The sequence below is a fragment of the Carcharodon carcharias genome, chromosome 10 (assembly GCF_017639515.1).
Source record: "Carcharodon carcharias isolate sCarCar2 chromosome 10, sCarCar2.pri, whole genome shotgun sequence".
NCBI lineage: Eukaryota > Metazoa > Chordata > Chondrichthyes > Lamniformes > Lamnidae > Carcharodon > Carcharodon carcharias.
In genome coordinates this window covers 169,193,840-169,314,096 of record NC_054476.1, presented here as the reverse complement: position 1 = coordinate 169,314,096, position 120,257 = coordinate 169,193,840, and the positions used below count along the sequence as shown (strand labels likewise).

At 42.3% G+C, this 120,257-nt stretch overlaps 3 protein-coding genes across 6 annotated transcripts; 2 read left to right on the top strand and 1 right to left on the bottom strand.

The window, feature by feature from the left end:
• Positions 1-5,252: 5,252 nt before the first annotated feature.
• LOC121283216 (Rab interacting lysosomal protein) lies at positions 5,253-56,009 on the top strand. Of its 4 annotated transcripts, none has more exons than XM_041197512.1 (9): positions 5,253-5,741; positions 18,023-18,146; positions 21,318-21,439; positions 29,088-29,300; positions 31,077-31,243; positions 31,590-31,715; positions 42,153-42,242; positions 52,018-52,132; positions 54,030-56,009. In XM_041197512.1, exons 1-9 carry the CDS (start codon positions 5,508-5,510, stop codon positions 54,051-54,053), a joined length of 1,215 nt encoding a protein of 404 aa, XP_041053446.1. In that variant the 5' UTR covers positions 5,253-5,507; the 3' UTR covers positions 54,054-56,009. The 4 variants fall into 4 exon arrangements, with proteins under 4 accessions (XP_041053446.1, XP_041053442.1, XP_041053445.1 ...); XM_041197508.1 differs by having other exon boundaries at positions 5,256-5,783; XM_041197511.1 differs by having other exon boundaries at positions 5,263-5,783; positions 29,103-29,300.
• Positions 56,010-62,996, bottom strand: txndc17 (thioredoxin domain containing 17). The gene is made up of 4 exons (XM_041197513.1): positions 62,733-62,996; positions 58,278-58,359; positions 57,371-57,446; positions 56,010-56,570 (listed from the first exon to the last, which is right to left on the bottom strand). The coding sequence occupies exons 1-4, from the start codon at positions 62,866-62,868 to the stop codon at positions 56,502-56,504; spliced, it is 363 nt and encodes a 120-aa protein (XP_041053447.1). The 5' UTR covers positions 62,869-62,996; the 3' UTR covers positions 56,010-56,501.
• Positions 62,997-63,260: 264 nt separating this feature from the next.
• kiaa0753 (KIAA0753 ortholog) lies at positions 63,261-110,130 on the top strand. The gene is made up of 18 exons (XM_041198327.1): positions 63,261-63,526; positions 63,940-64,068; positions 64,761-65,358; positions 67,181-67,287; positions 69,702-69,764; positions 70,825-71,046; positions 78,271-78,481; positions 79,345-79,571; positions 81,471-81,619; positions 81,953-82,081; positions 83,788-83,877; positions 84,126-84,213; positions 86,085-86,168; positions 90,064-90,234; positions 92,870-92,951; positions 103,479-103,599; positions 105,184-105,405; positions 109,708-110,130. The coding sequence occupies exons 2-18, from the start codon at positions 63,940-63,942 to the stop codon at positions 109,823-109,825; spliced, it is 2,811 nt and encodes a 936-aa protein (XP_041054261.1). The 5' UTR covers positions 63,261-63,526; the 3' UTR covers positions 109,826-110,130.
• Positions 110,131-120,257: the final 10,127 nt, after the last annotated feature.

Here is a 120,257-nt window from a genome sequence, read left to right as displayed (position 1 = left end):
TTGTGCGAACATGTTTTGCGGACCGTGGTGCCAAAGAAGGAATACTTTCTAGGATAGTTTTATCACTATTCATACCGCACACTTTGGGAGAGAGTTCTTTGCAAGTCCTTAGTTGTGCTTTGGTACAACGTGATAAATTTTCGGCAAGTGAGGGGATGGATAAGATAACGCAGTGGAAGACCACGTGACTACCAAGAACTATGCTTTTAAGTTCCTTTCTATCAGTTTTACATTGAAGCCATGTGATCGGCAGAGCTCTTCAAATAGTGTCAAGAGTTCAATCATTTACTAGACACCCATTTCTGAAGAAGAATCATACGGACTCGAAACGTTAAGTCTGCCTTTCCACAGATGCTGTCAGACCTGCTGAGGTTTTTTTTCCCAGCACTTTTGATTTTTGTTTAAGAAACCCATTTAATTGTTACTGTGAGTGTTGCGAACCCGAGCAGACTGGTGCTGTTGTGAAGTAAATCGTTTTCATAATAAAGAGAAAAGAAGCCTTGGATTTTAAAAAGATCCTTTCCAGACCTCAGGTTCCACAGCGCTTTCCAGTCGAGGAGGTACTTCACTGTTGTAATGTGGGAGATGTAAGGACAATATTATTACACCTTTTATATATATATATATATATATAGATAGATAGATTTCCTGCAGGTGAATCAGCAGAAACCTGGATCTCCATCGACCTCTATTGTTGAACTAGTCTATAATTTGCTAAAAATCATTTGCTTAAAAAAACTCCTTTTTCTTCTTTATCTGCTTTATTGACAAGGAAAAACAATTATAATCACTTAGCTGTTTTCCTGCTGTTTTCTGTTTTCATTTAACAACAATGTTAATATTATCAAGGAACTGTTTGTGGCAATTACTAAGCTCAGTGATATGAGGGAACTGAATCAGCACACACATCTGTTAGTTGTGATACCAGTTTAAATTAATTCGGCTTTCCCAACAGTCTGAATCAATAAATACCCAAGTTAATATTCCAATGTCAAATTACAAATAGAATCGGGACATTAAGTAAGCAAAATTAGGAATACCACATCAAAAGCAAGCAAGCGTTACAGTTACAAAATTGTGATAATGCATGAGGTATTCTCCTGGATATTCTCCTGTTATTGCCTTCTTCTGCAAGGTGTTCTTGCCACTGTTATCAAGCGACACTTACACATCAATAGCCAAATGCTCATTTTGGGTTCTGCCAGGGTCACTCTGCTCCTGACCTCATAGCCTTGATCCAAATGTGGATGAAAGAGCTGAACCCAAGAGATGGGGTGAGAGTGACAGTGTTTGACCAAGTGTGACATCAAGGAGCCCTAGCAAAACAGAATTCAGTGGGAATCAGGGAAAACTCTCCATTGGTTGGAGACATACCTTGCACAAAGGAAGATAGTTGTGGTTGTTAGAGGTCAATCATCTCAGTCCCAGGACATCGCTGCAGGAATTTCTCAGGGTAGAGTCCTGGGCCCAACCATCTTCAGCTGCTTCATCAATGACCTTCCCTCCATCCTAAGGTTAGAAGTGGGGATGTTAACTGATGATTGCACAATGTTCAACACCATATACAACTCCTCAGATACTGAAGCCTGAATCCATATCCATCACCAATGATGCCCACACCTCATGAAAGAATAAGTTAAAAAAAGGCCTCCATGGTCAGAGAACACATCTGAGATTGGACTGCAAAAATGGAGGAAGGGAGCAGGGTGGGATAGGGAAATATACCAGCTTGAATTGGGGTAAAAAGAGTGCCAATGTGAAGAATAGTGTCAGTTTTAATATGGAGTGGAAAAGAAGTGACAGCTTGAACTGGCTAGGGAAGATCGCCAAGCTAAACTGAGGGGAGGGGGGATGAACAGGTGGGGGTGGGGAGGGAAACAGAAAAACAGAATCAAGTTGAATTGAGATGCAGAAAAGAGCATTAGATTGAATTAAGTGGATGGAGAAAGAAGGATGCCAGAATAAACAGAGTGTTGGAGTTGAAAAGAGTATATCAATGAAAGAGTAGGGAGTTGGATGAGATAAAGTGCTATTGTGAACTGGGGCAGGAGGCTTTTATGTGGAACATTAACTGTTGATGCAATCTTTAGTGAAGTGATGATTTGGTTAGCCTATTGAAAATTCAAATACCGCTTTGTTATCCTTTTATCGAGATTAAAAATCTATTAACAGTGAAATATGAAAGTGCCTTTAAAATTAAAGCAGAATGCCTCACTTTAAATATAAAAATGCAAATTTTATGGAGCACACAATCTCAGGTCTTTCTTAAATATTCTGTGTCTTCAACATATGTTTGTCTTCTTTCAGATTTGAATCTGTTTCTTTTTTTTTCCCCTCGAACTCGAAGGAATGAATTTTGGGCAGCCCACATTACAAAACTCATGCAAATTCTTGTTTTCACTTGTATTTAGGGTCATTCTTCAGGTGATAGCTTTTCTGGAGCTTTGTCAGTGTTTCTGAGTTTTTCTTATTTGCTACAGCTGAACCTTATAATTTCTTCTCCAGTTAATTGTTGTTGCCAATGTTGAAGCTTCCCAGGGGCTTCCTACAAGGCAAACATCACTCTGCAGTTACCTTTTGCAGGGGCAACAACAACTTGCACTATATTTCATTTTTAACATAGTGAAAATGTCCCAAGATGCAAGTTTCAGACAAAATATTACACTGAGTCTTATAAAAAGTTATTAGGGCGAACTAACAAAAGCTTGATCAAAAAGGTAGGTTTTAAAGAATGATTTAAGTGAGTGAGATGGAGAGGTAGAGGTGTTAAAGGGGGTAATTCCAGAGATTAGAACCTAGGCAGCTAAACATAAGGCTATTAATGGTGGAGCGATTAAAATTGGGGATGCGCAAGATGCCAGAATTGGACGAGTGCAGATGTCTCAGAGGGTTGTCGTGCTGGAGCAGGTTACAGGGATAGGGAGGGGATGAAGAGATCTGAAAACAAGGATGAGAATTTTAAAATAGAGCTGTTACTGATCCCAGAGTCAAGATATGTCACAGGGGTGATGGGTGATGGGACAGCAGAGCATTGGACAAACTCAACTTGGGTGGAAAGTGGGAGATCAGCATTCAAATAATGGACGTAATAAAGGTACGGATGTGAGTACATCAGCAGATGAGCTGAGGCCAGGCAGAGTTGGGTGATATTATGGAGGTGGAAGCAACAGGTCTTTATAATGGGAGAGGAAATCGGGTCAGAAATCTCAGTAATCAACACACCAGCTTATATCCTTCTGGCTGATTTGAAAATTGCACTCATTGCACTGAGTTAGCCTTATGCAGGGGCCAAGCACAGACGTTACTTTAATATGAGCGCAAGTGGTTTCTAACTTAATTTTGTTTGTTGGGGGTGGTGGTGTTGGGTTGTCTCGAATTTCATCCCAAAGACTTGAGCCAGGAGCCTCCTCCCACTTTTATTTTGTTCTAGTCATGGGGGTGGTCCACACTATGGGGTTGCCAACTCTGGCTGGATGTGTCCCTGGAGATGTCAATGTATGACCTCCTCTCTCCACCAGCCCCACCCCTGCACTCTCCCTTTGGTCATCCAACATGTCCATTATCATGGAGTTCCACCCTCCCACAACAAATTGGAAAGCAAATGGAATGTTGACATTTATTGCAAGGAGAATGGAATATAAAAGTAGGGAAGTTTTCCTGCAGCTGTACAGGGCCTTGGTGAGACCACATCTGGAATGCTGTTGAAGATGCAGAAAAGTTGGATTTATTTTAAGGTGCTTGCCAGGACCAGTAGCTAAGGCACCAAATCATACACAGACAATCACAGCTGTACATGCAAGCTAAAAACATGTGCAAAGGGCTCAGCTGTAAATTTGCAATTAGGAAATGGGAGACACACACGGGGATGACTCAATTAAGAAATGGGGATGGCCATTTCACACCATCTGATAGCCTTGAACCACATCCAGTCAGCCCCAGTAATTCTTTTTTATGGAACAATTTTACATTCTTTGCTTTCTTCAAAAAGACAATGCCCAGTCTCTGCACTGCAATTACTGTACAAGAACACAATTATCAGCCCACTGGGGGGTCTTTGTGCTGTGGCCTTTGTCTAACTAATAGTAAAAGATATATAAACTCTGCTCATTTTAACCTCAGTGGAGATGCGCCTGGACTGCCCTGTGTTTGCTCCCCGCATGTGTAATAAAGGAACCACTTGAATATTGCATCTGAACTCTGAGTGTTGAAATTTTGTACCAGAGTGTTCCTCGGACCTTTCACCGTGCATAGTTTTGGTTTCCTTATTTGCAAAAAGGTATAATTGCTTTAGAAGCAGTTCAGAGAATGTTCACTCGACTCATTCCTGGGATGAGGGGCTTATCTTATGAAGTAAGGTTGAAAAAGTTGGGCCTGTACCCATTGGAACTTAGAGGAATGAGAGGTGAACTTATTTGAAACATATAAGATCTGTAGGGATAAAAACAAAAAAACTGTGGATGCTGGAAATCCTGTTCTGTGGAAGGGTCATGAGGACTCGAAACGTCAACTCTTTTCTTCTCCGCCGATGCTGCCAGACCTGCTGAGTTTTTCCAGGTAACTCTGTTTTTGTTTAAGATCTGAAGGGGCTTGATTGGGTAGATACCACAATGATGTTTCCACTTGTGGGAGAGACTAGAACTGGGGGGACGCAGTTTAAGAATGAGGTCTACCGTTTAAGATGGAGATGAGGAGAATTCTTTTTTCAAAGGCTCATTATTCCCTTTCCCAGAAAGCAGTGAATTTATTCAAGGTAGAGTTAGATAGATTTTTGATAGACAAGGAAGTCACTTGTTACGGGTGGGGAGGGGGGAGGGGGGTGCAGATGGTAAAGTACAGTTGAGACCACAACCAGATCAGCCATGATCCCAATGAACCATGGAGCAGGTCTGAAGTTCCCAATTGGCCCATTCCTGCTTCTGAGCTGGATGTTCCCCAGTGAACTCTGCATTCAGTTAAACTGTCCTGCCAATCAAACAGCCTCTTCTTTCCGATCACCCACATTTTTATAACTAATAAACGAAAATGTCGAAAGAAGATGATTCTTTTTAGATGTCCCTGCGATGTTTTACTCCCGGGATTGCTCCAATTCCTGGGGACTCCCGGCCAACCCTGGAGAAGTTGGCAACCGGCCCTGACGCTGCCGGACCAGTTCCCCCCCCACCAGGCACTGTCACTGGCTGCTGATTGGACCAGGTGACACACCGACCGACACGTGATTGATTTTTGAGGCTCACGTGACAATCAACACCAAAAGAAAGGGAAACAGCCGGCGCGGGTATCAAAGCCCAAAGGGGCTGAGTGACCACTCACAGCGGGAAAGCCCCCCACCCACCCCTCTACTACCACCAGCACCTCCCTCCGGCCACCTCCCTCCCTCCCTCCCTCCCTGACCAATGGGGTCTGGCCGTGCAGATTGATCCATCCAATCAAAAGAGCAGCCAGCCCGTCTCCCCCCCCCGACATTCCATCCCCGGACCAAGGACCAAGGGTCAAGGGCCGGACCTGCCATGGACACTGAGAGCTGTCTGGCCTCTTGCCTGGACAAACCCGTCCCCGACCTCGAGGTGAACGACGTGTACGAGATGGCCAAGCTGATCGGCACCGAGCTGGAGAAGCTGATCGACAGCCACGGGAAGAAGGTGGTGGAAGGGCTGATCCCCAAAATTGTCCGCGTCCTGGAAATGCTGGAAAGTTTCGTCACCAGGAGCGGGAACACCGAGCAGGAGTTGATCCGAGCCTTGGTGAGGTTACAGGACGGGGAGAAAAGCACGGGTCACTACAAGGTTTGTGTCCCGTCCCCCACCCCTCGCCCCGCTCAAAGTGACTGCGCTGGTTTGTGATGATTTTGGGGTTTTATGTTTGACACTAGTAAACAATACAACAAACACAGATATTCCGAGACATCCCCGCTGTATAATCATGGGAGCAAAGTTGTTTTGGATCCATCGCAATGTAAATGTGACAGTATAACTGAGAAGAGAGCGCTGATCACATTTATAAGCACTTTTATGCTTCTCGTACTGTTTCGTTTGGGTTGTGGGAGACTGATACCGGTATACTGTTCCTCTGTCACACAGCGGAACTGATTGTCTTAGACGAGCATTGGAGGCACAAGTTACAACACAGAAAAGGGTCATTGGGCCCAGTTGGTCTCTGCCAGTTTCAGTGCTCCACATAAGCTTGCTCCGATCCATCTTTATCTAAGCATTTCAACATACGCTTCTGTTCCTTTCTCTTCATGTGCTTATGTAGCTCACTCTTAAATGCAACTATGCAATCTAGTGTACTTTTGAACACCAGCTATTTGTTTGTACTGTGCAATTGAAATAGGAAGACTAACTCCAACCCTAATCGCAGCCTTCTGTCACCGAGCCACTAATCTAGAATGTTTTAAGGAGGAACACAAAGCGGATGGTCAGAGATCGTTGGAACACATTTGGAAATGAATCATCTGATAAAACCAACCCTGGTCAGCCTTTAGACCTGTACGATTTTATTTTGGTGCAGCAATTACTTTGTTCAGTTGATGCTGGGTGCAAACTAAAATCATGTAAAGATGCAGCAATAGAATTTCTCATTTGTCTAATAAGTATTCTACATCCCTTGTGGGACACATCATACTTACCAGGGAACTTGGGTGCAGGTTGGCAAGAGCGAAGATGTACCAGAACCCAAATGTGTGCAATATTGCTGCTGGAATCTAAGTAACCGGAGCTGCTTGTCCAGCTACGGCCATACTATCCATTACAGCATTGGTTTGTGTGGGAGAGCAGGGTTATCAAAAGTGTAGTGGGATGCAATGACAGGTCAGTCACTAATTGGATGTACTGTGAGAGTGGTTAATGCAGCTTCTGGTTTCTCCACTCATGACAACCAGTTCCCTATACTAAGCTTCCTCTTGTGAGTTCAGTACAATGTAGCGATGGAGATTTATCTGTTCGAATTCCAGGCATCTGTTTTTATGTGGCTGCAAGATGGCTCTCCCTGATTTCCAGCAACTTCCTTCTTTTGAGATAAACCTACTTGGAGATTTTGTACTGATTTTTTTTTTGTTTGGTCTCTTGGAATGAAGGGATATGGGGAGCGGGTGGGAAAGTGGATTGAAGTAGAAGATCAGCCATGATCGTACTGAATGGCACACTACGTTTGATGGTCTATATGGTCTACTCCTGCACCTGTTTCTTATGTTCTTAAAGGTCACATCTTTTGACAGTCACTCAACCCAACTCCTGCCTCACAGGTTTATAGTTGTAGGAGATAGCACAGCACATAATCAATAGCTCTTAGTAGTAATCTAAGCCCTCTTTCTTCAGATGCTCATACCATTCAATCATTGCTTCAGTTCCCACCATGAGCTGGCCCCACTGAGCCTCTGCCAAGAGCATTGCCTGTTCCCCTTTTTTCACCACTGCTACACCCAACTTTCACTTTCCAGTATAATTTGGTGGCAGCTAGAAACTTGCTAGTCTGCCCTCAATCAGCCCCATTGAGTGCCCCTAAACCATCATTTCCACTATCTCTCATTTATTCGTTATTGCCACTTTGTCATGAACTTTTGGAATTTAGTCATTTGGTTGTTCAGAACTTGAGTATTGCTGAAAAAACAGATTTTTTGTCTTGCATTCATCAGGATAATTCACACGAATATCAAATGTAAAGGGAACAGCAATCGATACTGTGTGAGAAGGGTGTGCTAAATCCACATGCCAACCAATCAGCACTCTTTCACATACAGTACAAATTGTTTTTCCCTTTACATTTGGTTTTCCTATGAATTATCCTGACAAGTGCAAAAGCTTTGACAAAAAATGTCTTCTTGTTTCAGCAATACTTTTGGAGTTTCTTGAACATACAGTGCAGTCATATTTTACCAACGTTGAACTCTTCTATAGTGGAGTTCAGAAGTAACTTTAGTCTTGCCTTTGAACTATACAGGATAATATTCATCGAAGGCATGTGCCACTTCTGTGGATAGCTGTAAACCTGTTAGTCATTGTCCACTTCTGACAGGGTCAATTATGAGCACACAAAACAAGCCCCAAGCTCACAAATCACGAGACCTGATTGATTTCTTCAGTAGGCCACTTTCTACACACTTGACTTTGTTTCCTTTCCTCCACACAATGATGATCTGCTGAAGGGGAAACATCACAAGCTCCTTATCCTTTCTCCAGCAGTCTGGTTCCTTCATCTCATCTTTCTGAAAGCACAAGGAATGGCTCTTTGATTTGAATCCAGTTACCAACTTTACAGAAATGCTGTAAAAACTAGTTTATGACAAAAGATAAACAACTGGAAATGCCAAAACATAGGTTCTAGCTGCAGATCTTTCCATAAATTTGACCCTGAGAAGCACTTGAATAGCTTTACTTTAATACAATGTAATATTTACAGTATAGTCATTAATCTGCTTACTCCTGGAAGTCTCCTATGAACAATTTTTTTGTAGGGAAAAGGCAGATTATTTTACACGTGGGACAGATTAGTGGTTTAAAAATGCAAACAGAGCTGAAATACTTCTCTACAGTGCTTCTCTAGATTTCCAGCATCCGCAGTATTTTGCTTTTATTTTGCTTCTCTATAGTGCCTGTTAAATGTAAGGGCTGCTACAGCAACAACATGTATCCTCTATTCGAAGGCACACAGCTTAATGTGCCTCATCAGTGTGCTGAAGAAGAGACTCTGTTTATATCTTTTCAGAAAGTATTAGTTTTTCCTGGACGGTTTGTGATCTTCCAGTAGACTCACTCTACTTACACCCCCCTCCAAATCCCCACGGCCTCCCCTCCTTTTATAGATTTTGGCATTACAGGCTGGTGTCCTTTTGTCAGCACAATCCTTGCTTCTCCCGCCAAAAAAACCGTTGCTGACAAGGGGCCAGCAGCCTGGTAACCCCACCAGAACATAAGAAACAGGAGTAGGAGTAGATGATGGGACTCCTCAAGCCTGCTTCGCCATTCAGTATGATCATGGCTGATCTGGCTCAACCCCACTTTCCCACCTGCTTCCCAGAGAAACCAAAAATCTGTCTATCTCGGCCTTAAAATACATTCAACGCTGGAGCATCCACAACCGTCTGGGGTTGAGCATTTCAAAGACTCATAACGCTTTGAGTGATGAAATTTCTCTTCATCTCAGTCCCAAATGATCATCTCCTTATCTTAAGACTGCCTCCATGTCCTACATTCCCCAACTCCCAGTGTCTGCCCTGTCAAGCTCCTTCAGAATTTTGTGAATTCAGTGTGATTGCCTCTCCTTCTTCTAAACACCATAGAATACAGATCTAATTTACTCAGCCTCTCGTAGGATAACCTTTTCATCCCAAGAACCAATCTAGTGAATCTTTGCTGTACTGCCTCCAAGGCAAGTATATCCTTCCTTGAATATGGAGATGAAAACTGCACACAGTAATCCAGGAGTGGTCTCACCCTGTGCAATTGTAGCAAGACTTCCTTATTCTCGTACTCACCCCTGTGAACTTGACATTCTCCCAGCATGTTCTTGTTCTTTTTAATGTGCCACATAATCATCTGCATTCACATTAAACAGTGAGAGCAGCTCTTATGGGAGCAGGCAAAGAGAATGTCTTTGGAGCATTGCTGAGACAGCGTTCAGTCTGGGGACTATAGTATGTTCTGAGTATACAACAGTAAGAAGATTCTGACTTTTTTTGTAGGACATGAGGAAGGGGCTAGCCCTGAAGTTAGCATTTTAATGAATGTAACGATAGAATAGTACAATGTAAATGGAATAAGTAGGATGATTTGACCATGAAAAAAATGTGTTCACCCTGGGCTGTGTCCATTCAGGGTAGTGAATGCAATGAGTTCTAAAGCATTAAGAAGTGTAACTCAGAACTTCCTCTAAATCTGCTGCTGAATATAATTTTGACCTTCCTGAACACTTGAAAAAAGTCTGTTTACCAAACTGTTTACAAAGGGCCTTTGGGACCAGTCACTGTCCTGTTACTGATGCTTGTTTAAAGCCCATGGCCCCAGCAAGCCAGTGTTTATTTTCACTTTCTTTTTGCATGTTTTCCATCTCCATAGGGTGGATGTTTCCACTTGTGGTTTGAATGTTCTCCTTGCCAAGTCACTGTTTCCTTTGTCACACCCTGCAAACCTCCTTTTTGATGTTCTGTTACAAGTCTTTTTCATTGCTAACCATGACTGCAGGCGATTTTACTGGCACAGTGCTGGTAAGAAAGCTATTAGTTGCAGCACCAATTTTTCTTTTTGAAAAATATACTTTATTCATAAAATATCTGGAAGAACAGTACAAAACATTTCTAAATGGCCATCACAAAAAGTGCAATCAGATTCATCTTTTACACATGGATCACAAGGTGCTTCAATACAATCAAGGAATATTACAATCATTCATTTCAATATGGTCATTACAGACAGTCAGACAACTCCAATACCATTGCGCTATCAACGTACGTCATGAGGTGTACTCTGAGGTGCTTCAATACGATTATAATACAATTATTATTCAATGCAGACATTCATTGTGAGCCGTACAGCCCGAGGGGTCTATACCTTTCCCAGCCCCTCGGTGCACTATGGCAGAAAGGTCTTAGACAGCGACCTTTCCCCATTGTGCCTTTGTGGTAGCTGCCCCAAGCTTTAGTGCGTCCCTCAACATGAAGTCCTGGACCTTGGAATGCGCCAGTCTGCAACACTCGGTTGGGGACAACTCTTTGCGCTAGAAGACCAACAAGCTTTGGGCAGACCAAAGAACGTCTTTCACCGAGTTGATGACCCTCCAGCTGCAGTTGATGTTTGCCTCGGTGTGTGTCACCAATTGTACTTAGTCCAACAATTGGTTCAGTATTCCGATTCCACAAATCCAACTGAGGTGTGCCATGACTGCTGGCTCAGGTCAACATTATTGTGTAGGTATATCAGATGTCCAAGTTTCTGAATGTGCAACAGACTTGGCAGTAATATTGGCGGTTGCATCTTGTGCTGTATGCTGTGCCACAGAGATTGTTTGTACTAATTAAAGCAGAGTTAAGTGTACATGCACAAATTTCACATGGAGAATTTTGGTTCTAAGGCCTCCGATAGGGGTAACGGAGATTGTATATTCATGCTTTGCTGCTCTATGTCCGTTAGGCACAGCATGTGCTGCTCGGGTAAGGTCTTCTCAAAACTGGAAGTTATCTTTTAAGATGTTCAGGCAGTTTAGGTTTGCAAATTATTGTATTTATAGAATGCCTTTCATGATGTCCCAAAGTGCTTTGCAGAAAATGATTCTTTTTTAAGTTAGTCAGTGTTGTAACATAGTAAAGTAACCCAGCATTTGATTTCTCTCTTGTTCTGGAGGCAATTCAGTTGTAGGGAGTTTGGCAAAAGTGGATCATTTACTGATTGAGTGCTTCTATATGTTTTAAAGTTCCACAGTTTGGTGCCTGGTTCCACAATTTAATGTCGGGAGCTAAGCCTTGTTTTAGAATTGTACACAGCATTGGTGAAACAGTTTAAATACTCTTACTTGAATACATCCTACAACCTGATGAACTAAATCTAGCTGTCAGTTTATAGTCTTTCTGAGCTTTGTTTGCTTCTGGTAATTTATTTTAAAGTTTGAGCTGCATGTTTGTTTGTTCCACTTTACATGTTGCCAATTATTACAAATTGGGCTTTCTTCCCAATACTCTTTATTTGCGATTCCACAAAGCCTAAGGCAAGCTATGAGCCAGAAGTTTGCCTTGGCACATGGGTCTTTCTAGGATGTCAGACTGCAGGGTGAACAATGAACCCTTTACTACTGGGATATAGACTGGAAATAGCTTGGCCTACCCAGTAAGTTCTGGTAAAAGACCAGATGGGTAGGTGTTGGTGTAATGGTACTGCCACAGGAGCAGTAATCCAAGGTAATTCTCTGGGGACCTGGGTTCGAACCCTACCATGGGTAGATGATGAAATCTGAATTCAATAAAAAAAAAATTTGGAATTAAAAGTCTAATGATGACCTTTTGACAAGGTCCCACATGGGGGAATGGTCAAGGTAAAAGCCCATGGGATCCAGGGCAATTTAGCAAATTGGATCCAAAATTGGCTTAGTGGCAGGAGGCAGAGGGTGATGGTCAAAGGTTGTTTTTGCGATTGGAAGCCTGTTAACGAGTGGTGAACCATAGGGATTGGTGCTGGGATCTTTGCTGTTTTTTCTGTACATTAATGATTTAGACGTGAATATAGGAGGTATGATCGGTAAGTTCGCAGATGACACGAAAATTGGTGGTGTCATAAATAGCGAGGAGGAAAGCCTTAGATTACAGGACGATATAGATGGGCTGGTAAGATGGGCAAAGCAGTGGCAAATAGAATTTAAGCCTGAGAAGTGTGAGGTGATACATTTTGAGAGAACTAACAAGGCAAGGGAATACACAATGAATGGTAGGACCCTAGGACGTACAGAGGATCAGAGGGACCTTAGTGCACATGTCCATAGATCCCTGAAGGCAGCAGCACAGGTAGATAAGATGGTTAAGAAGGCACATGGGATACTTGCCTTTATTAGCTGAGGCATAGAATATAAGAGCAGAGAGGTTATGTTGGAGCTGTATAAGATGCTAGTTAGGCCACAGCTGGAGGGTCCTGTGTGCAGTCCTGGTCACCACACTATGGGAGGGATGTGGTTGCACTGGAGAGGGTGCAGAGGAGATTCACTAGGGTGTTGCCTGGGCTGCAGTTTTTCAGCCATGAAGAGAGACTGGATAGGCTGGGGCTGTTTTCCTTAGAGCAGAGAAGGCTGAGGGGGAGCCTGGCAGAGGTATCCAAAATTATGAGGGGCATAGATAGGGTAGATAAGAAGAAACTTCTCCCCTTAGCGGAGGTATCAATAACCAGGAGGTAAAGATTTAAGGTAGGGGGCAGAAGGTTTAGAGGGGATTTGAGGAAAAAAGTTTTTTACCCAGAGGGTGGTTGGAATCTGGAACACACTGCCTGAGGGGGTGGTGGAGGCAGGAACCCTCACAACATTTAAGAAGCATTTAGATGAGCACTTGAAGTGCCATAGCATACAGGGCTACGGGCCAAGTGCTGGAAAATGGGATTAGAATAAATAGGGGCTTGATGGCTGGCATGGACACGATGGGCTGAAGGGCCTGTTTCTGTGCTGTATAACCCTGACTCTGTGACTCTAAAATGCCAAGCTGATTGAATACACAGCTCAAGTTTAAAAAAACCCTTCAGATTTATTGTTTAAAAAGTAAAATCATACAGAAGCAAAATTTGAACCAACAGATCCACTTAATAAATACAGAATCTCATCCTTTCCAAAACAGATTGAAGTATAAGCTAATAAGTTCTCCCCTAAAGCCACAATTAAAAAAGGCAATATGTCAAATAAACCCCCTGAAATTCTTTAAGTCACCACCATGTATCATAGGACGGCTAAAATGAAAACTGTAAATAAAATACACCAGACCAGAATGATGACATAGCTCTTCTTTGATATAAAGGAAGATCTTTTAAAAATATTCTTTCAATCTTCAGGAAATGATTCCGACAGGGAGGTAGAACTTCAAATATGATCAACTTCAAACAGCACTGAGCTTTGTCACTTGTGCAGTGTTACTTTTAAATGTAAATGGGCCAATTGGGCAGGAGGTGAGCTTGGTGCCCAATCAGAGGCACCAAGCTGCTCTAGAAGGTGAGAGCCACCTGTCTGGTGCTACCAGCAAAGGCAGGCAGCAGCCATTTTAGAAGCTGCTGCCTTGCCAAGGATCAGGAGGATAAAGATAGCATAAAGTGGCCATGGACACCAAGTTGAGTCACAGCACTTGACCCTGCTTTAGTCAACTCCTCACATTTAACTAAAAGACATGGATGGAAGTGAACTTCCTTTTGTCCCACGATGACCCCAACAGTTGTGCACTAACCCACGCCAACTATTTGGCTTTGTCTGGGAAAAACATTCTGTTCTGGCCAGGCTCCTTAATAAGCCCTTTAGGGGGCCATTAATTGGCAGTGAGAACGTTTCCCGTTCCCTCCCCCTGCTGGCCCTCTGAAAGTTGCTGACTATCCCAGAGGAAGTGGGAAGCAGGTGCTGCCCTCTGGGAATGTAATTTTCAAACTGCGCCCATATTCATTGCCACTCCCGCCCGCAATTGAAATCCAACTCAAATGTTTCCTTAGTTAGATTCAGTTCTAGGCAATTTGCATACTTCCTCATGACTCTGAAATCTCCATTTTTTTAAAAGAAAAGGTGGGTGGGAGCATTTTAAATTATTTATCAATTCAAAATTGTTCCCAGACAGAAGTGGAGAATGCTTTTCCAGCAGCTCTTAGGTTGAAACCAAATAGCTCTTAGTGATCCCGATCTCTGTGCTGTAACTTTTCTATGGTTCTATCTGGCTTTTCATTCAGTATTCAGTGCTTAGGCCAAACCACAGAGTGATATGTTGCATTTCTTAGGAATTGAAAAATGACGGGTCCCAAGATCTATCACACCAACCACATAAGGGACAATCACCTGTAACATTCTCAGTCCTTCTACTCTGCTATTAGTGGGACAATGTTTATCTTTGCTGTTTTTAAATGATTTTTTTCTAGTTATCCTGGTTAAGCACATTCAGTGGGTTTAGCAGACTACCCTTTTAGCCCTGGGGGACTGGATTTAAATTCAGTCTAACAGAAAAGCTTCACTCCCCAGGAAGGTGTTTCTCTTTAATATCTTTTTCAGCCCTTAATCAGTTAGATAATGTGTTCCTTTTATTGACATGCTCTCTCTGCTTTAAGCCCTGTTTCTGGCCTTTAGCTTTTCTTCCTCAACTTTTGTTTTAGTGTGTTTTTCTTATTGAAATCACAATTTGCCTTCATAGTCGGTGCTATGTTTAAACAACTACTCCACTTGCAGGAATAAAGTACATTGATCTATAATTGTATTGCATTGCTCCTGTTATCGCTAGGGAAATATACAATAACTGGTGTCTGGGTGTACCTTCTATAGATAAAACATGTTTTCCACCCTCTCCCTCGTCAATTTGGATATCCTACAGCAATCCATGTATTATCCAGGTACTTTCCAAGAGGCATTACCTTTACTCAAAACTCTCTTCCTAAATTAATGGAATATAAAGTTTACGTAAATTCTGTATTGTATTAATATATAGCATGCATGTATAATATATACATATATTTCTACAGAAGACATTTATCTTTTGAGTCAAGAATCAAACCAACTCAATGGTTCAATACAGCTGTTGCTTCAGTTATCAGAGTCCATAACCAGGAAACTCGTGCATCAAACACGAGAGCAGTTTGTGGAATGCTGCCAATCCCAGTTGTGAAGTCAGTACTTCAGCAGTGAAAGTGTGCCCTGTGGAGCTTTTGTGTTGGAAACTCCCTGGGTTATTCCCAGGCACTTCCCAGCAGCCAGTTCCGCAGTGCCTTTAGCAGACGTGTGGAAATCCATGTTTCTTTTAACAGATGGCAAGGCAAAACCATTCCCTTTCGCTTTCCCTCTCTCGCTTTCTCTGTTCACTGGATTTATGGTGGGGAGCAGATATAGTTGCAAAAGAAAACCTAACCCATTTATCTCCAGGTTTTATTTTGAAGCACACACAGTCTGACTCCTGTTTGGTGATCAGCCTTGCCTGGGAACTAGTTGAATTTCTTCAATACAATATTTTTATTGTAGGATTTCGAGTTATGTACTGCAATTTTTTTTGTCTGGTGCTGTGATGGTCATCACTTTGAGGTTGAAAATATCACTACTAATGGTAAATGTAGCATTTGACAGCTGCTGTGCTAGTTTCAGTCAGGTTAACTACCTCATTTAAGGGTTCAGCAATAGATTCTAACTATGTCTGACATTGTTTCCTCTGTTCTTGGTAACACATTAATAGACCACTGTCTTACCATAACTCCCAGAAAGCCAGTTTCCACCCCCACCCTCCCACTTACCCCTTTTCATTGGTCTTTTAAAGTGGAACTTATTTTAGATCTCTGAAGGAAATTAACTGAATTAAAGGTTCCTTGAAAATTTTCTAATTTTATCCTGTTTTTCAAGGGATGTGGCACAGAAAATGCACAATTTTTAACTTGGCACCAGACAGCTTTCCACTTTTGTTTCCGACTCTTTGCATTCCTGGAGACTTTGGGAGTCCATGTGCACGGGTCCTTGAGGGTGGCAGGACAGATTGAGAGAGTGGTTAACAAAGCAAATGGGATCTTGGGCTTCAAAAAGCAGGGAGGTTGTGCTGAATCTTCTAAAAAATCCTGGTTAAGTCAGCAGTTCTGCTCACCGCACTTTAGGAAGGATGTGAGGTTCTTGTGAGAAGGTGTGGAGGAGATTTACCAGGATGGGTTATTTTAAGCACAAAGTTAGATTGGAGAAGCTCCTTGGAGCAGAGGAAGTTGAGGGGAGATCTGATAGAGGGGTACAATATTATGACAACTTTAGATCAGGTAGACCAAAAAAAGTTGCCCCCATTAGCTGGTAGTACAAGGAGTAGGGGATACAGATTTGAGATTTTGGGCAAGAGGTGCAGGGGGATGTGAGGAAGAATTTTTTACTCAGCAAGTGGTAATGATCTGGAACTTGCTGCCTATGAGGGTGGTAGCAGCAGAGGCAATTAATGATTTCAAAAGGAAATTAGATAGGCACTCGAGGGAAATGTACTTGCAGGTCTGCAGGTTTGGGAAATGGGGCTGACTGGATTGCTGCACAGAGAGCTGGCATGGGCTCAGTGGCTGACTGGCTCCCTTTTGTGTCATCAGGATTCTCTGACAAAAGTCCAGAGAGTAGTGTGTTATATTCCAGAGAATCAGGTGGTTAAGGATAGAGCTGGAGCTAATCTTTACATTTTTATAACCTTTATTTACAGTGATAGACATTAAAACAAAACACACACCTCCTAACCCAACAACCACACTTTTCTAATTATAGACACGGAAGTGACTCTCCAGTTAATACCCAGCACCCGAATGCAATTAAATACAATTAATATACAATTAACATGAAGGATTTATAGGCTAATTAACAGTCCGATGGACCACATTGTGAATGCTCTGTCCATTGTCATAATCATCATTACATACCAACCAAGAGGGTGGTTGGTCCTATATATAGCAGGAGGGTTTCATTACACAGAATCAGACTATTTGGCCCTACCAGTCCATGCCATTGTTTATGCTCCTCATGAGTATCCTCCTACCCTGCTTCATCTAACTCTATGCTTCTATTCTTTTCTCCCTTGTGTGCTTATCTAACTTCACCTTTAAATACATTTTTTATTCACCTCTTATAGACCCACACCCACACTCTCCGGATATGAGAATCACAGCAAATGTCAATAATTTGCCAATAATCGTAGAATTTGGAGTTGGAGTTCCATTGTCTACTCGCTGCTTGGAGTGGGGTTTGAACCCTGCTCCATCAGACTTCAGGTTGGGAATGCTACTAGTAGGCCAAAGACTCGTGCACAATAATATGCCAGTGGCAAACTCAGCACTGCATTTATCACACCAATATGAACATGTTTTCCATTTCCTGTACAAATCATTATGGCCTCTGACTGACTGACTGAGATTGTCCACAAGTTAGGTAGACTGGCAGATGTGCTTCAGTCTTATGCCCAGTAGAAATTGGGTTGTGATTTATTTGTTATTGATCTTATATGTGAGCACTACTGGCATGTCAACATTTATTGTCTATATCTACTCTCCTTAAGTAGATGACAGTGGGTCATCTTCTTGAACTGTTGCAGTCCTTGTGGTGAAGTTGCTCTCGTAATGTTGGGTAGGGAATTCCAAGGTGTTGAGATGATAAATGAACAGTGATACATGCCTGAATCATGATGAGTGACTCGGAGAGGAACCCCAAAGCCAAGGTGTTCCCACAAGATTGCTCTCGAGAGTAAGCAGAGAAGAGGGGACTTATATCTGGGATTGGCTTTCATTGCAAGCCCCAGGATTGAAAGTTAGAATTCTAATCTACTGTTACACATCTCCAACATGAGATTATTATAGTGCAGTATGTATACTTCATTTCCTGTTGTGTATTTCAGGATCTGGAACTTAAAACAAACACATGGCACAAGCCGATCCAGGAACTACAGAAGCAGATTTCCCAGCTGACAGATGAAAACCAGCATCTCGTTAATCAGTTGGTTGAGATTCAGTCCCAAGAAGGTAAATTTGACCTCTGCTTACACAAACTCCTTTATCTGTACTTTCTGCTGCTTCCTATCCTGTTTAGCAGTAATGGACATGCTATAGCATCCTGTGTTTGTAAGGGATTTTCTAGAACATAAAAGCCTAAATTTAAGATGAGTAAAGGCTATTCGATCATTAAAGGGCATTTGGAAAACTCCTAAGCAGCAAAATTCAGCTCCAGAATGTGGCTGATCTGACTGTGGCCTTAACTCCACTTTCTTGCCTGTCCCACATAAGCTTTGATCCCCATTTCAATCAAAAATCTGTCTAACTCTACCTTGAATATATGTAATGACGCAGCTTCCACTGCTCTCTGTGGAAAAGAATTCCAAAGACTAATGACCCTCTAAGATAAGAGGGTGCAACCATTGCTGCCAACTGTATAGACCCCACCTCAGGAGGAGGAGGCAGGGAGGAGCCATCTAGAGTCCCTTCACTTGGGACATGCCATCCGTGAGCACCCACTGAGACTTCGGCTCCTTTAAATTGTCATCCCTTCACCACTGTTGTTCTGCAACTCCCTCCCTATCCGCCTGCAAGGTCCAATCATGGCATCCTCTTGGCCAAAATGCTGCATTAGAAACCATTAACAAAAACTTTTCCATAACAACTTTATCCAGTGTCCAAAAATACATACAAAATTGAACCATTCACCCTTGTGTATTATCTTACTGCCTGTCCTGTGACTGCCTTTGCCTGACTTAGTGCAGTGCTTCCTCAGCAACAGCAGCAGGGCTGATGGATGGCTGCTGACTTTCACAGGGGGAGACTTTAGATGACTCTGCAGGATGCTCTTGAGCAACTCTAGGCCAGCTGGCTGACTGGCAAAAGCAAAGGTACTGGCAGAGTGACACTCAGAGTGACAGTGGTGGGAGCACAATTGCTGCCATCCTTCGAGGACAGCAGGTTCATGCTCCACAGAGCCGCTGCCACTTCCCCAGGGTGGCGCATCAGCAGGTCCTGCTTGCCCTGGTTTCCCCTGTTTTGTCTACAGCCCATTTATGTTCTGTGATTCACCATGTGCAGATACTGGCTCTATACTAGTCTGTAAGGAAGCCATTGTACCAGTATCTGAGCTGGTGACTGGTATTGTCAGTGCAGGTGACAGCACCTCTTCCTGAGGGGGCTATAGCAGCTCTCACCCTACCTCATGAGGCTGCAGTTGGCCAGGCTGTAGTTCTTGGGTATCAGAAATGGGGGGTTTGGGGTGAGGAAAGTGGGGGGGGTGCGGAAAACAGAGGTCCATGGTCACATGATTTGCAGCTCTCACTTGCTACTATCGGCAAGATGAGGATGTGGTGGGACTTGAGGCCATAGGACAGAAACGTACTGTCATCCTGAATGGTCTCTGTGACTTTGGCTGTAACAGCCTCTGTGGAAGCCTGCCCTACAATGCTGAGCACTGTCTCTTCCAATGGGCTTGGGTGAGGCAGACATGGCTGTCCCCCTCTGATTCTGTTCTGCTCCCTCCTGTTGTGGGCCACCTTGTTCTGCAAAAGAGAGAAGAATGTTAGTGATTCTTAGCATTCTGGTGATGTACCTGCCACAACTGACTAGGTGGAGGTATGTGGAGACTGCAAGAATTGGGTCTGAAGCTGGTATCATTGAAGATGAGGTACAACACCTAACATTAGACTTGAGTCCTGATAGCGAGGGCCTGCTGGTTGATGAGTGAGGGGGTTCTATTGCATTGTGCAGCATGAGAGGTTGGTTATTTGGTGGATAGGAGACACCACATGAAGATGCATTTGTTGAATTTATCACCTGTGTGAGCTCCCAGATTGGTCCCAATGTTTATCATCCTTTCAGGAAAACCTTTTTGCTAATGTTATTTTACACATTAAATTTTATTTTCTCCAGCCTGCCTGACATGTCTTGAAGTTGTTTAAAACTTTGCATTACTTGATGAGGTTCCTGCATGAACCACCTTGGCTTTAGACTGTAGAGTTTTAACCCTGCCTAATCACATTTACACCTGCAATAATTCTCTTCTCTGTACCCACTCATAATACATGTTGGCCTCTTTGGAATCTGATGACTTCAATAGCTCTGAACAGTGCTTTATAAAAACTCTAGATATGTACTGCTGTTTTCAGGTTATGTATTCCATATTTTTTTAAAGATAGGTTCTCCACTTTTTTTTGTTCAGTTAAATGTTGATTGTAAGGCCATGTAGGCAAGCTACCCCCAGACCACTGACCACAAAGCTTGACCTGTGTGTGAGAATGATTCAGGGTTGACTTTCTTTTGGTGAATTGCTTTTTCGCTCTTTTTGAAGCAAGGCTGAGCTCAGGGACCCTGCGTTTGCCAAATCTGAGTACATTTTGAGTATCAGTCTGTTGTTCCATTGCCCAAGTATACGTGACCCATCATTTAGGGAATTCATCAAGTCCTAACACAACTTAGGCATGAAAATTCAGTTTTATCCATCCCCAAGATAGAAATTTCCTCTTACCAACAGCCTAAAAGATAGGGTGGATACTATCAGTAGAGGCACTGTCAGTACTGTTTTTGTTTTGTATGTCAGGAAGTGTCCTTGAGTTGTGAAAGAAGTCTTGCCTCCTCCCCATCCCGTTGCCTCGATAATGTTGTCTGCCAATTGCCAGAAATTGGCCAGAAGAGTCTGATTGTGGATGACAATAGAGGCTGGAATTCAAACTCTGATCTCTTGGGTTTGAGTTGAAATCTATAACATTGTGGCCACTATGTCCCTGATAACACATTCCTGATGCAGTTTTATTGTGTCAAATGTTGTTACACAGTAAAGGGTAGATAGGCGAAAGCTGGACTGTTGAATTCGAGCTTGTGACTATGGCAGAATACTTTGCTGTGGTGTTATAATCTAGAGTTGAATTTAATAGTGCTTGAAGAAAGGAATTTGTTCACAGCATGGCTTGCCTTCACAGGGTGGGAGCCGAGGAGGCAAATTCAAATCTTGCAAATTGTGAGTAACATTGTCATTATGGTTGCTCCTATTGTATCAATCTATCCTGCCAGGGCTTGACTGGGATTGGATCTGACTCATGCTTTGTAAGATTTGAATTACGTTTTTACAAACCCTGCAGGATCTTATTTAGCGTAAATTCACGAGAGCTACATAATGTTTTGACCAAAGGATAGATATGCTGACGTCCTTTCTTTTATTAGACAGCCTATCCAAGAAGGAACGGGAAGTAATGCTCAAGTTGAAAGAAGTGGTTGACCAACAACGAGATGAGATCCGAGCCAAAGGTCATGAGATCTATTGTAAGAACGAAGATGTTGACGCAGTAAGTGACAGACCTTACAGCTTTGGGACCCTTTGGAGTTTTGTTAGTTTCTATCTCAGTTCCTCTAGAATGAAGAATTGTAAAGTAGAGTTAAAGACCATAAGAGAATGTTTTGCACAAAATATAAAGTTCATTCGGGTACACTGAGCTCCTGATGGAGCATTTATTTTATCTTGTTCTCGTTTAATAACAAGATTTTCATTTCATTTTTGAATCACTTATCACATTTGAAAAGGGCACTTCACTTTTATTCAGCAACAACAGAAACAACTGGCATTTATATAGCAGCTTTTTCTATGTAGTAAAACAACTGACAGTAGTGTAAGGAAAAATAGACCCTGAGCCAAATAACAAAAGATTAGGAAGGACGACCAAAAGCTTGGTTGGAGCTGGGTTTTAGGGAGGGTTTTGACAGCGGGCAGAGAAGTGAAGAAGCACAGGAGTTCAGGAAGACCATTTCAGAATGTGGAACCAAGGCAGCTGAAAGCATAACTGCTAATGGTTTATTGCCCTACATTTAATGTCCTTTTCTACTGATGTTTGCATTCTTTTTCCCTCCTTATTCAATCTGTGAAAGATTTGCAAACTGAGGATGTGGGGATCTGTGTAGAGGTCTATTTGCCTCTTGCGTAGTGCAAGGAGCTGTGCGAGTATCCTGGGATGCATTTTTAACTACCCATTCTTGAGGAAAGATTGTTGTCTCAAGTATCACTTTGAGGGCTCATACGATGTGAAAGTTATGAAACGTGACTGGGATTTTGTGCTGCACTGTGTTAATGTGTCACTGAACTGTCCTTTTTTGTTGTTTAAGTGAAATGTTTTGGGTTACCTGAATTAATGGTCAAACAGGCCTTAAGCTTCTGAAGTCTAGAACTATTTGCACCCAACCTCCATTGAAAAAATTCAACTTGCAGATAATTTAGCTTTAATTCTGAACCAGTTAGTCCAGTTTAGATGTAAATAGATGAAGTCAGATGATCAATTTATGGCACTTGAGCCAATGATCCTTTCTAAAGTAATTGTTGCATCATGCCTAAAATGTAACTAAAAATTGCACAACTTTTACTTCAGATAAAACATCAGACAGGGACTCTGATTTAAAATGGTACGTTCATGATTGCTAATGCCAGATATTTAGTGTGTAGCTAGTTAGTCCCTCCTTGCATCTGTTTATGAACATTTCCACACAGCTCCTTTGTCACTGCTCCTCAGATTCCTTGCCTTATAGTACTCATTTCACTTTTTTATGACAAATAGAGCTTCACCGGACTTTAGCATTACCCCTCCCTCAGTCCCAAATACTTGGGCTAGTGACTCACTAGGTTAGTGACTCACACGCAGTAATTGAGATTTTGGGGACACTGTGTCGCCAACGAGTGAGCACACTATAATTTTGATTTACCATATGGCCAGAAATAGTAAGCTTACGAAGACCACAGATATACTATACCACTGGGAAGTGTTAGTATACAGATATTTGGTTGTATGAGGCCTTTGAGAATCACATTGACAGTGCATGTCCCCATTATTATAGAACATTATTAAGGCATTTTATATTAAGATTACTGCATCATGCCCCACACTCTATTATAGTGTATAATGTGGGTTTGCTGCTCAAAGGACCACCTATGATTTGGAAGCAGCCATGAGGTAGTGATTGAAAAGCTTGGTCTATTTCCACATTATAGTGATTGAAAGCTCTGTGGGTTTGTCCTTGGTGCAGGGTGCATTGTCTTCTCATTATTGTTACCTTGGTTCACACAGTAAAAAGTAACTTAACTAATACAGCCAACTGCTGAGAGATTAAGAGTACTTCGAAAAAAATCATATGCCAAAATGCAGATTAAATGAAGGAGTGAAAGGGAGTATAAAAATCAAGGTGCCTGTGAAGTGAGCAAGACATTTTTTGAAATTTATTCATGGGATATGGGCTTCGATGGCTGGGCCAGCATTTATTGCCTATCCCAGTTGCCCTTGAGAAGGTGAGCTGCCTTCTTGAACCGCTGCAGCCCATGTGGTGTAGGTACACCCACGGTGCTGTTAGAAAGGGGGTTCCAGGATTTTAACCCAGCGGCAATGAAGGAACGGCAATGTATTTCCAAGTCAGGATGGTGAGTGACTTGGAGGGGAATTTCTGGGTGGTGGCATTCCCATCTATCTGCTGCCCTTGTCCTTCTAGATGGTAGTGGTTGTGGGTTTGGAAGGTGCTGTTGAAGGAGCCTTGGTGAATTCCTGCAGTGCATCTTGTAGATGATACACACTGCTGCTACTGTGTGTCGGTGGTGGAGGGAGTGAATGTTTGTGGATGTGGTGCCAATCAAGCGGGCTGCTTTGTCCTGGACAGTGTCAAGCTTCTTGAGCATTGTGGGTCCAGGCAAGTAGGGAGTATTCCATCACATTTCTGACTTGTGCAGTGTAGATGGTGGACAGGCTTTGGGGAGTCAGGAGGCGAGTTACTCATCGCAGGATTCCTAGCCTCTGACCTGCTCTTGTAGCCACAGTATTTATATGGCCAGTCCAGTTCAGTTTCTGGTCAATGGTAACTCCCACGATGTTGATAGGGGGGATTCAGTGATGGTAACATCAAGGGGTGATGATTGGATTCTCTCTTGTTGGAGGTGGTCATTGCCTGGCACTTGTGTGGCATGAATGTTACTTGCCACTTGTCAGCCCAAGCCTGTATATTGTCCAGGTCTTGCTGCATTTGGACATGGACTGCTTCAGTATTTGAGGAGTTGCAAATGGTGCTGAACATTGTGTAATCATCAGCGAACATCCCCACTTCTGACCTTATGATGTAGGGGAGGTTATTGATGAAGCAGCTGAAGATGGTTGGGCCAAGGACACTACCCTGAGGAACTCCTGCAGTGAGGTCCTGGAGCTGAGATGACTGACCTCGAACAACCACAGTCATCTTCCTTCCTGCTAGATATGACTCCAACCAGTGGAGAGTTTTCCCCCTGGTTCCCATTGACTCCAGTTTTGCTGGGGTTCCTTGATGCCACACTCAGTCAAATGTAGCCTTGATGTCAAGGGCAGTCACTCTCACCTCACCTCGGGAGTTCAGCTCTGCTGTCCATGTTTAAACCAAGGCTGTAACGAGGTTAGGAGCTGAGTGGCCCTGGCAGAACCCAAACTGGGAGTCAGTGAGGAGGTTATTGCTAAGCAAGTGTCACTTGATAGCACTGTTGATGACCCCTTCCATCACTTTACTGACGATGTAGAATAGACTGATGGGGCTGGTAACTGGCTGGGTTGGATTTGTCCTGCTTTTTGTGCACAGCACATACCTGGGCAATTTTCCACATAGCCAGGTAGATGTCAGTGTTGTAGCTGGACTGGAACAGCTTGGCTAGGGACACGGCAATTTCTGGAGCACAAATCTTTAGCATTATTGCCGGAATACTGTCAGGGCCCATAGCCTTTGCAGTATCCAGTGCCTTCAGCCGTTTCTTGATATCATGTGGAGTGAATCAAATTGGCTGAAGATCTGTGATGCTGGGAACCTGTGGAAGAAGGCGAGATGGATCATCCACTTGGCACTTCTGGTTGAAGATTGTTGCAAATGCTTCAGCCTTACCTTTTGCACTGATGTGCTGGGCTCCTCCATCATTGAGGATGGGGATATTTGTGGAGCTCCTCCTCCAGTGAGTTGTTTAATTGTCCACCGCCATTCATGACTGGTTGTGGGAGGACTGCAGAGCTTAGATCTGATCTGTTGGTTGTGGGATCACTTAGCTCTGTCTATTAATTGCTGCTTATGTTGTTTGGCATGCAAGTAGTTCTGTGTTATAGCTTCACCAGGTTGACACCTCATTTTTAGGTATGCCTGGTGCTGCTCCTGGCATGTTCTCCTGCACTCTTCATTGAACCAGGGTTGATCCCCTGGTTTGATGGTAATGGTAGAGTGGGGGATATGCCAGGCCATGAGGTTACAGATTGTGTTTGAGTACAATTCTGCTGCTGCTGATGGCCCACAGCACCTCATGGATGCCCAGTCTTGAGTTGCTAGATCTGTTTAAAATCTATCCCATTTAGCACGGTAAACATACAATGTTTTGGCCTCAACTACTTTCTGTGGTAGTGAATTCCACAGGCTCACCACTCTCTGGGTGAAGAAATTTCTCCTCATCTCAGCCCTAAATGGTCTACCCCATATCCTCAGACTATGACCCCTGGTTCTGGACTCCCCCACCATCGGGAACTTCCTTCCTGCATCTACCCGCTCTAGTCCTGTTAGAATTTTATAGGTTTCTATGAGATCCCCCCTCATTCTTCTGAACTCCAGTGAATATAATCCTAATGGACTCAATCTCTCCTCATAAGTCAGTCCCGCCATCCCAGGAATCAGTCTGGTAAACATTCGCTGCACTCCCTCTATAGCCAGAACATCCTTCCTCAGATAAGGAGGCCAAAACTACACACAATATTCCAGGTGTGGTCTCACCAAGACCCTGTACAATTGCAGCAAGACATCCCTGTTCCTGTACTCGAATCCTCTGGCTATGAAGGCCAACATACCATTTGCCTTCTTTACCGCCTGCTGCACCTGCATGCTTACCTTCAGCGACTGGTGTACGAGAACACCCAGGTCTCGTTGCACATTCCGCTCTCTCAATTTATAGCCATTCTGTTTTTGCTACCAAAGTGGATAACCTCACATTTATCCACATTATACTGCATCTGCCATGCATTTGCCCACTCACTCAGCTTGTCCAAATCACACTGAAGCATCTCTGCATCCTCCTCACAGCTCACCCTCCCACCCAGCTTTGTGTCATATTTGTGCCACACAACACGATGAAGGTATCCTCGATGTGAAGACGGGACTTTGTCTTCACAATGACTGTGCGATGGTCATTCCTATCAATCCTATCTTGGACAGATGCATCTGCAGCAGGCTGGTTGGTGAGGATGAGGTCAAGTATGTTTTTCCCTCTTGTTGGTTCCCTCACCACCTGCCGCAGACTCAGTCTAGCAGTTATGTCCTTTAGGACTCGGCCAGCTGGGTCAGTAGTGGTGCTACCGAGCCACTCTTGGTGATGGACATTGAAGTCCCCCACCCAGATTACATTCGGTGCCCTTGCTACCCTCAGTGCTTTCTCCAAATGGTGTTCAATATGGGGGAGCACTGATTCATCAGCTGAGGGAGGGTGGTACGTGGTAATCAGCAGGAGGTTTCCTTGCCCATGTTTGACCTGATGCCATGAGACTTCATGGGGTCCGGAGTCAATGTTTAGGGCTCCCAGTACAACTCCCTCCCGACTGTATATCACTGTGTCACCACCTCTGTTGGATCTGTTCTGCCGGTGGGACAGAACATATCCAGGGATGGTGATGGTGGTTCCTGGGACATTATCTGTAAAATATGATTCTGTGATGATGACTATGTCAGGCTGTTGCTTGACTAGTCTGTGAGACAGCTCTCCCAATTTTGGCACAAACCCCCAGATTTAGTAAGGAGGACTTTGCAGGGTCACACCATGTGTGTTCCACACCATTTCATTCCTGATACTACTGATTTCTATTGCATTGTTTCTGTCAAACATTGCATTCTTGTGTACCTTTGTGCACTGTTAATGTGTGACTGGAAAAACAATTATTGGTCAACCATCCCCTGTAAAGTATAAGTCCCTCATTTCAAGACCTTATGTGACATTATGTGAATTTTGGGACTCTGCAATGATTTAGATGAAGGTAGACATGGCTTATTGTGTAGAAATCCCTTGAGAGAACCTGTTCCCTATACTCTTCTAACCAAACAAAATTCCAGTTTTTCTCACTAAATTTTTGCACTGCGTGATGTCTCTCTACGGAAGGAGTAAATTAAATTTATTGCAGTGTCTGACCACACAATTCCATCACAAAGAAAGTCTTGCATTTATATAGTGCCTTTTGCAATGTCAGGACATCTCAAAGTGCTTTACAGCCAGTGAAGTGCTTTTTTGAAGCATAATCACTGTTGCATGTAGAGAAATGAAGCAGCCAATTTTCTCATAGCAAGGCCCCACCAACAGTGGTGTTCTTCCAATCAGATAACCTGATATTAGGAGTGTTGGCTGAGGGATACATATTGGCCAGGACACTGGGGAGAACTTTCCTGCTCTTGACAATAGTTACCGTGGTTCGTAATACATCAAACTAAGTGGGCTGACCGGGTCTCCATTTAATGTCTCCTCTGGAAGGATGAGATTATGGATAGTACCATTGGATCAACAATTAAAATCCAGGGTCTGAAAAGAAGGTTGTTTTTGAACTCTAGGTTCAGTCAGATAGACCAAAATGATCTTTACATTTCCTATATTATGAGACTAAATATTGTTGGGGCCTTAATCATGTTTCTAGGTTCGCTGCTTTGGTTTTTATAATTTAATCTGATTTTTGGAAGGCAACCAAGGATCTCTCTACTTATCAGCAGGTTGGGAAAAAGTAGGTGCATTCTGCCGTAACTGATTACAGGGCAAAGGATAATCCAGAAGTTGTCAGAAGATTGAAATTCTGAACCGTCCCATAGTCGCATTTTTGATTGAGCTGTTTATTTGAGGACCAGTGCTTGTGTTTCTTGCAAAGTACTGTAACCCCTGCTGCAGGTTCCAATTCTACAAGCAAACTTGCATTTAAGCCTGTTTTATTATTACAAAATTACCTGCCGAACGCTTGAAATGTGCCTGTGAATTCAACTTTTGAGCTTCGTGGTGGCTCTGGTGGTGAATGTTCAGCTTTGAACTGAACCAGAGTGGCCGATGATTGCGGTTTGATCCCAATACTGTGTTAGCTGCATTCAGGAGCGTGACCTTCGGGACCCAACAATTCTGCTTTAGGTCCCAATGTTAAGTGGTGTGTGGGGGGGGGGGGGGGTGGCGGCGGGGTGTGTGTGTGTGTGTGTGTGTGTGTGTGTGTGTGGTTGGGGGTGGGGTTTGGGGGGGGTGGGGTGTGGGAAAAATCAGATCATCGCCTTTAATGGGGAAGTGTGCATATATGTGGATGTCAGATGCTGACCAGAATCTGGCTCAGTTTTGTGTGGTTGGGGGCAAACGATTTGGTTCAATGATGAGTTGCAGCAAATCTGGGAAACATGTGTACTTGTTATCTGCCCGATTACTGTGTGTTTGCATTTAATAATTCTGGGAGAGAGTGCGAATGCTAATTTCTCAGCAGGACTGATCAATGATTGATCATTTGTCCCATTGATGAGAAAACACCCCAGTGAAACTGCCTTTAGCTCAAAGATAAAAGAATGGCTACTTCAGTGAGTTGATGGGCTCTGATGGAAATGTAGCAGATTAAGTTGCCAATCACCACGTTCCCCTTCACCCCCAGGTCATCCCTGACTCTTCAGGAATTCTTAACACATCTGTGAATGACCCAGGAGAAAAATCATAGGGGCACTAAAAAAAAATGATTTTCCTTCATTTTCTTTGAGCCCTTTAGTTGTGTTCAGGTTGGGAAGGCAGGTTTCCACAAATACATCAGGATGCTGCAACCATATTAGCAGAGTCAGTCCCTATTTTTAGGAGCAGAGAGGGAGAAAGGGGCAGGATGGAGGATGTTAATAAACTGCCTGATGATGTCATTATTTTTAACACTGCAAGTCTCTGAAAATGCATGAACAAAAACGAAAGTGAACTTGTTGATCTGACTGTTACAGATTGTTTTGTTCCAGCTTCAGCAGCAGTTGGATCGACTTCTGAAGGTTAACAACGATTTGCGGCACAAAATAAACGTGGTTCAAACCCAGCTGAGAAGTGTGCTGGAGAAGAAGGCAGAACTGGAGGTCACAGTGCAGCAAAAGGACAAAGAAATAGACAGGCTCCAATCCAACCTGGCTGAGATCCGCACTGAAAAAGGCACCGACCAAAAGGTATTTTAATCTCAGGCGATAGCACTCTTGCCTCCTAAATCAGAATGTTTGGGTTCAAGTCCCTATTTCAAAGATTTGTGTAGAATATCTCCTTAAATGTGTCAAATAATTATTGTTACAATTTCTGTACTAATTTTCTTCTATAATATCTTTTTGCCTAGTCATGGATAATTTACCCCCTCAAATGCTACAGGAGCTACTAGGCCTAACAGGGTATATTTAAAAAAAAAGAAAAGTGGAGCTTACATTTTGGATCATCGATCATTCATGCCTAAAAAAAGGTTGAATGAGTTGATTTTGTTAGGGGACGAGGGGAGATTAAAGATGCCTGGGGAAGACACTGTAGGCTGCAAGTGTTGAATTTACTGAAGGAAATGGAATGGGCAGATCAATAGTACAGGCATGTTACTTGCACAATTGGAAAAGATGAGTATTTGACATGCCCAGTGTAAATTGGTGGCAAAGCATTCTAAAAGAAACTAGGACAGCTTGCATACTTCAGAGAGGAAAGGTGCAAGTGGTCGATCCAGATCCTAATCAATGGGGATCTGGATGGGCCAGATGCCTTTTTAAAATCCTACCCTATACATTTAGTTACAATCAAGTGAGGAGGGGGTTGAATGACTCCCTCCTTTTCCCTCTCCTTGTTTGACCACAATAGTTTTTTTTGTTGCGGAAGGATATACTTGCTAATTTAGTGAGAACTTAACTGTTTACACGCTATAACGATAAAATAACAAATTGGACAGGTTTTCTTGAGTTTAGCAAAGAAAGTTTTATCATACTTAAACCAATCGAAACAAAATACACTCTGACTTTTTTGCTCATTCTCTGTCTGTCACTCTCTCTCTGTCACAAACACAGGTCACACAGGTACATAAATAGATTAGAATGTGGAAGGACAGGTTAGTCAAATTGAGTCCATAAACATAAAAGGAATGTACAGTCTGTAATTTAGCTTCAGGCTGAATTCAGTGGCCTTGTGACTTTCCTTCAGTGGCCCCTATGCTTCCATTTAAAGATGTAGATGGCTGTTTTGGCTGTTCTCCTGGAAATGATGGTGATAGGTTGAATTCTTTTAATTCTCTGTCTGCAGCAGGGGTGTCTCTGGATAGTCATGTTCAGTAAACAGGGTTAGAAGCTTGCAAGGTGGGCTGGAGAGAGAGCGATAAGGCAGGGGCCCCACTTGGGTCTTCTCTCGTCAGTGTCTCAGATGCTTGTCCTCCCACAGAGAAAGCGGAAACTTAAACACAAATATTGGGCCTGGTTCAAACATGGTTATGACTAGTGTATTTCCCCTTGTACCTTACAGTTCATGTCTGGGAACCCCTTGTTGAATATCCCAGGTGATTTCCCCATTAGCAAGGCATCAAGGCACAGGATATGTGGCTCACTCACATTCTCCTGAGGGTGTTGTCCTTGATGGTGCTTTGCTGACACAGTGTCTTCCTCTCATTGGGTTGCAATGTGGAGAGTATAGTGATGCAAGTTGGGGTAGCCATCTTTGTTGTAGGCTCCAGTCACACTTTTAGCCTGTGTTTTAAAAAGTCTTTGTCTTTAAGAGTCCAGTTTAGTTTTCTAGCCAGTGGATTAAAACACAATATCTGGCATAAAGCATGTTTCTTGACAAACTGTTTATTTAAAAATAAGGAGGTGACTGCACATCTGAAATCAGAATTAAACCAATCGAAGATTAAGTTTGTTTAGTTCTAGGGTTGTTGTAGCTGGATAACTGTGTAGACTTTCAATGCCCTTCACCTCTTCTTCTCTTAAAAGATCAGCGACGCACCAGCTTTCAACCTGGCTGACAAAATCATCATCGATGTGACAGATCCAAACCGGCCCTACTTTACAAAGCAAGAAATGCGACAGATTCTGCATGAGCGCAACGAGCTAAAGGCTAACTTGTTCTTGGTGCAGGAGGAACTAGCTTACTATCAGAGGTGAGCAAGTATTGTGTGGTGTCCAGAAGGTTCAGGTGAGGATGTGTGTCATGGGGAAATAAATGGTGGGTTTGCAACCCTTGATGTCTATGCTCTACCCCACCCCCCCCCCACCCCCACTCCCACCCAGCTCATAACGAAAGGACGATTCTGCAATCTATCTGTGTAATGGATGGACTGCAATCTAAAATTGCCTGTCCAGCATCCTTTTACAGTTTGTAAGGGTCAATACAGTTTTGCTTTTGGTAATTACTTTCTTGAAGTGTGGAACAGTTGAAATGAAGTCTAAGGTACTGACCTTTGCCTCATGTAACAGAGACTTAGAAGATCTGTTTTGATGTTGCAGAGAGATTCTCAATGATGAGAAGTGCCCAGCAATTTTCATGGAAGCGATCAAGGCTGCGATTAAAAAGCAGAGGAGAAAGGTGAAGGCTAAAATGTTGGGAATACAAGAGAACATGTGCAGCAGCAGGTGAGCGCTTTGATTTGAAAAGACCATCAGAAGAGAGACCGATTTGAAACTCTGCCTTTATCTTTGCCTTTCGGACCTGATCTTGTGATCACGTTTTCCCTATTTCTGTCACAGCAGAGACCAGTTGCTTTCTACAGTTGTGATAGTCTTGACCTCCACATTTCTCCACCCCCTGACCAGCAATGCTGCTTTCTTCAGTAGCCGACATTGGGATGGTGTGGGCTGCAAGTTCCACTTCTCGAGAGTGGGAACCACGCACTACACCCACTCCCAAACTGACCAATCCATAACTCATTGCCAGAGGGGCCGTTGGGATTGATGTTCATGTTTATTTAAAACATGGACTTTTTAATATTTTCACTGGGAGATGGAGTTTGTACTGTGTGTGTGTGGGACCTGGTTTTTGCTCTTTTTTACCTTTTGGGCCATCTGCAGTGGCTGAGTCTCCCTGTACAGACAGCTGAAGGCTGTGCTCCCTATCTGATGACTTGTCGCTTTGTTGTGAGTGACTTGCAGCCAGTATTCCAACGAACATGCTTTGTAGATTGGCCCCTGCAAATGTTACTTGCCGCCAGGTTAGTTCTCCACCCTGCTCTTCATCTGAGCAGAATTTTGTTCTCATTTTCTTTAACAGCTCCCTCAGAAGGACAAAATGACCAGTCCTGGGAAGGTCGGGTCAGCACTCCACACACTCAGACGAACAACATCGTACTAACAAGGCCAAAAAAGTTATTAAAAATGGGGCACAGCAATTTAAAAAAAAAACCTTCCTTGAAACCTCAGTTCACGCTGGGTAAAGAAGCTGGGCGTGAATTTCTTATCAATTTTATTTGTGGCTATCTTATATTAACGGTCCCTAGGTTTGGATTTCTCACAAGGGGAGTCAATTTGGAGTTGTTGATGTAGCTGCAAACTTTTCATGTTGGTTTTTGGATCTGGCAAAAAGTGGCAACCCTGGAGCACTGGAGGGAGAACTGAAATGTGCACCAATTTTATTCTCCATTGTTAGTATGAGCTGGAGAAGTGCTCCATCTGGTGGCTTAGCTGAAAACTGGGGGAACCTACACAGCGAAGCTGTCATGCCAGTTTAATTTTTGTCCTTTCAGTTGCCTCTCCCTGGTCAGAATTTTTACCTCGACGGGCAGGCGTGGTGGGCGACCCTGGGAGCAGCCGGGAAACCTCCTGCGATCGGGCCCCAACTGGGATTTCACGCTGGCTAGCCAGTGTGAATTGCGCACTGAAACGCTCAGCGCTGCCGGGGTGAGGGTGGGAGGAGCGCGAGTGTTGAAGTCAGGGGGAGTTCTCAGTGAAAGCTCCCTGAACCACAGAGCAGCCTCAGTGAGTGAGCTGAAAAATTTTAACATGAGAAATAAAGAATTTTAAAATAAGGAAAACATGCCCCGACGCGTGACTCTGTCACATGAACAGGGACATGTTAAAAATGAGTTTTAAAAATTTTTGTACCTGTTTTAGTCAATGTTCAAAACCTCGTCCTGCCAGCGGATGAGGTTTTGTTAAAAATGCAAAGGCCGCCTTGGCCTATGTGCACGCCCGCCAACCGAGTGGTTGTGACCAAGTGAAAAATTCAGTTAAATGAAGAGCTTTAGTAGGTCTCTTAATTGTTAGTGGTTGCTCTGCTGCCTCTTGCGCACACCCACCGACTGAAAGATCGTGAGAGTGCGTAATGACATCGGGATGTTCGCCTGACGTCTGACATCATCGCACACTATCATCATCATCGCGCACTATCATCATCATCGCACACTATCATCATCATCACGCACTATCATCATCACGCGCTATCATCATCATCGCACACTATCATCGTCATCACACGCTATCATCGCGCACTATCATCGTGCACTATCATCATCATCACGCGCTATCGTCATCGTGCACTATCATCATCACGCGCTATCATCATCACGCGCTATCGTCATCGCACACTATCATCATCATCGCGCACTATCATCGTCATTGCACTATCATCATCATCACGCACTTTCATCATCATCATCACGCACACTATCATCATCATCACGCGCTATCGTCATCGCGCACTATCGTCATCTCACACCATCATCATCATCGCGCACTATCATCATCATCATCACGCACACCATCATCATCATCATTGCGCACCATCATCATCATCGCGCACTATCCTCATCATCATCATTGCGCACTATAATCATCATCGCGCACTATCATCATCATCACGCCATCATCATCATCGCACACTATCATCGTCATCACGCCATCATCATCATCATCGCGCCATCATCATCATCGCGCACCATCATCGCACACTATCATCATCATCACGCCATCATCATCGCACACCATCATCATCATCGCGCGCTATCATCATCATCGCACTATTATCATCAACGTCGCCCACGATCATCATCATCGCACTATTATCATCATCATCATCGCGCACTATCATCATCGCGCCATCATCATCATTGCGCACTATCATCATCATCGCGCCATCATCGTCATCGCGCACTATCATCATCATCGCGCCTTCATCGCACTATCATCATCATCGCGCACTATCATCATCATCATCACGCCACCATCATCATCGCACACTATCATCGTCATCACGCCATCATCATCATCATCATCGCGCCATCATCATCATCGCGCACCATCATCGCACACTATCATCATCATCGCGCCATCATCATCATTGCGCACTATCATCATCATCATCGCGCCATCATCGTCATCGCGCACTATCATCATCATCGCGCCTTCATCGCACTATCATCACCATCATCGCGCCATCATCGTCATCGTGCACTATCATCATCATTGTGCACCATCATCATCATCATCATCATCATCATCATCGCGCACTATCATCATCATGGCGCACCAACATCATCACGCCATCATCATCATCATCGCGCACTATCCTCATCATCATCGCGCACTATCATCATCATTGCGCACTATCATCATCATCACGCCATCATCATCATCATCGCGCACCATCATCATCACGCACCATCATCATCGCGCCATCATCAACGCGCGCTATCGTCATCATCGTGCTATCATCATCATCGCGCTATCATCATCGCACCATCATCATCGCACTATCATTGCTCACTATCATCATCACGCCATCATCATCATCATCTCGCACCATCATCATCATCATCGCACGCTATCATCATCATCGCGCCATCATCATCGCGCGCTATCATCATCATCGCGCGCTATCATCATCATCGCGCGCCATCATCATCATTGCGCGCCATCATCATCATTGCGCGCTATCATCATCATCATAGCGCGATGATGATGATGATAGCACTATCATCATCATCATCGCGCTATCATCATCGCGCACTATCATCATCATCGCACACCATCATCATCGCGCACCATCATCATCATTGTGCTATCATCATTATCGCAATATCGTCATCATTGAGCACCATCATCGCGCACTATCATCATTGCGCACTATCATCATCGCGCACTATTATCATCATCGCGCGCTATCATCATCGCGCCATCATCATTGCGCGCTATCATCATCATAGTGCTATTATCATCATCGCGCTATCATCATCGTGCACTATCATCATCATCATAGCACACCATCATCATCGCGCACCATCATCATCATCGTGCTATCATCATTATCGCACTATTGTCATCATTGAGCACCATCATCGCGCACTATCATCATCGCGCACTATCATCATCGCGCACTATCATCGCGCACTATCATCATCGCGCACTATTATCATCATCATCGCGCCATCATCATCATCACCACGCACCATGATCATCATCGCACTATCATCATCGCAATATCGTCATCATTGCGCCATCATCATCATCATTGCGCCATCATCGCACTATCATCATCATCATCGCACTATCATCATCATCGCGCCATCATCATCATTGCGCTATCATCATCATCATCGCACTATCATCATCATCGCACACCATCATCATGCCTTCATCGCACTATCATCATCATCACGCGCTATCGTCATCGCACACTATCATCATCATCGTGCACTATCATCATTGCGCACTATCATCGCGCACTATCATCACGCGCTATCGTCATCGCACACTATCATCATCATCGTGCACTATCATCATCGCGCACTATCATCATCATTGCACTATCATCATCATCACGCACACTATCATCATCACGCGCTATCGTCATCATCACGCACTATCATCATCGCACACCATCATCATCATCGCGCACCATCATCATCATCGCGCACTATCATCATCGCGCCATTATCATCATCATCATTGCGCACTATCCTCATCATCATCATCGCGCACTATCATCATTGCGCACTATCGTCATCATCACGCCATCATCATCATCATCGCGCACCATCATCATCTCATCATCGTGCGCTATCATCATCATCGTGCTTTCATCATCATTGCACTATTGTCATCATCATCGCCTACTATCATTATCATCGCGCACTATCATCATCATCGCACTATTATCATCAACATCATCGTCCACTATCATTATCATCGCGCACTATCATCATCATCGCACGCTATCATCATCATCATGCTATCATCATCATCGCACCATTATCATCATCATCATCGCCCACTATCATTATCATCGCACACCATCATCATTGCACACCATCATCATCATCGCGCACCATCATCATCATCGCGCACCATCATCATCGCGCACCATCATCATCGCGCACCATCATCATCGCACTATCATCATCATCGCACTATCATCATCGCGCACCATCATCATCATCGCGCACTATCATCGTGCACTATCATCATCATCGCGCACCATCATCATCGCGCACTATCATCGCGCACCATCACTATCATCGCGCACCATCATCGCGCACTATCATCATCGCGCACTATCATCATCATTGCGCACTATCATCATGCCATCATCATCATCATCGCACGCTATCATCATCATCATCACCCACTATCATTATCATCGTGCACTATCATCATCATTGCGCACTATCATCATCATGCCATCATCATCATCATTGCACGCTATCATCATCATCATCATCACCCACTATCATTATCATCGTGCACTATCATCATCATGGCGCACTATCATCATCATCGCGCACTATCATCATCGCGCACCATCATCATCATCGCGCACTATCATCGCGCGCTATCATCATCGCGCACTATAATCATCATCGTGCACCATCATTATCATCGCGCACCATCATCATCATCGCGCTCTATCATCACGCCATCATCATCATCGCGCACCATCATCATCGCACGCTATCATCATCATCGCACTATTATCATCATCATTGCCCACTATCATCATCATCATCATTGCGCCTTCATCGCACTATCATCATTGCGCACCATCATCATCATCACGTACTATCATCATCATTGCACCATCATCATCATCGCGCACCATCATCATCATCGCGCCATCATCATCATCATCGCGCACTATCCTCATCATCATCATCGCGCACTATCATCATTGCGCACTATCATCATTATCACGCCATATCATCATCATCGCACACCCTCATCATCATCATGCACTATCATCATCATCGCGCCATCATCATCGCGCGCTATCATCATCGTGCTATCATCATCATCGCACTATTATCATCATCATTGCGCACTATCCTCATCATCATCATCACCCACTATCATCACGCACCTTCATCATCATCATCGCGCACCATCATCATCATCATCGCGCGCTATCATCATCATCGCGCCATCATCATCATCGCGCGCTATCATCATCATCGCACTATTATCATCATCATCATCATCGCCCACTATTATCATCATCGCCCACTATCATCATCGCCCACTATCATCATCATCGCGCACCATCATCATTGCACTATCATCATCAGCATTGCGCTATCATCATCGCACCATCATCATCATCGCGCATCATCATCATCATCGCGCACTATTTTCATCATCATCATCATCACGCACTATCATCATCATCGAGCACTATCATCATCGCGCCATCATCATCGCGCACCATCATCATCGCGCGCTATCACCATCATCACGCGCTATCATCATCATCGCACTATTATCATCATCATCATCATCATCGCCACTATCATCGCCCACTATCATCATCATCGCGCACCATCATCATTGCGCTATCATCATCATCATCGCACTATCATCATCATCATCACGCCATCATCATCATCATCGCGCACTATCATCATCGTCGCGCCATTATCATCGTCGCGCCATCATCACCATCGCGCCATCATCACCATCGCGCCATCATCATCATCACGCCATCTTCATCATCGCGCTATCATCATCATCGCCCACTATCATCATCATCACGCAATATCTTCATCATCGCGCACCATCATCATTGCGCCATCATCATCATCATCGCACTATCATCATCATCGCGCACCATCATCATCGCGCTATCATCATCATCACCCACTATCATCATCGCGCACCATTATCATCGTGCTATCATCATCATCATCGCACTGTCATCATCGCGCACCATCTTCATCATCGCGCAGCATCATCATTGCGCTATCATCATCGCGCACCATCATCATCGCGCAACATCTTCATCGCGCACCATCATCGCACTATCATCATCATCGCACTATCATCATCATCGCACTATCATCATCATCGCACTATCATCATCATCGCGCACCATCATCATCATCGCGCACCATCATCATCATCGCGCACCATCATCATTGCGCTATCATTATCATCGCGCACTATCATTATCATCGTGCACTATCATCATCGCCCACTATCATCATCATCGCGCACCATCATCATCGCGCACTATCATCGCGCACCATCATCATTGTGCACCATCATCATCATCATGCACTATCATCATCATCATGCACCATTATCATCATCATCGTGCACTATCATCATCATCGCCCACTATCATCATCATCGCACTATTATCATCATCATCGCGCACTATCATCATCGCGCCATTATCATCATCATCATTGCGCACTATCCTCATCATCATCATCGTGCACTATCATCATTGCGCACTATCATCATCATCACGCGCTATCATCATCGTGCGCTATCATCATCGTGCTATCATCATCATCGCACTATTATCATCATCATCGCGCACTATCCTCATCATCATCATCATCACCCACTATCATCACGCACCTTCATCATCATCATCGCGCACCATCATCATCATCATCGCGCGCTATCATCATCATCGCGCCATCATCATCATCGCGCGCTATCATCATCATCGCACTATTATCATCATCATCATCATCGCCCACTATTATCATCATCGCCCACTATCATCATCATCGCGCACCATCATCATTGCACTATCATCATCAGCATTGCGCTATCATCATCGCACCATCATCATCATCGCGCATCATCATCATCATCGCGCACTATTTTCATCATCATCATCATCGAGCACTATCATCATCGCGCCATCATCATCGCGCACCATCATCATCATCATCGCGCGCTATCATCATCATCACGCGCTATCATCATCATCGCACTATTATCATCATCATCATCATCATCGCCACTATCATCGCCCACTATCATCATCATCGCGCACCATCATCATTGCGCTATCATCATCATCATCGCACTATCATCATCATCACGCCATCATCATCATCATCGCGCACTATCATCGTCGCGCCATTATCATCGTCGCGCCATCATCACCATCGCGCCATCATCACCATCGCGCCATCATCACCATCGCACCATCATCATCATCACGCCATCTTCATCATCGCGCTATCATCATCATCGCCCACTATCATCATCATCACGCAATATCTTCATCATCGCGCACCATCATCATTGCACTATCATCATCATTGCGCACCATCATCATCGCGCTATCATCATCATCACCCACTATCATCATCGCGCACCATCTTCATCATCGCGCAGCATCATTGCGCTATCATCATCATCGCGCACCATCATCATCGCGCAACATCTTCATCGCACTATCATCATCATCGCACTATCATCATCATCGCACTATCATCATCATCGCGCACCATCATCATCATCGCGCACCATCATCATTGCGCTATCATCATCATCGCGCTATCATCATCATCGCCCACTATCATCATCGCGCAACATCTTCATCATCGCGCACCATCATCATTCGCACTATCATCATCATCGCGCACCATCATCATCATCGCGCACCAACATCATCATCGCCCACCATCATCATCATTGCGCTATCATCATCATCGCGCACTATCATCATCGCGCCATCATCATCATTGCGCCATCATCATCATCGCGCGCTATCATCATCATCGCGCACCATCATCATCATCGCGCCATCATCATCGCGCGCTATCATCATCATCATCGTGCGCTATCATCATCATCATCGCGCAGTATCATCATCATCATCATCGCCCACTATCATCATCATCGCCCACTATCATCATCATTGCCCACTATCATCATCATCATTATCGCCCACTATCATTATCATCGCGCACTATCATTATCATCATCATCATCGCCCACTATCATTATCATCGCGCACTATCATCATCATCATCATCGCCCACTATCATCATCATCATTATCATCGCCCACTATCATCATCATCGCCCACTATCATTATCATCGCGCACTATCATCATCATCGCCCATTATCATCATCATCATCATCATTGCCCACTATCATCATCATTGCCCACTATCATCATCATCGCCCACTATCATTATCATCGCCCACTATCATCGCGCACCATCATCATCATCGCGCACCATCATCATCATGCACTATCATCATCATCGCGCACCATCATCATTATCATCGCACTATCATCATCATCGTGCACCATCATCATCATCGCGCACTATCCTCATCATTGTGCACTACTTCATTCCCTTTTGGGTCAGGCACACACCTGCCTGCGAGATGAAAAATTCTGCCCCATATTGCACTTGGGGGAAAATTTGCAATTTTGTGTTTTCCACATATTTTAATACGAATGAAAGAATGACAGTTGTCTATTTGTAACAGGTCACATTAATTGTCTTTTCATAGTAACTCTTTGTAACCCTTTCACATTCACGATCATCGCTCTTGTACATTCAGCGATGTTGCCATTACAGCAAATACCAAATCTTTGGGGCTCCTCCTCCTCCTTTAATGTGACTTTTGGATGTTCTAGTTTGCAGAAGACTCTATGACTATGACTCGATGACTCTAAGTACAAGTGATTTGTGGTGCTTTTGAGTCCTCAAAGCAGCAAGAAAATGCCCAGTTAGACCTGGAGCTCTTTTCACAATATGTATCTGCCAGTTTGTTGTTGTCATGAAAAGCACAATATAACAACGTGACAAAGGGCAAAACGTGGCTCCACGATGGCCAAGAGTTTTTGCTTTGGGCGCAGTTGGTGATCCGGGTATAAATCGTGCTTGGAATTGTGCTGGTCCTCGAATTTCTTTGCTGAATTTTCTGCTCAAACTAATTTGCATTTTGGAAACTTAAATTCCACCATGAACCACCGTAATGAGGCAGAAATTTAAAGCATGAGTTAGAGGATTCATTTGCATTAGAATTTTTTGAATTGGTTTATATTTGAGTGATAACCTGGTGCAGTTTGATCAGATCCGTTTTCAGCTGTATTAATGAGTCCAGTCCACCACTGGTCAGTGGCTGGATTTTTAATAATTGAAAATGTTTTTCAATTATTTACTGGTTACATTGGTGTACAGTTAAATAATTAAACAATATTTCAGTGCTTTTAAAACATGCCTATTAATATCCTTACACCAAAAAATCTTTGGTTTTTGGATTCCCTTGAATTAGCGGAAAGTTGTAATGGTGATTTAAAAAAAAACCTGTCTATTGTTTGTGGGCATGACTGACAAGGCCAGCGTTTATTGTTCATTGCTAATTGCCCTCAAGAAAGTGGTGGGGAGCTGCCTTCTTAAACTGCTGCAGGTACGCTGATAGTGCTGTTAGGAAGGGACTTCCAGGTTATTCAGGATTGTGGCTTGGCGACAATGAAGGGCTGGCAATTAAATTTCCAAGTCAGGATGGTGGGTGATTTGGAGGGAGCCTTGCAGCTGGTGGTGTTCCCGTGTGTCTGGCTGTCCTTGTGCTTGTAGGCAGTGGAGGTCACTGGTATGGAAGATGCTGTCAAAGAAGCTTTGTTAAGTTGCTGTAGTGCATTTTTCAGATGGTCCATGCTGCAGCCACAGTGCGCCAGTGTTGCTGTCAATTTCTAGGCAGGCCGAATCCATCTGTAGTTTATCAGAGATTTTTTTGAGAATCTGGGCTGTAACATCCACTTTACTGATTGCAGTTCACACATTTAATAAAAAATAATCTTTAACCACATTTCCATCTAGTGACGAAGAAGATAAAGATGCCCTTTCCCTGCCCTGCTTCTCACAAGATGAAGTGGATGCCAAGCCACCAGAGTCGAGAATCAAATCCATGTGAGTTTTCAGTTAGTTGGATGAATTCCTGTTGTCTTTGTTATTTTGGATTTCCTCATTTTCTTCATACTTTTGCTGTCTGACTCCATTTATTAGAACAGGTGGGTGTCGGAAACCATGAGGAGCATTTTTTTCTGACTACTGTTTCTTATTCATACTGAATGTACCCACACAGTCACCCAATGCATTCCAGTGAACCCTGGGTCATCCTCTGCCAACTGATATTTTGCAGACACTGTTTGTAATGTTTAGAAGAATGTGAATTCAAGAGAAATGGGAACGACGTGTGAGTGTTCCAGTTAGAACAGAGAGTTTTGCAATCTGAGCATCACTGAGAAGTATAGACTATTCTGTATTTGTCAAATCAGAGTAACATTTGGATTCACCTTGCACTTTTTCAATAGACTGCAGATTCATTGCCGATTCACTAGGATGCTGTATAGTAAGAGGAAATACATATTCAAAAGAAGCATTTGGATAAATTGGGGCTGTTTTTATTAAGCAGGGGAGGTCACATGGTGGTTTGATGGAGACATTTAAAGTTATGAAGAGAAGGAGCAAATTGGATTGAAACAGACGTTCCAGTAATTTGAAGGGTGTGGAACATGGGACCAGCAATACAAGATTGAATGTCCAAAGTTTATTGCTAAGAACAAGGGACTTCTTTTTTACATGGACCATTATGTAGACAACCAGATTCCATGATTGACATTGGGTAGATGGTTCATGGAAAGGAAGACCGAGATGTGGGAATGGAGCAGGAACATAGGGTTAGGGCAGCTGTTTGTGAGATGGTGAATGCTAGAATGGACCGGCTGGGTGAATGGCCTGTTTCTGTGTTGTGCCCCGTATGTATTTGACTGGCAGTTGCTTGGTGTTATGACCTGGAAATGCATTTGCCTAGATATTTGGGAGCCCATGAGCCTTCACACTTCATTCCCATACGATGACACGATGGGAGGTGAGTGCAGGAATTTCAGGTCGCTACTAGCGCATAGGTAAGCGATGGACCCACTGAGGTGTCGGATTGCTGGCCGGATGGGGACTGGTAGGACAGGAATCTAGGAGATAGGAGCAATGGTGATCAGAAGGGTAGGATACAGGTCAGCAACTTCCCCTTCTCCAGACGATCTGTAGGGTTGGTTTCTCCGAGAGTATCCAGTGTGTGTGGCAGTTGCCTCACGACAAACCTGTGTAGCACAGGGATCTCAAACAGTTCTTCTGGCAGATGGAATACAACGTGGGCAAGTGTGAGGTCATGCACTTTGGTAGGAAGAATAGAGGCATTGACTATTTTCTAAATGGGGAGAGAATTCAGAAATCTGGAGTGCAAAGGGACTTGGGAGTCCTAGTCCAGGATTCTCTTAAGGTTAACTTGCAGGTTGAGTCGGTAGTTAGGAAGGCAAATGCAATGTTAGCATTTATTTCGAGAGGCCTAGAATATAAAAGCAGGAATGTGCTGCTGAGGCTTTATAAGGCTCTGGTCAGACCATATTTAGAATATTGTGAGCAATTTTGGGCCCCATATCTCAGGAAGGATGTTATGGCTCTGGAGAGGGTCTAGAGGAGGTTTATGAGAATGATCCCAGGAATGAAAGGCTTAACATATGAGGAACGTTTGAGGACTCTGAATCTATACTCGATGGAGTTTAGAAGGATGAGGGGGGATCTGATTGAAACTTACAGAATACTGAAAGGCCTGGACACGGGGAAGATGTTTCCATTAGTAGGAGAGACTAGGACCCGAGGGCACAGCCTCAGAGTAAAGGGAAGACCTTTTAGAACAGAGATGAGGAGAAACTTCTTTAGCCAGAGCGTGGTGAATCTATGGAATTCATTGCCACAGAAGGCTGTGGAGGCCAGGTCAGTGAGTGTATTTAAGACCGAGATAGATAGGTTCTTGATTGGTAAGGGGATCAAAGGTTACGGGGAGAAGGCAGGACAATGGGGTTGAGAAATTTATCAGCCATGATTGAATGGCGGAGCAGACTCAATGGGCCGAATGGCCTAATTTCTGCTCCTATGTCTTATGGTCTTCTATTACTGTTGAATTGTCTCAGTTACACCCATTTTATCCAAAGTCCACTTGAATCTGAAGTTGCCCATAAACTGAACAGAGGGTCAAGCATGTACCAGCAATTGGGCTAACACCAGCTTCAGATGTGGGTAAAGGGAACCGATTGCTTGTTTGTCCTTACCCAATATTGGTGTGCTTCTTACACGTCACTTCAGGCACTTGGGAGGCCATGTAGAGACTGAAACATGAGCACGTGCACAACCCAGTTTCCGGGCCAGAGTTCAATCTCATTTCCAAGTGTCGTCTTGTGTCTTGTGCTTATGTATTGATAAAGGTTGTAGAAGACATTTGACTTTCATGTTGGACAAGCTGCTGCACATTAAACAGGGCTGAGCCGATTTGGACTATCTTGTGCCTTTGATTATTGGGAGACCAGTGCTGGAAGCCTGCTCATGTTGCAAATTACTCACTAACCTGCAGAAAGATCTCAACAAGGAAACCTGAGGCATGATATGTGCCCTGTCACCTTTCCATGGACCAGGTGTGAAACCCTGTCCACTTCAGCCCCTGTGGTTGGACTTCCTGAGAGATCAGGCGATCACGTAGATTGCAGTTGAACAACTTTTATTTTGGGGAGTGGAACACAGCCACAATCCATTGATCAGTGATTTTCCCGGTTTTCCCTTTTTTATTACACTCACCCTGACTTTCCTATTGACAAAATTGTGCAGAAAGTTGCTACATTTTTTATGAATTTCACTTTGATTTTAAGACTTTGAAGCAAGGGAGAGCATGAAATCTAGAGATCCTGCAGAACACACATCTCAATGTACTGAATGACTAGCAAGTCTGTTAGTGAGGAAGGGGTTTTGGTTAAGGCAATGCTTATCGAACTTTTTTGTGGTGTGACCTCATTTGAATGTCTCAGACTTTGTGTGACCCGGGGGGGGGGGGGGGGGGGGGGGGGGGGGGGGTGTGGGGGGGGTTGTTTTAGCCTCTGAGCAGGGTTTGAGATGGTGGATGGTTTCTCCTGAATCTGTGAGGTGGTGGTGATGGGGGGGGGGGGGGGGTGGGCGGTGGGAATTGTTTAAACTACAGGACTTTTTTTTGAAATGACAAACACCTACCTTTTCACAGGCCTTTTTTTCCAGCGGCAATCGGACCTCAAAGAATTGTCTGTTAGGCCAAACCCACCAGGAGATAAAAACACAAGGAGTTAAAGCAGCCTTGAGGCTGTTAGCATCCAGTCCGAGCGCCGTGGGAGCCATTGCTGCCCCCGGAGCTCATGACCCCGAAATCTCATGGTGTTGTGATCCACAGTTTGGAAAGCTCTGGGTTAAGGCATTTGAAGGGCTTAGTGCTCAGTGTTGCCATTTGCAAAATGCTCAATGCCTTTTTGATAAATGATACTTTTTTTTTAACTCGAAAATAAAAAGTACTTGTCAAATACCTTTCTATGAGCATAGGGCACAGTTAAGATGGGCAGGTTACATTTTAACCTGAGGTTAAATTTGCACTATAGCCTTGACTATCCTTGGGTTAGAGGTTGTGGGTTCAAGTCCCACTCTAGAGACTTGCACACCTAACTGAGGCTGAAACACGAGTGCCCCACTGAATGAAATGTTAAATTGAGATCTGTACTCTCTTGGTTGTATATAAAAGATCCCATTGTCCTATTTGAAGAAAAGCAGCAGAATTTGCCTTGTCTTGGCCAATGCTTATCCCTCAATCAACATCATTAAAACAGATTATCCGATCCTGCGTCTGATTTGTGGTTTATGGGATCTTGCTCTGTGTGCAATTTGGTGCTGTGTTTCACGGCATTACAACAGTTCAAGTACTGTATACCTCATTAGCTGTGAAGAGATTTGGGATGTATTGAACCTGTGTGAAAGCTGCTATATAAACTTACTTTCTTCTGTTACTGTTGAATTGTCTCTGATATACCCATTTTATTCAAATCTCATTCAGGATCTGATGTTGCCTTTAAGCTGAACAGAGGATATTCCACTGTGGTTGGTTCTTTTCAGTTTTCTGATTGTAGTGATGCTCAGTTTCTGTGTGGGAACTTCTAAGCTTACCACTTCACAATATTCTTGGCCTTGTTTCTATTGAAGGTGGACCGCAGGCCTGCTGCTGCTGTCTGGCTTCTGGCAATGGTGACTTTGGCAAACAGCCAGGACGTGAATAAATAACCCTGGGCCGAATGCCCTGTGATTTTTGACACCACAGCACCACCCCGCCGCCCCAATCCCCGCCCCCCCCCCCCCCCCCCCCCCCCCCCCCCCCCCCCCCCCCCCCCCCCCCCCCCCCCCCCCCCCCCCCCCCCCCCCCCCCCCCCCCCCCCCCCACCCGTCTCCTCCGTCTCTGCTTGATGCTTTTTTTGTGGAGTGGCTAAAACTGAAATTGGCAATTCGCCACATAAGGAATTTTGGGCACTCATTTGTGTGACACTACCTCATGTCCAACTTAAGCCAACACATTGCTATGCTGTTGGTTAGTTGGCATATTCTTAAAATAAGGGGATTAAAACACTTGTTGCTATTTCAACTGCTGTCGTCTCCTCTGTTGGCGCTTGCCGCATTAACCTGGACCTGAATTTTTCAGTCAGCGGCGGGGACAGTCCCGACACGCTGGCGCATAAATTGACACGCGATGTTGTCGTGCGTGCGTCCCGATGTCATTGCCATGCTTGGTTTCGTGGGCACGCGCCGAAGTCAGCTGCGCACCCACCGATAACTGATAGGCCTATTAAGGCCATTAACGAATTAATTAGTGTCATTGTTTACGCTGCCCGTCCAACCATTTGGTCACCGGGCAGGCAAAAAGGCCAAGCAGCTTTACATTTTTTAGGAAACCTCCATCCACGAGCGGGATGAGGTTTCCTAAAGCTTTTATGAATCGAATAAATAAAGTTTCCTGAAATATAAAAACATGTCCCATCTCATGTGACACAGCCACATAAGGGGATGTGTTTAATTAATTATTTTATTTATTAATTTCAATAGCGATTCAATCTCCCTGAGGCATGGAGCTGCCTGAAGGAGATTGAAGTGCTTTATCACGCACATGTGCATAAGAGCGCTGGCCCCGAATCTCACTCCCCCCCCCCCCCCCCCCCCCCCCCCCCCCCCCCCCCCCCCCCCCCCCCCCCCCCCCCCACAGGTAACGCTGAGTGCTACTGCTCACGTGTTACACAGATGGGTCTTAATTAGGCCTGCCTGTATAAAATGATGGCGCGGAGCCGATTGCAGGCAGCTCTGCGACCCCTCCCCCTCGAGCCTGCCCGCTGACTGAAAAATTCAGGCCCTGATAACTAAGAGGTAATTGTACAAAGCTTCAGGATCCCCACAATAAAATGTGTGCTTTCTGTCTCTGATCTGCTCTTTAGTAGAATGTGAGGCATGGGGTAAATTCTGCAAATTAGTGCTTCCAGTGTAAGGGTTCACGTCGGGTGAAAAATCCGAGAAATTTTGAATGTTGTTTTGCAATTGCTAATTTTAATTTTGGGAATGGCCATTCAAATGAAATGTGAAATTAATTGTTAATCCATGAACGAGTTTTGTTGCTTGTTTATAATTTTATGCGTTTACTTTCCAGAAATGCAGCTCCAGAATTTAGAACTACTTTGCAAAGTATTGTCTCCCATGAAATCCAGATCTGGATTTTGGAACTGCTTTGCAAAGTACTGTCTGCCAGGTAAATGTGAGAATGTTTTTCTTTTATGGATATAAACCTAGAGGAAGAGTTTTTGAACATTAATGTAGAACATATGAATATATAGATTTTCAAACATTGCTGCTGCTGTCTGTGAAAACTAATTGATGAAAAGAACCAGAGGACAGAACAGGTGATAGTGTACAGTGAACAGTACGTATCTTTTGAGTGGCACCATCAGCCCTGTCTGACCCCTAACATACGAACATATGTACGAGGAGCAGGAGCAGGTCACTCAGCCCCTCCAGTCTGCTCCGCCATTCAATAAGGTCATAGCTGATCTGATTTTATCCTCAACCCCACATTCCTGCCTACCTCCAATAAGCTTTCACCACCCCCCCTTGCTTATCAAGAATCTACCTACCTCTGCCACAAAAATATTCAAAGATTCTGCCTTTCGAAGAAGGGAATTCCAAAGACACTCAACCCTCGGAGAAAATTTTTTTCCTCACCTGTCATAAATGGGTGACACCTTATTTTTAAACAGTGACCCCTAGTTCTGGTTTTCTCTCACAAGAGGAAATATCCTTTCCACATTCATCCTGTCAAGTCCCCTCAGGATCTTATGTTTTAATCAAGTCGCCTCTTACTCTTCTAAACTCCAGCAGATAAAAGCCTAGCTTGTCCAGCCTTTCCTCATAAGACAACCCGCCCATTCCAGGTATTAGTCCAGTAACCCTTCTCTGAACTGCTTCCAATGCATTTACATCCTTCCTTAAATAAGGAGACTAATACTGTAGACAGTACTCCAGGTGTGGTCACACCAATGCCCTGTATAACTGAAGCATTACCTCCCTAATCTTGTATTCAATTCTACTTGCAATAAATGATAACATTCTGTTAGCTTTACTAATTACTTGCTGTACCTGCAAGCTAACCTTTTGCGATTCATGCACTAGGATGCCCAGATCCCTCTGCACCTCAGAGGTAATAACCTCCTATGATGCTAGCAATACACTCTTAAAATAACTTTTTTAAAAGATATAAGTAATACATGAATGTTAGAGATTTATTCTTGTAACTAATTAGGATCCATGTGTCATTGTCGCTTTCAGACCAAGAAGCATTTCTCCAAATAGAGGAAAAACAATTTAATTAACTGCACTTGTTAGGATTTCATTAGTTCTGTTGATTTATTTTAAGAATTAATAGCTGCTTGTGGATATTTGCTTTTATTGTGGGATTCCTGGGATATCATGAGTAAAAAACAACATTCAGTTTTCCCCTGTTCAACCATTCTGTGCATTTGCACATGTAGGTGTGGGTGACAAATGGGGAAACGACAGGGCAAAAGGGAGCAAAGTCACTGTTGTGCACCATCACTGAAAATGACAATTTGAATCAATCGCACAGAAATGAATGGCATAAAATCCATACAGGGCTCAAACCCACAATTATTGTTACTCAGTTTGTTTCTGATATCCCACTAAGTTTCCTGTAACTTGTAGCCAGAGATGGTCTTGTCACTCCTCCAGAAGGAATTATCTTTCTAGTTGACACTTTGATAAAACTATGCAGATGCTCACAGAATGACTCTCAAATAAAATAACCCATTTTTTTTTCCAGAAGTAATCACCATGCTTGTCTGGCCTTGTTGCTGCTCACTTGGAGCCTGTGACATTCTCCGTTTTACACATACTCTGGCTGTGAGGTGTGCAGCTTAATGTCCATACTGTTTTGATCCTTGAGGTGAAAAATGCAAGGAAAAAGCTTTTAGGTCTAGGATTGCTCAAGGATATTGGCTGTGGCTTGACTTTGTTCTTCCAATCCAAATAAAGCAAGTGACAAAGATGTCAAAATGCCACCTTCATCTTCACCTACATCACTCACTACTATTGAGCCTCTCTCTGAAACTGTTTTTGTCTGTCAGGCAACATGACAGCATCTGAACATTATGGTAGAGATTGGAAGCCTCTGGTTTTGCCATCCCCAATCCCTTTGATGCTTGTCTGACCTAATGGTGCAATTTCTTTTCTTTCTCTGGGCTATGACTTCAGCCTATTCCTACACCAGGTTAATTTGCAAGCAGAGAAATAGTTGTAACAGTAGTTTATTCCACCCTGTTCCTTATGTGAAGCCATTTTTAAACATTTGCTTTGCACATAGGTTGTCACATGTACATCCTAATTATAATGATACCACTTCATTATCTGTCTATTGCAAAGCTGCTGGCATTGCTTCCTTCCTGCAGTTATAGCACTGTGTAACGTCCTGTTGCTGCTTCATGCACCCATCAACATGGTGGGATTGACATCTTTGCAGTGATGACTTTCTTGCATGTCTATTTGTGGCAGGTTGTCATTCAAAGTGGCATTATTGCCTTACCTTCGCCGTTTTCTTTGGGTTGAGCCCTTTTAATCTCAATATTCTTCAAAATCTTCTATCTCTTCCCATTACTTTTTTTCTATGAGGAGGGACCAGATCATTCACCTCATGGATCCTGCCCTCTCTTCTTGTTTCCATCCAGCACCTCCACTGCTGAGAAAGTTGTTGAGTAAATAAAAGCCCTGGGGCTTTCTTGTGCTATTTCAGGGGTTTAAATGGCCCATATTTATTTTAGGTAACAAGTGCTAGTTACTGCCGAATCTGCTATTTCATTAGACAATTAAAGCCCAAGTTTTCATATGCTCAGGAAACAGTAAAATTAGGTTATTGAGCATAGTTCATGATGGTTAAAAATCTTAAGTCGTTCTTATCCTTTAAGTGCATTAACACAGTTATTTCTAGGTTTATTGTTTTGCATGTTTTAGAACTGGTTTTAGTTCTTTAATGCCAGTCACTTGCTTTATAAAATAGGCGAATGGTTACATTCTCATCAGCTTGATTTTACTTCAGTACCTCGGTTAAATACATTTGCACTGGATTAATAACAGAAAGCTCCCTGCTAAATAGCTAATGCACAAATGGGACCAATGGAACTGGTTATACATCATGGCCGAAAGAGCCCTGTGAATAAACTTGACACCATAACACTGCGGTTCATCCTACAGAAATTTCTCTAGCTATACCACTGCACATTTGCCAGTTCTATGAACAGGTTGCCGTTTTGCTTCTTTTATCCAGAAATATGGCGTTTGTTTAGTGTTGGTTTCTCAGAAGTCTGATCTTACACCTTTCATACATTATGATCAGATCACACATTGCTTTTGATAAGATTCTCCATTCCTGATCTGATCTTTTTCACGTTTCTAATTAAATAAAAGTCCTTTCCATCACTGCAATAGGATTAATGTAGCCACAAACTAACTGTCTTAAGGGTGAGTTGTGATCAGACACTTGAGCCTCCTCCCCACCCTATGCCATTTAACCTTGTTCTTGATTTCTCCCACCAGAAGAAATGATTCCTTTGTATCTACCCAATCTAGAGAATTTACCAACCTGAAACCTAAACATAGCCAAGCCTAGAGCCTAATCACTGGTAACCCTTTCACTTTCATAATCAGATCTGATGGGACAATCTAGGTGGACAACTCTAAGGGTTACAATGGTGGTTTTTGGTTCTGTAGGGGCTGATTCTGTGATGCTCTGTGCCAGATGAGGAGTCTTGCTCTCTGGAAATGCAGCTCACAGTAAAAGCCTAATCACACACTAGCTCCCACAGCCTCTGACCTGTGGTCCTGTCCAGTGCATCGCTAAGCTGGGAGCAGAGCCTCGCAGAAGTTACCTCCTGTCTGTGTGTGCCAGACATGGTTCAGTAGGTAGCAGCTTCGTCTCTAAGTAAGAAGATTGCAGGCTCAAGTTCCACTGAAAGGTCCTGAACACACAATCTGTGCTGACATTCCAGTGTACCACTAAGGGACTGCTGCACTGCCTAAAGTACTACCCCCAAGATGAGGTGGCAAACTGAGGTCATGCTTGCCCTCCCAAGTGGACACAAATAATTGTTGGCCAAAACATCATCCGTTGTATATTCCTTTCAGTTGAGGAAACCCCATAGAGTTTAAATTTCAATGAAAAATAATTTTTCTGGTGTTTGTCTATGTAATTACAACAAAATAGTTTCTAGTACTTTCCATTCACTATGTACCCCTACCTTTACAGGTCACCCTTTACCACACATCCCCCTCCAGCTGGGAGGGTGGGATGGTCTGGATCTCAGACTTTCCCACGACAGGCAACAATGTCCCTCCATGACCAGCTGTCACGTGCAATTCAGGTGGGTTCCGCTGGACAGTGGCCCTTCTGCATTTGTCCTGCTGGTAGGAAATAAATTATTTCACAGTTGCCTGGCACACCACTAAGTGACCTAGTCAAGAAAGCATAGAACTCGCCCATCTGTGGAAACCTCCAACTTTTCTCAGTTGGGTGACTTCCTGAATGAAGGAATAAAATGTTCAAGCTTAAGGTAAGGAAACCAAAATGCTCTCAAATCAACTGTGTGCTCCTCAGACCTGCTATCCTATTAACTTTTCATAAAGCATCTTGATTTTTAGATCAAGGTATGGTTGACATTTAAGGTCAATGACCTTTTAGTCATAACCAGGAGATTATCAAGCTGGAACATTAATCATTATCTTGGTCTCTCCACAATTGTGGCCTGACCTGAGAATTTGTAGCATTTTCTTTGATTTCAAATTTCTAACATCTGCAGCATTTTGCTTTTTGTGGCTTAAGAGTTCTGTGAAAGAACTGGGCAATGGAATGTGCGTTATGATTTTTTTTTAAACTGTCCAGTACAAAGCTGTGTTTATTTTTGACAACACCTATTATTGCTCATCAATGTCAAAGTGGCAATATGTAACAAATATCGGGTGGTTTGCGTTATGGGCCCAGTCTATGAGACTGCAGTGAATTAATTTCACAAATTCATTTGCAGAAAGCAGAGAGAGAGCATCGAGATTGATCCCCCTTTCTTACTCCCCTTTTCTAAAGGCAATGATTCTAGGATGAACATCAGCAACCTTTTTTGCCATTCTTTGTGTGTGTGCATAGTGCAGGACTACCCAGTTGTAGGGAATCACAGTCCAACCTGGCTGTCTGGCTTACATCCTTGTAGATCTTCCACCAGGGGTCAAAAGATATAAAGGGAAGAAATTTGCAGGGAAACGGGGAATGAGCAAGGGGAGTGGAACTAATTGGATAGGTCTTTCAAAGAGCCGACATAGGTACAATGGGCCGAATGGTCGTCGTCTTTGTTGTAATATTCTATGATTTTTATGAGCAGGAACAAGGGAAATGACAGATGTTTCCACTCCCCGGTCTAGCCAATACTGAGTCTAGTTGTAGAATGGCCACTTTCACCTTCCTGAGATCAAGTAATTCCGAATCTGGGATCTTATGGCTGAATAGCATCGTGTGCTGTGTTCACCAGAGATCTGAGGAAATTCTTAAGGAAGCACATCCTGAGGAAAACAAAGCTCAGCAAAAACATATCTTGTCACGTGTATGAAATTGGAACTCTCTGGTTGAGAGGCAAGCAATTAACTGCAGTGCTAGGCCATTCTGGTAATAGTCAACTGATTTTACAAAATGGTAGTAAACCTTTTATTGTCTTGGATGAAATTAATGTTTTTTTTTAAATTGCAAGATACAGGTGGGCTGAAGTGAGAATTTGCCTAATGCACATGTTGGAAGCTCTTCCTCTTCACCCAGCATCTGAGAAGTCTTTTCAGTCTGGAGACCTTATTCAAAAAATATACACTCTGCCATTCAGTTGTGTCTCTGATAGGCTCACTTTGAGATTCAACTGTGTACAATTCTACAGGTGGTGCAGACTCTACTACTATTGTCAGCAATGCTCAATAATTAAGATGAGCTAATGATGTTTTTTTACCCTCGTCTTTTCTCTATACCCTTGCTGGTCAAGGAGAAATTTAGCAATGTGGATTTCCTGCACTTCAGTTATCAGTTGGCAAAGGCTGAGAATGAAGTTTGGGTTTCTGGTGGAGAGCTGGGTGCTTTACCACTAAGAGCACAGCTAGCTGTGCCACAAAGTATACTAATTTCTGCACGCTGATGTCCATTTGGATCTGGATTAAAGGATTAGGAGGCTAAGACTTCTGTATTTAAACTGATTTCCTGCTGCACATTGTTCTATGCTTTTGTTCCCACAGGTTTGGATTTCTTTATCGCGGTAACAGTGTCAAAACACCAACTACCAAGCCCTCAGCCGAAGCCTGGGAAGTCATTGGCCACAAGGAAGTGAACTTGTATGAGGAATGTTCACAAACCGAAGAATAAAACTGAGGGAAAATATATCTGTATATATTCTTTTAATATATATTTAACTTGATTTACTTGCTGCTTTAAGTACACAGAATTTAGTTTAATTTCATAAATATTAACCGGAATTGACATTTAAAAATAATTTGTGCAATAATTTGTAAAGAATTCAGGTTTTCAAGGCTATTTTTAAATAAATCTTTATTTAAAAAAAACTTCTAGCATTCCTTACGTAAAAAAATTAATGGGAAGACCTGCACGTAATGAGATCTAATCTATTTGCTGTGATCTCTGTTTAAATATGATGCACAATTTGGTTACAGTACTGGGCTGAAGGTGGTGACAATTTTGGGTGATCTGCCATTTTGTAAAATCAAATTAGTGGGTGATTTTTCAATATTTGGGAGGGGACGTTGGTGGCATAAATTTGCCTGTTTGTTTGGGTTACTGCACCAGTTTGGCTGATTTATCAGGTCAGATTACTGGGTCACCTTTGAGATACTTTTTTCAGTTTTATAACCTGAGCCCGGTGTAGGGCGTGACTTCAGTTTGGGTAATTTGACAGTTTGCACGAGTTTTCATATTTGGATGGTTTTGCAAGGACGGTAAACTAGCAAGTTTTGGTATCAAATTAGTTTAAAGCCTACCATGGCAAGTTGTGAAATATGAATTCAATAAATCTGATAGTTTCTGAACCAGCACCTTGCAAGTTATTTAAGAACCTAAGAAATGGGAGCAGGAGTAGACGTAGAGCACAGGACCCATCGAGCCTGTTCCGCCATTCAATACGATCATGGCTGATCTGGGCTTCAACTCCACTTTTCCACTTGCTCCCCATATCCTTTAATTCCCTGAAACACCAAAAATCTGACAAATCCCGTGCCAGTGAGTGGAGTCATATAGTTAAGACCTTATGACTGTGCACTGCACTTCCCAGCAATTTGGATCAGCAGTACCTGTTATCAGCACTACTACAAAGCACAGATTGAAATAATGTTTTATAAATATAACACTAGAAAGTGAAGACAAGAATATCAATTTGCGTACTAGAAAACAAAATAGCATGGCATCCTACCAAGATGTACTTATTACTATATGAAGTAGAAAACTATTTAATTGTAAATAAATATTAGGTTTCAACGATAAAGATTTGGACTGAGCTGATCATAGAACAGTACAGCACAAGGCAGCCATTTGTCTTTCAATCCAGCTGGCACCCTCTCTAAGTTTTTTCTTCAAGTTGTTATCCAATTACCTTTTTGAAAGGGGCTAATGAATCTGGTTCCACTACCCCATCAGACAACGTATTGCAAACCCTAACCACTCGCTGCATAAAAACATTATTCCTCATGATATCTGTACCTTTCACCAATTACCATAAATCTGAAGAGGAGTCATACGGGCTTGAAATGTTAACTCTATTTCTCTCTCCACAGATGCTGCCGGACTCACTGAGCTTTTCCAGCACTTTGTTTTTATTTCAGATTTCCAGCATCTGCAGTATTTTGCTTTTAGCTTTTATCATAAATCTGTGTCCTGTTATCCATCCGTAAACCACTGGAAACAGTTTCTTTATCTAAACCCTTAAATTTTATATGTCAATAAAATATCTTTTTTCTGCCACATTGAATTTAGTAGCTTGCTGCAAGGCTGTTAAATCCAGTAAAGAGATTATTGCAAGTAAATTAATAATTAACCCTCAACACATCTATTTTAAGGGTAGAATCCAGAAAAGATGTAAAAGTTTTGTTTTTGGGAACCAGGGTTGTATTGTTTAGAATGAGGCATTTTGGCAAAAATATGGAATCGTTCTGATACCAGAGAATCTTCATTGAGAGCCTTTGAAAAAAAATAAATGCATTCTTCAAAAATACAATTCAAAGTAATTCTTTATTTCAGATCTACATTTTTATTAGTTGACACAATTCCATTCTGAAAATTATTCAAGATGGAAAAAGACACGTTTCCAAACAGTAATTATCCAAATATTAAAATATACTGCGGGCTAAGAAATTGTAAGACATTATCAGGAAAATCAAGTACCTAATTCATTCCCAGGATGGCATACTGCAAATTTAAATAGAATTACATTTTTACTTTTCCTCCCATGAATTATACTCAAGGATCCAAGAACAATTTTAAGCATAAATCAATGCCACGACTGCCTGAAAACACCCTCAAGCCTGGGAAGGGCTGCCAATCACATTTTTATGATTACAAAAGATTTAAAGTCAAATTAGAAAGGAATGTCATTCAGTTTGACTTTGTATCCTTGCTTTAGTGGAAAACAATCTCAAATATAAAGCTAGGCATGTTCTATGGACATGGGCATTGAAGATAGTGTAACAAATAAAAAGGAAGTTTCAGTTTTCCGTGAACAGCATTTGCACAAGCTCAGGCTTAAATAGCTCCTCTTCTACCAGCTTTTGGGGCTGAAACACAAGAATAAATTGGAAAGTGAAATGTCTCAGTTTTGTACTGACACCAACCTTCGTGATAACACTAAGAAGGAATTTCAATTTTTCCCCCAGTTATACAAGGTCATATTTTAAAAACAAACATTATACTTAATTATTTTGAACAGTTAACATAAATAAAAATGATTGCTTTTTATGGTTAAAGGTTCAAGTAATTACAGGCTCAAAAGTACAGCACAGCCCAGTGCTGGTGCTCACTTCCTAACTGGAACTAGCTACTGATATCATATTTGCCTGCCTTATATCCTTTCATATTGCTCCTTTTCAATTACTCATCCAGATTCTTTAAGTGATGGTAACATACCAACTAAAATTGCTGAGTGTTGCAAAGTATTCCATGTTCTAAAAGTCTTAATTTTTTTTTACATTTTAATTTCCTGTTCCAGCCTTTGTGATAATGTGCAGTCTTTGCCCTTACACAATTGAGAGAACATCAATTTCATTCCCCAATTTCAAAGTTTCCAAAATGAAAATTCAAACATTAAAACATGAAAACACCTGTCAAAAAGATCTGAACTGAAATGGAAGAGAGAGTTCACTCCACACGCAAAAACAAGATCAACTAATCCAGAGAATGCAATAAAGATCACATTTAACATCTACATAGATTTAAAAGATCAATAAAGATTTAAAGGATTTTTCTCCAATCAGTTTTCATAGTTTCCAGCTGCACCTTAGAAATTCACGTTGTCAGGCCAATTAATATGCAAGCTATGGAGGAAAAGGAATGGCCTTGAAGGCTGGACTCTACTCACTGTGCCATATTTCATGAGAGTTGGTACAGCATTCACTTTCAGTTTTACTCGAAAGTCATTTTCAAGATTCTTCCAGCTGATCAGAGATAATGTGCAAATATAAAACAGTCATGTTAGTTTCAACATTGACAGGCGTCAAAGTTGCACTTACTACCGCATTCTTAACTGGCCATTCATGATCGCTGAAGTGATTTGACCAGTTAATTACAATATTAATTTTGTTCAGACTGTGCAGTGGAATTACTTGGCTGTCCGAAACTATTTTTCATCTGACAGTTGCTGAGCAATAGTTTTTGTGCAGTAAAGCTCTAGTTTAGATACACTTATGCTATCAACAGAATTTAATATTCACCTTAGGCCAGTGTCAAAATTACAAACAAAAAGGTCCCCGCCACTATATCACACCAGGTTCAGAATGATCCATTTATTTTTAAAGTTTGTCTTCCAGTATTTTAGCAACTCCTTTATCAAAGATAACCTGATTCTAAAAAGTGTTTTATAAAGAAAAATCATTGTTACTCCAGTTTTCAATTGTCATTCTGCAACAGGATTTTACCATTAATTTCAAAGATACTAAATAATTGTCACTGTCCGATTGGATAATCATGCCTTTACCCTTCATAGAACTGAACAAATCCACAGATAATTTAACAATTTGAATTAAATAGAGTACTTGGACCAGGAGGCCAAACTTTACATCTTATTTATTCATGTTGATGTAATCCTTATCATAATACATCATAATACAAGACCAAGTGGAATTAAGTTATTCCATTATTATTCCAGAATAACTTATCTTACAGAGATAATGTATGCTCTTAAGTATTACATAATTGGGTACAAGGTGAGCGAATGCTTCTATTGGAGAACAAATACTTTAAAAAACTTTCAAACATAAATAACTTACTGTGGCCTGTCACCAGTTTGACAGTAGATGAAGACAGAGTCTTCGGGCAGCTTACTCAGTTCTTCACGGACTATTGGTTCAGCTGGAGGATCAAGAAGAAAATTTCTGGATCTCAAACACTTTGGCGATTTCATTCTCATTGAGATCAATTAAAATGAACCCCAATATGCCTATGAGGAGAATACTGACCAAGAACTAGAACACAAAAATACACTGACAACTGGATAGGAGAATGAAACCAAATTTGAAACGTTTGCTGAATGCAGTGTTTTTTCACTTTAACTTTCAAAGTTTATAACCATTAAGAAATGTAATTTCACTGGTGTGGGTTCGATACCTGTTAAAAATTTGTACAATTATATCAAATACCTTGTTGACCTTCCTTCAGTCAACTTATTGGACTTTTTGCTCTTTTAGTTGGTTATATTCTGCAGCAATAGCTTGAAGATTGTCCGTCTTTTACTTCACAAATGAGGCTTGTGTTTTTCATTCAGAAGTCCCACTATCATCCACATGCCACTATCAACTTTTTAAAAAAAAAATTCATTCACTGGATATTGGCTTCACTGGCTAGGCCAATGTTTATTGCCCATACTTCATTGCTCTCGAGGTGCTGGTGGTGAGCTGCCTTCTTGAACTGCTGCAGTCTATGTGGTGTAGATACACCCACAGTGTTTCAGGGAGGGAGTTCCAGGATTTTGACCCAGCAGTGAAGGAACAGCAATATATTTCCAAGTCAAGACAGTGAATGACTTGGAGAACTTCCAGATAGTAGCGTTCCCATCTATATGCTGCCCTTGTCCTTCTAGATGGTCGTGGTCGTGGGTTTGGAAGGTGCTTTCTAAGGAGCCTTGGTGAATTCCTGCAGTGCATCTTATAAATGGTACACACACTGCTGCTACTGTGTGGTGGTAATGGAGGGGGTGAATGTTTGTGGATGGGGTGCCAATCAAGCATCAAGTTTTTTTACTTTATGAAGTTGCGTTGGAATTTAGTTACAAGAGTGTTAGCCCATCCTTTAGGGCATCCTCCAAGTGACAATTCTTCACTTGTGTGTTGACAACAGGACAGCCTGTAAGTATATATTTTTCTAAAGTCATCTTCAACGATGAACTGGCTTACCGCAGTGACATCAATTTAAAACAAATATATTTTCTAAACTGAATCTGGAGGGATACAGCCTGTTACTTGCCCCATTTCCAAGCCCTTTGATCCAGCTCCCAGCTCTTCCTAGGGTAGGCAGTGACATCGTGGTATTGTTTAGCAATCCAGAGACCCAGGGTACTGCTCTGGTGACCCGGGTTTGAATTCCACCATGGCAGATGGTGGAATTTGAATTGAAATGTCTAATGATGACCATGAAATCATTGTTGATTGTTGGAAAAACCCATCTGGTTCATTAATGTCCTTTAGTCTGTTTTTCTGGTCTGGCCTATATATGACTTCAGATATGGACAAGCAAAGCCCTCTAAAATGGCCTAGCAAGCCATCAGTTGTATCCAACCAGGAAAAACAAGTCAATAAGGAATAAAAGCAGACAGACCACCCAGCGTCGACCTAGGTACTGGAAACGACAATGGCAAACTCAGTCCTGTCAACCCTGCAAAGCCCTCTTTACAAACATCTGGGGGCTTGTGCCTAAATTGGGAGAGCTAGCGCACAGACTAGTCCAAACTATGACATAGTCATACTCATGGAATCATACCTTACAGAAAATGCCCCAGTTCCTCCATCGCCATCCCTGGTGGGACCTGACACACCCAGCAGAGGCAATTGACCTGGGAGTCCTCAATGACGACTCCGGACCCCATGAAGTCTCATGGCAGTGGATCAAACATGGAAATTAGCATGGAAACCTCCTGCTGATTACCATCTACCACACCCACAACCCCACCTCAGCTGATGAGTCAGTGCTCCTCCATGTTGAACACCATTTCAAGGAAGCACTGAATGTATTTCAACGTCCATCACCAAAAGTGGCTCAGTAGCATCACCACAGACTAAGCTGGGTGAGTCCTGAAGGACATAGCTGCTAGACAGGGTCTGCAGCAGGTGAGGGAACCAACAAGAGGGAAAACATACTTGACCTCATTCTCACCAATCTGCCTGCTGCAGAGGCTTCTGTCCATGTCAGTAATGGTAGAAGTGACCACGGCACACTCCTTATGGAGACAAAGTCCCGCTTTCACATTAAGGATCCCCTCCATTGTATTATGTGGCACTAGCACTGTGCTAAATGGGATAGATTTTGAACAGATCTAACAACTCGAGACTGGGCATCCATGAGGCGCTGTGGGCCATCAGCAACAGCAGAATTGTGCTCAACCACAATCTGTAACCTCATCACCCAGCATATCCCACACTCTACCATTACCATCAAGCCAGGGGATCAACTCTGGTTCAAAGAAGAGTGCGGGAGGCCATGCCAGGAGCAGCACCAAGCATACCTAAAAATGAGATGTCAACACAAGCTACAACACAGGACTGCTTATGTGCCAAACAGCATAAGCAGTAAGGGAGGGACAGAGCTAAGGTGAGTCCACAACCAACAGATAGGTCTAAGCTCTGCAGTCCTGCCACATCCAGTCACGAATGCTGGTGGACAATTAAACAACTCACTGGAGAGGAGGCTCCATAAATATCCACATCCTCAATGATGGGGGAGCCCAGCATCAGTGCAAAGACAAGGCTGAAGCATTTGCAGCCATCTTCAGCCAGAAGTGTCCAGTGGATGATCTTTGTTGGCCTCCTTTGGAGGTCCCCAGCATCACAGATGCCAGTCTTCAGCCAATTCGATTCACTCCATATGATATCAAGAAACAGCTGAGGGCATTGGATGCTGCAAAGGCTGTGGGCCCGGACAATACTCCCACAACGGTACTGAAGACTCATGCTCCAGAACTTGCCATGCCCCCTAGCCAAGATGCTCCAGTACAGCTACAACACTGGCATCTACCTGGCAATGCAGAAAATTTCCCAGATATGTTCTGTACACAAAAAGCAGGACAAATCGAACCCGATCAATTACCACCCCATCAGTCTACTCTCGATGATCAGTAAAGTTATGGATGGCGTCATCAAGCCTCACTTGCATAGCAATAACCTGCTCACTGACACTCAGTTTGGTTTCCAACGGGGTCATTCAGCTCCTGACCTCATTACAGCCTTGGTTCAAATATGGACAAAAGAACTGAATTGCAGAGGTGAAGTGAGAGTGACTACTCTTGCCAATGAGGCAGCATTTGATTGAGTGTTGCATCAAGGATTCCTAGCAAAACTGCAGTCAATGAGAATTGTGGGGGGCCACACTCCACTGGTTACAGTCATAGCTAGCAAAGAAAGATGGTTGTGGCTGTTGGAGGTCAGTCATCTCAGCTCCAAGACATCACTGTAGGAGTCCCTCAGGTTAGTGCCAACCATCTTCAGCTGCTTCATCAATGACCTTCCTTCCATCATAAAGGTTAGAAGTGGGGATGTTCGCTGATGATTGCACAATGTTCAGCACCATTCATAACTCCTCAGATACTAAAACACTCCATGTCCAAATGCAGCAAGACCTGGACAATATCCAGGTTTGGGCTGACAAGTGGCAAGTAACATGTGCACCACACAAGTACCAGGTGATGACCATCTCCAACAAGAAAGAACCTAACCATCTCTCCTTGATGTTCAATTGCATTATCATCACTGAATACCCCACTATCAACATTCTGGGGGTTACCATTAACCAGAAACTGAACTGTGGCTACAACAGCAGGTCACAGGCTAGGAATCCTGTGACAAGTGACTCACCTTCTGACTCCTCAAAGCCTGTCCACTATCTACAAGGCACAAGGGTGTGATGGAATACGCCCCACTTGCCTGGATGAGTGCAGGTTGCACAACACTCAAGAAGCTTGACACTGTCCAGGGCAAAGCAGCCCCCTTGATCGGCACCACATCCAGAAATATTAACTCCCTCCACCACCGACGCACAGTAGCAGCAGTGTGTACCATCTACAAGATACACTGCAGGAACTCAACAAGGCTCCTTCAGCAGCACCTTCCAAACCTACTACCATCTAGAAGGACAAGGGCAGCAGATAGATGGGAACACCACCTCCTGGAAGTTCTCCTCCAAGCCACTCACCGTCCTGACTTGGAAATATATCATCGTTCCTTCACTGTCGCTGGGTCAAAATCCTGGAACCCCCTCCCTAACAGCACAGTGGGTGTACCTACACCACATGGACTGCAGCGGCTCAAGGGGGCAGTTCACCACCGCCTTCTCAAGGGCAACTAGGGATGGGCAGTAAATGCTGGCCCAGCCAGCGAAGCCCACATCCCGTGAATGAAACAAATGAGCAGAGCAGGTCCCGCCCCCTGGCCCCGCCCCCTTGCCCCATCCAGCCCCGCCCCTCTGCCCCCAGCCCCGCCCCTCAACCCCGGCCCCGCCCCCTGGCCAGAATCTCTCACCTGTCGCACAGTCTGGGCACCAGCTCATTCCCTGGGCATCTTTCGTGCCGGTGAAATACGCAAAGATCGTCTTGTCCTTGTTGGAATTCACCGCCTTCATGAACTCCTCATACCCAGACACTTCCACCCAAATCATTTTCACAGTCCCGCGCGGAGCCGCCGCTCCCTTTTTATGGAAAAGGAGACGAGCAAAAGCCTCAACGTTGACTAGGCTGATTCTTCCGCTGAAGGGGTGGGGCCGCGCATGCGCATGCGCAGCGCCGGTCTGGCGCTCCGGGATCCGCACATGCGCGACTCCGGACTGCCGCTTCGGTATCGGCGCATGTGCCACTCCGTACCGGAGCTTCGGGCCCCGCGCATGCGCCATTCCGGACTGGAGCTTCGGGCCCCGCGCATGCGCCACTGGCGGCGGTGGTGGTGGTGGTGGTGGTGGTGGTGGGGTGGGGGGGGGGGTGGCGCTTCGGGCTCCGCGCACGCGCTATTCCGGACTGGCGTTTCGGGGCCCCGCGCATGGGCGAGGGTTAGGAGGGGGTGGTCGTTCTGCGCGACTCGGGCGAAGAGGCGGCGCCGGCGCCGGCGCAGGCGCAGATTTGGTCACGAGCCCCAAGCAGCTCCTGCACCCGGGTGACGCTATCCTCAAGATTCTGGTGTCTAGCAACCGGGTGCCTGGCAACAGCCGGCGCTTCGGGCCTGTGACGCCGCCTGGCCTGGCCTGGCCTGGCCTGGCCTGGAGTGGAGTGGAGTGGCGTGGAGTGGAGTGGCGGGCCTGAGCGAGGATTGTTCACATCATCGGGGTAAGGGAGGCGCCGCTAAACCCGGGCGAGCTTTGGGCGCTTCATCAAACCTGATGGGCCTTTCACTGACTTGAATCTGTGATCCTGCACTTTCCCCAGTGTCAGTTTATTTTCCTTTTCCAGTTTTACCCACTGATGATATCAAACTCCTCGGTCTTTAGTTGTTGGTTTTATCCCTCTCTCCCCCCCCCCCCCCCCCCCCCCCGATTAATTTGGTAAAGTAGTTTTGTAGCATGGCCATATCCTTCAGCCTTTCTATTTTAACGCTTTTCTTTTTTTTTTAAAAAAAAACTCCCGTTTTTATTATTTTAATTGTCCTTTTTTTTGGGTTTTAAATCAAGTTTTAAAGAATTATCCGCACACCTTTTTATATAAGTTTGGCTACTTTAACTGTATCGATTTGATCAATGCAGATGATCATGGCCACAAAGGTTCAGCATCACCACACACACATTGTGAACCCAGCCCAGTCTTTTGGGACTTTGGTATCTTCCATATCAGCTGGACGAGATGTTGGAAGGAGTGAATTTTACAAGACTCAGGTATATAGTGTTATTACCCCTTTGGTTACTGTGCCCCAATTAACAATGTGCTGCATTCGCAGTTCGATAGAATGCAGCAATAATAATTTGAAGAATATAAATGAAGGCATAAAATATTATTTCAGTTGAGAATTTACCATTAAAAGGAAACTGCAAGTTTTGAACAACTTCATATTTCAAAATTTTTATTTTCCGTTTGCTCCTATGGAGAAATTCTTCCTTTTTTTAAAATCAATCTTTCCGTAATTAATTGCTACTTTACTGACATATGAGTCTTTGTGCAAAGAGAAAAAGTTATGTTAAATATCACTACTTGGTTTACCTATGACAGACAAATTGCTCAGAAGTGGTAGCGTGTGTTGGTGGAATAAAACAATTTGGGCTACAGACAAATTCCCGGGGTTTTTTCCAGTAAAAGTTCCATATCATATCACAAGTTTCATGGGAAGACAGTGAGTTGATGATCAATGCTTTACTCATGTTGAAGCAGAAAATAGGATGGCAAATAACTCAGACTGCCCTGGTACATCTCTTGGTTATTTACAAAGTAGTATTGTGGAAGTGAGCTTCATGCTACCTCCATTGCTGGGTGGGGGAGAAGGAAAAGGCATTGTGTATGTTTCCTTAATTAAAGTGTCAGCAAGGAGAATAAAATGTACTCAAATTGCTAAAGCTTTTCTTAATCTTTTTAGTTAAAATTCAATAAGGATGCGCTAAGTACTGTATCCAACATGGCTGCGACAGTCACAGACCCTCGTCCAATTGTAATTGAAAAGCTACGTCAACCTTGTGAGCCGCATGTTCAGGATGATGCCCAGAGTATACGCAGCTCTATGCAGTTTTCTACTGTGTCTGAAGAGAGGTTGAATATGGCTGTTCGGATGGCAAAGCGTGATCTAAAAAAAAGGCATCTGGAAGAGCAAGTGAAGGATTACTTATGTAAACTTGAGCAAGATCCATCAGAAACATCAAAATATATTAATCGAGTGAAGGGGACATCCGCTGAGAATACTGCATGCATCAGGAATCGGCTGAAAATGGAGAGCCTCGCAAAACTAAGACATGATAAAGCTTCAAAAGAGGGGTTTACAAGGTCTGGTGCCAAGGTTTATATTTATACCTCTGACCAAGGCCAAGCTAGGCCTGCACGCTCTGATTCACCACCAACACATGACCCCGGCCCAGATCTGAATCGCCAGAACCAGGGCAATAAAACTGCTGAAGAGATCCGTAGGCTGAGAACAGAGCTCAGCAAGTACTTTCAGAAAATTGAGGAACTTTCCAAGAAAGGTATAGCATCATTTGTATCATACCAAATTAGTTATGTAATTGCTGATATTGCATAACATAAGGCATTGTTGTAAACTAAAAATCATTTTTCAACTTCCATGCATATTGCAAGTCACAGTAAGCTTTTTGGAATTATTAAGAAGCATATTCTTGGAACAAATTGTGATCAAGGGCTACACCTGGCTCTGAAGCTTTGGTAGACTGCCCCACATATTTTTTGTTTGCTAGCTTGCCCTGTTTGAATATTGTGGATTAGAATCTTTGAAAAATACTATTTTTCATGTTATACCTAATGTTGGATGAATTCTGAATCAGAATATGTTAACTATCAGCATCTTGAGACATTTGAATTAATGAACATACAGATTTAAATTCTGTGAGGCCCCTTTATGCTCCATTATAATGAATTCCTAACTTTTTTTTTACTTGCCTTCTGGGTTTACTGCATGTGTCTGTGCCTAGGAGTGAATAAACCTTAATTTTGTTTCATTTGAGCTGCTTTAATAAACTAGTTGCATTGTATTAGCATTTCCAGTATCAACATCTCATTACATTCCCCACATGCTACTGAAGACAGCAAAGTCATGAATTAAGAATAGTTTATTAACCTTGGAATTATAGTTAACAGCATAGGAACATAGGAATTGCTGGATAAGAAAAAAACAAGGTCCATCTGGTTCACTTTCTGCCACCTTTGTGCTTGCATGACGAGCAATACCATTGAGTTATTTCACGCCTGTACTGGAATATAACATATTAAAATGTTTTCTGAAGGAAATCCATCAAATTTGCATTGAAATTAATCAACATTATCTTCTTAAGGAGACCATTCCAAAAGCAATGTACAAATAATCAGTGGATATGGTTAATTGACAAAATCCTTGAGGTTATAAACATGGTTGACTCTTCCCACTGAAATGGCCTAGCAAGCCACACTTTTTTTCAAGGGCAATTAGGGATAGGCAACAAATGCTGCTCTTACCAGCGATGCCTACATCCCATGAACGACTGCTTGTGCAAATAAACACAAAGCAAGAAGTTATTTTCTGAGTTACCCTTGGTCCTCCAGAGGTTGTTATTTACGTAGAGACTATGTATTGAAACACAGAACGGTGTGAAATTCCTGTACTTGCATGACATATATCCACAAAGCTTGTCAGAAAGAAATTAGGGCATGTCCATTTCAATGTAAATAAATTTTTACATGTATTAAGCCTTAAGCACTGCCAAACAAACTTTCTGGTACTGAAAATTAACTTTTATGAGTATGGAGTTGTTGGGAGTAAAAAAAAAATATTTTTTTAAAACTTTCTTTGTCTTTCTAATTCTGTCTTAATCCCAACTTTTTTCTCCTTCTATTTTGCTTTCTATATCTGATTTACCAACTGATGTTACCCAGTTCAGACTGCACTGCTTATTGATGCTTCTCCATTTTGATTAAAGAGATTTTGTTTCATGAATTCATGAACAGTTGTTTGTACTGTTCACATGAGCCCTAGATTCCCTGTACATATTGAAATGGTGTTCAAATTACAGTAAGTTCCAGTGCAAAATCCTATAGATGGTCTGTGTGCTAATGTAGTAAATAGCTGGCATCATTTATCCACTGCTAAGAGCAAAGTCCGGCCATTATTTGCCATTAGCTAATGTGAATGGTTCACAGCATGCAGATTGATTCTTCTTTCTTTCTCAATCAGCATAGTTCCAAAAATATATTAGCTCCTTGAATAATGTAACATTTATCATAAACTGGAAAATCATTTCACTGTTTTTAGATTGCCCTGGCAGTGCATTAAACATAAGGTTTATTTTCTTTTGTTAGAGAAATATCTGGATGTCCTGGATCCTGATGAAGAGCGCAGAATGCAGATAAAAAGACAGGAGCAGGCCACTCGCTCGGCGAGGATGCTGTATGTTTTGCAGCAGCAAGTGAGAACTAGATTAAATGTTACTAAGCGTATAGTTAATTGCAGTCAGTTTTTCCCTTACAGACCAAACCCAGGTGACACTATAATTTACACACTTAATAATATGGAAAATGAGAGGTCAACAAGGAGCATGAATTTGCCCCTTTCACAAACAGAAATAACTCTATAAATACTTGTTCTTTATTTGGGTAATCTGCAATAGCACTATTGTAATTAATGAATTGGCTTTTTTTTCATGGGATGTAGGCCTTAATGGCTGGGCCAGCATTTATTGCCCATCCCTAGTTGCCCTTGAGAAGGTGGTGGTGAGCTGCCTTCTTGAACCATTGCAGTTCATGTGGTGTAGGTACACCCACAGTGCTGTTAGGAAGGGAGTTCCAGGATTGTGACCCAGTGACAGTGAAGAAATGGCAATATATTCCCAAGTCAGGATGGTGAGTGACTTGGAGGGGAACTTCCATGGTGGTGGTGTTCACATCTGTCTGCTGCGCTTGTCCTTCCAGATGGTAGTGGTCATGAATTTGGAAGGCGCTATCTAAGGAGCCTTGGTGAATTCCTGCAGTGCATCTTGTAGATGGTACACACTGCTGCTACTGTGCGTCGGTGGTGGAGGGAGTGAATGTTTATGGATGTGGTGCCAGTCAAGTGGGCTGCATTGTTCTGGATGTTATCAAGTTTCTTGAGTGTTGTGGGAGCTGCACTCATCCTGGCTTGTGCCTTGTAGATAGTGGACAGGCTTTGGGGAGTCAAGAGGTGAATTACTTATTGCAGGAGTCCTAGCCTCTGACCTGCCCTTGTAGCCACAGTATTTATATGACTAGTCTAGTTCAGTTTCTGGTCAATGGTAACCCCCACGATGTGGATAGTGGGGGATTCAGTGATGGTAATGCCATTGAACATCAAGGGGTGATGGTTGGATTCTCTCTTGTTGGAGATGGTCATTGCCTGACAATTGTGTGGCGCGAATGTTACTTGCCACTTGTCAGCCCAAGCCTGGATATTGTCCAGGTGTTGCTGCATTTAAACATGGACTGATTCAGTATCTGAGGAGTCACAAATGGTGTTGAACATTGTGCAATCATCAGTGAACATCCTCACTTCTGACCTTATGATGGAAGGAAGATCACTGATGAAGCAGCTGAAGATGGTTATGGGGAGAATGGGGTTGAGAAACTTATCAGCCATGATTGAATGGCAGAGCAGACTGGATGGGCCGAATGGCCTAATTTCTGCTCCTATTTCTTATGGTTGCGCTGAGGACACTACCCTAAGGAATTCCTGCGGTGATGTCCTGGAACTGAGATGATTGACCTCCAAAACCACAACCATTTTCCTTTGTGCTCAGTATGACCCCAACCAGCGGAAAGTTTTCCCCCTGATTCCCGTTGACTCCCATTTTGCTGCTGACCTTTAAATCTTAACCAACATTCTGGCAATTTTTATGACTTATAATAATAGTATTTGGGGTTTTCCCTAAATTAAATCTTGCATGTTGATTGTAGAAACTTATTTTTATTCTGGCAAATGCCATGGCTCCTTTTTATAAAATAAGAGTTTTCTGAGTTAAATAACCAATCCGCTTGTATGGAAATTACTGCTTCAGCTCACTGAAAAAAGACAGCTTGCGTGGTAAATCCTAATTTTTGTATACATCAATTTGAAGTAGAAGCTTTATTACCTCTGCCACTGAAAGTGGGCAGATGTAATGCATTTACCCCTGTTTTGTTAGTCTGTTTGTCTGTAAACAATATATCTCAAAAACTAAAGGACAGATTATAATCAAACTTGGTAAACAGGGTATGGGCCAAGGAAGAACTGATTTAGTTTTTGGCATAGATGCAGATCTGATACTGGAATTTGTTTAAAGGATCTTTTCACATTGGGAGATGGGATAAATTGCCTTTTTTAAAGAATATTGTTGATTGTCTCAGCTGCTGTGGTGGAATTTGTTACAGTTGTCAAAATGTGAGTGGAGTTTTCAGAGCAGGTTGTTGGTTATGGATTGGCCTGAAGCTTCCTCAATGAGATGGAAACTCTTTCAGCTTTGTAGTTACAGAGCATCAACCAGACAGGGAAAAGCTGTATCATTGTAATAACATTGAGCTAACACAGCGTGGTGGAGATATGTGCTCCACTGAGTGCCCTCTTCATGTTTTGGAAACTGAGATGTGTAGTAGATGAAACAGGAACACAATGAATACACTGGATAAGATAGTGTTCACAAAGAAAAGAACAGGTTGCAAAATGCAGTTATTTGGACAAAATGTTTTGTGAAGTTCTAGCAGTTGGTTGCTCTGTATCCAAATAGTTTTTGAATAGCTTCAAAATACTAATAAAGGAACAAGGATTTTTTTTACATCTGATCGGGGTAGTTGTTTCTCTTGACCTTGTACTCATTTTAATTATTTAATTCAGGTAAACGAAATACAGGAAGAGATAGAAAAACAAAGTCCACATAAAATAAAGCATACTAAGAAGGTAAGAAAATTAAATGTTTTCATTTTTTTGACAAATATATCTTGGTGCAAGTGGATAATTTTCATGCTTTTGCTCTCAAGTGGAGAGAAATTTTGCTCAGATAGTTTTATTTTGTATTTCTTCAGGATTACAGGCAACTTTTATAGACTTTACTAAATTATTTATTGGATCCAACAGGTAGAATGTATTCTTCCAGCTTTTCCTGTCAAAATAAGTTGGGTTAATGGTGCTCACAATTTATATATGTGCAAATTTGGGAGGGGGGGGGGCGCGCAAGCAGATGTGTGATTAAACTCAAATATCCAAACAATGATGTCCAAGTTGTACTGCTCCACCATTAGCTTCACAAAAACAGCACTTTGCAGCCTGCCTTGCCTTAACTGGCTTGAGGTTGCTGTACTTGTATGGCAAGTAGGAATTTAACACACCATAAAAGTTAAGTCTTGTCTGTTCCTTTATTATTACAAGTGCAAAGTCTCATTCCTTCAGGTTTCAATTGTTGGACTTTTAACACGTGGGGGGGGAAAAAAACTTTTTTTGACTTACATTTTCCCTATCTAAATCCAATCTTTCTTTTCCCTCTCCTTTTATTTCCCTTGCTGTACTTGGTTTGACATCAAACTCACCCACTTTAATTTGTACTTCCTTTACATGCTTGCTGTATTTATTTTGCAATCCTTCATCCTGATTGGTGAAGGGGATACATAGTTGCTGAACCTGTTCACTTGGGTCCCAAAAGCCCCATTTCTCTCAATGTGATGTTACCAGCTTGCACTTAATTTTTTTGTGTGAAAAGTTGTTTTAAAAACCAAAACATGCAAGGGTAAGTCTAAAGCGATGTTCTGATATAGTAAAATTTGGTCCATTGAATGAAAAAATAGTACAGCTTTTTTTTTAATACCTTGGTCGATGTGGAAAAAAAAGTTAAGTTTACATTAGCTCATCTTCATCAAAGGCACAGGTTAATAAAAAATAATTCTACCTAAAGTAAAATTATTGACTTCAGTTTTAACATAAATGTCTCTGAAAGGGATATTATTGCAATTTTTATATGTTTCAGTCTCGAGCCATGTCTCGATTAGCAGCTGCGCATAGAGGAGCTGTGCGTGCATTACAGATGTTTGTTGGTCAGCTCTCTGGACAATCAGAACAGCAGATTCCTACCTACTACAAGGAGCTAGGTCAGTTGATTCGACAGCTTTCCCTTTGCTCTGCCAGAATGGAAAGTGACATGGACTCTTCGATATCAGAAACCATTATTAATATCCTGCAGCAAGTTGAGGTAAGTATTAGTAAAAATTTAAGAAATAATAAGTGTAATATTACAGTGCTAAAATGAGGTTTGAATTTAGGTGTGCCTATGTAATATGGACACCTTTTTAATAGTTAAAAACAAAAAAACTGCGGATGCTGGAAATTCAAAACAAAAACAGAAATACCTGGAAAAACTCAGCAGGTCTGGCAGCATCGGCGGAGAAGAAAAGAGTTGACTTTTCGAGTCCTCATGACCCTTCAACAGAACTTGAGTTCAAGTCCAAGAAAGAGTTGAAATATAAGCTGGTTTAAGGTGTGTGGGGTGGGGTGGGGGGGGGGGAGGTATAGAGAGAGAGAGAGAGAAAGAAGTGGAGGGGGTTGGTGTGGTTGTAGGGACAAACAAGCAGTGATAGAAGCAGATCATATGATCTGCTTCTATCACTGCTTGTTTGTCCCTACAACCACACCAACCCCCTCCACTTCTCTCTCTCTCTCTCCCCCACACACACACCTTAAACCAGCTTATATTTCAACTCTTTCTTGGACTCGAACTCAAGTTCTGTCGAAGGGTCATGAGGATTCGAAACGTCAACTCTTTTCTTCTCCGCCAATGCTGCCAGACCTGCTGAGTTTTTCCACCTTTTTAATAGTGTTTGTGAACTCATAAAACACCCAAAACAGAGATCCAATGCGTTGCCATTTTTCCTGCCCTCCCAATGGCTATGTGTGAGCCCAAGTTCTCCTCTCATTTATTGTGAAATAGGTTAACTTACCATTGTAACATGGAGAATATTAAACTCTAGTGTACAAAGTTATTCCGGTTTTCTCTCCAGTAACTTGTCTCATTGGAATGATTTTACAAAGTCCCATCTTCTGCTTTCTGTCCATACCCTTTTTATGTTCTTTATTAGTATCATTTTTAATGCTGTGATTCAGTTAATTAATTTAGCAATCTTATCTCAGATTGTGGGGTTTTGTCTTCATTTTACCAACCACTGAAAATTAATCTAATTTCCCTCCTCCATCTTCGCAATTTAAGGACATTCAGCTTTAATTTCTCTCTCCGACCTTTCATCTCTGTTATCTTGTTGGTTAATTTAATGTTGTACTTTCACTTGCCTTTCATCTCTTGTATAGCATGCAGCTCAAAACTGCACACTATGTTGCAGCTTTTAGGGATACTAATACAGGACATAATTAACTGCCACTTGAGCAAATGTGCATTACTTGAGGAAAGCCAGCATGGATTCGTTAAGGGCAAATTGTGTTTAACTAACTTGATTGAGTGTTTTGATTAAGCAACATGCAGTTGATGTGATGTAACTCTTTCGAGTACAAACACGTTTCCATCTGTTCCTATTCAGATGAAGTTACATTATTTCATAGTTTGCCCATTGTGAGATTTGAACTCCTGATACTCTTTTGAGTAAACCTGTTTCCATCTGTTTCAGATGAAGTTACATTGTTTCATAGTTTGCCATTGTGAGATTTGAACTCTTGATCTTGGGGTTACAAACCCAGTACCATAACCACTTGGCTATTTAGGCCAAGCTAAAATAAAATCCACTTCCATCTGTTTCAGATGAAGTTACATTGTTTCATAGTTTTGCCATTGTGAGATTTGAACTCTTGATCTTGGGGTTATAAGCCCAGTACCATAACCACTTGGCTATTTAGGCCAAGCATTGATGTGATGTACGTGGACTTCTAAAAGGTGTTTGATAAATTACCATATAACAGGCTTGTCAGCAAAGCTGGAATAAAAGAGACAGTGGATACAAAGTTTGCTAAATGATAGAAAACAGAGTTATGTGAATGGTTGCCTTTTGGACTGGAGGAAGGTAGTGCAGTTCCCTGTAGGTTGGTATTATATGCTTGATATATATTAATGATCTAGACTTGGGTGTGCAGGCTATAATTTCAAAATTTGTGGATTGTACTTGGAAGTATTGTGAACTGTGAAAAGGATCGTGAAGACTTCAAGAGGACGTAGACAGGCTCGTGGAATGGGCATGATCATATGCAGGTGTGCATCCCCCTTGTGCAGAGAGGGCCTGCAGCAGCCCAGTTCTCCACATGTACTCCTCCACATCATACACACGACCCCAGATTGTTGAACTCGGGTCCCCAACCCTCACTGCTACCTGGCTCGTGCTCAATCTTCCTTGCTTCACCAGCTAAAGTTGAAAAACCAGTTCAATCATTAGCCAGACATAGACTTAGCAGCAGCTTGAAGTCTTTTGAACCCCGCAGACCCATGAGGGTCCTTGGCTTCTCGGGAAGGCACCAAATTGACTGAGCGACTTTGTTGGGAACACGCAAGAGGTGAAGTCGAGGTCTCAGAGTGCACAAACCTCCCTACAACTCATCTAGCTGACCCTTCAAGCACCATCTGCCCTGCATGTGCCAGAGTCTGCAGATCTATCATTGGACTTATCAGCCATCTCAGAGCCCAATCCATTGAACCCAAGTGGAAGCAAGTCACCCTCAAACCTGAGGGACTGCCTAAGAAGATGATGCAATGGCTAGACATGTGGCAGATGAAATTTAATGCAGAGAAGTCCAAAGTGATACACTTTAGTAGGAAGAACAAGGAGAGGCAATGTAAAATAAAGGAAAGAAGGTGCAAGAACAGGGATCTGGGAGTATACTCGAGTATTTGAATTAAACTAACAAATTGCCAGCCCCTTGAGGGGCACTGTAACTAAAAGCAATAACGACAGCAGAAAAATAGCAAATTAGATTGAAATTAATTCCTGGAGCTGATGCTGTGCTCCAGCCTCTGTGATGCCCACCAGTTGCAGAAGCTTCAAGTGTACTGATGGACACCGTGTGCTCCCTCTCCAAAGACACCCAGGTGTGAACATAACTATGGAAGAGAGGTAGGCCGGTCAAACAGCCCTCCCAACCAACTGCCTGCTGCCTGGACTTGTTTATGGCCACCTTTGCCAAGCCCAGGAGCAGGCTAACGAAGAGATGATCTGGGAGTTTAGAAACAGCAGAAGACCATAAAGCCTGTCAAGCCTGCTCCTTCATTCAATACAATCATGGTTGATTGAACACTTCAATGACTTTTACCCATGCTATCCCCACAATCCTTAAGGTTATTGTTAATCAGAAATCTATCAGTCTCTACCTTAAACATACTCAGTGACTTCACTTCCATGGCCCTCTGGGGTAGAGAATTCCAAAGATTCACAGCCCTCTGAGTAAAGAAATTTCTCCTCATCTCGGACCTAAGTGGCTTCCCCCTTATTTTGAAATTGTGTCCCCTGGTTCTAGACTCCCCAGCCAGGGGAAACACCTTACCTGCATCTACCCTGTCTATTCCTTTGTATTTTGTAGGTTTCAGTGAGATCTCCTCTCATACCTCAAAACTCTAGAGAATACAGGCCCAGTTTCCCCAGTCTCTCTTCATAAGATGTTCTGGAGATGGCGGGACTAAGTCTTCATTGCACTCCCTCTATGGCAATGGTATTCTTTCTGAGGTAAGGGGACCAAAACTGCACACGCTACTCCAGGTGCAGTCTAACCAAGCTTCTATACAATTGAAGCAAGACTTCATTACTCCTGTAATCAAATTCTCTTGCAATAAAGGCTAACATTCCATTAGCCTTCCTGATTGCTGCTGCACCTGCATGTTAGCTCTCAGTGACTTATGGATAAGGACACCCAGATTCCTTTGTACATCTACACTTTCTAATCTCTTACCATTTAGGAAGAGTATATAACGTACTGGACATCCCAGTGAAACTAATGTTGAATCACTCAGATCAACATAAACAAAATAACAGTAATGGAGAAAATAAAGGAACTAAAGTGTGACAAGTCACCAGAACCAGATGGTTGCCATTTGGGATTTTAAATTAAATTAAGAAGGGTGAGGGAAAGAAAGCAGTGAATTATAGACCAGTTGGCCTAACATCTGTTGACAGGATATTACTAGAGCCTATAATTAAGGATCTGATTGAACACCTTGAAAATTTTCAGCTGGTCAGAGAGAGCCAGAATAGATTTGTAAAGGTTTCGGCCATGCCTGAAGAACCTGACTGAATTTTTGTGAAGAGGTGTCTGAAGTAGTGAGCAGGAGAATATTGCTCAGTGCTATTTTTATGGACTTCCAGAAGGCATTCAATTAAGTCCTTCTTAAGAGGCTGTTAGCTCAAGTTGGAGCTCATGGAATTGAAAGCAAATGGTTGATCTGGTTAGGAGATTGGCTGAGTGGCAGGATACAGTGATAATGGGCAGCTACTCTAATTAGCAGAATGTGACTAATGCGGTCCCACAGGTTGAGACCTCAATTATTCACCATATTTATTAACAAAGCTGATGGGATATAGAGCCAGATGTTGAATTCTGCCAATGACACAGAGATGGATGGTTATTGAAGGCAGTGTAGGTGGAAGCAGAAAATCAGAGATATTAATAGATTAAATGAATGGACAAGCTGTTGCAAACAGTTTTCAATATAGGCAAATGTAAGGTGATTCAATTTGGAGCTAAAAAGATCGGATGAGAGTAGTTTCTAAATGATGAAAATCTCAAAGCAGTGGACGTCCAACAGGACTTGGGATTCATGTACATAGATGATATTAAAATGCATAGGTACAGAAAACAACCAATAAGGCTAATGGAATACAGGCATTTATGTCTAGAAGTCTAGAATACAAGGGGATAGAAGTTACTCTACAGCTATACAAAACCCTTGTTAGACCACACCTGGAATACTCTGTTCAATTCTGGGCACTATACCTTAGGAAGTACACATTGGAAGGAGCACAGTTTAGGTTTATGACAATGATACCTGGACTCCAAGAATTAAATTGCATGGAGAGGTTACACAAACAAGAATTGGGTTCCCTGGAATTTAGAAGGTTAAGGGTTTATACGATTAAAGTTTCCAAGATATTAAGGGAAACTGATAGATTAGATAGAGATAAACTATTATCTCCAGTTGAGGAGTCTAGGACTAGGAGATATAATCTAAAAGTTAGAGTCAGGCCTTTCAGGAGTGAAGTTAGAAATATTCTTAGACACAGCTTGGGGTTGAGGTTTGGAACTCTTCTGCAAACAGCAGTTGATGTTGGCTCAATTGTTAAATTTAAATCTGAGATTGATTGATTTTTGTTATCCAAAGGTATTAAGAGATATGGGCTACAGACACAGGTGGAATTAGGTCACAGGTCACTCGTGACTTCACTGAATGGCAGAACAGGCTTGTGGAGATACATGACCTACACTTCCTGTATACCCAAAGCTGTGCGCAATATTTCAAATGAGTTCCTTTAAACTGAGTTAAATATCCCATTTTATTGAGCATTATATCTAGTTTAATTATTGTTAATGTGCTCCTTGACTCGTAGTTTTCCATCTGAGCCAAAATCAATGTTATGGAGAGTATGGGAGCTATGTCATAAAGCATACATTTGAGGCTTTGAGGAGCATAGGGAAGTGATACTTTTGGGTGGTTATGATTTCAGAAAAAGAGTAGCATCATGATTTAAGAACTGTATGTTATATTTTGATTTATGGCTCTAAAACCAAAACTGTGTAAAACGATCAAATTTGTGCTCAAAGCATTGAAGGTGTTGGGCATGTTGAGAAAATGGTTAATAAGGCATACAAGACCCTTGGTTTTATTGAGGCTTAGCAGTACAAAAGCAAGGAAGTTATAGTAAGCTTTTATAAGATACTGTTTCAGCCTCAGCTGGAGTATTGTGTCCACTTCTGGGCACCACACTTTTTAGGATGGATGTGAAGGCACTTAGAGGGGGTAGTAGTGACTAGCATGTACACAGTAATAGGGAGGCTTCATAAGTGGTGCGAATCATGCTTATAATAGTTTGACCAACCTATAATAGTTTCTTACAAAAACAGAATTACCTGGAAAAACTCAGCAGGTCTGGCAGCATCGGCGGAGAAGAAAAGAGTTGACGTTTCGAGTCCTCATGACCCTTCGACAGAACTTGCGTTCGAGTCCAAGAAAGAGTTGAAATATAAGCTGGTTTAAGGTGTGTGTGTGGGGGGCGGAGAGATAGAGAGACAAAGAGGTGGAGGGGGGGGTGGGGTGTTGTTCCTCCAGTTCTTCCGACTAGGGACTTTACAGCCTTCTGGACTGAATATTGAATTCAACAACTTTAGGTCGTAAGCTCCCTCCCCCATCCCCACCCCCTTTCTGTTTCCCCCTTCCCTTTTTTTTTCCAATAAATTATAAAGATTTTCCTTTTCCCACCTATTTCCATTATATATTAAAAAAAACCCACTAGAGCTATACCTTGAGTGCCCTACCATCCATTCTTAATTAGCACATTCGTTTAGATAATATCACCAACTTTAATTTTAACACCTATGTGTTCTATTGTACTATTGTCGTTGACATCTTTTGATGATCTGCTTCTATCACTGCTTGTTTGTCCCTACAACCACACACCCCCACCCCCCCTCCACCTCTTTGTCTCTCTATCTCTCCGCCCCCCACACACACACCTTAAACCAGCTTATATTTCAACTCTTTCTTGGACTCAAACGCAAGTTCTGTCGAAGGGTCATGAGGGCTCGAAACGTCAACTCTTTTCTTCTCCGCCAATGCTGCCAGACCTGCTGAGTTTTTCCAGGTAATTCTGTTTTTGTTTTGGATTTCCAGCATCCGCAGTTTTTTTGTTTTTATATAATAGTTTCTTCACTGGTTATGATGGACAAATAGCATTAACTCCAATATATAAGTAGTAGGGATGGTTTATGTCATGTTTTCACACTTGTAAAAGTGATCTGAAAATATTTTTGGGCATGATGAACCAGGAATATTAATGTCAGTGATAATAGCTATACTGGCACTGAAAGTTACCCAAAACAATGAAACAGGCATTTAAAATTGGAGACGTAAGTATGGAAGTCAGTAAGTAAAACAGCTAAATATTTTGAACTTCCTACTTCATGGACTAGTAGGACATGTATTTATTCCAGATTCGTCTCATAATGATTTGCGCAACTCCAACTTGGCGAGGTGCTGTGCTTCATCCCAGTGTCAGACAAAATTAAAATAAGGAATCATTACAGCTTATTGTCATGCACCTCCTAGTGTCTGGTCACAGAATGCAGAAATCTGTATGCAGGTCAGCTGCCCACTCTAACTAGAGATGTACTGTAGTTTGGGGAAACTTTGGATGAAGGATGGGGAGAATAAAAATATCCATGAATGAATATAAAGTCTTGCTTCAGAGACCAAAGATATTTTATTTTGTGGACTTATCAGGACCTGGACTCACTGCTTGGGAAGCAATTTCCTCAAAAGAAATCAAATCAATTGCCGCAGAGAACCCGAAGTGTTTCCCCACCAAGCAGAAAAGGATCCTTAGGTAGACACAGAAGCCGTTCTGCTGAAAGAGCGCAAAAATCATCCATCATGAAGGACAATGTTTCAGGTGCACTGAAACAATTGCCTCCTCTTAAGACAGTGCAAATTGGTAAGTCAGTTTATTTCTTTAAAAAATTCCCTATTAAAATTATTATTATAAAAATACCAATATTGAGAAATGGGGAAGATTTAATGTGTTTGTGATGTGGACAATTGCTTGTTACACAAATTACCTTTTCTGAAATGGCATTTGTGAGTGAAATGTGAATGCAAACTTTCGCCTTTCATTAGCAGAACTAAATTATTCTACTTTGTCTTTGTAACAGATAATTATAATGAATCCTAATTATGACCAAAATTGGGCACTGTACTCGAGGTGTGGCCTGACCACAACATTATGCAGTTTAATCATGATTCCCAATATCCTACTGTTTTGGTCATAGTTCGACATTCGGTTGACTTTGATTGCTGTTCTGCATTAGCTGGACACAGTGAGGGTCAAGTTTACTGAGACTCATAGGTTTCTTTCAACTTCTTCCTTAGCTGTTTTTACAACAGTCATGAAGTATGTGCGCTTCTTATTTTTCTTGCTGTCTGTAGTATTTTACAAGTCAATTTTCATCTGCCATTGATCTGACATACGCATTTTGTCTAACACATTCTGCAGTATCTGAGTTAATGTGCTATATTGTTAATTGTGAGAACCCAGTCACTTGATTTGTTTGCCACAATAAATTGTGCAGGTACTTTTTCCTGAATGTTACTGATCCTAGCTTGTATTTGAAAATTGACATAAAATGTTCTTTCATGTATACAGTTTGGTTAGGAAACAAAGTATTTCATTGGTACGTGGAAAAATGGTTTGAATACTCCTACATTATTAATCTGACTGTAGAGCAGAAAGATAAAATCTTTTAGGATTAGTGCATCCTTCAATAAAATGTGGCTTCTTAAAATACATTTTCTGTACAGATGAAAGTTTCCATGTTGCTGAATCTTCCAGAGCCCAGCAATACAGTAGAGAGTCCCTGCCTGTCCATGAAGAACAACAACAGCAGGAGGAAAGCCCTCCAACTCCTGATAGGAATGCTGTGCTGAGGGCTGGATTAGATGCCTTGCAGCGTGTTGGAGCCTTGAAAAAATCTGTTGCGGAAAGAAAGGCAACTAGGAAAGGAGTGCTGCTGCCTAACAGGTCGTGTGTAAGTTTTGTACAACGATTGTATTATGATATTCTATTATAGGGGTGGCTGGTGTTGATGTTTTCTTCCGTGATTAAAACCATAAGCATACTCAATACTAATATCATGGCCCAGATTTTGCTGTACAAATAATGGCAAGACTGTCGGTGTCCATTGTTATTACACAGTAAAACTGACAGTGATGTCTGACTTCAATTTCAGCACCTGGCATTAAATGTAGAAATTCAGAAGTTGCTTTTGGTCATGTCTTGCTCCTCCACAGGCTGCACTGTTGCAGTTTTACCTGATGGAATCTGTGGGCAGCAATTACTGTAAAGATGTGAACTTGCGGTAATTACCCAATTAAGCATGAGTCTCGTATTAAAGACAGATGAGTGTTAAAGCCTGTGCCGTCAGGAGTTATACAGAGGCAACAATGCAATTCAGCATTGCTTTGTAAACATGTATTGGTTTCAAACCAGTATATGCAGTGTTATCTAGGGTTGGACTTTTCCCTGAATTGCACTAAGTGATGTGGCGGGTGTGAAAAAAGACGGTTTTCCCGCCAGCCATAAGGGCGGGTTTTTGTTCCTTATCATCCTCTTCCCACCTCATTCATTATGCACTCACAGGAAACACACTGTCTCGCTGGAGACCAGCCTCTGAATCACCCACCATGCAGTTACTTCACTGTTTCCTCACTGGGTACCATATCTAAACTGCAGCTGCGTTCACAGTTCTCAATGCTTGCAGCCCAGGATTGCTCCAATGAAGACATGGCCTTGAAAGCCAAGAAGGGTCCAGTGACCCATCAGTGGCCTGCTGTGATGTCCTTTAACCTCACTCTGGCCGCAGGAGGTCAAACAATCTGACCACTTCGGCTTGGGAGGTGGTGGCAGTGGTGGTCAGTGCCAATGCTGCACAGAAGAGGTTGGCCATCCAGTGCAGAAAGAGGATGAACGATCTCATCTGTGCAGCCAGGGTAAGGCAACCATCTCATCACTCTAAACTCACTCACTCACAAGGCCATCACACATTCACTGGCATCTCACTCACTGGCAGCTCAAGGGACATCACCACCCACTCTCTCACACACACGCTCATATCATCATCTGGCCTCATCTCCTCTGGAGACTACCTCCTCAGCCCTCACCATCTTGAGGCCACTTGCACAGATCAACATGTACCCCCCCCCGACACACACACCCTGAGATCCAGCCCTCACCTGCAGCCTCTTCCCCTGCCTGAGGTCACTTCTGCCCCTTCCCCAACCAAGTCCTAAACCTGCAGCCATTGAAATGGCACTCCCGCCTTACCACTGGGGTGCTAGGTTGAGACTTGATCATGAACCCCCCCCCCACCGCCCCCCCTCCAAGAATGCAATGTGATGCTGCCCGCAAAGTCTGGCTCTGATGACCATAAGTACTGCCCAAAGCAAGGTAGGCAAACAAACTGTAAAGTCCCAAGCGAAGTGCAGGCCACCAGGTGCACGTCGCTTATGTACCATTGTGAAACACATCGGTGTGCGTGAGCTCATGATGCAGCGTCGGGAGGGGGTGATTCTGGCGAGCGGGGGTTCCATTGTATTGAAATTAGCTTCCCGACGTGCAGCGGCCACTATTGACGGATGGAGCGGATGGTCACAAACTGGTTTTATGACAACGTGAAACCGATTTTTGCAAGCTTCTGCTCCTGCCCGCTGTGGCGCCCTCTGCAAACAGGAGTGGAAAATCCCGGCTCAGGTCTTTGGAGGTTACAATGAATGACTAAAAGGAATGTTGCTGGTTCTGAACATCTGCCTTTATACTGCAATTTTAGAATTCTTCATTGAATCTCTTGATTATACTGAAAGGTGAAGTAATTTAGTCTATTACCATTTTTGTTTATTTTCCTTTCAATTTATGGAATGAATTTTGGCAGCAAAGGGGACAGAGCACACTTGCATTGCCAGCCTGCTTTCAGAAAGCTACAGTATCTTCAGAACTGAAGAAAAATCAGGGACCGCTTAAAGAAAGCAGACCTCCCTGGATTCCAGGATATCCCACCTCCCCTCTTGCATCTTCTAAACGGCAAGTAACCTATGCAACAATGTGCAGACGCTATGTATTTTGTCTTTTGTTATGTTGTATCAGTGGTATAACGGAACATTGTATATTTCATCTGTTTGCATATTATTAAGTTGTTTTGTTTTCTGTACAAATAAAAAAGACAAAAATTAAATCTTTCAGTTATTTGAAAGAAAACAATTATAATCTTAATGGAGCATTTTGTTAACATGATTCCTTTTTTTCTGGTTGCAGCAGTGAAATGTAAATTTGCTCTCTGTTGCTATTGTTGGACTAGACAAGTTATTCTTTAAAATATTTAGTATGTGACTGGAATATAAATTTTTTATTGCTTAGAACTCCATGGAAGAAGCAGAAAACAAGATTGGAATGCTACAAATCTAAACCTACAGATAAAAGTCAAACTAACTTGATAAAGGAAATGGAACAAGAAAGGCAAGAAGCTGCTAAGACTGAAGCAATCAGGTAGAGGCTCTGGTTTCATGGGGCAGGATCTTCCGGTCGGCAAGGGGGGCGGGCTTGCTCACAGACGTGTCACATGACGCGGGGTGACATCGGGCGTGTATCCTGACATCACAAAGTGTCATTTAGATTGTCAGTTTGGTGGGTGCGCAGCCAATTTGGCTGCCCGTTGCCAAACTGTCAATGGCCACTTAAGGCCTTTTAAAAAAAAAAGTAATTAAGGTAATTAATGGACCTGCCCGTCCAACCTTAATGTTGGCGGGCAGGCGAAGAGGCCACGCGGCCTTTAGAAAAAGCATGAAACCTCACCCACAGGTGGGATGAGGCATCATGAGGGATTTAAAAACATAAGAATATTTGAAAATTAAAGATATGGACGTGTCCCAGCTCCTGAGACAATGTCACATGAGGGGACATGGCAGCACAATTTTTTTCTCAGCTTTATTTAAAGTTTAACATCTGAACCAATCTCCTTGAGGCAGCCCTTTGCCTCAGGGAGCTCTGTGCGCTCTATCACATGCATGCGCGAAAGAGCACACTCCCGGCTGAGGGAAACCGCCCCCCACCCCCCCCCACACCCGCACAAGGAGCGCATAGCGCTTCCTGGCGGACGTCACGCTGGGCGTGCCTTAATTGGCCCACCCACATAAAATGGTGGCAACCCCCCAACTGGGGGCGCCAATCAGGAGCCCACCCGCCTGTGCCCGCTACCGCACATCCTCCCCAATGGGAGGAAAATGTTGCACATGGGAGTTTGATTACAAATGAGGGAGACCATTTGGTCCATTTTCATTCATTCAAGGAAATTTTAATGCTTTTCAATTGCAACATGCTGTTCTTTGTCAAATGGTTACAGGATTTGCTTCCAAAACTTTATCATTTTCTACATGTTGTTCATTCTGTGTAAATAATTTTCTGATATCAATACTAAAATTAGCCTTTGCTAGTTTGAAACTTGTTCTCCCCTGCAGTTAAGTAATATTCTGGGTTATATGTTGAAATCGGCATTAAAGATTTGTTTAGAAAATGATCATAGATTTGGAGCAGTTTATTTGAGAAATGCAGCAGAGAAAGGCAGACCGGCTAGTGAGGTGGCCCGGACTTAGTTTTGGAAATCATTGGAAATATCTTGGCACTTTGGATAATGTTTCTATTTGAAATTAGTTTGAGCAGTCACAATATAGTTTACACGATTCATCGACCCACAGCACAGAGCTATCTCTAATTTGACAGTCTGAGGACTGCTGGTGTGGGAAAATGGAAAAATAATGCAGTACTGTTTTCTAGGCTGAAAAAGTAGAGGGAAATTTCTTCTACTCTAGCCATGTTGTCACAGGCCTGGGGGTGCTTGATGCTATTTCATTCTACAACACTACTATTCTCTAGATTGAGGATTGACTCTGTATCAATTTTCTTTTCCACAAGCACAATAATCTTCTACAGAGAACTTTCTAAATTACTATCTTGTATACCATCTAGTAATCTCTGTTTACAAAGTCAGCAAGCAGTGGGGTTTGTTATATTTCCAGCTGGTGAAAACCACTTGCTGCTGAAAGATTTGTTCTTTGGAAGCCACAATATCATTTTCCTCCAAGGGTACATGTTGGCGAACAAAGTCAGTTTCTGTTCATGGAGGCAAGACTACCACTAAAATGCTATTTAAATATCATGTAAATTTAATATAGCTTATTTTTGAAAACTAATTTTAGGTTGGCTTGGCTTGATTCTGAGACTGCCCGCAGGATGAAGGAGCTTAATGAACTCTGCATACAAGAAATGGACAGAATAAAGAAAATGAGGTGCTATTTCTGCAACTTCTAGTTTTTATGTCGATCGTAATAAACTGGATAGGAGGCCTTGAATCCTTGTTGATTTTATACTAAGTACGTGGGGCCTAATTTTAAAAGAGAGATGATTAATTTTATTTATATATTCATAGTTTCCCAGCTACTTCTAGTTTTGAAGGAAATAATTAAAGCATCATGACTATAAAGTGAGACTTTGGATGATGTAAAAATATTTATTTAAATAAATATCCCTTTTTCAGATCTGAAGCTGGTTCCCCCAACAAATGGATTGTAAAAGCAGAGGAGGAAATTCGTGAGAAGCTTCAGCCCTTGCTGGACAAAGCACAAGTATCAAATTTATAATACTTCAATTGGCACGGTTCTAACTCTCTTTGAAGTCATAACAATCGGACAACTTTTTCAAAAAATCTTGTACATTGTGAATTTGCAACTGCCCTAGTCATTATCTTCTGTCAAAAGACTAGTGCAATTGTTCAATCTAGCATTTGATTTCTGGTGGTATTGCAGGACACATAAACAGTGGCAACATCGGGTTTATGATCCAGTGGGATGAGATAGATGCAGACATATAAATATTGGAACCTGGCTCCTTTTCAAAATGAAATGTACAAAAAGAGTAACTTTATATCAAGTATAATAATATTTTTTAAAAATAAGTATTGCACAAGCAAGTGGGACCTGACAAGTTTAAATATTGTTTGTGTTCTGAAGGTTGATTTTTCAAATAAACTTGTCTTGAGATTCTCTAGAATACTGACTTTAATCTGGTGGATATCTCATAAGGAAGATTAACTTTAATAAAAAATACTGCTTATTATATTCTGAAGGTCAGACTGTTCAGTTCAGTATGTTACTGATTTCAGGAAACTGCTTTCAATAAGTTAAGGATTCCGCATTGTATTCATTGGGCAGGCGGAATTGTGTTTCTTTTGCTTGAATCACGAGATTCTGGATAGGTTCACTGAAGTTGTAGTGTTTATTTCCCTTTGCCCCTCATCAGACAGTATGAAAAACAAAGGACCAAATTTTGTTGTAGTAGGACAAATACTGTGTCTGCTGTTGAAACTTTTTGCATGACAAGTTGCTGAAAGTCAGATCTGTTAAATTCATTTTCAGATAAACCAGGAACTTGCTTGCCCTGTTCACTCAGGTCCCAACAGTATATCCCCTTAACCAGCCAGATTGAATGAATGTGTAATTAGCAGCACAAGGACTGAGAAAGGAGTGTAGATTGGAGTGGATAAATTCGTTGTCCAATTGGGTATAGTTAGAGATACAGAGTGGTAACAAAAGGTTGGAATAAGGGTGAGAAAATATAAAGGGAAGAATAATTTTTTTACATTTTTAGACTCCACACTTGTAATAGCTAATTGTCAATGCCAGAGAGGTAGGTTGACAGTTATAAGCACTTGTCTGGTCCAAGTACACTTTAAGTGAAAAGATTTGACTTTCTCTAGTGAGATTACCATGCAAGTACAGTAACGTGAATGGAATTCAATGCAACCCAATAGTGAAGCAGACAGAGATGCCATTTTCACATCCTAATGACAAGTGGCATATCTTGGACATCAATTTTTGGTTATTTTGAGTCTAACCGTGGGCCTGCTATTTGCCTGAAATTGCTGTACCATTTGTGCATAATAAATAGCAAGCACTGTTAGTTTCATGGTTACTTTGACAGAAAAATTTGGACCATAATTGCCTTTTGAACATCAAATATTAAGGGCCACAAAAGTGTTGGAAACTTGAGCCATAGTAATGACACTTAATGATCTGTGCCTTACTGAAACCTATCTGGAAATATTGGCGTGAGCTATTCCATTAGTTGTGTCGCAGTGTAGTTTGCTGAGGTATATTTGCCTCTCAACTGATGTGCTCAGTTAAGTCACTCACTGCTCATCTGCAGTCAGTGGAGATTTCAAAGTTCTTGACTTTATGCCTGTTCTTGTGCTGCATCCACAAATTATCTGCAGCATTATTTTGAAGTCTGCAATGATGGGATTTATGGGTCTCCGATGATTGTTAGCCTAGGAAGCCATAGAAGGTCAGAAAAAACTATGTGCCTAAAATAGCTGCAATGTTTACTTGAATACAAGAGCGACTGCATTTGAAAAGTAATACCTTGCTTGTGAAGTACCTTGAGCTGGCCGCAGATCTGATGAGGTACTACATAAATCTGGGTTCTTTCTACTCAATAGGTTATAAGTGATTCTTGGGAGAAGAGAACTCGAATCAAAGACTCTTCACTACAACATCAGCTATCATTACAAGTTGCTGAAAAGGTAAATAAATTTACAACAGATGATGGTACTCCACATCCAACTTGGTGTTAATTAATGTAGAATTTAAACCCTGGATGAGCCCACAATTTTGTTATGATATTGGTCGAGACCAGTATCGTTCATTTAAAAAAAATAGAAATCCGAAATCCCAGTTATATACTGAAAGAATAAAGCCACCTGTTTCCACAATTTAAAACAAAACTACCTTCTTGTACAAGAGTCAAATAAAGCAAACACTAAATTCTACCTTGGGTAATCACCCATAATGTAAAACTGAAAATCAAACATAAGTTAAACATGAATTAATAGTCAAATTATGGTTGATTATAAACCATTAATTACACATTTGATTGCAGATACAACTAAGAGATATCTTATGAATTGGCTCGGCAATTCGATCAGCCTATATGTCAACATTCTCAGTCACAATGGGCGGGATTTTGAAGCCCCGCCTGCCATACGGTTGTCTGGTCATCAAATCTCTTGCATCGGATTCTGCCACAACAGGGCTGGAAGATCCCAGCCAATGTCTTTCAAAACTCTGTCTTCCTGACAAAGAATTTTAGCTCTACCTCTGGGAGCCTGATCCCCAGTCGATAGCAGCCCACAACCAACCCTAGTTCCATGAACATGATCTTGACCAAAGATGGCACACGTCTGCAAAACCTCCTCAACTCAGTAAGGATGGCTAACCCTAAATCTAGGTCCACCAATGTTATCTTCAAGTGACAGAAACTGCTGTAGCAACTATGGGCAGGATCTTTAGGTTGGGGGAGTGGGTGGGGCTCGCTTGCCGATGCGTAAAATGATGCGGGATGACGTCGGGCAGAACTCCTGACGTCACCCTGTGTCATCTCCATTTTCAGGCCGGCAGGGACGCAGTCGTGTCAGCCATGCGCCCACCGACCTGTCAACAGCTTATTGAGGCCATTTAAAAAGTCATTAACCTAATTAATGGACCTGCCCGTCAAACCTTAGGGTTGGTGGGTAGGCCGGGAGCCCTGGCGGGCTTCAGAAAATGCATCAAACCTCATCCATGGGCAAGATGGGGTTTTTTAAAAATTTAATAAATGTTTGAGCTAAAGTGATGGACATGTCCCAACTCGTGAGGGGACATGTCAGGGAAATTTTTTCAACATTTACCTTCAAAGTTTTGATTCTGAGCTGATCTCCCCGAGGCTGCACTTAGCCTCAGGGAGATCAATGCGCTTTTTTGCGCGCAGAGTGAAAACGCACTCTCGGCTGAGGGAATCCAACCCCCCCCCCCCGTCTGCACAGGGAACGCATAGCGCTTGGCCCGCCCGCTTAAAATGGCGCACCCCCAGTTGTGGGTGCTGATCGGAGCCACTTCTACAATCTACCCCCCCCCCCCCCCCCCCCCCCCCCCCCCCCACACAACTCCAAAGGGAGGAAAATTCTTCCCTATATCTTTGCTTATTCTCAGCTTCTGGATCTAGCCGCTCTTTAGCTTGCATGTACTGCACCCGTGGCCTCATCAACTTCTAGATTTGAGCTCTAATAGCTCTGTCTCCTTTTATATAGTTTATAACCAGAAGTTTTGGTTTCCAATTTCAGTTTCAGTCTTAGGCCAGAATTTTCCACTCCGGTTGGCAGCAGGCATGTTTTACAGCTTGAGTGGACAATGTAGCGAGAGGACCAAAAACCGGTTTCACGTCTTTGTAAAACCAGTTTGCGATCATCTGCTCTACCTGTCAATGGCGGGCGGCCTTTCCTGCCACCGGACTTCTGGAACCTAATTTTAGCATCTTATTATAAGCCCCACTTGACGGAATCATCCCCCACGCTGGATCATCCAGGCACATCTAGTTTCATAACTGTACGTAAGCGACATGCACCTGGTGAGCTGTACTTCGCTTGGGATGTCCATGTTTGCCTACCTTGCTGTGGGCAGCACTTGTGGTCATCAGCGCTATGCTTTTCAGGCAGCATCACATCATTTTTAGCCAGGCTCACGGGCAGGTCTCTGCTTTTGAATGGCTGCAGGGCTACGGCTTGCTTGGGGAAGGCAGGGTGGGGGGGGGAAGAGGCTGCAGGTGAAGGCTGTACTGGGGAAAGGGGGTATCCCAGGGTGGGAGGGTGGCCAGGGTGGGAGGTGTACATGTTGATCTGTGCAAGCAACCTCAAGATGGTGAGGGCTGAGGAGGTAGTCTCCAGAGGAGATGAGGCCAGATGGAGATGTGAGGGTGTGTGTGAGAGAGAGTGAGTGGTGATGTCCCTTGAGCTGCCAGTGAGTGAGATGCCAGTGAATGTGTGATGACCTTGTGAGTGTGTGAGTTTAGAGCGATGAGATGGCCATCTTACCCTGGCGGTATGGATGAGATCATTCATCCTTTTTCTGCACTGGATGGCCAACCTCTTCTGGGCAGCATCGGCACTGACCACCACTGCCACCCAAGCCGGAATGACGAGTTTGGCCGCAGGATGTCCAGCAGAGCAGGGATGGAGGACATCATGGCAGCAACCAAAAGGCATTCCAGTGACGGGTCACTGAACTCTTCTTGGCTTTTGGGTCTGTGACTTCACTGGACCGGTCCTGGGCTGTGTGCACAGCTGCAGTTTAGATATGGCACCCGGAGTGAGGAAACAGTGAGGTAATGGCATGGTGGGTGATTCAGAGGGCGCCCTCTAGCGTTACAGCGTGTTACCTGTGGCTGCATAATTAATGAGGCAGGGATCGGACAATGTGGCACAAAGACCTGCCATTGTGGCTGGCAGATCAAAGGTTTTTCACACCCGCTACCGCACTTCTGGGATGATTCCACCCTTAGTTTCCTTAGTAACTGGGCCAGTCACATTTTTTCTCACCTCGTCACTCCCACACCCCCTCCCGGGCCCCCCCACTCATCACTTGGTCTCCACAGCCCCCTGTCAGTTCCCACACCCTGTCCTATCAATTTCCCCCTGACCCCTTCCACCACTACATCAGTTTCCACCTGTCTCAAAAAATATAATCTTGATCGCAAATTCCATTGCAAACTGGACAAATATGTAGTCTGGGTCCCTGCCTTAGAAAAATAAAACTTAAGTTATCAAATGTTTTGTGCCAATTAAATATAAAGTTCTTTCAATTTTTTGAGTTATCAAATCGTTTTCATATTTGAGAATGACAACTTCCTGGGTGTAGGAATTGTTTGTTAAACTCTCTTTCTGTACCCATCACTGCCAACTCTGTGTGTATGGGTACATTCATATCACAAATCTCTGCCTGCAGGCACCAGTCAGTTTGTAAGATTCAATCTTGTAGAGTAACCTTTAGGCTTTCTAAACATCCCAGGCAGACAATGGCTCTAAACTAGTGATCTCTTCCACATTTTCTCTATAACTTAAAACCTTTTCAAGCATCTTGCCTATAACTGAAGTCAAACTAATAGGCTAATAGTTCCCTGGTTCAGCTTTATTACCCTTTTTAAAAAAAAAAGAGAACTGTATGAATATTCTTCCAGTATAAACGATTAGTCTATAACTGTAATTGTCTATTTAAAAATACAGACAAGGGGCTCACAAAGTGTATGCCTCATTTCTTTCAGGTGCTGAGGTGAATATCACACTCTTTTACTTTTTGAGTCAATCAACAAAGTGTGGTGGCAGTATTTTGTGACTCAAGAAATTCAGCTTGACTACTTAACCCCCATAGCCTAATTTGGCGACTTGGTGCTTTAATGGATTCTTTTGGTGCTATAGATTTGGCAATGAATTGCAACATTTTAAAAAAAAACTCTCAATTATTTTTAGCAAGCATCCTCTCTTGTAAAAGCAGAACAACCCTAACGCTATCCAATTATTGACCAGTAGAGCATTAATTTTTTCTGGTCCCCTGTAAGAATGTGCCAACACATATTAATTATAAAAACAGAATTGTATCTGTTACTTATAGGCTGCAGCTAGCGCGGACCTCCTTGGTGAAAAACTATTAGATGAGCTGCTGGAGGACACAGCGCAAGAGTTATTGAATCTGGAGCTAAATGCAAAAGCTCATTCAGAAGCTTTGGTGTTGCAAGATGGCTCTACGCTAGAGAACATGCTACAGAGAATAGATGAGATGGAAGTAAGTATATTTGACGGCCTCGATTTTGCAGTTTACAGCAGGGTACCGGCGCTTGCCGCTAACTTAAAAAAAAACTGCCTGTAGAGATTTAACAATCTCTGTGGCATAGGTTTTATCTTTCCTGACATTAATTGATTATGGTGCAATTTTTGGCGGTCTAAGCAGCCTCACTGAAGAATTCCAACACAGCAAATTGAAAATTAAAATCCACAAATTATCCTTCATTTTTTAATCATTTCAAAATAAAGGTAGCGACATACATATGGGATTAAGGTAGAAACTGAAATATCATAAATGTTAAACTTTTTTAATGATAATTCCTTTGGTTTTGAATATAATAAGGACATTCCACAATTATGAAAATTAACTTTGCAGGGTCAGAAAGGTAGCCCAGCAATAATTATGACTTGATAAACCCAGTTATACCTCATTCAACAAGTCAATTTTTATGGGGAATTTTAACAGTGAGAGAGCATAAAAATAAAAGTTCATATCAATCAAGTAATTTCTAAAGATTTCCATTTGTGGGGACCCCAGCAGCATACTGTATGGATGAGCGAGTAATCACTGACAATATGTGAATTTTCTAACTTTACCATTACCCTACCATCTCCAACAGCAGCCCTCCTCTCTCCCTCACAGGATTAGTAATCCAGAGGCCCAAGCTAATGCCTTGGAGACACGAGTTCAAATCCTCCCCATGGCAGCTAGTGGAATTTAAATTCTATTAATTAATAAAACCTGGAATTGAAAGCTAGCTTCAGTAATGGTGACCATGAAACTCATTAACAGAAGGCTGTGGAGGCCAGGTCATTGAGTGTATTTAAGATCGAGATAGATAGATTCTCGATTGGTAAGGGGATCAAAGGTTACGGGGAGAAGGTGGGAGAATGGGGTTGAGAAACTTATCAGCCATGATTGAATGTCGGAGCAGACTCGATGGGCTGAATGGCCTAATTTCTGCTCCTATGTCTTATGGTCTGTGTTGTGAAAAAAAAACCCATCTGGTTCACTAGTGTTCTTTAGGGAAGGAAACCTGCTGTCATTAGCTGGTCTGGCCTACAAGTGACCCCCCCCCCCCCCCCCCCCCCCCCCACCCCATCCCACAATGTGGCTTGTCTCTTAAATGCCCTCAGCAAGCCACTCAGCTCAAAGGCAATTAGGGATGGACAACAAAAACTGGCCTTGCCATTGATGCCCTCATCTCATGAAAGAATAAAAAACATGTGCAACCACCAGAAGTTGCTGTCAGCTGCACAGCTCTGCTCAAGGTGAATGCTGACAATTTCACCATCATTACAGATGCAATATCTGGGCCAATGTCTTTCAGTTTAAATTGCAATTTAAAAAAAAAAAAAATCCCTGTTCCTGGAATGCACCTTCTGCATGACAAACCATTTCATTACTGAGAGAAATAGAATTCTCTGATATTAACATGCTTGTATTAACAGGTTGATTATGTTCCAGAGTAGGCTGGGGTATCTCCTCCCAATTCTAATAGAAATGCCTAGCCTTTAGCTAAGATTGGAAAATGCATTGTTCTTGTTCCATGGTCCAAGATATTGGCATATTGAGCTTTTGCCTGTCTAATTATATTTTGATTGCCCTTTTGAAAAATATCCCTCTTTTGCCATCTCTTTCCACCTTCCTGCATTCCCAGTTAGCAGGATAACTAAATTACCATTTCTTGGGGCTTGCCAATGCAGCCCTTAATTTGACTGCTAACAGATTAGTGAAAATATTCCAGATTAACTTTTTAATGATTTTTTTTTTTCTTTCTTCCTCTTCGGAAAGGGTCTGACTTTTGTCCAGCTATGCTTATCACAGCAAATTCAATGTTGGAGCGCCAATGCACTGAGTAGCAATTGCGTTTTCATAGACCTTTTGAGCCATGTAATCTTGAGATTATTATTCACTATTACATGCAGGGCATCTTCATTTGAAGAATCTGAATTGCTGTTTCTTTGAGTAACCCTGTATCATCACAACGCTGAATAGAATGCCAAGGTTTTCTGCTTGTGCAATAGCCAGGACTTCCTCATCCCCAACCCAATTCAGCTAAATGGGTGGGAGAATCGTAGGCTGTCAAGTGCCAGAAACCCCCCCAGCCAATATCTCCAGTTAACCTTATTTTAAAATGAGCATATGCACTCATTTTTAGTCTATTTAGTATCATCATCATACATATTACATTATGGACATTATACATTCTACAGCACATCAACCAAACAATTTTATTTAGTCCCATTGTTTTTAAATTAATTGTTTGAAAATCTCCCTGACAAGGATCTATTTGCATCAGTGTTTTTAATTAAACTTGAATTTTGTAAACCACAGTAGTATTTTGATTGGAGGGTGAGAAATGACATTGAATTATCTGAAATAGTATTGAATCTATTTAAATACTCATAATTAAAGGAAAAACACATATTACTGCTTTCAAAAAGAAATTTCAGTCCTTAAAATTAGCCAATTTTACATTAAAATAAAATTATAGACATCTGAATTTGCCATGAGAAACTGCTAATAATTTTACAAGTTGCTCTTAATGTTAGCATGCTTTAAAAGTATTACAGTCTGGACTACTTGATATCAGTACTTTCTTATTTTCACTTTTATTTCAATAAATTGTCAGAGATACCAAGAGGCAGTTTGCAGAAGAATTTGCCAGATTGAATATGCTGATCCTGATTTTTGGACTGAGGAAGAAAAGCAAGGTAATTTACCATGGAGCTGTGAATCTTGTGTGTCCTCGAGCAGTTTGAGCTCTGGTGCGTAGTTGATGATCTTTAGTTGCCAACTTAGCCTGTTCCTTTAGGTTTGTCTAACCTTTTTGCATGGGTGGGGTGGGGGGGGGGGGCAATATTTCCTTTTTTTTAATCACTCACGGGGCCAATGAGCAAATTTCAGAAAGCTAAATGGGGGAGAATTTTCTCCCTGTTGAGGGGGCTGAACGGGAGCAGACGAGTAGCCGGTCGCCCCTCACAATCTGCTGTCTGCCGCCATTTTACGTGGGCAGGCCAATTACGGCCCGCCCAGCGTGATGCTCATTTGGAAGCACTGAGTGCTCCCTGTGCGGGCAGGGGGAGTAGACAGAGTCTGCTGAGGCACGGAGCTGCCTCGGAGTTTATTTAAATTTTGAAAATCGAAATTTTTTTAAAAATGTAAAAATTTTCGGACATGTCCCCTCGTGACAGTGTCACAGGAGCTGGGACATGTTAATGAATTTTATTAAAAAAATGTATTGGATTTATATATCCTTCATGAAACCGCATCCCGCCTGTGGATGAGGTTCCATGATAAATGCGGAGGCTGCCTGGGCTCTTTGCCTGCCTGACAACCTTAAGGTTGGACGGGCAGCTCTGTTGTTTGTTTTAATTAGTTTTTAAATGGCCTTAATAGGCCTTTGACAGTTCTGCGGGCGCGCAGCCAACTCTGGTGCGCACCCACTGAATTGAAAACGGAACGATGCATGCCTGATGTCACCACGTGCCATTTTACACCAGCGAACGGGGCCCACACCCACACGCCAACCTGAAGATTCTGACCATGAAATTCAAAACATAAGTTGAGTATCAGAGAAGAAACAACTTGCTGAGCAAAAATAAAGCAATAAATTAATAATGTAAAAAGAAGAGTAATTAATAAAGATGACCATAAGAGTGTGTGAGGGGCAGACTCTGTGTGTCCAGCTCACTCCCAGTCTCTGGCTGCTCGCTCACTGTGTGTGGGTGTGAATATCTATTGATGTGTAGGGATGAGGGTGAGTGAGAATTCTGAGACTGGGAGTGAGCCAGACTCTCACTCCTGTGACATTGCTCAGGAGTGGGAAAAGATTGGAAATAGGAAAAGGTTGCACATTTCCTGCTTTGAAAGGATGTTTGCAAGAGATCTCCCCAGAAAGAGTGAAGTAACTTATTTTCCATTTTGTTTCTGGAAAAGTAATATTACTTACCTTCAACAGGCAACCAGATGTTCCCTTACGTAGCATACTTACAAAAGTAAATAAACATGTGGATATAATCTGGGTGCAGCTCTGGATTAATGCATGGTTTCCGATTTAAAAGCGTAAGGATAATCATCATTACCTGATTTTACATCCTGGAGGTTACCACTGATCAGGAACTAAGCTGGACCAGCCATATAAATACTGTGGCTATAAGGGTAGGTCAAAGGTTGGGTGTTCTGCAGTAAATAGCTCACCTCCTGACTTCTGACTTCCCAGAACCTGTCCACCATCTACAAGCACAAGTCAGGAGTGTGATGAAATACTCCCCACTTGCCTGGTTGAGTATAGCTCCAACAACATTTGAAGTTGCAACACCATCCAGGATAAAGCAGCACACTTGACTGGCAGCATCCCATCCGCCACCTAAATGTTCATTCCCCCCACCACCATGCACAGTTGCAGTGCGTAGCATCTACAAGATGCACAGCAGCAATGCATCTGGACTCCTTTAACAGCACCTTCCTGACCTGTGACCTCTACTATCTCGAAGGACAAAGGCACCAGCTGCATGGGAACACCACAATCTGCAAGCTCCCTTCCGACCCACCCTTCATCCTGCTTGGAACTATATTGTCTTTACTTCCTTGTCGCTGGGTTAAAATCCTGGAACTCCCTTGCTAACAGTACTGTGGGTGTGCCTACACTACATGGACTGCAGCATTTCAAGAAGGTGGCTCACCACCAAGGGCAATTGGGGATGGGCAATAAATGCTGGCCTAGCCAGTGATGCCCATATCCCATGAATTAATTAAAATAAAACAGACTGGGACCGATGTCAGATGCAGAGAGTAACTATTAGCATGGGGGAGAATTTGAAAGAATATAATGGTGTGGGGAAAACTATGTGGAAGCAGAGCATTAAATAAATAGAGAAAGGGAGATAAGGGAGAAAAACAGCAAGAACTGAGGATGGCTGATATTTTTAATGCCTTTTCCACTCTTTTCTCAGCACTTCTTTCTTCTTGTCTATTCTTCAAATGCCTTTGTTGAAGTATATGTACACCACAGCAACCACATTACCCTCATCAACCCTCTCTGCTACCTCATCAAAAACTCAGTCAAGTTAATTAAACACGATTTGCCTTTGACAAATCCATCCTGGCTTTCTTTATTTAACAGTCAGTTGAAGATATGTGGATTAATTTTTTCTCAAATTATCATTTCTAAACACTTCTACCACTGAGCTTAAATTAACAGGCCTGTTGCTGTTGGGTTTACCCTCACATCTTTTTTTGAAAAGGGTGTAACATTTGCAGATCTCTAGTCCTCTGGCAAACACCCTTGTATATAAGGAGGACTCAAAACTTATGGAAGTTATGGGGATAAGTCTCCCCCACCCCCAATTTGGGGGGGAAGTGCAGGGGCAGACGTGGGTGGGTGGCCCTCCGATCAGCCGTCATTTTTAGAAGACAGGCCAATTAAGGGCCACCCAGTGTGACGTCTGCAGGGAAGCCCTATATGCTTCCTGTGCTGGCTGGGAAGTGCACGCATGAGCGCTCCGATCTCCTGAGACTAAGCGTTGCCTCGGAGATCGGTGAAAATTTCATTCACCATCCATGTCCCCTCATGTGACAATGTCACATGAGTTGGGACATGGACATAACATTGATTAAAAGTGTTACTTAATTTTTTGATTCAGCAGTAAAACCTCATCCTGCCCATGGATGAGGTTTCACGCTTTTGCAGGTGGCCGCCAGCACTCCTGACCTGCCCGCCAACCTTAACAGGCAGGTCCACTAATGAACTTAATTGTTTTTTGAATGGCCTAAGTAGGCCGTTGACAAGTCGGCAGGCGCACAGCTGACTTGGCTGCGCCCCCGCCTACCTGAAAATGCAAATGACATGGGATGATGTCATTCCACATCATCTTACGCGTTGGCGAGCAGACCCCACCCCTGCTCGCCAACGGGAAAATTCTTGCCATGGTGAACTTTTATAAAACACTTGCTCAACCTGAACTTAAGTGTTGTGTCCGATTCTGGGTACCACATTTTAGGAAGGATGTGATGGCTTTATAGAGGGTGCAGAAAAAAATCATGGGAATGGTTCCGGGGAGGGACTTTAGACACATGGGTAGACTGGAGGAAATACGTTTGTTCTCCTTAAGAGAAGAGAATGCTGAGAGGAGATTTATTAGAGGTGCCCGAAATCATGAGCGGCCTAGACAGTATAGATGGGGAAAAAGTTTTCCCATTGGTGGAAGGGTCAAGAACCAGAGGACATTCAATTTAAGGTGATTGGCAAAAAAAGCAATGGTGACATGAGGAAGAACTTATTTTCACAGCACATGGTTAGACCATAAGACATAGGAGCAGAAATTAGGCCATTCGGCCCATCGAGTCTGCTCCGCCATTCAATCATGGCTGATAAGTTTCTCAACCCCATTCTCCCGTCTTCTCCCCGTAACCTTTGATCCCCTTACCAATGAAGAACCTATCTATCTCAGTCTTAAATACACTCAATGACCTGGCCTCCACAGCCTTCTGTGGCAATGAATTCTATAGATTCACCACTCTCTGGCTAAAGAAGTTTCTCGTCATCTCTGTTCTAAAAGGTCTTCCCTTTACTCTGAGGCTGTGCCCTCGGGTCCTAGTCTCTCCTACTAATGGAAACATCTTCCCCACGTCCACTCTATCCAGGCCTTTCAGTACTCTGTAAGTTTCAATCAGATCCCCCCTCATCCTTCTAAACTCCATCGAGTATAGACCCAGAGTCCTCAAACGTTCCTCATATGTTAAGCCTTTCATTCCTGGGATCGTTCTCATGAACCTCCTCTGGACCCTCTCCAGGGCCAGCACATCCTTCCTGAGATATGGGGCCCAAAATTGCTCACAATATTAGTTAGTGTTAGGAAACCCAGATACTTTCAAATCAGGAGCTTGGAGACCAGGAGCTCCAGTTCCCAGCAGGCCTTGGGCCTTCTGCACATGTGCCGTCCAGGGTGTGGCTGCAAGTGTGCAGTTAGTGTTTTTTACTGCTTTCAGGTCGGGAACTTGGGCTTTTCATGTATATGCCGGCTGGGAAAGGGTCGCACATGCACAGTTAGTCTTTTCACGTCCACAGGCCAGGGACCGGCCCTGCACACACATGCAGAAGGAAAAGAAGTGACCTGAACCGGTGAGTGCCATTAGAAGGAAAGTGCCCAAGGGAACAGGACATGGGGGAGGGGGACAGGGAGAAGGTCCGAAATCAGCAGAAAGAGGTCCCAGACAGGGACAAACACAGGCATCAGTGATAGATCCTGCTGAGTCAAAATAAATGACAGGAGCAGGGAAAAAGGCTCCAAGTTAGAGAGCTGCAAGGAGTAGACTTGAAATATGGTGGGCTTGGGAGGAGCCCCGAAGATCTGAGAGGGCAACCGGAGGTTGGTGACTCTGTGCTGTGGGCCGTAAGGGCAAAGGTACCCTTTTGGAGCAAACATTGGAGTAATATTCTGCTTGACACGGCTGAACCTCTGAAAACATGCTAGTAAGGTGAAGTGCGAGTGTACTCTGAGAAAAGAAGGGAAAGGAATCTCGAGGCGAAATTGAAACCCTGGAGATGGATTCTTGCTGAAGCCATCAGAGTGGCAGCAATGTTTGGAGAGAATTCCAAGGCGAGTTCTTCAAATGTGGAGATTGGGAACCCTAGTGAGAAAGACAGAGTTTCTATGAGGCTGGTTGGCTCACGGTGTGACAAGCTTCTGGGTGGGCTGTTGAGAAGTCCATAGAACCACTTGGTCGCATCTCTCATTTACTTTGCAGTGTGATGTGTCTGACTACAGTTCACCAGCTGGTTCACATAAACCATGTACTTACCCTGATTATTAGAGTATAAGATAGATGTGGTAAATTGTTTTATCTTTCCGGATTTGTATGTGTCTGTAAAGATGTAGCTGGGGTGAGGGATAGTGAATATTTGGATCATTTTCTTGTGTTTGTATTGAGATTTTTCTGACCTTTTTGTCTGGTGTAATATAGTTCACTTTATCTTGTTTAATAAATAATTTCTTTTTCTTTATGTTAAAAGCTCATCAGAACTGAATTAGTTCAGTAACTTACCTTCACGGTTTCAAAAAAGTTAGAATCTAGCAAGCCAGGCTTCACTCAGGGATCTGACCTGTCCAGTTATTAAAATCAGCTGGGATCGTCACATTTTTAGCTCAGCGGGTGGGTGCACTCCCGACCCGACTGAGCGTGAAATGACAGGCGATGACATCGGCCAAGCGTGCTGACGCCAATGTACAATCGCACGATAGTTCAGTCGGCGGGCGCACGCTGGAGCCGGCAGAGTGCCCACCGACAATTAAAAGGCTTATTAAGGCCATTAAGTTATCAACTGACATTAATTTTTTAACTTGTTCTCACGCTGAACAATTTCTCCTTCAACTCCTCTCACTTCCTCCAAATAAAAGGTGTGGCTATGGGTACCCGCATGGGCCCCAGCTATGCCTGTCTCTTTATGGGGTATGTGGAACATTCCTTGTTGCAGTCCTACTCCGGCCCCCTTCCACAACTCTTTCTCCGGTACATCGATGATTACTTCGGTGCCGCTTCATGCTCTCGTCGGGACTTGGAAAAATTTAGTAATTTTGCTTCCAATCTCCACCCCTCCATCATTTTCACGTGGTCCATCTCTGACATTTCCCTTCCCTTCCTTGACCTCCCTGTCTCAATCTCTGGTGATAGACTGTCCACCAATATCCATTACAAACCCACCGCCTCCCACAGCTATCTTGACTACAGCTCCTCACACCCCGCTTCCTGTAAGGACTCCATCCCATTCTCTCAATTCCTTCGCCTCCGTCGCATCTGTTCCGATGATGCTACATTCAAAAACAGTTCCTCTGACATGTCCTCCTTCTTCCTTAACCGAGGTTTTCCACCCACGGTCGTTGACAGGGCCCTCAACCGTGTCCGGCCCATCTCCTGCGCATCCGCCATCACGCTTTCTCCTCCCTCCCAGAAACATGATAGGGTCCCCCTTGTCCTCACTTATCACCCCACCAGCCTCCGCATTCAAAGGATCATCCTCCGCCATTTCCGCCAACTCCAGCATGATGCCACCACCAAACACATCCTCCCTTCACCCCCCTTATTGGCATTCCGTAGGGATCGCTCCCTCCGGGACACCCTGGTCCACTCCTCCATCACCCCCTACTCCTCAACCCCCTCCTATGGCACCACCCCATGCCCACGCAAAAGATGCAACACCTGCCCCTTCACTTCCTCTCTCCTCACCGTCCAAGGACCCAAACACTCCTTTCAAGTGAAGCAGCATTTCACTTGTATTTCCCCCAACTTAGTCTATTGCATTCGTTGCTCCCAATGTGGTCTCCTCTACATTGGAGAGACCAAACGTAAACTGGGCGACCGCTTTGCAGAACACCTGCGGTCTGTCCGCAAAAATGACCCAAACCTCCCTGTCGCTTGCCATTTTAACACTCCACCCTGCTCTGTTGCCCACATGTCTGTCCTTGGCTTGCTGCATTGTTCCAGTGAAGCCCAACGCAAACTGGAGGAACAACACCTCATCTTCCGACTAGGGACTTTACAGCCTTCCGGACTGAATATTGAATTCAACAACTTTAGGTCGTGAGCTCCCTCCCCCATCCCCACCCCCTTTCTGTTTCCCCCTTTACCTTTTTTTTCCAATAAATTATAAAGATTTTTCTTTTCCCACCTATTTCCATTATATAAAAAAAACCCCCCACTAGAGCTATACCTTGAGTGCCCTACCGTCCATTCTTAATTAGCACATTCGTTTAGGTAATATCACCAACTTTAACTTTAACACCTATGTGTTCTATTGTACTATTGTCATTGACATCTTTTGATGATCTGCTTCTATCACTGCTTGTTTGTCCCTACAACCACACACCGCCCCCCCCCACCTCTCTCTCTCTCTATCTCTCCGCCCCCCACACACACACCTTAAACCAGCTCATATTTCAACTCTTTCTTTGACTCGAACTCAAGTTCTGTCGAAGGGTCATGAGGACTCGAAACGTCAACTCTTTTCTTCTCCGCCGATGCTGCCAGACCTGCTGAGTTTTTCCAGGTAATTCTGTTTTTGTTATTAATTTTTTATTTCCCGTTCAGCCTAATGGTTGATGGGCAGGTGTAAAGACTAAGCGGCCTTTGCATTTTTTTGGAAACCTCATCCACGGGCGGGATGAGGTTTCCAAAAGCAAATACAAATAAAATAAAAACTTTATTTTTTAATCAAAAACATGCCTCTGCTCATGTGACAGAGTCACATGAGGGGACATGTTTCATTACATTTTTCTGCTCTTTATTTTTTAAAAACCTCTCTTCGTCTCCCTGAGGCAGTTCTGTGCCTCGGAGATGATTCAACGCACAAGCGCGAAGTTCGCACTAGGCTCACTTGCTCTCCCCTCCCGGAGCGCACGGGCAGCACTCAGTGTTGTCGCTCGCGTATCACACTCAGTGGGCTTCAACTGGCTCACCAGCGCAAAATCGCAGTGTGTTGTTGATCGCAGGCTTCCCGATCGCGCACCCCCACCGATTCTGCATGCCAAGGACAAAATTCTGCCCATAGGTTCTGGAATGTACTGCCTAAAAGGGTGGTAGAGTTAAATTAAATTGTAACTTTCAAAAGGGATCCCGATAAAAACTGGAAGAGAAACTTTTGCAGGACTAATAGAAGGAAAGGGCAGTGGAGTGAAACTAGCTAAACTGTTCTTGCAAGAGCTGACACAGACGCAACTAACTGGTCGGTGCTGTAACCACTCTGACTCTATCCCTTCTTAAAAAAAAGCTTATAACCCAATATATCAAGTTTGTACTTGAATTTTCATATTTGTATTAAATCTCCATCTTCCTGCCATAATTGTTTCTCATTCCCCCATTTTACCTTCACAGAAAATGTGATCAATTCAATAAAATACTATTTGCGTTGAACAAATCTACACCGTCTCTTTTATTAGTCCATGCTTATCAAATAGCTGTCAATATTTTCCTGATTTGTTGTTACTTAATGATTTCCCACCTCCAATGTTAAATCAACAGGCCTGTAATTGCTAGGTTTATCCTTCTCTCCTTTTGTGAACAAGGATGTAACATTGACCATCCTCCAGTCCTTTGCCATCACCCTGATGGTGGATATGATTTTCTTCCCCTCTTTCTTCTACCTGCACTCCTTTTATGCACAATTTTATTTATTTGCATATTCATCTCTTCTTCATCTACTTGCTCTTTTGATTTCTATTCCCTACCCCTTTCTACTTTTAGGTGACTGTTCACTTTTCGATTTATTCATTTTGCAAGTTCATTACAGTAGTTCCTCAAAGTTATAGTTGTGTTCCTGAAAATGACTTTAAGTCAAACAACTTTTAAGTGAATCATATGTTAAACCGTTAGGTTCTTTCCGACATTTCTCGCCTAGAAAAAAGCAATATACAAGTTGAACTACTGTACCATACATGTGCAGCACTGTGCATTCCTAGCTGAAATAACTTGCAAAATAAAATACATCGCAAAATATAAAAGAAACACAACAACATGCAAATTAATTATTTTTAAAAATGACAGTACATTACAGTAAGGGGAGGCGGTGGTGTAATGGTATTGTCACTGGATTTGTATTCCAGAGAGCCAAGGTAAGGCTCTGGGAACCTAAGGTCAAACCCCACCACGGCAGATGGTGAAATTTGAATTCAACAACAATCTGGGATTAAAGGACATGATGACCACGAAACCAATTGTTGTAAAAACCCATCTGGTTCAGTAGTGTCCTTTAGGGAAGGGAATCTGCTGTCCTTACCTGGCTTGGCCTTGTATGTAACTCCAGACCCACAGCAATGTGGCTGACTCTTAAATGCCCTCTGAACAAGGGCAATAAACACCCACATTCCATGAACGAAAAAAAACTCACCTCTGTACACAGTACTTTTAGACCAGAATTCACCTAGTGGCAGAAGTTGGTCAGTGCAGTTAGCAGCTGAAGCCCTGGATTTAGTGCGAGTTCAAGAGTGAAGCCAGCAGCAGGACAGACCCCGAGGACTCGGGTAACAGAGGCCAGGAGGTAGTCATCAAGGCTGGGAGTTAGCAAGAACAGGAGCGGGAGGAAGAGGGACTAAGGGTGAGAGTGGAAGCGCTATGGGAAAAGTCATGTGAGTAGACAGGCCACTGAAGAGGAAATCTGTGGCAAACGACATTAAAGCGTAACTGGCAATGTTAAATATATATGACACTGCTTTATTAACAACATTAAAGTAAAAGGACATTAAGTGAGGACTTGCTGAGATTTCCTTCCTATTCAGACGTACCCTTTACATGCCAAAAGTCTCCCATCTTCCCCAAGTCTGGTACTAAGAAACAGAAGCCTTATTTCTGACATTGAACCAAAGTGTCACACTGAATAAAAGCCTAACTGGAGGCCTTTCAGCCTATACCATTCAGAGGTGTCATCTTTTGGATGAGATTTTAAACTGAAACCCCCTAGGGTGGATGTAAAGGTCATATGGTCTGATTTCAAAAGAGAATGGGGGAAGTTTTCTCTAACTCATGGCTAATATTTATCCCTCAATGAGTGGATGGTCTGGTTATTATCATGGGATCTTGCTGTGTTCAAATTGACTGCTACATTTACAACAGTGACTGTCTGGTATTTGTGACCCAGAGTTTTGGTCTCCCTTACAAGTGAAAATACGTTCTTTGCATCAACCCTATCAAACCCCTTCATAATTTTAAAGACATCTATCAGGTCACTCTTCAGCCTTCTCTTTTCTATAGAAAAAAAGCACCAGCCTTTTCAGCCTTTCCTGATAAGTATAATCACTTGGTTCTTGTACCATATTGTAGACCATTTTTTGTGTGTCTGTTCCACTTTTTTTATAATACGAGTCCAAAGCTGGTGCACTCTATATACGTAATTATATTTTATAAGATAAATCATAGTGAAAATGCTGTAATCCATGGTAACAGTGAAATTTAATGGTGATATTACTAGGTACCTTACATAATAAATCTTAGAGGATGCAGAATAATTTATTCAAACAGACTCCATAATATTATGCAAGAATTTATCTTCAAATTATCATGAATTATGAATACTTCTGTCTTGATGATACTACAATCATCAATGAGATTAAACTGAGTTCTAGAATCTCTGCATATGGGACCCACATTTACGAAGTGCAGAAATGAAACCTGTTGTTGAGCTGATTTAGTGCTTTGGAAAGAAAACTTGTTTGCATTTGAATAATGTTCTACTGATATTTCTGTTCTCACAGAAAGAGAATTTGTCTTAATTGACACAAAGCCACACACTCCACAGCCTATCAGAATCACCAGAACTGTTGAACACAGTGATCCAACTATGGATACAATAATTCAGAGGTTTTCGGAAGCTGAGTAAGTTGTGAATATTGCAATGCTTTGTTTTGGTAATTTATTTTGACACTTCTCCTTCCTTAATCTCCTTGATTTTTTGAGAAATAGCTTTCTGATATATGGTACAGACCTTTGTAAAGAGTGGATGGTAGTGCGCACTTTAGGATCATAATTGTGAGCTGGCCTGGTATGATTTCAAATTCAGTTTGCGTCAGTGCAAGAGTGGCAGTGCTCTGAGATACAGAGGGATCTGGGTGTCATAGTGCATGAATCACAAAAGGTTAGTATGCAGGTACAGCAGGTAATTAAGAAAGTTGATAGAATGTTATTTATTGTGAGTGGAATTAATTACAAAAGTAAGGAGGTTATGTTTCACTTGTACTGGGCGTTGGTGAGACCACATCTGGAGCAGTGTGTACAGAACTGGTCTCCTTATTTAAAGAAAGATGTAAATGCATTGGAAGCAGTTCAGAGAAGGTTTACTAGATTAATACCAGGAATGGGCGGGTTGTCTTATGAGGAAAGGCTGGACAGGTTAGGCATGTATCCACTGGAATTTAGAAGAGTAAGAGGTGACTCAGTTGAAACCTTTAAGATCCTGCAGGGTCTTGACAGGGTGGATGTAGAGCGGATGTTTCTTCTTGTGGGAGAATCTAGAACTAAGGGTCACTGTTTAAAGAGAAGGGGTCGCTCATTTAAGACAGATGAGAAATTTTCTCAGAGGGTTGTGAGTCTTTGGAACTCTCTTCCTCAAAAGGTGGTGGAAGCAGAATCTTTGAATATTTTTAAGACAGAGCTGGATACATTCTTGATTAGCAGGGGGCAGGGAAAGGTCATTTGGGGGTAGGAATGTGGAGTTGAGGTTACAATCCGAGCAGCCAGGATCTTATTGAATGGCAGAGCAGGCTCGAGGGGCCAAGTGACCTACTCCTGCTCTGAATTCGTATTAGATAACTGCAGCCCAAGTCCTTGACAAGTGTAGCTATATAGTGAAATTGTTTTTTTTTAAACCCCATTGGATAAATTTGGCTGGAATGCCAATTAAAACAGCTTTTTTACATTGTTCAGTACGACATGCAAAAACGTTCTTTGTAAATTTATTTCAACAATCCATTTTATCTCTGATTTCTGGAATTAAAACGTTACCCTGATTCCCATCAGGTCTGACAGCATCTGCGGAGAGGAATACAGTTAATGTTTCGAGTCCGTATGACCTTTCACCAGGTGATGAAGAGTCATACGGACTCGAAACGTTAACTGTGTTCCTCTCCGCAGATGCTGTCAGACCTGCTGAGTTTTTTCAGTTATTTTTGTTTTTGCTTCAGATTTCCAGCATCCGCAGTATTTTGATTTTACCCTGATTCCCATGTTCCGTTGCTGAAGTGTTTGAAATTAACATGGCTCCATTTTTCAGGCAAGGGCGATAACTCAGCTGACAGTAGTTTTTTCTTTTCTCTTAAGTTGGGTTTGATTGTACCTTTTGGTGCAATTATTTGAATATATAACTTTCTTGTCAGTTACAAATTATGGTCAAGATCATGTTTAAAGTTGCTTTAATTAAAATAAATGTGTTACTGTCGTAATTTTTATTTTGTTTTAATTTAGCCCTGCTGAGGACTTGGAATGGAGTGGAAAGCCAGAGCTTGCTTCAGTGTTGGAACCTTTGGCCCAGAAGTTATCCAGGAAAAGGCAGAGTGATATTGTGCTTTCAATACCACAAAAAATAGTTCAAAGTATACTTGACTACCGTGAGAGATTCGACCGACATCTAAAAATGATTTCACATGAGGCTGTAGGGAGCTTTAACCCATGGTTAATTACTGAAAGGTAATTAATAAAGCAAGTAATACTCTCCATATACTGTCCTTACTGGTCTATTTAGTTCATATTGCTTTATATATCTATTTCAGTTTTTAAATATCCTATTTTTGCTTTGCAAAATCAATTGAGTTGTGCCAGAATTTCATCACTCCTTTTCATTACATTAAGCCAAAGTGTCACTGTCATTTAGTTGATCCACCATTTATTGCTTAACTTAATAATAATCATATATATAATACATTTTTTAAACTAGCTTTCCAGTACGGGCAGTGTTACCAGTTCTTAGTAATTGGAAAAGCAAGCAATTTCATTCATTCAAACTGGGCCAGAGTGAAAATAGGAAACGGAGCTGAAGTGGCGAACAAAAAGTTGACCAAGATCAGGATTGAAAACGGAGTTGGAGGTGTTCAGCAATGGAAACATCCATTCTGTGTTTAGTATTCCGACTGCAGAGAGGGCTATGCTGTAAGCAATGAATACTGCACTCCGAACCAAAAACACTGGACACATGCGATAGATCAGTCGGGATCTTTGGACAGTGCAGACAGATTTACATTTTGGCTGCCGGCCTTTCTTCAAAACTATTTTGAAAGAATATGTGCCCAAAATAAAATGGGTCTGTTTTCTTCACAGAAGCTTACTGACCTTACTGACAGTGTACATTTTCAGTGATTTTGTTTTTGCTTCAGATTTCCAAGGTCTGCATTTTTTGTTTTGCTTTTCAGTGAAGACTATACATTAGATTGGAATAAATAATTGTGAATCATTGCTACCTCATTCTTTTTTTACAGGTGTAATTATAATGACGTGTTGAGATGAATGAGCAGGTATTACATTAGCTACAGTTACTGGATAGTTTCAAGGAAGAGGGTGTGGAATAACAATCATGTGTGTCCTTTAGGAAGTTGTACCTTTTTAGGAAAGGATAGAAAAGGATGATAAAAGCAAAAGGAGAGAAAAGGATGTGGAACGTTTCAAGCATTTTATGGTTTAGTTAAAATTCCCAGCATTAGTGAAGTTTATTTTAATGTGTAGATAACATAAATACGGTTTTTTTGATCCTGACTATTTTGCTACATTTTTGGGGGAAAATGCAGTCTTATCGACAAAAGACTCAAATGGACTAGGTGGAAATTGCATTGTTTTGAGATGATGCTGAACAAATTGAAGTTTTTGGGTGTTGTCACCTTATCTTTTATAAAACTATTCAAGATTTGTTTTAATTTGAACTACAGGAGGTATTAATTATAATCGCTTACTGTAATTTCTTTGACATTTGCATATTTAAAAATAGAATATCTTTCAAATGAAGGTCGCGCTTGAATGCTTTTCATATAACTTACTAAGTGGATGCAACTCTCAAGTTTAGATAATTATTGCATGGTAGATTTAGTATCCAATGTAGATTTAATTTGATTTGAGTTGTCTGCAGTTAATGTTCATAATGATATTGTCTGCGCTGTATCTTGTCATTTTCATTCTAAAAATATCCAGTGTAATTTTACTGACTATCATTTGTTTAGACATTTGGTTAAATAAATTTGTCCCTCTGCTTGAAGAATCTGTGAAGGTTAATAAATTAACTTCTATGAAATGAATTTTGTTTTAGAACATCTGAAGTAATTAGAGGTGTTTTTGCGAAACTAAGCTACTGCTGGAAGGATGCCATTATGCTTCACTTGCTGACAGAACTAACCAGACTGAAGTGTTTAATTTGAACAAGCTATAGCATTTAATTGTTATAGGATTTTGCAGAATGAAAACAGCTGGAACATCTTCTAAATAATACAGGGGCTTTACGCTGTAACTTTAAAAAAAATTTCAGTCTTTCAGGAACTTTAAACGCAATAAAAAATGTTAGAAGGGATAGGCTTTTGATTAACTGGTTCACGGGGAGACAGTTTAATTGGGTTCTAAAAAATATATAACTTTTAAAATTGACATGGGTATAGGGAACTTACAGAGGTGATATGGACCTACTAAAGACCTTATGGGAAGAATTTTCCCCCCATTGTAGGGGGTAAGCACAGGAGTGGGCGTGTCCGATTGGGGACATGCCGCCATTTTACATGGGCGGGCCAATTAAGGCATTGCTTGAAAGAATGCTCTTATCTCCCTGAGGCTAAGCGCTGCCTCAGGGAGATCACTGTCAAATTTAAAAATGGTAAAGGTGCAAAAACTAAATTTCCCCAACACGTCCCCTCATGTGGCACTGCCACCCAATGGACACGCCAACCCTAAGGTTGGATGGGCAGGCCCATTAATGAGGTTAATGACTTTGTCAATGGCCCCAGTAGGCCGTTGACAGGTTGGCGGGTGTACAGCTGATTCGTCTGCGCCCCCGCTGACCTGAAAATTGAAATGACGCGGGGTGATGTCGGGAGTTCTGCCTGATGACATCCCATAGCGAGCGGGTCCTGTGCTCGCTCACTGACCTAAAGACCTTGCCCTATATTACAGTACTTTTCGAGTTGCCAGTGAGTTATAGATGAAGGAAAGTGTATAAACATACTTATTGGGCAAAATTGCCCCCCTGTTGGGGTGGGGGGGGGGAAGTGCAGGAGCGGGCATGGGTGGGTGGGTGGCCCTCCGATCGCCACCATCTTTCATGGGTGGGACATCCGCACGGAAGCGCCGTGCGCTCCCTGTGGGGGGGGTGGGATAAGTGCTGCCTCAAGGAGATCAATTCCTAAAGGGAAAATGTTTTTGTTTCGAAAATTTCATTTGCCTTCCATGTCCCCTCATGTGACAACATCACATGAGTTGGGACACGGACATAACTTTAAGTAAAAGTAAAGGTTAATTTTTCAATTCAGTTATGAAACCTCATCCTGCCTGTGAATGAGATTTCATGCTTTTGCAGGTGGCCACCAGCACTCCTGACCTACCTGCCAACCTTAATGTTGGAAGGGCGGGTCCACTAATTGTTTTAATTGATTTCTCAGTGGCCTCAATAGGCCGTGGACAGGTGGGCGGGTGCACAGCTAACTCGGCTGCACCCCCGCTGACCTGAAAATGGAGATGATGCAGGCCCCGCCCCCCCATGTTGACTGGAAAATCCTTGCCAATGTTCCTCTAATTCCATAAATTCTAATTCCATTAATGGATTTATTTTCTTTCAGGTGCAAATGGGACAAAATTTAGTGTGTAAAAATTGGGTCTCCGTTTTGTAATCTAGTATTTATGTTGCATTAGAGATTGCAGGAAAATATGATCTGCATTAGTAGGCGCTGTGACTTAGTTTTTCTCAATTTAACAAATAAAACTCAAGAATAAAATGAAAACATCTGTCTCTTGTTTGAATCTTTAATTATGTGCAGGTGTTGCATTTTGGATATGATTTAATACCCTGGATGTAACTTTTTTTTAAAACTGGTACAATGCTATAATGGTAACAGGATACAGATTCATAATTACAATTTTCCAGTTGCAAGTTTCAATCCTATGACCTTAATGATTCTTTTGGGGTGGAAGAGGAGTGAACGGAAAGTATTTCTCGAGTGGCTCTCTTGTAAGTTCCACTGACTTGATACAGGCTGGCATTGGTCGATAACTCAAAGGCACCTGGCTACCCTCTAAACCATTTGAGGAGTGCTTGATGCAGTATGATGACATATTTAAATACTGTTACTCTATATATGCAAATGTTTACAAGCTCATATGCCCCATTCATTTGGAAGTTAGTGTGATGTAATGCATTGATGTGCTATGTAAAATTGTTCAAATTATGATTTTATTTGTGGTATGGTACAATTCCCTAGTGCTTCTGAGAATTAACGGTTAAGTAATAAAGCAACAGCTCCACTAGTGAGGTGTTTGTAACATGTTGATCAACGATAAGATGTACTTGTTAAGCATACTTAATAAAAATGTGGTTCTCACAGTGAAGTTAAAGCTCTGGAGATTATGTAGATCAATGTGATTAAACTTCACACACCATGCTTGACAGATCAATGTTATTAAATAGACCTCTAGTTCAGTCCACTAGTTTTCAGTTTCATTTTGTTTTATTTTGTTGAATGATTTTTATAACATTTATTTAATGTATCTATCCTTTATATGAAACATTGTCTTGGTTTGAAATGGGATACTAAATGGAGCCTTATTTATTTTTCTCTGAGAAACTTTAAGCATTGAAATAATTGGGGAAAAAAACTTAAGCAAAAGTATTATTGCAGGAAGATAAAATGTATTTTCATAATCCAAGGCTACTTGCTAATCTCTGAGCATGCCAATTATTTTAGTGTAGTTAATTTTAATTTATACAAGCTTGACAGACTGGATAACTTTGCTCTCTTTTTATCCTAGCTTGGCTGAAGAGCTAATGGAAGAAGGTCTAAGTGATGTAGCAGCTGAACTGCAAAATGTATGTGAGGAGTATGCAGAAGCCTTGTTCACTTCTGAATTTGTGCAGCCTGTAGAGTAAAAAAAACAAAACCAAGAATGCCTCAGTGTCACTGGAAGAGGGATACTGCATGCGAATAAAAAATGTCAACTGTCACCTGAAAACAGGACACCAAGCATAACCTGTACATAGTACATGGAATGTTCATCACAAATTCACTTGAGTTGATTGATAAGATTGTTTTTAACATTCAATTTAATGTATAACAATTCTTTTATTTTACCTTTAGTCTTGTCATGTGTCTTAATGATTGAAAGTTGCTGTATTAATTTCCTTTATTAAATTTGTACCTCTCAGAATAAACTTTTAAAGCCATGTAGAACTTACCTATTTTCACAGACCTTCATCATTTGATTTTAAAGTCTGAACTGTTTTCATTCTTTAGATTGTACTGATTTGTGATCTGAATCCAGTGCTCAGTCATGCCTTGCTGGGAAAGACATTATCCAGGATAATTTGAAGGATTTTATATTAAATGTGATGTGAATAGACCATTTTTTCAATGTAATGTAATATTTAATACCTGTTGCCATGAATACTGAGCACATGTTAATCTCAGCTTCACCGGAGTCCAGGAGATAAACATGTGAATGAAATGTTACTCTGCTTTAATTTGGAAATATATGGCCAGAATTTTCGGTTTGGTGATTGGAGGCGGGGCAGAGATTTTCAGTTTGGCAAGTGTGCAGCCAGTCGGCTGTGTGCACCTGCCGAACTGTCAAAGGCCTATTAAGGCCATTTAGAAACTAAAGTTAGACAGGCTGCTCAGTTTAAGGTTGGCAGGGGGCAGGCGAAGACCCCAGGCAGCCTTCGCATTTTTCATGGAGCCTCACTCACCCACGGGTGGGATGAGGTTTTATGAAGTGTTTATAAATTGAAAAAAATTTTTTATAAAAATTCATAGACATGTCCCAGCTCATGTGACATTGTCACATGAGGGAACATGTCTTTAAATTTTTCCTTTATTTAGATTTTAAAAACTTGTACTAATGCCTCAGGGAGATTTCTGCACTCTTTCATGCACATGTGCGTAAGAGCGCAGGCCCTGACACTTGGAACCCCCGCCCGCACAGGGAGCGCTCAGCGCTTCCGGGCGCACGTCACGCTGGGTGGGCCTTAATTAACCTGCCCACGTAAAATGGCGATGTGGACCCCCTCCCCCAAAGGGGGAAAATTCTCCCCATAATTTTTTTCTCCTAGACAGTTAACAATTGATCATACGCTCATTAAATTTTCATAGTTTTGTTTTTTCAGTTTTATTTAGTAGCAATTAAGTTTTTTCCTCTGCATGTTTATGTGCTCTAATAATCTTTAAGTTAAGATTTATGACGAGGATAATGACATTCCATGAGCACTGTGCAGACCTGATCTCTGATGACTCCAATAAGCAAACAAGTGTAACTGAACCATTAGGAACCAGAGATAAATTACTTTGCTTTGGTTAGGTCCAGCAAGTAACACATTCTGGAGCTTTAATCTGGAATAATTGAATACCAGTGGAGCAAAGCACTCTTGCAGTCAAGATGGGAAGGATAGGATTAAATATCAAGTTTCAGGATAGATGCCAGGAAGTGTTTCTTTAGACAAAAAGTAGTTGGTAATTGGAATGGATTGTCAGGCGCAGGTTGGTTGATGTCAGGATGCGAGATCTTTAAAGAAATGGCATGATGCTATAATGGGAAGGTACTAGTGTTGGCATTCTAAAAAGATGAGGTCAAATGTACCAAAATTTATATTTATCTAACTAGTCTTATGATCTTACCAAAATAAAGTACAAATTAGTTTCATGCCGAAATAAGTCATTGTGTTAGTTATTACCACATGTTCAAGCATAGCAAGCTTTCCAGTCGTTATAATGCATTAATCAAGGACTAGTTTGGCCAAGTGGTCAGAAACTCGCTCAAATTAACCATTGTGATCAAGATGGGTTGAGGTTTCTGCAGTCCATCTAAGTGATTCTTTGAGATCTAGGTATAAATCAGAAATAGAACAAGGCCCAGACAAAGGGAGTGATTTACATCTGGCTGATTCTCCAGTTAGACTTGGGCAATAGTGGTCTGAAAATAAAGCAGCTGCTAGTCCTCATTTTCTGCTACTTTTATGTGTGGCCTAATTTTCAGGCTGATATGAATCATGGCAGCCTCAGCTTTTGTCTGAAACAGGTATAGATCTCATAAATACATGCATGGGGTTGGGAGTGTGTGGTGAAGTTATTTTCTTTAGCTCAACACTTTTTTTTTACCCTTACTGCCAATTCTTGACCCTACTCAGCAACCATGCATTGTACATTAGGAAATGGCCATTTGGAGTAATGTTTAAAATGTTCTCCCTCTTGTTCTTGGATGAAGGGGTCTAGAGCTTTGGAAACTTTATTTTGGAATTGCTCGTGGGGTTTTTTTTTGTCTTCAATGATTTGAAAGTGCTTGCAGTTGCTGTAGGTGTTGAACTGATGTGGCTTGCTGCTGCTCTAAAGTATTGCTTTCCACCCTTGCAAGCAACAAGAACACACCAACCTCATGTTAAGTTGCAGCCACAGACCCTTCCAAAGCAGCCATGCCCACCTGATTTCTCCTCTTCAAATTTTCAAGCTTCCTGCATGGAGTGCACTTTGTGCTAGCTGCTTGCCTACTAATAATTACATAAATACTGCTGGTTTTTCCTGGCCACACTCCACCCATTTACCACGTGCACATGAAAATCACCTGTAATGAGTATAAGTTATTGGACGTAAAATATATACCTAGCCCCATAAGAAATGTAGCTAAGTAAATGAATTCATTATATGTAAAGTGTTTGGGATATTTCTGAGACAGGTGATAACATGGGGCTGAATTCCAACCCCCCCCCCCCCCCCCACCAGTTGGGGGAGTTGTGCAGGAGCGAGCGTGAACCCGATTGGTGCCCCCAATCAGGTGCCACCTGCCATTTTACATGAGTGGGCCAATTAAGGCCCACCCAGCGTGACGCACACCTAGAAGTGCTGTGTGCTCCCTGTGTGTGTGTGGGGGAGGGGGATTCCCTGAGAGGTTCCCTGTGCCTTATCGTGCATGCACACCAAAGAATGCAGAGATCTCCCCAAGGCATGGAGGTGCGTCAGGGAGATTTGTTTCAGTGCTAAAGTTTCAAATCAAGGTTTGTAACACTTTTGAAACATGTCCCCTCCTGTGACACTATCATATGAGCTGGGACATGTCAAAGAATAAAATATAAATTTTTATTAGATTTCAAAGCACTTCGTGAAACCACAACCCGCCTGTGGATGAGATTTGATGACAAACCTGAAGGCTGCCTGGGCTCTCCACCTGCCCCCAACCTTACATTTGGACGGGCAGCTTTCTTAACAACTTCAATGACTTTCTTAATGACTTTAATAGGCCTTTGACAGTTCAGAGGCCGTGCAGCTGCGTCAGTTGCGCGCCTGTCGAACTGACAAACTAAATGAACATGCAGTGACATCGGGACACCTGCCTGACATCACCTCGCGCCATTTAATGCGTCAGCGAGCTGGCCCCCCCCACCACCCCCCCCCTCGCAGACAGGAAAATTCTTCCCATGATTATTGTTGAGAAATTAACATGCTTATATAAAGAAGAAATTATGTAGACTTGGTTTGTAATTACAAAGGCCCACTGCCCTTCAAGCACTACTGACTCCTACGTGCAAAATTAATCTGCTAAGGTGGTAAATGCCACTGTCTGCAGTGTAGCCATTGGCAGTTACTGATGGCACAGTAATTAATTTACCCTCTAGTTTTCCATTTGAAGCAAGGCTAACTGAACACCGGTTACCATTTAGCAAATAAATGTGGGTATTCCATTTACAATTCTGGGGAATTCCTTATATTAGCAATGTGGCAGAAACATTAACTAGGCCTAAATACCTGCTTCGCTTCCCAGTTGGTAACGAATTTTTCACAGGAACCATTTGGTTGGCTATCGGGCATCTTCATCCTGGTTCAGTGACCTGAAAGGAAGATAGTGTCAAGCACTTTTCATCTTCAATTCCATGTGATAAATTGATATTGTTTTGCTTTGCTCTTTGCTATTGGAAACTTTCTGTGGAGCTTTTTATTGTTCTTGAAATGGGTGAGATTATGTCATCATCCACTCGTAACAAACTTTGCTGGTGTTTCACCTACATTTTCTGGTGAATTTGCCAACTGGGTAAGGAAGTAAGCAGCAACTAGGTATTGCAGCTCCGAACTTGTTTGTCTAATTATTTACAGCAAATGAGTTCTGGGTAAAATGTCATTGCATGCATAAGACTTTATGCTTCAATACAACTGCAGCACTTTTAAAAACTATAGATGTTCCTAGCATCCAGAAAGCATTGAAAACATGACCTACATCAGCACTTCCCAAAGAGTGACAGAGGCTGCAGGCACAAAATATTCACAATACATGTTTAAATAAATTGACAAAATTGGATAATGTTATAAATACTTAAGTTTGGCTGGTAGAAAGAATAATCTCCCCACAATTTATTGTAATATAACTGGGAAACCTTAAGCTGATTTATGAATGTTACAGTTGGCATGGCACATGCTGTTCACAATTGGGCAAGTGAAAGTTCATATTATAAGGAACCGGTGTGAAGGGAGTACAGCCCCATGCATGCAGCATCATTCTGACAACAACTTTTTACACATATTGGTGTATGCTGCTAGTATCACTTTAACACCTGGGTCTAACCAATTGACAAGAAACGTAGGGGACAATTTAAAATTAAATAATAGTTGATGGTAAATCTTTTACTGCTAGGGAAATGAGCTTTTTAATAACCTGTCTAACTTGTAACTTAGCATTAGATTGAAGGTAAAAATAAATGGGGGTATTGACACAAGCAATCGATTTGATTGCTAGTGGCACTCCTGTGGTTCTTCCTTTTGTTTAATATATCTGAACATAACAAAGGAAATAGGAGCAGGAGGAGGTAATTTGGATCTTTTGAGCTGCTTATTCATTCAAAGATTATGACTGACCTTTTACCTCAACTCCAACTTTCTGTACAATCCTCATACCCCTTAATTCCTTTAGTGCTCAAAAATCTATCTGCCTCTGTCTTGAATATACACAATGGCTATATGGGGTACAGGATTCGCCTGCCCTTTGAGTGAAGAAATTTCTCCTCATTTCAGTCCTAATTGGCTGATCCCTTATTTTGAGACTCCCTACACTGGTGAAACAGCTTCCAAGCATTTACCCTGTCAACCCCCTTTCAATTAGATCGCCTCTATTCTAAAATGTAGGCAAAATTGGCCTAGTCTATTCAATCTCTTTACAAGGTAAATCTCTCATCCCAAAAATATGCATGCCTTGTCTGTGAGTTTTTAAAAATCTTTCTGTGGCTTTGGCTCTTTAAAAATGAATGAATAGAATGCAAAGCTAATTATAATAAGAATCAACTTTTTTAAGTGCATTATAAATGACTAAAAATATAGTCCTTGCAGGAGAACACAACGTTAATGGTTTTATTTTAAGCTATTGTAAATTTGTAGTTAAATGGCGGGTGCAAGATTTATGTATTTTGAAGTTGATGTATTGAATTAGAAATATTTCGCTTTGGTCAGAAGCTAAAACCCAAAATTCACAAGGCACAACTAAAAGTTTGCATACAAGTGGGAGGGGGTAAATTGGCATAACTTTAGGATTATTTTTGAGCCTTATAAAAATGAAAACAAACTGCTCAAGCGCATTTGTCAATTAGTAAGTTTATCCATGTGCCCACTGACTGGTTGCAGAAAAAGCCCAGCTTTACATCAAATACACGGGTAAAGAGAGAGAGGTTTTTTTAAAATTCTGACACAACCATTATCTCTTATTTATTACGCAAGGTAGGGTTGAACTTCCTTGCATAAAATCTTTTGTATGTTCTTTTCTGAAGCTAATTATTTTAATGCACGGTTTTTATAGGCACTTCTGCAGTTTTGTGTTACATAACGTTATGAATTTTTTTTGAAACATTCAATAGTTTGGACATGTATTAGCAGACATAAAATTGACAGTTCTGTGGAAGGGTCATGAGGACTCGAAACGTCAACTCTTTTCTTCTCCGCCGATGCTGCCAGACCTGCTGAGTTTTTCCAGCTAATTCTGTTTTTGTTATAAAATTGACAGGTATATTTGTAAATATTTAATGTTCGCATATTTTGTAACATCAGCTTTTAAAGGATATGTTTGGGGCGACTTGAACATTTTGTTGAAAATTGCTTTTTATATCTATAAATATTTATGAAATAAACATTTTTAATTGCTTGCTGGTATTTATTGCAGTTTGGAGGATTCTCGATCTCTCAGTAAATTTATGTATTTCAAGATAAGCACAATTTCTGGAAGTGAAATATTTCATACCTCCCTGTAGACCTGTGGTTAAGGAAGTAGCTGAAGATGAACAGATTGTACAAGAAATTCCATAACTGAGTTACCAGCATCAATAGTGGAATTGAAAGAAATCACAGCCAAACCTGAACCCATGCTCGCCTGCTACAGTGATCTGAAATTAAACCTAGGCAATTGGTAAACTCAATGCAGCTGGAGGTTCAAATGTGGGACTTTTCTGATCTGTTTGGTTCAGCTGCTTATTGGTTAAAAAGCCACAAAGAATATATTTGTGGGTGGGAGGAGCTTGCACTTTGCTTCTTCCTGTGTTGCGCCTTGAGTAATTTCAGTGCAATCTACTGCAACAAGCACATAACGTGCGCAATTTGAATTGATAGTTAAGAAATCCCCAGGAACCTTGCCCAGTTGCTGTTGGGGCTTATAGGGCAGTTTTATATAGAAGTTGTTTTGAATTAAATAGGGTTAGCTCTACTTTATATTTCCTCAGACAGAAGCTGAAACTTGCATCTGATCACATGGTTCGTCCATGTGTTTATTTTAACAAGCATTGTACTTGGGAAGCTGCACTATCCTACAGCAGAGATGTGTAATTCTCGTTTCAGTCTCCAGTCAATTGGTAGAGCAGATGGAATTTGTGGTGCTTTGCTGTTGTGCTCAGTGTGATCTTGAGTTGCTGCTGCAGTAGTTACCTTGTCATCCTAGCTGTATTTTTTAAACATAAAATGATTTGACAATTGAATTTTACAAGCAATACTCCCAATCTTGGTGAAAACTACTTTCTAATCTTTATCAAGACTCTCCTTAATATTATATACTAGCACGCCAAGAAACAATTTTATGAATGCCTGGTCAAATGCCATGTCTATTATAGAAGTAATCTCCTAAATAATTTGCTCAGCAGCTTTGTTGTCACAGGTTTTTTTTAAAAGAAATCAATGCTGCATCTGTACAAAATAACCTTGAGCTAAAAGGATCAGCTCTGTGGAGAGAAGAGAAGCTAATATTCAATAATTGTACGTATGGCACTACAAGGTTTATCATTTATCTTTTTAATTTAATGGGAAATTGTAATTGCTTGATAATATGGAACAAATTAACATAGCTTAAGAAATAAGAGTAGGAGTATACTGTAAGGCTCCTGAAGCCTGCTCAGGTATTCAGCACAAGACTGATCGTCCACCTCAACTCCACATTCCTGCCCACTTCTCATATCCCATCATTCCATGAGAATCAAAACTATGTCTATCTCAGCTTGAATAGACTCTCAACGATGGAGCATCCACATCCTTCGGGTAGAAAATTCCAAAATTTCATTAATTCTTTGAGTAAAGACCAATTCTTATTTCAGTCCTAAATGATTGACTATTAATCCTGAGCCTGTGTTCTAGATTCTCCATTCAGAAGAATAAACCTCTGTCACTCTGAAGTGCCTTTAGAATGTCCCAATGAGATCATTCTCAGGCCCAATTTACTCAGCCCGACATCATGGGATAATCCTCTCATCCCATAAACCAATCTAGGGAACTTTTACTGTTCTGCTTCCAAGGCAAGTACCTCTTTTAAATATGGAGATCAAAACTGAGGTGTTGCTTCACCAAAACTTTATACAATTGTAGCAAGGCTTCCTCATTCTTGTACTTCCATCCCTTTGCAGTAAAGACTATTGTGTGATTTGTCTTCCTAATTGCTTACTATATCTGAAAACTAACTTTGTGTTCCTTGTACAAGTACATCAAAGTTTCTCTGAACATCAACATTTACAAATTACACCTTTTTTCAAATAAAATCTACTTTTCTATTCTTAAGACCAAAGTGAATAACCTCTCACTCCCCCACATTATACTCCATCTGATAGCTTGTTGCTCACTCAACCTTTGTATCTCTCTTTGCAGCCTTTTTGTTTCCTTCTCACAGCTGAATTCCCACCTAGCTTTGTAGCGTAAGCAAAATTAGGTATAGTATTCTCTGCCTCTTTGTCTAAGTCATTAATATAATTTGTAAATAGCTGAGGTCCCAGCAATGATCCTTGTGACACTCCACTAATTACATCCTGCCAACATGACAATCCCTGTTTCCTGTCGGCCAACCCTCCATCTGTGCTAATATATTACCCCCAATCCCATGAGCCTTTAGTCTGCATATTAATCTTTTGTGTGGCCCCTTATCATATACCTTTTGGGAATCGAAGTATACTACATATATTGGTGCCCCTTTATATACCCTAATCATCTAAAAACTCTAATAAACTTTTCAAACATTATTTCCCTTTCTTAGAACCAGTTGGCTTTGATCATGCTATGATTTTCTAAGTATTATTCAGACTTCTTTAATAGATTCCAGTATTTTCCTGACTACTGATGTTGGACCAACTGGCCTGTAGTTACCTGTTTTCTCTCTCCTTGCTTTCTTGAATAGCAGTGCTACACTTGTTAACTTAAATCTGCTGGGACCATTCTAGAACCTCAGGAATTTTGGAAAATCATAACCAGTGCATCCACTTTCTGCTTTAGAATCCTAGGAAGCAGGCCATCATGTCCTGGGGATTTTAGATCCTTCATTTTCATGATACTTTTTCTCTGCTGATATTAATTCCTTGTATTGGCTCCTTGATTGCCCTCCATTTCTGATATACAATTTATGTTTTCTACTGTGAGACAGATGCAAAATATTTGTTCAACATCTCTGCCACTTCCTGATAGAGTCAACGTCGGCTGATGTGCTATTTTTGGGACAAGTGCAAACAGGACGGTGGATTTTAATGGAATTCTTACTCACAGTGGTGTCAAAGTAATTGAACAGTTTTGAAGAAAAGAGCCCAGACTTACTAATTGTGCTGAGAAGGGGAAATATAATATCCATGTTCATGTACAGGAAGTGGGCTTCACTGGCTGGGTCAGCATTTATTGCCCATCCTTAATTGCCCTTGAGAAGGTGGTGGTGAACTGCCTTCCTGAACCGCTGCAGTCCATGTGGTGTAGGTACACCCACAGTGCTGTTAGGGAGGGAGTTCCAGGATTTTGACCCAGCGACAGTGAAGGAATGGTGATATATTTCCAAGTCAGGATGGTGAGTGACTTGGAGGGGAACTTCCAGGTGGTGGTGTTCCCATCTGTCTGCTGCCCTTGTCCTTCTAGATGGTAGCCGTCGTGGTTTTGGAAGGGGCTGTCCAAGGAGCCATGGTGCGCTCCTGCAGTGGATCTTGTTGATGGTGCGCACACTGCTGCTACTGTGCGTCGGTGGTGGAGGGAGTGAATGTTTGTGGATGTGCTGCCAATCAAGCGGGCTGCTTTGTCCTGGATGGTGTCAAGCTTCTTGAATGTTTTTGGAACTGCACTCAACCAGGCAAGTGGAGGGTATTCTGTCACACTCCTGACCTGTGCCTTGTAAATGGTGAACAGACTTTGGGGAGTCAGGAGGTGAGTTACTTGGCACAGATTCCTGGCCTTTGACCTGCTCTTGTAGCCACAGTACTTATATGGCTAGTCCAGTTCAGCTTCTGGTCAATGGTAACCCCCAGGATCTTGATAGTGGGGAATTCAGTGATGGTGATGCCATTGCTCCATGAGATTCAATGGTAAGATTCTCTCTCATTGGAGGTGGTCATTGCCCAGCACTTGTGTGGTGCAAATGTTACTTGCCACTGATCAGCCCAAGCCTGGATATTGTCCAGGTCTTGCTGCATTTGGACATGGACTGCTTCAGTATCTGAGGAGTCATGAATGGTCCTGAACATTGTGCAACCATCAGCGAACATCCCCACTTCTGACCTTATGATGGAAGGGAGATAATTTGTGCAGCAGCTGAAGATGGTCAGTCCTAGGACACTACCCTGACCTGGAACTGAGATGATTGACCTCCAAAAACAATCATCTTCCTTTGTGCTAGGTATGACTCCAACCAGTGGAGAGTTTTCCCTTGATTGCCACTAACACCAGTTTTGCTGGGGCTCCTTGATGCCACAATTGGCCAAATGCTGCCTTGATGTCAAGGGCAGTCACTCTCACCTCACCTCAGGAGTTCAGCTCTTTTGTCCATGTTTGAACCAAGGCTGTAACAAGGTCAGGAGATGAGTGGCCCTGGCAGAACATAAACTGAGTGTCAGTGAGCAGCTTATG

Bases quoted from the DNA above. Each gene is read 5' to 3' on its own strand.
- LOC121283216 (XM_041197508.1), top strand. From the start codon at position 5,508: ATGGACACTGAGAGCTGTCTGGCCTCTTGCCTGGACAAACCCGTCCCC. The intron at 5,784-18,022 runs GTTTGTGTCCCG...TGTGTATTTCAG, and splicing joins AAAGCACGGGTCACTACAAG to GATCTGGAACTTAAAACAAA. The intron at 31,716-42,152 runs GTGAGCGCTTTG...ATTTCCATCTAG, and splicing joins GAGAACATGTGCAGCAGCAG to TGACGAAGAAGATAAAGATG.
- txndc17 (XM_041197513.1), bottom strand. From the start codon at position 62,868: ATGATTTGGGTGGAAGTGTCTGGGTATGAGGAGTTCATGAAGGCGGTG. The intron at 57,447-58,277 runs GTAAGTTATTTA...ATCTCTGATCAG, and splicing joins CAAACTGGTGACAGGCCACA to CTGGAAGAATCTTGAAAATG. The intron at 56,571-57,370 runs GTGAGTAGAGTC...CTTGTGTTTCAG, and splicing joins CTCTCATGAAATATGGCACA to CCCCAAAAGCTGGTAGAAGA.
- kiaa0753 (XM_041198327.1), top strand. From the start codon at position 63,940: ATGATCATGGCCACAAAGGTTCAGCATCACCACACACACATTGTGAAC. The intron at 67,288-69,701 runs GTGAGAACTAGA...TATTTAATTCAG, and splicing joins TGTATGTTTTGCAGCAGCAA to GTAAACGAAATACAGGAAGA. The intron at 90,235-92,869 runs GTAAGTATATTT...ATAAATTGTCAG, and splicing joins AGAGAATAGATGAGATGGAA to AGATACCAAGAGGCAGTTTG.